The sequence below is a fragment of the Hemicordylus capensis genome, chromosome 14 (genome assembly GCF_027244095.1).
Source record: "Hemicordylus capensis ecotype Gifberg chromosome 14, rHemCap1.1.pri, whole genome shotgun sequence".
NCBI lineage: Eukaryota > Metazoa > Chordata > Lepidosauria > Squamata > Cordylidae > Hemicordylus > Hemicordylus capensis.
In genome coordinates, this window is record NC_069670.1 from 13,087,984 (window position 1) to 13,199,569 (window position 111,586).

A 111,586-nucleotide genomic window follows, 5' to 3' on the forward strand; every position below is an offset into this window, starting at 1 on the left:
CTAATGACGACAACAACGCTCGCCCACAGACAGCGGAGCCGCCGTAGCGTAAAGCACCAAGCCGAGCATGCGTAGACCGATTCTGGAGGAGCAAAGGGTAGAGCTAAGAAAACACTAGAGTGTCCGGTAATGCTGCCTCGAGAGTTTCAGGGTAGAAGTGAAACTGGCCCAGCTCAAAACAGGATGTTTCCGTTGATATGACAGGGCGGCAGCGTGCCCACCCACAAACAGCACATTCATCCACGCTACTTCAGGTTCTTGCTTTATGTCATTCTCTTGCCCTTTCTATCTTTACCAACGGAGGCCAGGCGAGCTGGCGCGCATGCTCAGAACGAGGCAGGAAGTGCGCCCGCGCAATCACACCCCGCGGGGAACATGCCCACAGAGCCCAGGTGCCGGCGCATGCGCAAAACTCTAGGCGCCAGGAGGAACGCGAGTCCAGATTCGGCCGCCATTTTGTGCCGGGGCTCCGATTCGCTTTGACGATGCCGGGAGGCTCGAGGCGGGGCCGGGTCCCTCTGGCGAGCCTCATTCGCTTCCTCCTCGCCCTGGTGCTTCTGGAAGGGCCGGCCAGCGGCTATAAACTGAACGTGCCGAAGGTGTTGCTGCCTTTCAGCCGGGAGAAGCGCGTCCCCTTCGTACTGGGCGCTGAGGGCGGTTGCTATGCTTGGTGAGAAGAGGGGGCGGGGCGAGGGGGCGGGGCCAGGGCGGAAACTGTGAATGGGGCGTGGGAGAGGGCCGCAGTGACGTCATGGGGCGTGGCCAAAAGTAGCGCTGTTTTGATTTGTGGGGACCAGAGTGTAGCAATTCATGCGGTTCTGCAGATCCCGTTCACAGTCTGGCCCTGCCAGAAATAATCCCCAGCCTATGATTCTGACGCCTGCCTCTCTCCAGCAGCTGCATGCACCTCTTCACACCACACACGAGTCATATGGAACTCACTGCCATGGGATGTGTGGTGACCGCCATTGTGACCGCACAGATAGCTTTAAAAGAGGATTAGGCAAGTTAGTGGTGGTGGTGGTGGAGAGCGGGGGGATCTCTCTCCTCTGCTAGTCATGGCCAGTGTTCCCTCTAATAGGGATTCCCAGATGGTGTTGACTACGCCCAGAATCCCCAAGCAAAGGCCGTTGCAGCTGGGGATGCTGGGAGTTGTAGTCAACACCATCTGCAACACTATTTAATAAAGTCTTTATTTCTCCTAGCCAGTCCTGTTTCTGTTCTAAATATGTTCCTTGTAAAGTGGATAGAGGGAAGCCCATTTATTGTCCCTCCATAGCACCCATCACTCATTCCAGTAATGTTGTCAAGCATCTCCAGTGTCTGGCTCCTAAATCTTTTGGCTGATTCCTAGATCCAAAGAAACGTCGTCACGGCCTCTGAATATCAGTGCTGGCGGGTGGGTGGGTGTCCTAACAGCAATGGGTTAGTACTGTCATGCCTTCCTTGTGGGCTTCCCAGCCGCCTCTGGCTGGCTGCTGTGCCAAACTCGGTGATGCCTGATGCCCCTTGGTCTGGCAGGATTCTTCTTATGGCCCCCGGTTGCACCAGCTCACAAATGGAGCAGTAGCTTCACTGTTTTCCTGTACAAAATAAAAGCTTCCTTTGGAGTCGGGTGGAAGCAGCAAGGAGGAGGAGAGAGAGAGAGAGAGCGTGAGCAGCATCCTGATTTCTGCTTTGTAGGCTCTCCACCCGCCATGATGCGATCACCATTGAACCCGTGTATGAGAATGGCACGGCTTGCTCCCGGAAAGCGTTGCTGACCACCTGCTCGACCCAGGCCACGAAGCTAGCCAGTGTGGTTATCGCCGAAGAGATAGGTAGACGCAGGAGGGGGTGGCCCAGGAGGTTTTGCTGCCAGAGGCAAGGACCATATGACGCCCCTCACCTGCAGGCAGGTGCTCAGCCTCCCCTGGCGATGCTGCCGAGGCAGCAGCCCATAAGCGTTCTCCAACTCTGTCACCAAGCCAGGCAGTGGCCATAGCTTAGTGGCAGAGCCCCTGCTTTGCTTGGAGAAGGCCCTGGGTTCAATCCCGGGCAGCATGTCCAGGGAGGCCTGGGAAGGACTCCTGCCTGGAACCCTGGACAACTGCTGCCCGTCAGTGTGCCGATGGTCTGACTCAGTAGGAGGCAGCTTCCTACATACCCAGTCCCATGCAGTGTTCCCTCGAACGGGGATTCCCAGATGTAGTTGACTACAACTCCCAGAATCCCTAGCTGCCATGGCTTTGGTGGGGGGGTCATGGGAGTTGTCGTCAACAGTATCTGGGAATCCCTGTGAGAGGGAACACTGCTCCTCTTACCTCGTTATGATCCGCATTCCCCACCCGACCCCACACCTGCGTTTGCTTTTTTAAAAGACATGCAGGAGATGTGATCGAGGATATAGCACAATATGTCGCTCGTGGGGCTGCCTTGGGCTTAATGGCTCACGATTTTTGCAAGCCTGGCGTTTAAACACCCGCCCGGAGGTCCCTTCAAGCCCACATCGCCTAGCCCGTGTTCCCTGTAAGAGGGCGTCCCAGAGGTTGTTGACTACAGCTCCCAGAATCCCCAGCTGCAGTGGGCTTTGACTGAGGGTGCTGGGAGTTGTAGTCAACCACATCTGGGATTTTCTGTGGGAGGGAGGGAGGGAACACTGCACCTAGCAGTCCAGCACTGTTAAACGGCTGCCCCTTTGAGCGTCCCATGATTGGCCCTTCGGAAAATGACGCGGGGCTAATTCAGGGCGTCGCAAGGAGGGTGAGCAACAGGCTGCTGTTCCTCCTTTTCAGTGACAGGCCACTTGCTGCGCTGCGACGTCATTGTGGATCTCATAGATCGTGTCGAAATCATCTCCCGGACTCGAGAGATCTACGTGGAGGACTCCCCGCTTGAGCTGACCGTGAGAGCTCTGGATGCTGAAGGTACCGTATATCTGGGACAGCCAGCCTGTGGGAGAAGCTTACAGGTCCAATCCTGCCCCGTCTTCTGCCTGTGTTTCCAGTCTTGTCCAGGGCCCAAATGGACAAGATTGGGTCACTCGGTGTTCCCCAAAGTGTTCAGCTCAGCTGATCATGACAAAATAGAAAGCAAAAGAAAGTACTTAGAAGCACCGCCGGGATAGCACAGTGTGTTAGAGTGCCTGGCTGCAAGTCTGGCAGGCAGAGGGGTTCAATCCCTGGGGTGTGTCGGTCCTAAAAAGGGCCAGCTGTCTATTGAAAGCTACAGGGGATCACTTCCCAGCCCCCTGTGCAGCTGTGGGCAAGTTGTGCGGAAAAGAGGGACCCCTGTGGTCGAGAAAGGGGGTCAGAGTGGAGGAGGAGAAGGGCGACGGGTTCCAAAGGCAGAGGCAGCATCTCCAGGTAGGGCTGGGGAGGACTCTTTCCTGAAGCCCCGCTGAGCCACTGCCAGTAAGAGTTGGCAATCCTGAGCTAGATAGATCAGTGTCCTGGCTCGGTAGAAGGCAGCTTCCTCCGTACTTTTTCACACACCACATCATTTATTTATTCCCTTCACTGCCCCCAAGCTGCATTTTTGGCTCCCAAGGGGGGATTATATAAATTCATCGTGGAGGAGAGGTCAGTCAGTGACTTGTATCCTTGAAGGCTAAGTAGAATCTCCAGGCACACATGCATTATATCTCAAAATACTTCCTGGAAGCATCTGGCTGGCTGTTGATGCAAAGGACCAATTCTCGGATAGTGTGTATCTTCTCTTCCCTGAACGTCTCAGATGTGGATCCTTCCACATCCTGTGTAGCAGGGGGTAGGCACCTGTGGCACTCGGGCTGTCGTTGAACTACGGCACCCATAATCCCCCGCCACAATACATTGTGCCTGGGGTTGATGGGACTGGTTGCCCTGCTCTCCATGATGCTTCTCCTCCTCCCCGCAAATACCCCTCAGGTTAGAATTCCTCCCTCTGGCATCGGAGAGGAGAGGCTCCGGATGAAGGAGTCTAGAGGCAGTGGTGGTGGTGCTTCCGCAGCGCTGCCGCCCAGCACAACGCGGCTGGGCTCAGCTTGTGCTCCTTCTGGCTCCTGTCTGCAGGGAACACATTCAGCAGCTTGGAAGGGATGGAGTTTGAGTGGAGCGTCGCCAAGGACGACGAGATGGAGAACTTGGAACTGTCCAGCAAAATTAGGTCAGACGGAAATCCCGACAGTGCAGCGTCCTGATATGGCAGCAGCCTGTACGGAGAGCTGGGTGTCGCCCCCTTGGACCGAAAGCTGACCTTGAGAGGTCTCGGCTCATCTTGCGCTGGCTTTGGCCACGATGAGCGGCCTTGGTCTCTGTCCTCTTTCCCCCGCCCGTAACGTGGGGATGGTGGTGATTTACCTCACAGGGTGATTGTGAGGTGAACGAAAGGTTGATTTAGACCGGAGATTGCCGCTCTTGTTTCTTGACCTCCCCATCCCTTATAATATCACCGCGTTTGAGTTCTGCTGCGGAACTGCCGCCGTTTCATGTTTCATCCACTAAAAAGCGCGGCGGTGAAATGATTCGCAGAGACGGGGCCTCTTTTCCTTCCTGTAAAAGCCAAAGTTTGGTCTCTTTAGGATTTTAAAATATTCTGAAGCAGAATATTCTCCACCAGACTACGTAGTTGGGATGGAAAGGGAGGAGAAGCAAGCCGACCGCATCCTGGTGTCGGGAATCAAAACAGGCGCCGCCGTCGTCAAAGTCCGAATACAGGAGCCTGTTTACAAGGTGGGTTCCCCTTGTGCCTTCAGGGGGGTACCAGCAACTGCACTGTGCAGAGTCAGGCCCGATGAGGGTGGAGACGGACCCTCGTCTTTTTCAGAGAGCCAAAAGCGGTACAGTGGTGGCATCCTTTCTTTGTTGTCTTCGGGCAAACGAATGTTTTAAACGTGACAGAAATCTGCTTGACTGAAGGCTGTGGTGCCTTCGCCTTTCGAGAGAGGCCATTGTCTGTCTCCGTCTTCACCTGTCTGACTGCGCCCCGCCCCAACAGAAGCGACCGTCGCTGAACCCGTGGCTGTGGACCTGTGGCATTGCTCAGGGCCAATCTCCACATGACCATAGAAATGCGTACATGTGGGGAATAGAGTGTGATGCGGTTTCTGTCGCGTGATGTGTGTGTGAGGCCCACAACATCCTAGAAACACCTGCCAGGGAGCTAGAATCCATTGTGGCTCCTCACACAGAGGATTCCCAAACTGTTGTAGTATCTGAAACAGAGAACCCGAAAGGCACTCCTCCTCCGTATGGTGAAATATACCAGTCATTGACAGCGTGCTGCCCTTGTCTGAATACCTGTTTGAAGCTTTTAACTTTCATCTGTCTTATAAGTTCTTTCCTTCTTCCCCGGCTTCTCTGCATCTACCATCCACCCCAGCCCCACATATCTGTCTTATCTCTCTGGTGTGTTTCTCTCCACTGTTTGCCCTGTTTGGTTCAGCAGAGTCTGTTTTTTCTAATTCGTCAGAAAGTCGCTGCCGCGCTGGTGCGCCTGTTGGTTCTGGAGAACATATTCTTGATTCCCTCCTATGACGTCTACCTGCTGGTTGGAGCCTACATTAAGTACAGAGTTGGCAAAATAATTCAGGGGAAGATCACAGGTACTTCCGTCAGCCCCGTCCTTGCTTTCCTGATGCCCTGGGCACCCCTTTCAAGTAGGGTTTAGTTGCTTGAGGCCTCCTAGAGATCCCCTTCCCCTCTTGTTGAAGGCGTTCCCTTCCCTCTTTTACTGCAGTTAAGAGCCAACAGGGTACAGAGCTACGTACATAAATAAGCCGTGGACTCCGTAAACACGATGTTTTATGCCTCCGAGTGCTCTTGTGGAGTCAGAAACATGAAGTGTCCATTTTAGAACTAAAACAAAGAAGGCTCCACTCAAAGGCCAGGGCTAAATCCAACCAGTGCTCCTACTGGCTCTCTTGGGGAGGCCTTCTAAAGCAGCCGTCCCTAGCCTTTTGGTCCCCTTTGCCCCTTGTGGCCGGGGATGATGGGAGTTGTAGTCAAACTTTAGAGAACCCAAGGCTGAGAAGCTCTGTGCTAGAGGACATGTAGCTCTGTGCTACATGGCTCATGTAGCCACTCTGGCCATGAAGAGTTCACTGAACGTTCTCCCACCCACCAATTCCCGCAGAGGTGGAGCTGCCTCTGGAGCATTACGAGCTGCAGCTGCAGACCGAAGCGAAAGCGGCTGGTGGGTCTGACCTCCTTCCCGTGGCCTGGCTGGATGTGAATACTGCCACGGTCACCGCCATGCAGCTGGGACAGGTGAACCTGGTCTTCGTCCATAAAAGTATCCTTTTGTGCTCGGGCCGGTCTGTGCCAGCCGTTTCCGTCCTCGTGGTGGCCTCTGAGCACTGGCATGTCTTGAGTCGCTTTCCAAGGGCCGAGACGCCTGAGTTATTCTGAGGATCCTGCCGCCAGCGCCCCTCTGTTCTCTAGCCCCAGTTCACAGTGAGGTGGAGTTCCTTAAGGAGGAAACCAGACACCCACATGCGAGGGTCGTCTGGACTTCCCAACTGCAGCATCTCTGTGGTAGAGGCGGGATTTTTAGGTAAGAAAATTTAGGTAAGAAAAAATGCTGTACACCGCCCCGAGCCTTTAGATGGGGCAGTCTATAAATGTAATAAATGAATAGAATAAATAAATAAGCCCCCCACCCCACACTCAACTCAACTGATTATGGGCATTGGTCTGTTTACTTCAGGGAAGTGAGTCTCCGTGGCTGTGTATATTTCTGACTCTTTCTGGCAAGTTACAGGTGGAGGGAGCCTCTGAAAACTTGGGAGGGGACGGGGACTAGGAGAGGTCCTACCTCGCTGGTGATTTTACAGACATCAGCTCTCCCCAGTTTAATCCCTGGCATTCCCAGGTAAAGCATCTTAGGTAGCTGGGGGCTGGGAGAATCGGAAGACCTGGAGAACTGCTGCCAGTCAGAGCAGACACTGCAGGGATAGACAGACAGTGGTCTGGCTCTGAATGGCAGCTTCAAAAAATGAGATCCTTTGTTGTTGTCGGAAGGCCACGTGGACAGTTATAAATAAACCAGTGGGATGCACCAAAGAACGTGTGCTCTGTGGCAGATGCTCACATACAAGCAAGTGCATTTGCGAACAGGTATGCTATGCACACATGCACCAGAATCAAGGTGGTCTTAAATGTATGAAATAGAAAACAGCCTTTTGCAACCTGAGATCGAACTGTCAGCCACCCTAGCTTGCACCCCAAATCCTGCCCCTGCGACAGGTGGCATCTTTCATGGCAGGATCAACTCTGGCTTTCGGTCAGTTTCCCTGAAACTCCGTGCTTCCTGGATTCCCCACCTGCCGACACCATGTTTGTACAATTGACTGCAGGTTTCACTGTCCAGCCGGGAGACAGGTGGATCCTAGAAGTGAAACGAGTGTATACCATTACAGTCGAAGTGTACGATAAATCGAGCACCAAGATCTACCCGTCTGATGTGAGTCGGTGTCAGTTGGGCTAGGGAGCGAGGAGGAAGCCAAGGAGCTTGCAAAGATCAGTGGGTCCAGCCTGCCCTTCCCTCTTGCCTGCGGGCTTCCCAGAGGCATCTGGTGGGCCACTGTGTGAAACTGGATGCTGGACTAGATGGGCCTTCTTGGGCCTGATCCAGCAGGGCTGTTCATATGTTCTTATGAGTTCAGTGGCATTTAGTCCCAGAGAATTGTATAAACCAGGAGTCTTCAGATGTGTTAAGACATTATTGGACTTCAAGCCCCATCACCCCCAGCCATAATGGCCTTCAGCCATTCTGGCTGGGGAGATTGGGGGGTTGCAGTCCTACAACTGGGGACCCAAGTTTGAAGATTCTGGGCATATAGGATTGCAGCCTTACAGGCTCTTATTTGGTGTAAATGCCAGGAACCTGGAGGACCTGAATACTAAGGAAACGTGTTTGAGGTCGGAGAGAGCCTTCACAGAAATACCAAAGGAATTTCACCCGGTCTGGGCTTACAGTTGTGTACAAAGGACAGGGTCTAAACACTGGTTGTGGGCACCTGAGGCTGTCATATTCATCTGTGTCCTCTGCGTCACACCTCTGACAAAAGTGTTTTGGGGATCCCCTGTAAAGATCTGTCTGTGTCGTCTCCCGCACGTCCCGCCCCCCAACTTTTGATTCTCAGAATCTCAGGATAACCTACCAGTTTCCCAAGAAATATTTTGAGGAGTTTACATCTTCAGGTAACGGTTCCTACCACATCGTCCAAGTTCTGGAAGACGGCGTCACTCTCATTCAAGCCATGCTGGTGTCTGTGCTTCTTCAGGTGAAAAAGGGAAAGGAAAGTCGGGGCGGTGGGAGGGGGGGAAGCCCTTCACGAAAGTGATTTTCCATGTTTGCCCTTCTGCAAAAAACCAAAAATGACAAGGCTCCAAAGTTAGACATATCAAACTGCTTTGTATTGGGATATCTCGCCCAGTATCGTCTAATTCAGGCCTCCCCAACTTTGGTCCTCCTCCAGCTCTTTTTGGACTACAACTCCCATAATCCCTAACCACATGGCCAATAGTCAGGGATGATGGGAGGGCAGAAGTTGGGCAGCCCAGTGGCAAGAAGTCCCCGGTAGGGGCGGTGCTCTTTCCTGTCATCTGTTACCAGATCCTTCTTACTGGAGCAGGGGTGTAGCTAGGGGAGATTTGTTTGCCCTTTCCCCTGGCAGCCCCTTGGGGATGATGAAGAAAATAGGGAGGGGTGGACCTGGGGCGGCCCTCAGGAGCTGGGGGCCCAGGTTGTTTGAACCCATCCGCTCACATATAGCTAAGCTATGCCCCTGTACTGGCATTGCTAGGATCTGAATGTAGCACCTTTTGTTATGCACAGCAATGTGCTCTATACAGCTTTGGTCTCGCTCCAGAGACATGTTTGGGGACCTAGGAATGTAAACTGATTTTCCAGTTTTGCAGGCTATGATGCTTCTTTCCTGTAATGCTTTTCTTGTGATGCTTCTTCCCTTCTTTCCTGCATTTCTTCGAGGCTGACCTCTGAAAATTCAGACCATTTCCCTCTCTTCCTCTCCTCCTCCAGAGTGGCACTGAAGATTTCTTAGTGGCCCCAATCAGCCACGAGCAAGAAGTGAAGATCTACCTTCCCATCAAGCTGACACCCGCCTTCTTGGCCTTCCCACACCATCCTCTGGATGCCTTGTATCAATATCGAGTTCAGGTGAAGTTGGCCAAGGCCTGACAGCCAGACAGCCAGCCAGCGCGGAAAAGGCCCTGCTGCCAGTAGACCACAATCTGATGATCTCCCCAAAAAGAAGGAGCTGGGAGCAGGGACTCCCTAACAGAGCCCAGGCGCTCATCGTCAGCTCTGTTTCCCAGTTTTGGAGTTCTGTTTTATGAATCACATGAGCGCAGGCTCGTGTGTTCACAAACGACTCCTGTTGTCTCTGACCCAGCTACACATACGCGCACAGTACAGACACACCAGCCCGTGCAGAATGTCTGATCCCATTTTGGATACCTTGGCTGCTCTTTGTGGATCATGCTCTCTCTTCTGGTCCTGCACCCCCCCCCCGCCTTTTCACAGGTCAAGGGAGGCAGCGGCAACTTCACGTGGACCTCGTCGAACCAGACCGTGGCCACCGTCACGGTGAAAGGCGTGGTGACAGCAGGGCTGGTGCAGGGGCAAAGTGCCGTGCAGGCCAAAGATGTGCAGAACCCCTTCCACTTTGGAGAAATCCAGGCAGGTCTCATGCGGAGCTGCCGGCATGGATTGTCGGAACTAGCCGGTGATTGATTTCGAAGACTGCAGGCTGCCACTGCCCGAGCCTTTGGTCTCCACTTCCCGGAAGAGATGAATCATCCTTCCTTGGTGCTGCTCTCTGACTCCTCGCTGTCCCCCTGCTGCGCACCCAGGTGTACGTGCTGAGGCTGTCCAAGATGGAGTTCCTGCCGTTCCACGCAGACCTTGAGATTGGGCAGACCCTGGAGGTCCCGCTCATGATGTATCACACCGAGAAGGAGAAGTTGGAGACCATCCCTTTCACAGACTGCTCCCTCCTGGCTCTGGATGTCAGCATGGATAAGCAAGGAGTGTTTGTCTTGGATGAAGAAGGTAAGAGAGGGGCTTTTTAAAAAAAAATCAACAAAATAAAACAAGATGATGCTTCTCACTCGGTCCCCAAATCCAAAGTATCAGTTAGATGCAACGGTTCCAAGTTCCCTCCCTGTCATCTCCTGGGCGCTTTCCAGATTAGCCACACAAAAGCAGCTAAATGCCAGCAAATCGCATTCAGAACGTGAAACCTGCAGCGGAAGCCGTCTCGCGGAAACTTAACAACCCAAAAAACAACACCACCTTATATACGACGTCCTAGCTCTGTATCGCAGCGAAACAAGGCACTGGCAATGTGAACGGCCCCCTGCTGTCAGCGTAGGGACTGCGGTGTCACAACTCAGCAAGTGTGGAAGCCCACTTCCGAGATCCGCCATGACCCCGTTGCAGGGTCTACTCTGGAAAGCGCCCTGGTTGGGCTGAGAGAGACTCCGGCCTATAACCTCGGAGAAGCTGCTGCCAGTCTGGGTAGACGGTACTGAGCTAGATGGACCAAGGGTCTGACTCGGTACCAGGCAGCCCCCGCTGTTCCTCGCCCTTCCCAGCGCTTTCCTCCTGGAGCTCTTAAGAGATGGCTCCATCTCTCTCCAGGGGTCCTCCCCATCATGGCTGAGTACTGGGCGCAAGGTCAGCACAGTGGGAAATGACTCACTCTGAAGGTGGGTTTTTGGGGGGGTCAGAGTGGCCAGTTGGCTAGCCCCCTCCCTTCATCCCTCTGTGCTGCTGAAGGAAGAGCAGAAACTATCCTCTTGTTTTCTAGGGAAGCAGAAAACCAGCCCCACCTTCTGTTCCCGCATTCACTTGGCAGCCAGGTCTCTGGGGCACACCTTGGTCACAGCCAGCGCCACCGTCTACGAGGAGTACTTTGAGACCAGCGCCACCTTTGCGGCTTACGAACCTCTCAAGGTGAGGTCCCCAGCGGTGCCGCCGCCAGTTCAGAAGTGCAGGCGCTCTTCCGGACAGCCCCCCTGACAGGGACACCCCCATGGCTGCGCACCCCGCCTAGATAGAGGCGATGATTTGGGGGAGGGTTGTCTTACGAGAATTCGAGGACATGCCGTGCTAGACCCACTGACCGGGAATGGGAAGCCAGCCCCGTTGAATTCATCCGAGAGGCCTAGGATTGCCCTGTAAGGACTGTAATTTCGGTGGGTCTACTCTCAACTTCCAGCTCAGCGAGTGGGAGATTCCGTGACTGATATTCTGTCTCCGTTATCGGGTTAAACAAATCACGGCCGTCGCTTTAGACACAAGAGCTCAAAAGCCGGGCAGTCCGAGCTCTGGAAGAGAAGGTCTCTGCTGAGACCCTGGAGCGGGGAAGGTCAGGGGGGTGGCCACCCAACCCGGTCCAGCAGCGCCACACGGCTGGTGAGGAGGCCCCAGATCTGCGGTTGTAGCGGCTCCCGACTCGGGTTTCCCTCCCGCTCTTCTGGATGCTTCGCCGGCTGGAGAAGCCACCGGGACTGGGGCGCCTTGAGCCGGCCTCTCTGCCGGCCGGTCCCAAACTCCAGCCCTTTGCCTCCCGGGACCAGGCGGTGAACCCCGTGGAGGTGGCTCTGGTGACCTGGCACTCTGCGAAGGAGATGGTGTTCGAGGGAGGCCCCGGCCCCTGGGTGCTGGAGCCCTCCCGCTTCTTCTTGGAGCTGCACATGGAGCACGAGGAGAGGGTGCGCGTGGCGGAGGCCCGGCGGCCAGCCACGCGGAAGCAGAACCAGTACATCTACCGGATCACGTGCCTGGAGCTGGGAGAGCAGGTAGGAGGGAGGGGTGCTGGGTGTGTGTGTGTGTGTGTGTGGCTTCCCAGAAGACGTTCTCACCCCGTCAAAATCCAGGCGATTGGCAAAGGATCTGCCGATCGAGCCACAGCCACCAGAGACGTTGAGTGGCAAAGAGCCTGCAGTCTTCCTAGTGCTGCCAGGTTGAGCATGTCGGCTGTAGTTCCGTGGCAGGGCCTTTGCTTGGCATGCCGAAAAGGCCCCAGGCTCAGTCCCAGGCAGGCAGCATCTCCAGGGAGGGCTGGGAGAAGCTCCTGCCAGAAACCCTGGAGAGCCGTTTCCAGCCAGCCAGCCTGGACCGTCCTGAGCTAGATGGGTCAGTAGTCTGACCCATTAGAAAGCAGCTCCGCTCCCCACCTTCGCCCGGCGCATCCAGAGCTCAGTTTCCAAAGGTCTTGCAGGAAGTCCTGAGTTCCATCCCTGGCAGCGTCTCCAGGCAGGGTGGGCCACAGACCCCGCCAGCCCTCCAGGATTGTTTTGAGGATGCTGCCAGAAAGCCCGGAGAGCCGCTGCCGGCTAGTGTCGGCAGCCCTGAGCTAGAGGGGCCAAGGGTCTGACTCAGTAGGAGGCCGCTTTGCATGTTCATCAGGGGCCTCAAGGAGAGGGTGGGCTAGTTTTTAGTGGCCTGGCTGGATATATTTCAAGCTCCTGGGTTCTTTCGGGGAGGAGGCCTGCCGGTGCTGAGTGGCGGAGCATCTGCTTGGCATGCAGAAGGCCCCAGGTTCAATCCCGGGCAGGGCTGGGAAAGACCCCTGAGCCGGAAACCTCGGAGAGCCGCTGCCAGTCAGTGCTGCCAGTGCTGAGCTTGCTGGCCCAAGGGTCTGACTCCGCAGAAGGCGGCCGCTTCCTCTGTCCCTAGCGAGGCGGAGGCTTCGCACCCAGAACGGCGGCGTTGATGCTTCTCACATGTGGCTGCCTTTGTCAGTCCTGCTGGGCCACTCCCCCCTCCCTCTGCTTGCTTCCCCCAGGTGTTCACCTTCCAGGTGGGCAATCAGCCAGGTGTGCTGAACCCCAGCCCTGCCGTGGAAATGGTGCAGGTGAGGTTCATCTGTGCCCATCCGGCCAGCATGGCAGTGACGCCTGTCTACAAGATGGCAGCCGGCACCCCGCCTTGCCTCCTGCCTCAGCACCACAAGCAGCTGGTAAGTGTTGCTCTCGGCGCTCTGGTCGTGCGGGAGAAAACAGGAAGTCCTGGCGCTTGAAGCACTCTGCCCGACCCCCTTTTATTAGTTCTGTATCTGCCCGAGACCCTGTTTTATGATCTGTCTGACACCTTATTTATTGTACTATATCTAGAATATGAGCTGTCAGAAATGGCAGGGCTGGAACTGAAAAAGCCTGCATTTTGAGGCTGGATTGATCAAAAGATGCTGTTTTAGTTTTCTGTCGTATGAATCTCCTTACTTGATTTGGTTTGTTAGGGTTTTATTTCTGGCTTGTGCTTTGGTTTTGCTCTTCTTGCATGTTTTAAGATGTTTTTGATAGCTTGGTTTTGTTGTTCTCACCTAGAAGTTAACGAAGAAGGGAAGGATATAATTTTTTAAAAATGATTACACAAAATTCCACAGGGTTCAGCTCAGTATGTTTCAGTGCGTGACAGCTATACAGGGGTCCATATTAATGCAGTGCTAGTTTTCTATTGGGATCATAGGAAGCTGCCTTATACTGAGTCAGACCCTTGGCCCATCTCGCTCAGTATTGTCTACCCAGACTGGCAGCAGCTTCTCCAAGGTTACAGGCAGGAGTCTCTCCCAGCCTTGTCTTGGAGATGCTGCCAGGGAGGGAACCGGGAACCTTTCTGCATGCAAGCAAGCAGATGCCCCTCAGGGGAATACTCTATCTGGCAGTGTTTGCACGTGTAGTCTCCCATTCCATTGCAAACCAGGGCAGACCCTGCTTAGCCAAGGGGACAAGTCATGCTGGCTGCCCTAAGACCCGCTCTCCCCGCTACACGTGGCTCTCGCTGCATGTGGCTAAAAGCACACCGCCGGGTGGGGGCCTTGTGGGGGCTGCTTCCAGGTTCCCGTCTCCAGCTTGCGGAACACCGTATTGGAGCTGGCCCTGTTCGACCAGCACCGGAGGAAGTTTGACAACTTCAGCTCCCTCGTCCTGGAATGGCGGTCGGTGAACGAGAGCCTTGCCCGCTTCACGCACCCCCGGTCGATGCAGATGGTGGCCAAGGATGACGGCACTGGACAGACCAGGCTGCACGGTACCGCTCGTCAGGACCCCCGGGAGGGGAAATTAGCGGAGTCAGCCAACTGAGTGGTTGGGGGCTCTCCAAGTGCTTCCGTGGCTGAGGTTAGGGGCTTCTCCTCTCTCCTCCAGACAGGCAGTCTCGACCACCTCTCAGCGGCTGGCGCGGGGAGCCTCCCACGAGCCCTGCCTGCTTTCTCGGCTTAACGGGGCACTTGGGAAGCTGCCTTCTCCCGAGTCGGGCCCTTGGTCCGTCTGGCCCAGGGCTGTCTGCCCTGACTGGCAGCGGCTCCTGCCAGGTTGCCGGCTCAGGAGTCTTTCCCAGCCCGACCGGGAGGTGCTGCCAGGGGCAGACTCACCTCCACCCAATAAGGGGAATACCTTGCGGTGCTCACAGATGGTCACCCATCCCAATGCAAAGCAGTGCATTCGCGCTCCCTGCTGCAAGACCAGCTCTTCTCCCCTGGTACCGTTGGGCGTTTCCTCCCCGCCAACTTGTGCCTCTTTCCCCCCTCCTTCCCCCCCCTCTCTCTCTCACCCCAATGCCGTCGTCGGCTGCTCTCAGGCCACCAGCTCCTCGAGGTGCACGAGATCAAGGGGTCCGTTTGGGTTACTGTCAGCTTTGTGAAGTATTCGGAGAGAGGCAGCCCAAAAGTGAGTGAGTGCCGGTGTGGTGGTGGGGTTCTCCTCGAAAGGGCCGGTTGGTCTCCCAGGCGGATGCCCACGCGGCCCTCTGGTGAGAGGCCAGCCTGGCCAGGCTATCTGAGCGGAGACGTCTCCCACTCTACACACACAGGGGAAAGGAGCAGTCAAGGGAGAGAGTTCCACCCGCTTTCCCTGCCGGTGGGAGCCCAAGGGGCAGGGGTCTTTCCGCAAAAGCACCCCGAAGCAGCCTCCCACTCTGTGTTTGTGTCCCCAGGAGGTCTCCAGCTCTCCTGCCTCCGCTGCCGTGGAGCTGCTGCTGGTGGAGGACGTGGTTGTGCTTCCAGACAACGTCACCATGTACAACCATCCCGACGTCAAGGTGAGGACAAGTCGCTAAGCAGCAGGATGAGGCCATCGCTCAGTGGCGAGCCCCCTGCCTTGCCTGCAGAGGCACCTCCAGGGAGGGCCAGGAAGGACTCCTGCCTGCAACCTGGGAGAGCCGCTGCCAGCCCGAGTAGAACTCGATGGGCCAAGGGTCTGACTCAGTAGGAGGCAGCTTCAAATATTTGGTTAGGTTTTTTTTACTGCGGGAAGAGGTGGCCGCTCAGTGATAGGACATCTGCTTTGCATGCAGGAGGTCACAGGTTCAATCCCTGGCAGCATCTCCAGGTACGGCTGGGAAAGGCTTCTTCCTGATCATGTGGGGAGCTGCTGCCAGTCAGTGTAGGCTAGGGCTGAACTACTTGGGCACTCCACCCGCTGTCGGACCCCCACCCGCTTCATCATCCCCTGCCACGGCGGTCAGGGATTGCAGGACTGGCAACCCAACATCTGCAGGAGGGCCCAAGTTGGCCATCCTTGGTGGAAACAAGACTGAGCTCGCCGGGCCAAGGATCTGACCTGGGGGAAGGCAGCTTCCTCTCTTCTTGTGGCACCCAAGCAGTGCTTGGTGGAAATATATTTTGATGGCCTGTGGCCTCTTTCGTTAGCAGCTCCCTGTCAAATCCAGATACACACAGAGGTGGTGGAGAGGCTGGTGCTTTATCAGTGCTTGATTCTACACGGTCTTGTCTTTGTCAGGGTCCTCCTGGAATCCACACATGAGGGAGTGCACATGTGTAGCCAGGATCTCAGGACACTCCCTGAGCTCTTTGCGATGCACCAATGGCAATGGCTTCAAACGCCCTTCTCAATTAAGCCCACCCTTCCTACCTGGAAATAACAAGCATGCAGCTGCATAAGCTCTTTGCTCCTCTGTGCTGTCAGCAAGTAATTTGAATTTAAAAAATTTACAAGTTTTAATTGTAAGTTGCCCAGAGACCCAGGTTTTGGGCGGAATAATAGGAATATGTTAAATAAACGGAACAAATACATAAGTAGACTTGGATAAACAAAACCCCGAGGTACAGCTTCACTTGGGCACCCACAAAGGACCCCAGGTAAGCCAGCGCTCGATGGCAACCCGGCCGGAGAAGGGAGCCGGACCGAGCTGGCTTTGAGATCCGACTTCTGCTGGTGCCTCTCTAGGAAGTGTTTGCGCTGGTGGAAGGCTCTGGCTACTTCCTGGTCAACAGCAGTGCCGCGGAGATGGTGAACATCACCTACGTGGAAGTGGAGAGCGTGGTCCAAGTGAGTGTGGCAGCACAGTCCCCTCTGCTCTCCGTTCTCCTGACCTCCATGGCTTGATAATCTGATGGCACAGATTCCCCTAGTTTACCCTACAAGCTGCTGCTGCTCCTCCCTCCGGCCTTCTCTGCAGGTCGTCCCTGTCCTTCCTGGCTCTTTGACCCTGGAGGTCTACGATCTGTGCCTGGCCTTCCTAGGCCCCTCGACAGCCTCCCTGCGCGTTTCTGACATGTACGAGTTGGAAGTGGAGCTCATTGACAAGGTGAGGCAGGCGAGAGATGGCGCTGTTTCAGGGAAGGGGAGGCCCTTGCCGTGTGGAATCATTAGGGGGTGGGAGAGGGTACCTACCTCTTTCCCTGCCTGCCAGATTTCCCCTGCAAATTGTCCCAAGGGCTTTTTAATTGATCCTCTTCCCCAACCAGACTCCAAAACCGGACTTAAGCCCAGCGGAGGGGGAGATGTCCTAGGGGGCTTTTGTGAGGGAGAATTGGTGAGTGTGGGAGGGGTTAAGCCCCCATCTTCTTACCTTTCTTCCCCCGAAGGAGCCCCCCCACACACACACATTTCCATAATCTCAGCAAACTCACATCTGAGAGTGCATGTCTTCCAAGGTCACACCTAGCCAGTCCCAGTGAAAAATCCACACAACTCTTTACTCATGTGTGGGCCAAGCAGATGTTGACTGAAGTGGGCCTCTCAGCAAAGCGAGTGAGTGGGACTCAGAAACCCCCAGTGAACAGTCACTTCTAGCAAGCCCCACACCACCTCCTCTCTCTTCTTCCCAAGATTGAGATTGGCAAATCCGTCCTGGTCTCAGTGCGAGTCCTGGGGCATAATCGGCACCCTTTCCGGAGTAAATACTTCACGTACATGCGGCTCCAACTGAAGGCAGCCTCCTCTATTGTGACACTCACGTAAGTTCTTCTGGCATCCTGCTGCAAGCCCTGATCTGTGCTTCCAGTTGCCTTAGGGCAGCGGGTGGCGGTTGTGTGTGCACTCGCTTCCATGGATTCTCACTCCAGATGATTGTGGAGCTGATCCGAGCCGAGCAGTTTTTTGCTGCTATCGCTGATCTTTTGTGGGCTCTGCCATTCATAGCTTTTGTATTTTTACGTCTAGGACAGGGGACATATAGGACATTCCAAGGGTAATGGAATCAGGCATGTTACCACTTTTCCAATGACTGCAACCACAAGCAAAATTTCAAGTTGATATTCTATACACTCACTGGCAAGAGAACATCTCCTACTATAAAACTATATATTTTTAAAAACCTGTAAATAGTATATAGATAGTGTCTGAAATGTGCAAAATGCAGTGGTAATGGCATCAGAAACAATATCCAAAAGTTCTGATTCCGTTACCGACACATTTTGCACATTTCAGGCGCTATCTGTGCTATTTAAGGGTTTTGTACACATATGGCTTTCTAGTAGGAGGTGTTCTCTTGCCAGTGGGGATATATAATATCAACTTGAAAATGTGCTCAGGGCTACAGTCATCGGAAAAAGTGGTAACTTGCCTGATTCCGTTACCCTTGGAATCGTCTGTTCAGAAATGTGAAAATGGGGTCCTTGGAGATTTGCTTGGGAATACATCTGGCCTTGTAGACGTTTGCTGCCCGGACTGGAAAATGAAATTGCTGTGAACTTGTCCTTGCAGACTAATGGAGGAAGTGGGCGAATACTCCGAAGTCCATGTGATGCGCGCCATGGCGGTGGGACAGACCACTCTGGTGGCCACAGCCTGGGACAAAACGGGGGTCAAATTTACTTCTGCACCTCGGAAGGTGGAGGTAAGAAATTGGAAGCCTTTGCCTTCGTAGCGAAGCATCCCACCCCCCACCCTCTGGGCTGAAGAAGACCAGTCATGTGAAAGGCTCCTTTGGCCTTTCTGCAAGTTTGGATGGGGACTGTGCTTACAAGGGTGTCGTCAGTCAGCGAAAAGGCAACTCAGCCTAGCAGCTTGCGCGGTGGCCCTGTTTGTGCTTAACAAAAAGGCAACTTTGATTCCCAAGTGCTGCAACTGTGTGTTCCCAGGTCTTCCCACCGTTCAAACTCATCCCAAAGAAAATGACTCTTATCCCACACAACATGATGCAGGTAAAGTCTGAGCACCGGGTTTCTCTTGCTCGCTCTCTCTCTCGTTATTTCCCCCCCACCCTTTCTTCTTCTTTTTGCTTTCCAATATGGAGTCAGTGCCAGGTGAGGGGGAATGTCCTCCCCCAGGCGGCAGAGAGAGAGAGCAAACCCTGCAGAGGAGGATCTCCAGTCGGGCTCTCGAACAGAAGCGAGGGGGCATTACGAATCTCGGGAGGCAGAGTGTCCCATAAGGAGGGGGCTGCCACAGAGAAGGCCCTCCCACGGGCCCGGGCTCCACACACCTCCCCTGGGCCTGGAACTCTGAGAAGGCCCACCTGAGACGACCTCCCGGGGCGGGTCAAAGTTGGATGGGAGAGGCGGTCCTGAAGGCACGCAGGCACCAAACCCTGGAGGGTTTTATAGGTGATCGCCAACACCTTGAGTTGGACCCGGCAGCGAATTGGCAGCCAGGGCCAGTTGGCTGGCATGAGTCTCTCCCTCGCCACTTCTTCTGTCACCAGCCCTGAGTAGTAGCAGTACAGATTCCCCAGATCAGGAAGCGCTGGAGACACCTTGGGAAAGGGCACACAGGTGCAAGCTGACCACCTGGAAAGGGACCTCTCTCTCGGCCCCACTTCCTGGTCGAAGTGGAAGGTGCGCAGGAGGGTCTGACGAACTGCTTTGCCTGCAGACGGTCCTGGGAAAGCCTCCTTAGAGTAGACCGTGCTGCGTGAGATGCACCCCTGGCCTGACTCGGGGTATAAGGCAGCCTCCGGTTTCTGTGTCTCGAGCTCATGGGCAGAAGGGATGTGTTTGGGTCCAGAGTGCTCCAGCCTTCGTTCTCTTTCTGAGAGCAACTTGTGTGTGTGTTTACATCCGACGGCAGGTGATGTCCGAAGGGGGCCCGCAGCCGCAGTCCCTCATTCACTTTTCCATCAGCAACCAGACTGTGGCCGTCGTCAACGGACTGGGGCAGATCACCGCCAAGGCCGTGGGCGTGGCTGTAATCCAGGGGACCATCCGGGCTGTCAACGAAGACACGGGGAAAGTCATGGTCTTCTCACAGGTCCTTCCTTGCTTCTTCTCATCGTTGAATGTTCAGTGGCTGCTTTGTAGTTTAAGTTCATAGCCCCTCCAGCGGCTTTATTTATTTTCTCCTATGTCCCCATGAGGACTAGCACCTTCTTTGGTCTGGATAGGGCACTGATTCTTGGTCATACTAGGCAGAGCCTGATGGAATCTTGGGGGAATGGAGTAGAACGTTGGGTACTCTTATGAGGGCTAATACTCGGATCTCCCCTCTCCCTCCAGAGCTGCTGTTAAAAGCAGAGACAGAATCTGAATCTGCCTTTCCTTCCTGAGGAGGCAGGTTCCCGAGGGCAGTGGTGGGGTGGGGCAGGTGGATCAGGACATTATTTAAATGCCCCCCTCCAGAATGCCACTTCCCCACCCTCAAAGCAGCCATTTGAACGGCTGATTGGTTTTTAAAAACAAAAATCATAATAATCCTGAAACATCAGAAGACATTGGGTTACAGATCTCCCAACAACATCTCATCTAGTTTGGCCCCAAGTCCTGTAATATGGCTTCTGCAACTCTGCTCCACTTGAAAGTGGAGAGTGACTAAGAATACAGATAGTTCCAAGCGGCCATCACCCACCTCACAGCACTGCTGTTCCTCACGACTTTGGCCTGGCATCCTTGCCGCCTCATCTTTTCCAGCAGGGATTTCCACCCTTGGGTCCCCAGGAGTTGTTGGACTACAACTCCCATCATCCCCAGCCACAGTGGCCAGGAACCCATGTTTTGGAACAGCCCCCCAGTGGCGTGCAGCGTGCACACTCACCTCTCCTGCAAGCAGCAGCTGTTGTTTCCGTGGCAAACCTCGGCCTTTTTCCCCTCAGGATCAAGTGGACCTGGAAGTTGTTCGGCTGAGAGCGATCCGGATTTATGCTCCTGCCACCAGGCTCATAACGGGCACTGAGGTTGGTCTGTTGCGTGGCCTCTCCCCAAAGCCCCCTTTCCAGGCCATGTTCTTCTTCTGGCCCCATCTCACCGGCCCCTGGGTACCAACGGACATGTCCTCTGTGAACGTGGGACTCAGGGACGGCCTAGACAGGGAGATGCTGGTGGGGCCGAGCGCCCTCCCCACCAAAGGAACCCGTGTTGTGGAGATCGTGCATGTCGCACTGAGGACCAGAAGCCAGGACACGATGCCATGCAAATCAAGGAAAGCCTCTCGTTGCAGATGCCAGTGTACGTGGTCGGGCTGACCAGCGCTCTCACTCCATTCTCCTTTGGGAACGCCAACCCGGGGCTGACGTTCCACTGGGCCATGAGCAAGCGGGACGTCCTGGACCTCCTCCCCAGGCACTCCGAGGTACGGCCCTGCCTGTCACCCCTGGAGAACTTGCATGCGCATTCACTGTCTGTGTTTCTTCCAAATGCTGGATGCAGCAAGAAGCTGCGGAGTTAAGAGTTCATGATGAACTATGAGAACTTTTCTGCCGTCTTTAAAGATCTGCTGTCACTCAGGAGGAGGGGCGGAGATGTTCTCTGTTGCTCCTGCGGGCAGGACTTGAACCTTTAGCTGGAAATGGCAAAGAAGCCGATTCCGACTTGACATCAGTTGGGAATTTCCTAACGGTGGAAGGTGGTGAAACAGTCCGCCCCCTGAAGCAGTGGGCTCTCTCCTTCACTTGAGGTTTTCAAGCAGAAGCTGGGAGGCCATCTATCACTACTACTACTACTACTACTACTATATACCTCTTGCCAGCAAAAGTCCCCAAAGCAGCTTACATGGAAAATAATAATATATAAAGGTGGTTCCCTGTCCCAAGATGGCTCACAGTCTTAAAGCATCATGGAATAGAGACCAGCAGCAGCCACTGGAGGGATGCTGTGCTGGGGATGGATAGGGCCAGTCGCTCCCCCCCTGCTAAATATAAAAGAATCACTGCGTTAAAAGCCGCCTCTTTGCTCAGGTAGCAGGGGGTTTGTCAGGGATGGTGTGTCGGGGCCGTGGCTGAAAACCTCCAAGGAAACTCCAGAATGTTAGGCTTCTTTGATCCTTTAGCCCTCAGCATCAGGCAGGTTTGGGAGTGACCTCTTTTTTTTTGCAGCAGAATGTGCCTGATGCCAGATGTTCTCACTGACTTCCTTGCTGTGCTAATGAGCCACCAGTGGCTGGCAGCTGGAAGTGTCCACGAAGGAGCAGGGGCTTAAGAGCCGTGGCCTTGCTGAAGATGAACAAGGCGGGGGGCAGTCTGCTGGGGGGCGCCCACTCTGCTTGCCCCAGCCTTCAGAGGGAGGAGAGGGAAGGGATCGCCCCCATGCACATCCCTCCCTTCTCTGCCAGGTTTCCCTGCAGCTTGCTCCGGAGAGCAACTTTGCTATGACCGTGCACACAAGGGCCGCCGGGAGGACGAGCATCCAAGTGAGCGTGAGGACTCTGGACCTGCGGGCCGGGCAGTTTGAAGGCAACCTCACCGAGCTCTCGGACGAAGTGCAGATCCTAGTAAGGTGCCCTCCAAGCTCCTTGCCCCCTTTCCCGTCATCTCTGTATCCCGCTCTTCCTCCCAAGGAGCTCAGGGCCTGCTCCGTGGGGTTCCTTCTAGGAACTTAGGAAGCGGCCTCCTACTGAGTCAGACCTTGGGACCATCTCGCTCAGTATTGCCTGCTCTCCAAGGTTCCAGGCAGGAGCCTCTCTCAGCCTTACCTGAAGATGCTGCTGCCAGGGACCTCCAGGCAGGGCGGTTTGATCTCCTTGATTGTGTCGCGAGAGAGGTTAGGGGAAGAGAACCCACCTTCGCTAAGTGGAGACTTGAACCCGGGGCCTTTGGGGCTCCTGTTCACTGCTTGAGGCACGCCCCTGTGGGAAGCAGAGTGGAGAGATGCCACAGAAAGGAGAGCGGCATACAAAACTGGGTGGGGGTGGGGTGGAGAGCCTGTTCCTGCTGCCCCGCTGCCCTCCGGCCTGGCTTGCACACTTCCCGGGAGCCTTCCCATCATTCTGTGCGAGACAGGATGCGGGGCTGGCCGCCGGGTCTTGGCCTGGTCCAGCACAGGCCGGGGGGGGGGGGGAGTCTTATAGGTCAGAAAAGCCGCTCGTGCCCAGATCGCCGTCCCCGCAGAACCGTGAGAGGGCCCAGAGCCCCACTGCCCTCCTCTGCACCTGCCGCCCTCTCCATTCCCGTCTCAGCGGAGGGGGCGCTGCCCGCCTGCCCTTCCCTCCGGCCGCAGGATCCTTGCTCTCTCCTTGCAGGTGTTTGACCGGCTGCAGCTCTTTCCTCCCCAGTGCCCTGCAGAGCAGATCCTGATGTCGATGAATTCCCAGCTGAAGCTGCGCACCAACAGGTATGCCAGGAGTAGGGACTGCAGAGGTGCCATGCCGTGGGGCACGTTGGGGGGGGGCGATGCAGCTCCTGCTCCCAGCCTGCCCACTCCTCTCTTGGCTGCCTGGGGGCTCCTTTGACCCTTGCCTGTGTGGGGCCATTTCCCCGGCCCTGATCCCAGGACTTGGCTGCTGCAGCTTGATGCCTCTTGGCCACCGGGCCAGCCTCCCTGACCCAAGCGGAGGAGCTTGAGCTCACTTCTCCTCCTCCTCCGTTCCTGACCCAGGGAAGGGGCCGCCGTGGTGACCTGTCAGCTCCTGCAGTGCTTCCCCAACTCCTCCGTCATCGAGGAGAGCAGGCAGGGCCTCCTCAAAGCCGGAGCCGTCACGGGCACCGCCGTGCTGGAGGTGACCTCCCTGGAGCAGTTCGGAATCAACCAGACGGTCATCACCGGAGTGCGGGTAAGTGGCAGGCCTCCTGGGGCTGGGCGTTCCTGATCACTGCGGCTTGGGCTGGAAGGAAGGCGGAAGGACGAGGGCAGGTGTGGGGAGCAACGGGCCGGAAAGGAAGGGAGAGTCAAGAGCAGTGTGTTCCTAGAGCTCATGGGCCGCAATTCCCATCCTCCCCAGCCAAAGGCCACTGCAACTGGGGATGAGGGGAGTTGTAGTCCACAACACTGGGGAGTTCCTTTTGTGCTGGTGGGGGGACATTGGTCCCTCTGCCTTGGGCAGGTTCCCGGGTGTTGCCTTCAAGCAGGGTTCTTCATCGTAAGGCCTGGGGGCCAATGGTAGCCCCCATCAGCCCTGAGTGCAGCTCCCTGGCTATGGTATTGGGCCCGCGTGAAGCTTCAGCCAAAGCCAAATCCTCTGCACAGTCCCCCGGCACCTGGCAGAGACGACTGTTCCCACCAAGCGGTGCTGTGCTGTGCCCAGTGTCGGGGTGGGGGTCTCCTTGAAAGGACAGGGAGCCCTCTTGAGCCCCTGTGCCATCTTGGAAGGCGTGCACGGCATGCTGGGAAATGTTGCTCTTCCCAGCGCATTCCTCCTAGAGCTCTGAAGGGGGGCTCTTCCGTCTCTCCCAAAGGGCCCTCCCGGCACTGAGGAAAGCCCAGCACTGCGCAGAGAGGTCAGCACGGCAGTGGGGAACGGTTCTCACCTTGACGGTGTTTGGCCGGAGTGGTCCCCACTGGAAACACAGGAGAGAGCGCTGCCTCCAAGCTGATGGTTGGCCTCAGCCCGCGTGCTGCAGGGCTTGGCCCTAACTAAGCAGGGGGCATTTTCTGTCCCCAGCAAATCCTGGCTGTGCACCCCTGACGAGAGCACCCGACATCCCACTGCTCCAAAGGGAATGGGAACGGCCTTCCTTCCTCCGGGCCGGCGTGCCTCCTTGCGTGCTCCTTCCCTTCCGTCCTTCCTTCCTTCCAGGTGGCTCCGGTCTCCTACCTGCGGCTGAGCAGTTCACCCAAGCTCTACGTGGCCAGCAGGACCCCCCTGCATGCGTTTCCCTTGGGCATGTCCCTCACCCTCACCGTCCAGTTCTACGACAGCACCGGGGAGAAATTCCACGCACAGAGCACCCAGCTTTACCTGGCTATGAACAGGTAGGGTCCCGGAAAGGCATGCTGGGAAGAAGGGCTAGAATTCAGGCCTGCTCACCTTGGGCACACCCCCCCCCCCCGCTGTTTTTGGACTCCAACTCCCATCATCCCCAGCCACAGTTGGCCTACAGCTTCTTGGGAGTTGTAGGCCAGCGTCTGCAGGAGGGCTGAAGTTGAGCGGCCCTGGGCTGGATGGGCTGGTTGCCCCACTGGGTACAAAGCAGCTTTCTATGTGCAGATGGTACCGTGCTTGCAGTTAGCGCTCAGTTGCTCCTTCCTTCCGTCAGAAGGAGCGATTAAACAGTTTATTGAAGTTTTTAAAATAGTTTTTTACAAGTATGTAAACAGAGAAAGAAAATATTAATACCGTATTTAGCCGAATCTAAGACAACTCTGAATTTAAGATGACCCCCTTAATAAGTAGAGGTTCAAGACCGGTTGTACCTGCATTTACTCAAAAGGAACAGAATTTTGGATTTAAGGTTATCTCTTGATTTCTAATATCAAAAAGCTTGGAAAAGTCCTAGTCTTGGATTCAGGTAAATACAATACATGAACAGTACAGCAAACTTTTCCTTTTGGCTGCGGAGTTGAAGCTTGTCAAATTAAAACAAAACAAAACAGTGACGGTGGGGGGAGAAGGGAAGGGTCGTAAGATCCGGGTCTTAATTTTTCTGTGGTGAATTAAGTACATCGCTCCAGAAGCCCTTTTGAGAGTTAGGAGGAGAGGGACAGGTGACGCCCCTGTTAACGTAGTGAGGGAAAGGGGAGCCGTATGTGAAGAGAGCGGTTTTCTTTGATGAAAGACCACCGCAGCCTCGTAGCCTGCGTCAATTTCTCCGCCATACCCTGGAGCAGCAGAGCCGTTCCATGCCGAATCGGCGAGATGGTCTCCAGCGTCGGGCTGTTTCCACGTGTGCCTCAAAGTGCCGTTAGGTTTGGGGGCTCCCCACCAGGCCGCTGGGAACCAGGAGCCCTGCCCCTCTTACCGCCAGCCCTCGGGGCCCCTCCTTTTGCCTGCAGGGACGACCTGCTGCTCATCCGGCCCAGCAGCCAGAACTGCACCTACGTGGCCCAGGCCGTGAACCGGGGCGTGACCCTGGTGGGCGTGTGGGACGAGAAGCACCCGGGCGTGGCGGATTACGTCCCTGTCCCGGTGGAGCACGCCATCCAGCCCAACCTCTCCGAGCCGCTTGCCACGGGAGACGTGCTGTGTCTCAGCACGCCCCTCGTCAACCAGGAAGGTCAGTGGGGCGCCGCCGTGGCCTCGGCTGGGGACGCGTCGGGGAGCCGGCCCTCCTCCCTGCAGGGCTGCCGTGACACGGGTGGCGATGAAAGGAACCGGAGCCGAGGCTGAGCAGGGGGAGGCGGGTCTGTCTCCAGAACCCAGGGGGCGTGCCCTTTGACCTGGAAGCGCTTCTGACCCCAGCTGCGTGGCGGTTATTCGCCTGGAGCAGTGTCCCCTGTAAGGCCTGCGCATGTGTGCGCGTGTTCACAAGTTTTATTGACGTCTGCTCAGTTGGTTGGAGATCCCGCTCGGGTTGAAGCGGGGAGGCCCCACTCTGAATGCACATGGTGCGCACACACACTGCCTTGATACTGCCGCCCAGAACAAAACTCATCCCGCACACAGATGAGAAGAATTAGGGGGACCACTGGCCTTGAGGTATACATGCAGAAAGATCAGAGACAGAGACACACACCTGGGACTCCTGGAATGGCCGAATTCCGGTGCTCGTGTTGACCGAAACCAGTGCGGCTCTTCTGCCTCATTGTGTTGCCTCCTCTGGACCCCAGACAAGAGGAGGGACAGAACTACATTGGGGAGGGGCTGCCACTGAGTGGTCGAGCCCTGCTTTTCATGCAGGAAGGTCCCAAGTGTCCTCCTTGTGGAGGCAGCGTGTCTGGGAAAGAAACACAGTCACCACCCGTTCAGAGCTGATAATATGGGTGAGGCCATAACTCAGTGGCCGAGCACTTCCTTTCCATGCCGAGGGTCCCCGGTTCAATCCCTGGCAGCATCTCCAGGCAGGGCTGGGAAGGAGCCCTCCTTGGAACCTTGGAGAGCTGCTAGCAGCCCGTGTAGGCAAGACTGAGCTAGATGGACCAAAGGTCTGACTCCAGCTGTGTTCCTCATCCTGGACTCCATGGCCTTACGGGCACCCTCGTGATGTTCATTTGCACATACGTGGTTTGGGAGAAGGGTCTGTAGCTGAGTGGCAAAGCACGTGTCTTATATATGCAGATGGCCCCAGCTCACACACTCAGCATTTCTGGTTTCTTGGGACCCGAGATCCCATTCCTTGATGTTCTTCCCGTTTCGAAGCTCTTTCGGGGACCTAGGGTGGGCCACCTTGGCCTTGACCCAAAATAACTCTCCTCCCTGCCCCCACTGTGTTCCCACCCCCTCCCCGCAGCAAGAGGCAGCTTTTCGGCTTTCCCATCCATGGGCGAAGGAAGGTGGGAACCGGGCCTTAAAGGCCTCACAGCTGCTCTTAAAGAACGGGGATGCATAATGGGGGCAGCCTCTGATTCGTCAGTGGCGGTTTTATGGCCGCCGTTTCTTGAGCACGGCGCAGCCCAACTGGGCCCAGGGACAAAAGAGTAACCCGGAGCGCATCTGCTGGAATGCCCAGCCTTCTCGGTCACCCATTAAAGCTACCCACAGCTGGGCCTTTCTCTCTGCCCAGTGACCCTCTAAATCGCCCCGTGTGAACGGAAGAGGGGGCCGATGGGACGTAAGAAGTATGTGCCCCATTCTTCTGCCTGTACACCAGGAGATTCCCGGCTCTGTCTAATGAAACGGAAAGAGCTACTCCTTGGTTTTTGGTCCTCCCACTTATTTCTGCAGCCAAGAGTCCTCCCTTGGCCCCGAGTAGTCCGTGGGCTGCTGCCGCCCCTGCCCCCGCACCCCCTTTTTGGCCGTTCTCGAGGGAGGGATGCTCAGAGTGATTCTTGGCAACATCCAGCCCCCGGAGGTGGGAAATAGGTGTGTTGCTCTTCCTGCTGTCTGTGTGCGTCTTGCTGCTTCTTTATTGCTACCCACAAACCATTCGGGTAAAATGTGGTTTTTTTGCACATGGCAGAGTTAGGGTAACAATAAGCAAATGGTTTTCCTCCCTCCTTGGAGTAATCTTGAGAGGACATTCCTGCCAGTTTTAATTTCCATTCCTCTGACATCAGTGAGATTTTCTCGTCGTTTTCGTGTTTTTAAAACACCCTTGCACATTGGACTTGGAGCCAATGGTCAGGACTCCACGAGAAGGGCTCTGCAAGCCAAAACTCTTGCAGTGCTGTTATCTCTTTCCCCATCTCTTGTGAGAAGTCACCCTGAGCAGCATCCATCGCCCCAAGGTGGTAGCTGGCGCTCGTGGACGATGCTGTGATGAACTCACATTTCCCAGTCATGGGTAGCCAGCCCAGAGTCGCCTCTTGGCCGAGGTGAAGAATGGCATACGGAGGGTCACCGAGTCAGATTATCCTGGTCTAAGGAGGAGAGCTGGTCTTATGGGCAGCAAGCATGAATTGTCCCCTTTGCTAAGCAGGACCTGCCCTGGTTTGCATTTGAATGGGAGACTCCATGTGTGAGCACTGCAAGAGCTGCCCCTTAGGGGATGGGTTCCCTCCTTGGCATCTCCAGATAGGGCTGAGAGAGACTCCTGCCTGCAGAATGGAGAAGCCGCTGCCAGTCTGGGTAGACAATGCTGAGCTAGACGGACCCATGGGGCTGACTTGGTAGAAGGTAGCTTCTTATGTTCCTAGCCTTGGAGTAGATAGAATTAAAAGCCCAAATTTGAAATCCGGCTTCCTGGGTCTCACGTGGCTTCTTGTGCTCGTGGAGTCCTCGAAGGCAACGGAAAGAGAACGAGTGCGGGAAAGCAGCTTCTTCTGTGGTTCTAGGGGAACCCGGGACATGGCAAATCTCACCCGGCGACATCCTCGAGATGGACACAGCAAGCGGAGCAGCCTTTGCAAAGAACGCCGGGAAAACCACCGTCTTCCACGATATCCCAGGGATAGTAAAAACCTACAGAGAGGTCAGTGTTGCTGGGCCAGGCGGCTGCGCCGTGCGGCCCACAAGAACTAGGCTGCAAGGGGCGACTCTCCCATGAGGCATGGTGAGACGGTCGCCCCAGGCAGCAGATTACTGGGGCATCTTTCTTTCTTTTTTCCAGCCCCTTCTTTAAAAAAAAAAAAAGGCAGAGGGGAGAGGCAGTTGTATGCACGGGGGCAGCCTTTGACCACCTGCCTTAGCCACCCAGACACCTTGAGCCTCCGCTGCGGGGGGCGGTGTGTGGAACCTTAGCTGGGGCTGATGGGAGTTGTAGTTGCCATGTTAGCTGGAGAAGGCGCTGCTGAGACCTTTCTGCCACCCCCTTGTTCTCTTTAGGTGGTTGTCAGCAGCTCCTCCAAGCTGAGCTTTCACCTTGGACCCCAAAGCTTCCTCACCAATGCTCCCAATTCCTCCGAGTTCCGGGTTTTCATTGCCACGAGCAGTACAGGAGCAACTCTCCGAGGTAGGGATAGGCGCAGGCGCGCGCACCCCCCCGTCTCCCCCGGCATTTTTTCCTGCTCTGAATTGGGCATGTGCTGGGAGAGGCCATTGGCCAGCTCACTGTCACTGAGTCAAGAGGCGACCACCCAGGGCAACCTCGGGTGGGCCAAGAAGAGGCCTAGCAACCCCAAGCCCAATGCTGGGATCTTCAGGCCAGACAAAAGGGAGGACTTCTTGACACGATGGGCAGTTAACTGGGGCACTCACTGCCACAAGAGATGCCGATAGCTGCCCTTTGGCCTAGATGGCTTTAAAAAGAGGTTAGGCAAATGTATAGATCGGTCAGTTGTCACGATGGCTGAATGGAACCTCTCTATGCAGAGGCACTATACCTCTGAACGGCAGTGCTTGGGGCAGCAGAGAAATAGTCGGGGAGGGTTGATGCCTTCCTCTCCTGCCTTCCTCTTTCTGGAAGCATCTAATGGGACTGTGGGAAGCAGGATGCTGGGCAAGAGGGGTTTTTGACTTGATCCAGCTGGCAGCGCTCCAGCCTCAGCATTCAAACAAGAAGAGGGCTTTTGCATGCCCAAGCTCTGCCTTTGAGAGAAGAGTGCATGGACAGTCCTGGGAACTATACACAGGGAATAAATCAACTCGGTTTGGACACTCCCAAGTCAAATTAATTCACACGATTTGCATCACTGAACTGATAAGGGGAGGAGAGCTGGTCTTGTGGCAACAAGCATGAATGCTCCCCTTTGCTGAGCAGGGCCCCCTTGGTTCTTATTTGGATGGGAGACTACGCGTGGGGACTGTAAGATATCCCTCTCAGGGAATGGGGCCATAGCTCTGTGGAAGAGTATCTCTCCGTTTTGCCTGCAGGGAGTCCCAGGTTGACTTCCTGGCAGCATCTCCAGGTTGGGCGGGGACAGACCCCCTGCCTGCAACCTTGGAGAAGCTGCTGCCAGTTAGAGTAGACAATACTGAGCTGGATGGAGCAGCGGTCCGACTCTGCATGCAGCAGCTTCCTGTGTTCTCTTCCCCCCCACCCTCACCTAGGCCCTTGCAGCCCTGTTCAGCTTCACACCATCACCAACCGGCTCTTCCCAGAATCTCAGCTCATCTGCCACGTGGAGTTCAGCGGCTCATTTCCAGACATCCCCGCGGCAAAAATATTTCACGTCCACTCCGGGTTCTCCACCGAGAAAGGTGGGCAGGACGGGCCCTTCCCCTCTCCTGGATTGCTGGCTGTAGGTTGCAAAAAGCGGCAAGGCCTGCTCCCCTTTCCTCTGGGTGTGCAGGTACGGGAAAGACAGATGCAGCTGACTGGCAGCATGCAGGCAGGTACATCCTCTGAGGGCAGCCCGGCCGGTGGAGCTAGAGGTTCCTGCCGCCAGGATGGCCTGTCCCGTGTTGCCGCTCACAGGCAGGCATCTGAAGCTGAAACGTCCCCAGGCCTGCCTCTCCCATCCCGGCTTCCTTTCTCTCCCGCCCAGGTCTCTACGCCTGCGTCGTCAGAGCCCAGGCCCAGTCCGAGGACGACCTGCGGGCCCTGAGCGCGGCCGAGGGGGCGGTGCACATGGCGGCCTCTCTCCTCAGCTCACCGGACCCGGGCGGGGCGCAGCGGGTCTCCATCCCCTTCTTGCCTGCCTTCTACATCAACCAGTCCGAAGTGGTGTTCAGCAGCACGCAACTGAGTCGGGAGATTGTGGTGCTGGGGGCAAGGAGGGTGACGGAAAAGATAGAGGTACGGTCAAGAGCTGCAGGGTGTGTGTGTTGGGGTGGGGTGGGGTGGGGTGCTTATAGAAATGGCATACACACACACACACACACACACACACACACAAGTGAAGGGGCCAGTCTCTTGTCACGTCTTGTCTTTAAACTAGAACTCCCATCATCCCTTGCCCCAATGGCTGATGGGAGATGTAGTTAAAAAAAACAAACACAAACCAGCTCCCCCAAGCCTGGAAGGGGCCTGCAGTCTAGAACTGGGGGGAGGGGGTCCCAGACCCTCAGCGGTACTCAAAAGGCTCCCGGAGGAGAGTAGCCGGAGCCCTCCTGCTCCCCCCCCCCTTGAGCCAGATGACTCTTAAGTAGTCATCTTCTTGAAATGGGAGCCGCTTCAAAAAGTTGGCTTCAACAGGAGTTCTCCCGCATAGCCGTCTGGATGGAAGTAGCGACCGGAGTAGCATTTAAGTCTTGGGAGTTTCAGTGGTGGCAGCAGGGAGGATGAGCAAAAAAAAAAAAAAAAAAAAGAGGGGTTGGGGAGCCCTCGACTACTAGCCCACTGAAGGAGATGGGCACACTCTGCCCTCGTTGCTCCACACTGACTGAGTGAGTGGCTTAGTGGGAGGATGAGGACGGGTGGATCGTGCCGAGAACCTGGCTCGGTTTTAAGGAGACCTGAAGGGCCCCCAGCCGGAGGGGAGGGAGGAGGCCCAAAGCGCCAGGACTCTTGGCGCAGCCGACACAACATGGCTCCCCTCTTTGGATGCAGCAGCCCTATTTGTTTTTCCTCTTCTTTGCCCAGGCCCAGCCCAGCGGCCCCCCAGCGGTCACCGTGAGCCAGCCCCTGCATCTGGCGGACATGCCCGGACATGCCGTCTTCTTCCTCCGCGTGGTCAACCTGACCTCTCTCCAGCAGAGGGCAGCACCGGCCTTCATCAACTTCTCCTGCAGCCTGACAGGCCAGAGGGTGGCCCTGGCCGTGAGGGCTTTGCCCGAGCCCGATGCCTTCGGTAAGCAGCAGAATTGCCCCCTGAGGAACAGCAGGCTTCAGCAGTGTCTGCAAATCCTGTTTGGGCCCCTTGACAAGGAAAGGCCAAGTCGGAAAAGTAGTGGATGGCTGTTCAGCAGAGGGCCTTAACTGATGCTTGTTACCTGCATGGCAGACCTGTCTCTCTCCCCACCCCCCTGCTTTCTGTGGGACGTCTAGGTCAGTGTGCAGAAACTGGCCCTGGGATCGTCAAGCAGTTTGTGGCCTCCTACCAGTTGGTTCTCTTCACCGTCTTTGCGGTCCTGGCAATCAGCATGGCCATTTTTCTCGGTAAGCAGAATGTGCAGGGGAGTGATAGAGGCAGGTAGGAGTGCTTTTCAGAAGGATCCCCAACAGTGAAGTGGGAAGCGGTTCATTCAAGCCCCTCTTCTACTCTCTGGCCTCGTTAAGCTAGCCCAGACCCCTTCACCTCCAACTTGTGGCTACTGGTCCTTATCGCCGAGAACTGCGCTCCAGATTTCTCAAGGTTTTTTGGGCACACAGAAGCACTTCATCTGGCACAGCAGGGTTGAAGCTAGAGCCATCCTTCAAGCCCACTCTATTTTTGCCCCAGTAAGCGGGTACCTTAGTTCTACAGCCACTCACGACAAGCTACAGGTCATTGGCTTCAGCTTTCCTGGAGCTGGGAAGCTGGTTAAGAGTGGGACTCACCTGGGTGCACTGGTTTCTCCTACAGTGTACAACACCTTGTTGACCAGAGCACAGGCAGTGCCAATCGTGTTTGTTCCGGCCTCTGCCGCACTGCAAACCGGTGAGTTGGAATTAGATTGTGGGGTTGGGGAGCAAAGTATGTGCCTGCCAAAATACTTCATTTGTTCTGTGTCTGGGGACTTCACCCATCTAGTTGTCAGGTTTGGCAGCCCTATTAGGAATGTGAGGTGCCACGCCATCTGCCACAGAAGGGTGATCAGTTTAAGGGGTGCCTCCGTTCCCCTTGTCCCAATCCTCCTTTCTTGAACGAGCCAGAACCCTTTAGAAGAAACAAGGGCAGGCCACAGCAACTTCCATGGCCTTGTCCTCATTTGCAGGGGCAGCCACGTTTCCAAATGACCCTTCTCCTTCCTCCCCTCCCTCAATCTCTAGAATATCCCTCGCTTCCATCGCGGCCTCAGGCCCAGCACCCCAGTGGAAGGAACAGACAGGCCTGGCTTTGGAGTGTCAGGAGATGACCACTCTTGGAGGAACTCTGTAGGGGACGATAAAGAGTAAACGAGAAACTCACAGCCAAGTGTCTTTTTTAAAATTCTGTTTCTGCTTCTGGAGGGAGCTTTGGATGCATTCCACAAACATGCTGCCTACTTCCAGTTGGCGATGGTATGGAAGGGTATGAGGAAATCCACCCCCAGTTTGCGGCTAGCTCTATTTTAGCCCTGTGGCTTAAGGCAGGCCCAGACCCCCTGCTCAGCTAGGGAGGATTCAACCTGCATTCACAAGCAACGCCCTGGTGCAACACAGAGGCAAGACAATGTGTATTATCCAAAATTTATTCAGTCAAATGGGTGAGGCTACAAGGACAGTGCAATCGCCCCCTTTTGCTCATCATATTCCATGTTCAGCAGCTGAAGCAGCCCTCAGGAGTCACACTGTTGCAGCTACAACTTCTTTTGTGCCAGACCTGGTTCTTGTGCAGCAGACCCCATCTATCCTCTTGAGCTCGTCAGCGACTTAGCCTGAGACTGTTCGTGTAGCCCCACCCATCCTGGACCACCACCTGCTTAATTTAGTGCTGCTTTCGCCTGAAGGAGCATCCTGGAAAGAGAAGAAGAAAAGGCCACCCTGTGAGCAAACACCAGGCCAGAGGGTCCTCGGCAGCCCCTCTTCACCCACCCCCGAAGGCCCCAGCTTCCTCCAGCATGCCACTTTCGTACAGTTCAAGTCTATTTTGCACAGAGCCACACGGGAGATCTGGCCAACCTAAAGCTAAGTTAGATGCAAGCAATGCCTGAAAACATACGCAGTCCATTTCAGGTTATGGGACCGTTCTGAAGCAATGCCATTAAGCACACCGATTGAGCGAAGCATCCGAGAAGAAGCAAGAGAGAACTGTAAAGAGAGAGCAGATCAGAAGCTCCCGGCTTACCTTCTGTTAACCTTGCCTTGCCCCCAGTGGGCTGGCACAGAACAGTTGAGCAGCCGACACACAAAACCACCGTCTGAGCATGGCTGAACACGGTGGTGATTTTGTAGCAACCTGGGAGGGAGGAGAGAAGGACACACACCAGTGGGGGCCAGTTCCATAGGATCACTTAAATAATTCCATACTAGCTGCCCAACTGGTAGATTTAGAACAAATCAGTGCTGCGGAAATAGGATAGCTCTAGAATTCAATTTGTTCAGAAAGCCATCTTAGAACTGCTTCCTCACCACCACCCTCAAGCCTTTTACTTCACACTTCAAATAAGTTGTGTGTGCCAAACATATTCAACTGTCAACAGAGTCTGCATTAGGGAAGCCACTCTGGGGGGACATGTCATCTCCCCCGTCTGAGGTAGGAGGCTGGTTTCTCTCTACAGACAGCCAAGCGTCTGCTCACGTGAGCCCTGCTCACTTTGCTTGATGAGAGCAGCCCCCTAGTTCAAAACCCAGAGAAGAAGCTCAGCAACAGGTTATTTTCCTGGTGCCCACAGAGCCCTGTGGTTGTCTTAATGCTGTATTTGTCCCCCCAAATACAGCATTAGTCTACAGAGACTAGCTCCTCCATCGGACGGTAAAGACTCCACACCCTAGGATGAAAACGGAAGCAGAGCACAAGGAAACAGACTGGCCACGAGGAGGTCCCTTATCTCACTCAAATAAAGAGCCTGTACTGCAGGCAGTGAAAGGAAAGGGCCTCCTCTTCCCTTGCCCCAAGCCCTGGACCAGCCTTGCCTCGGCACTTTCTCTTCCACGGCACCCCTGCCCCCCCCCTCCCTACCTGGACATTTCACATCCATGAAGTACGAGTTGGGACTCTGGACCAGGCGCTTCTTCTTATGCTTCCTCTTCTCCTCCTCGGGGGAAGGATGCAGGAGATCCTTTGCGAGCTGCAGGGAAGGTGCAAGAGCTACATCACACTGACTGCGCAACACACACACACAACCCCCTGGCAATCTTCAAAGAATTTCCAGCCGTTTGTGTCGTGCCCAGATAGGAAAGCGTGCACTTGCGTGTTGCCTGGACCCACCATGCCAGACAACAGTTGTGTCATTCCTCTTATTCTAGTTCCTCCTCCTCCCCCCAGAAGTAAACAAACATCCCCCCCCCACCCCATCTCTGTCCCTGCCTCCATCTCCCTCCCACCTCCAACTGCGGACTGCAAGGTCCTCAAGGCAGGAACTCTGCCTGCGCACTCTTGCAAAGGACCATGCAGAACAAGGCGCCACAGACACAGCAGCAGCAGCAGCACCCTCAAGAGACCCGGCCAGTCCACGCTCCCCACCACGAGCTCATCCAGCCACCTCCCCGCAAGCCCCTGGGCTAATGCCCCAGCCCCTCGCTCCGGAGCCACAAGGCCGATCTCCACCCCCCTCGGCCTTAATAACCCCGATCTTGGTTGCTGGGCCTGGGGGTGGGGCAGGGGGGAGAGCCCCACGGCCGCCGCCGCCGCTGCTTCCCTTCCCCTCCCTCCCTCCTTCCTCCCACCCCCAGGCCGCCATTTTGAGACTCCCGTCCGCGACCAGGAGACATGGGAGCAGGGAAGGGAAAGCGCAGCGGCCCCCCAGGGTGACGGTAGGGACCCCCCCCGGCGGGGCTGCGAGGCGGGGCCCGGGGCTGGCCGGCTGGCGGCCTCCCCGGGCGCCCAGGCGCGGCCCAGACTCACAGGCATGTTCGCGTGGAGGCAGCCGCGGCCGAAAAGGAGCCAGACCGGAAGGAGAGGGCACTATATCCGCTCCGGGGTTTCCCACACGGGCGGAAGCCAGCGAGTCGTAGGGGGCGGGCCCAAGGCCCTCGTGGGCGGGGCTCTGGAGCCGCCATCTTGGGAAGGTGGCCCCAAGGCGGGCGGGCGCCATGTCGGGAGGGTCGATGTTGCGGCGCGTTGTCGGCTGTCCTGCGGAGGAGGAGGAGGTGGTGCCATTTTGAGGGGAATGCTCCAAACAAGCAAACACAACACAACACACGCCTCTCTCTCTTTCCCCCTTGGCCCGTACGGGGTCACGCCTCCTGCTCGCTAACTCCTCCAGGCGAAAGGGAGGCCGCCCCTGGCAGGCCTCATCCTGGCTGGAACGTGGTGGTGACATCATGGCCTGACGTCATCCCGACAGGAGGAAGCGGAGGCAGCCCTTGGTACTGAAGCAAGTGATGTCATGGCACACTGGTGTGATGTCATGCAGAAAGGAGGAGGCACTTACTGAAGTGCGGTGATGTCATGGCACGCTGGGGGCACCACCAGTGCCTCACAAATGGCCGTGACACTTCACTCAAATTTTAAACACTTTCGTCTCAGGCCCTGCGCATGGCCCGGCCACTAACAGTGATCTGGTGGGTGGGGACTAGAGACAGGACCTTTTCGGTTGTGGCCCCTCAGCTTTGGAACGCCCTCTATAGAGCTTTGCCATGCTCCCTCCCTCAGTGTTTTCCAAAAACAACCACCAGAAACACATCTTTCTAAAGAGGCGTTTAATGCTCCATCTTTCGTTATATCTGGTAGGTTTTTACTGGTTATAATTCTCAATTTTTAGCTTTTAAAATAACTTTGAATTTGAAACTTAATTCTGATTGTGGTTTTCAGCCTGGACTTTTCAGTTGTTTTACTTGATTTGCTACATTTTATTAGTTTTATTTTGCATTGTATCTATTGTATTGTTGTGATCCGCCTCTAGCAGTATGGAGAGCCGGGGGATAAATATTTTAAATAAATAGCAACAAATTAAATAAAACACAGCCCTCCTCCTGGGAATTGTTGACTGTTTTGCAGATTGCAATCCCTGCAGATTAAAAAGGTGAGCTAACCTTCACTCTGCCCACAAGGCATCCTAAATGTCTGCACGTAAAGCGGAGAGTGGGCAGTTGTGGTTACTCCGTGGCCTCAGCTGCAGACAAGGCACTCTGCATATACTCAGAGGCAGCCTCTCCTCCACCCCGCGCTGCCGGGACTGAGTCCCAGGGATAGCCTTGGCTTCTACAGGCAAAAACTCTCCTTGCAAATGAATGCAGAGCTCCAGGATCTCTAGGTCCTCCTCCTAGGCCTGGCACAATCAAGTTCCTCCCAGAGAGCTGAGCTGGCCTGGAGCTCGGATGAAGCCCAGCTGGTTAACCCCTCCCTGCCCAGGAGGGACAGCTTTCCCTGTTGCCTTTCAGCGAAGAGGAATGGGGGAGTGGTCTGGGCTGGCTGGAAAGAAGGAAGAAGAGGAGGAAAAAAAGGCTGTTGGCTTGTGTGTGGGGTGGGGAGGAGCCGGCTGCTCCACCTCCCTCAACGTTTTCATTTCCCAGCTTCAGATTCTTTCTTTCTTTCTTTCTGGTTCCCCTCTTCCTCCCCTCCAGAGGAACATGGCCAAATCCTACGACCACCTTTTCAAACTGTTGCTCATCGGAGACAGCGGAGTAGGGAAGACGTGCTTGATCATCCGTTTTGCAGAGGACAACTTCAGTGGCACTTACATCAGCACCATTGGTGAGGAGAGGGAGCTGGAGTTGGGCATCTGTGGGGCACAGATTCCTAGGGGGTCTGGGAGGGGCTGCAGCCCCTGGGGTGCCATTGCCTTCTGAGCCTTCTGGTTCTTTCGACCTCTTTCCCTTGCCAAGCACAGTCCCAGAGCTGATGGTGATTTTGAGTGGACTTAAGCCAGAACAAGTGGCAAGCTCACACCTACTCAAATCTGCAGTACCCGTGGGATGTGCATTACTTGTGGGCAGTGAGGTGGGCATTCCGTGGGACATGAAAACAGATTCCAGGCAGCTTATTTCGTGGTGCCTGCATGCAAAGTGAAGTGAGGAATCGATTCCTTGCGAATGTACTTGTGAGTGTAGAAGCAGCAGTTTAGGAATTCTGCTGTATTTCTTTACAAAATCTATAACCCCACTCTTCCTTTAAGGGATATGAATCTATATCCCACTCTTTCTTCCTCGGGTGGTGTGCGTGGTTGTTCATCCTCACAACAACCCTGTGAGGTAGGTTAGGCAGAGAGAGAAGTGACTTGCCCAGAGTCATCCAGTGAGTTCCATGGCTGAACAAGGATTGGGACTCTCCCTGGTCCCAGTCCAACACTCGAACCATGACACTGCCAGGGTCAGAGGGCACAATCTTTGGTGCATAGCCACAAACAGCCTCAGTCTCTCTCTTCCCCTGTGCAGGAATCGATTTCAAAATCCGAACCGTGGAAATCGAAGGGAAGAGGATAAAACTGCAAGTGTGGTAAGTGTTTCAGTAAGGTGTGTCTCTGCTCCAGGGTGCTTACTGTCTGGGTTTTGACAGCAGCAGGGGAGCCAAGAGAGGGGAAGGAGGAGCACAGGCAAAAGGATATTTATGGTGGGCAAGAGGGCTGATCTTTGGATTTGGCAAATGATTCAGATGAATCCTAAACAAGAGAGTTTTGTCTCTGCCCCGAGGTGCTTACAATCAGTCAGCAGGGGAGGTGACAGGCAAAGCTCTCTGTGGGTGAGCAAGTACACGTAGTGGGAATTTATAAGTACTGGGGTAGCAGAATTAAAGAGTTGTGCATGATGTGAGAAGTTGAGGAGGTATGTTGGGAACTCTGTAAAAAGACCTTATTAGTTTAGAAGAAAGCTCGCTAAGCGAGTCGGATTTAGGAGTCAGATTTAGTAGGGGGCTTCTTCTTCTTCAGTCAAATAAAAGATATGGGGCGTGAGAAAATGGTCTTCGAGGGAAGAAGATGCCTGGTAGCGGTCCTCCTTTCACTCTGGACTGCTTTCTCTTGCAGGGACACGGCCGGCCAGGAACGCTTCAAGACCATCACCACGGCATATTACCGGGGCGCCATGGTACGGACTCTGCCTCCACTGCCAGGCCAGGAATATCTGTGGGTGTGTGGACAGGGCCGACAGGATAGGACTTTCCCAGTTGGGGGGCGTTGGTCAGAAGAGTACAAATGGAGAGATTCTGAAAAGAGGAACTCCGTTGAATAGATTTTTGCTATACTTGCTTGCTTTCCCTAGCTTATTATCTTTATGGAAGCCGGGGGAAAGGTGGGGCAGGGAAGTTTTGTGTGTGTGTGTGTGTGTGTGTTTGTTTGTTGGGGGGGTTGTTTTTTTAAAAGAAAGATTTGTTTCTTGCATCTTCAAAAAAAGCCCCAGAGTGGCTGGGGCTTTGTTCCACCCTCTGACACTTGAGAGCTATCCCCAGTCCCTCTCTGGCTTATCTGATTCCCTGAGTTGTCTCCACATAATGAGGACTAGAACTTTGGTTACCTCTCCTACTTTAAATCAAAGCAAAAATGGTAAGAACAGTAAGTTGGCGGAGCTGTGCGCTTTTCACAAAGTGACCAAAAGTGAATGCACAAAATGGCCTTGAATTTCTTATGAGCTTTTGAATCCCAAGATGGCCCTGTGCCAAGTGCCACTGAGCATGTGCAGAGAGCATAGCAAAGTTGGAGTGAACAAAAAGGGGAAGATGTGCCCCTGCCTGCACCCCTCCCCTTCTTCAGGGACGCATGAGGAGGGGTGCTCCACCCCACCCACCATTCAGTTGTAGCTACAACTCTGGATGTGCAGAATACACACTGTTCATTGCGAGGCGGGGAGTGGTTTGCTTTGAGAGCTGGGGTTTGTCATGGGGAGGGCACTCGGGGGGGGTCAGAACTGGGCAACTCCTCTCTGGCGAAGGGTGGGGAGGTGTGTGTGTGTGTGTTCTCTGAAAGAGAGCCACAGTATCAACACTTTGCGGTCCCTTCCCAGGGGATTATCCTGGTCTATGACATCACGGATGAGAAATCCTTCGAAAATATCCAGAATTGGATGAAGAGCATCAAAGAGGTGAGTCTGCCGGAGAGAAATGGAGGGGTGGGGAGGGGGCGGCGGCGTGGGATGGCTGGATGGATGAGAGAGACAGTGAGAGGGGGACGATCCGGGTTTCAAAGGGGGTCGCGTGTGTGGCAGGCTGGGACCATTCTGTCCCATCCCTGCTATGCTTGGATCGGTCCCTTTACCTGCCCATTCTGGAGTCAAAAGAGACTCTGCTTACAGTGAACAGGGGGGGAAGGTGGGCCAAGGGATGGTGCAGGAACAGGGCAGACGGCCCGGCACCCTCCTCATCTTCTGCAGGTGTAAAGCCACAGCCAGGGACTCTGGGGGGCTGCAATGGGGCAGCCTTGTGTACGCCCTAGACCGAAGCAGCTGGTGATAGCAGCCAGTCACTGGCTTTTCCTTGCTGCCTCTGCCTGCTTTCCACAGAACGCTTCAGCTGGCGTGGAGCGCCTCCTGCTGGGGAACAAGTGTGACATGGAGAGCAAACGCAAAGTGCCCCGGGACCGAGCCGAGAAGGTATGCGGGTCGGGGGTGGGTGGGCTCCAAACTCAGGCGACGGAAAATACGGGGGTCAGGGAAGTGCCTTGCAGGCTGGAGGGCTGGTGGGTGGGCGATGGATCTGGGGGTCGCCGGCCACGCAGTGACGGCAGCTCGGCAGAACCCACAGCAGGAAAAGCCTCGCGGGCTTCCTCTCGGAGGCAGGGGGCTTCCTGCTTCCCTCTCAAGTCTTTGTTCCAGCCTGCCGATCTGCGTCCTCGGCTCTGACGGAACCTCGGCACATGCCCGTGAGACCTCCACATATCCTTCCCGTTGATCCCTGCCGCGATTTCCTCCCTCTTCCTCTCCTCTCTCCCTTGTGCCTCTTTTTAGCTTGGGAGGCCCCTCAGGGCAGGGGCCTGTCGCCCGCCCCTCTCTCTGTCGATTCACAGGCTCGTTCACACGGTTGTGACTAGGGGGTTCGGGTCTGATTCGGTACCCGGCTTCGGGACCGGCATGTGCTCGCATTTCGTGATGGTCTGCGAGTGAAAGATGAGGTGGGAGGCGGGGAGCTTGACCAGCTGGGAAGGACGAGTGTGCCCCCACCCAGCTTCCGTCCCCAGCTTCGGAACCAGTTGGAGCGGGGGACGGGGACTGTCCTACCTAGCTGGGGTTTAGCAGACGAGCAAGCTTGTCTTGAACTCACAGATGATCAGAAAATGGGAGTATGTCCAGTTCCCAAAGTAAAGGTCAAGTTGTGCCGCCGAGTCGGTGTCGACTTGTGGCGGCCACAGAGCTGTGTGGTTGTCTTTGGTAGAATACAGGAGGGGGTTGACCATTGCCTCCTCCCACGCAGTCTGAGATGATGCCTTTCAGCATCTTCCTGTATCGCTGCTGCTGCCCGATAGAGGTGTTTCTCATAGTCTGGGAAACAGACCGTAGGCAAGTTCCTTCCCCGCTGCGCCCTTAGGTGGCTCGGGTTTCCAAAGTAGGATGATGATGACAATTGTGAGCTCACTAGATTATATACTACTAATAATGTGGCTTTAGGCCTCAGGAGTGTCTGGTTTGATTTCAGGGCGGAGTGGGAGACGCAGCGAGGGGCCTGTGGACTGAGGACAGAGCCAGGACAGAGCCTCTTGCTCTGTCTCCCGTTGGGAGATGCATCTTGCTTCTGCACCGGGCGGGCGGCGGGGTGGGGGCAGGAAAAGGCCGGGATAAGATGCAGGGTTCGGGTTCAGCTAAGAGATGGAAGGCCAGCTGGGTGACCTGCCTGCCTCCTTTCTTTCCCGACAGTTGTCCAAAGAGTACGGGATCCGGTTCTTCGAGACCAGTGCCAAGTCCAGTGTGAATGTGGCAGAGGTGAGGATTGGCTACGCTGTGGGGAGAGCCATCCCATCCCTGCAGGGCCGCAGCAACCCCTTGTGGTTGACAGGAAGCCTTGTGGGCTGAGGACACGGGTGCTCAGGACCATGCCTATGGCAGGATGTTTGGCTGGTGTCACGGGGCTCACATAGGCAGGGAAAGAAGGGAGCTGATGGAATGGATTCCTGCTGCTCGCTAGTATCTCTACCTTGTGTTACTTTTTAGGTTGTGAGTCCTTTGGGGACAGAGAACCATCTTTGTTTGTTATTCTACCTTAAAATACAAATTTTTAAAGCCCAATTATATGGTCCCTTCAGAGCCAGCATGGCATAGTGGTTAGAGTGTTGGACTGGGACCAGGAAGACCCGAGTTCAAATCTCCGCTCAGCCATGAAGCTCATTGGGAGACTCATATCTCTCAGCCTAACCTACCTCACAGGGTTTTTGTGAGGATAAACATAAGCATGTACACTGATCTGGGCTCTTTGGAGGAAGAGCAGGATAGAAATGAAAATAAACAAATAATTCTCCTGGCTCTCTTGCTTAGGCCTTCAGCACTCTGGCCCGGGACATCCTTCTGAAGTCAAGCAAGAAATCGGTGAGTGCTGGCTGTGTGATCAAGGGGAGAGGGAGTTACGGGACCCTCCGGTAGTTCTGAATAAGCGTAGGCAGGGATTATCTTCCCAAACCCCTGTGCGTTTGCAGTTGCTTATAGAGATCAGGGGCAGTCTAGGATAACTTGTTGTTTTTGGACTACAACTCTCATCATCCTATGTGGCAGGGGATGATGGGAGTTGTTGTCCAAATCCAACAAGTTACCCAGTATTGGCTGGGGGAGGGAGCCCCTCCAAGCATAATGAAGCCCTATTTCCACTCCCGGTCATCTTCAGTGTGGGTTCCCAGTCTCCATCCTCTCCAAGCCCGTTTTCCATTTATCTTTCTTTCTTTCCTTTCAGGCTGCAGTCAACAAGAGGCCAGTAGACCTGAAAGGATCACAGAAAAGTAGCAGTAGCAGCAAATGTTCCCTGGTGTAGCAGCTGGTCTGTGGAGAAGCTGCCCGTCACGACCCTGCCGAGCCAGGGCCCTGAGCACCCACGTGCCTCTCCTCCCCTCACTCCAGATGTCTTCACTTCCTTCCACAGAGCCTGCTGCAAGCCAGTCCGGGCTGGACCCCGGAGGGGGCTGGGATTTCCCCCTCTTCCCTCCTGCATTCCTTCAGCAGAGGCTGCCGGTGGAGTGAGGATCTCGTGAAAGGGAGTGGGGAGATCCGAGGAGGGATATGGGGGGCAGCTAGCTGGGGAGGCTCGGCCACCATGGAGCCAGAGTGTGCTGGGCCAGCCCTGAACCCCTGGAATTTGGGGGGAGCTCCGAGATGCCAACCTCCTGTTCCCTAAGCCAGCCAGTCACTGTCAATTGAGAGAATGTGTTCACACCACAACGTGACTCTGGGCTGGGTTACTCATAGGAAAGACTCTACCACACTCCCAGACCCCAGGGGGAAGGGGGTGACCTGCCTCCGCCCCTCCCGACAGGGGGTCTCTCCCCATTATGTTTGGGTGGGGTCCTCAAATGCATGCACAGAGTCAAACAGTAGAATTCCACGTTTCTGTCAGTTTCCTTTTTGTAAATCTTTGACAGTATTAAATATTTGCATTGACTTCTGGACTTTTCCCTGTGTTGAAAAAGCAGGTGGGGGGCAGAGGGAAGACCCCATCCTGTGGCAAACGAAGGTTTTGGATACTTTGTATGACCAAAGCTGGCCGGAATTGGCGGGTGAGGTGTATTCAGGGAAGGGACCTTATTTATGTCCATGTCGTTACTACATTATTATTTCTCCCCAAAAAGCACAGTTCACAGTGGGAAGCAATTTGCACTTTGTGTTTAAAGGTAATAGCTCATTTTAATTTTCATTTGTTTAGGCACAGTTGCTTCTCTTTACAAGCCATCTTATCTTATTCTGATTATTTTGCTCCATAGGCCAGAATGCTTCTCTTTTTAATGAAAAGGCACACTGCACATCTGGAAAGGCAAGGCATTTGGCTGGCAGGAAGTGCGTTTTTGTGAGGAGCTCTCTGCACACTCACAGGGGCGCACCAGGTCTTTAGGTCAGTTTATAGAAACAAAACACCTCATCCAGGACCTGCTTCTCTTTACAAAGGAAAGGCATCTTGTGCATGCCCAGAGGCAACTGGTCCATGTAGAGAGGAGACTAGAATTGAGCTTGGCATGTGATCAGACCTACTGTGGCCTTGAAAGTCAAGTGTGTCGTGTGAGCCCCACAGAGCCCCGTGGTTGTCTTTGGTAGAGTACAGGAGGGGTTGACCATTGCCTCCTCCCGCGCAGTATGAGATGTAGCCTTTCAGCCCCTTCCTATATTGCTGCTGCCTGATAGAGGTGTTTCCCATATTCCTTGAAACATAGTCTGGGAAACATACCAGCGGGGATTCGAACCAGCAACCATTTGTTAGTCGAGCATTTCCCTGCTGCACCACTTGAGGTGGCTACTGTGGCCTTGGTGAAAATAAAAAATAAATAAAAAGATCACAAGATGCTTCTGGTTGTTAGAGAAAGGCAAACTATTCAGTGCTCAAAGACAGGAAGTGAAGTGCGGGTTAGCATCGGGAAGGAGGGCACTTTGCACATGCTCAGCAGCACTCGGACCTAGGATGTTTTAAAAACACCCAGCTGTTTATGAGTGAAAGCTACTCTGAGCATGTGTAGAAGCACTTTTCGCCCAAGTCTGTGCCAAGTGATTTCTTCTATATAACAAGAGATGCCTTTGAAAAGGCAAAGCCCCTGACTAGGCAGGGCCTCCACTGGAGGGGTGGAGGAGATGCAAACACCGTAATAAAAGAATTGGACAGAAATGGCTCCTTGAGGGAGAGAGTTACAGCAACATCCCCGCCCCTACCCTCCATTTTGGATGAAGAAGTTTTCCCCCCCAAGGTGCCTGTGGGGCAATGTTCTGTTTAGACACTTCCCGGGAGAGACACAGACAAGACCAGCCACGTAAGCCAAGAAGAATGTTCGTTTGTTTACTCCTCCATGTTTATTTATGCAAATATATGCTGATACTAGCACGTCCATTGGCTCAGCGGCAAAGGGGAAAAAAACCTGCCTTCGTTGCTATGGCAACTCCGGCTAGGCCTCAACGACGGCGTTGGGCGGAAGTAGTCCAGGAAGGAAGGGGGAGGAGTCGGAGGTGCGCCATAGAGGCCTCACGCAAACACACGCATTAAGCCGGAACTTCCAAGGGGGGGAAGAAGGGGGTGGAGTCGAAATCCGCTGCTCTAGCCCCGGTCTCTCTATGCTATTATTTACTTTGGATTGAGAGACCGCTGTATTTCTCCGCCGGCGGGCCGTGGCGCGCGTGCGCAGTGCGCAAACGCTCCTCCCCCCCCCAGCATGCCCCTCTCCCGCCAACATGGCGGTGCCCTCCAGTGAGGCGGAAGTCGGCTTGAGGCAGTTTTCTCCTTAGCAACAACAACCATGGGGCCGAAATGGTTTCTGGCGGCGGCCACGACGACGGCGCTTCTGGGGCTGCTGCTGGGCCCACCCCCTGGGTAAGAGGTCGCTTGTGTGGGGGGAAGGATCTGTGGGGTGGTGAATGGGGACTTCAAGGTAGTCGGGGGGGTGTGTGTATCCTGAGGGGCCGTAGGGGGGTTGTTCTTATTACTGTGTTATCTACTGCTGACTTATCGATTCTGACTTATTTATCATTTGTTTATTACATTTATATACTGCTATCCAGACGGCTCTGGGCGGTGCGCAACAACAAGAATGAAACCCACACATCGGTCCTCTTAAGAACAATCATTAAAAAACAGCATAAAGCCATGAACAATTAAAACACTTTAAAACAGTTCAAAAACCTTGGAAGGCCAGGCCAAACAGATAGGTTTTAAGGGCCCTCCTGATGGCCTCGAAATATTAATCTAATGATGATAACCGTAACCTTAATCAAATAGAACCTGGTAGTGCTACCAGTTTCTCTTGATTGTTTTGACCACAGGAGACCAACATGGCTGCCCGACACAAAACATTTATTATTATTATTATTATTATTTTATTATTATATTTATATCCCGCTCTTCCTCCAAGGAGCCCAGAGCGGTGTACTACATACTTGAGTTTCTCCTCACAACAACCCTGTGAAGTAGGTTAGGCTGAGAGAGAAGGGACTGGCCCAGAGTCAACCAGCTAGTATCATGGCTGAATGGGGATTTGAACTCGGGTCTCCCCGGTACTAGTCCACCACTGACCACGCTGACTCCTGTCAAAATGCCTCTTGACTTTAGAGGGCACATGTGTAAATGGCACTTTATAGACACAAAGTAGCACACTGCTTCCTCTCCATCCTCTTGTGATAATTACTTACCATGAGAATTTAAGACTAGCTTTACTGAATCAGAGCAAAGGCCCATCAAGCCAAGCACATTATTCCCCATAGTGGTCAACTATGTGTCTTGGTTGATTTTAATCTCTTTCTGCTGTTTTTTCTGTCCCGTTTGCAGATTGGCTGAGGCAGCTTTGGAGGGTGGTGGAAAAAGTTCAGGTGAGCAGATCGTCCCTTTTTTCCCTTGGTGTGGTGCTCATTTTAGAATTTAGCTTCTAGAAGATGGGAGGAGAGCTGATCTCCTGGTAGCAAGTATGACTTGTCCTCTTAGCTAATCAGGGTCCCCCCTGGTTGCATCTGAATGGGAGACTTGATGTGTGAGCACTGTAAGATATTCCCCTCAGGGGATGGAGCTGCTCTGGGAAGAGCATCGAGGTTCCAAGTTCTCTCCCTGGCATCTCCAAGATAGGGCTGAGAGAGAAGCTGCTGCCAGTCTGTGTAGACAATACTGACCTAGATGGACCAATGGTCAGACTCAGTATATGGCAGCTTCCTATGTTCCTGTGACTGGGGGCCAGCAGTAGACGATTAAAACTCACAAAATGGTGCTTTAGAAGATCAGGGTGTTTATAGAGGACAGTCCTTGGGCCTTTACTTTAAGAACACAAGAAGATCCCAGCTGGATCAGGCCCAAGGCCTATTTAGTCCAGCAGCCTGTTTCACACAGTGACCCACCAGATGTCTCTGGGAAACGCACAGGCAAGAGGTGAGGGCATGCCCTCTCTCCTGCTGTTGCTCCACTGCAACTGGCATTCAGAGGCATCTTGCCTCTGAGGTTGGAGGTGGCCTATAGCCACCAGACTAGTAGCCATTGATAGACTTGTTCTCCATGAATTTATCTAAACCCTTCTTACAGCCATCCAGGCTGTTGGCTGTCACCACATCTTGTTGCATAGAATCCCATAGGTTAATTATGCTTTGTGTGGGAAAACTTCCTTTTGTGGGCCTTAAATTTCTCGGCATCCAGTTTCATGGGACGGCCACTTTGGGAACTCCCCTTGTGTGAAAATAGCTCGCTTGAAGCTCTTCAAATGATACTGATGGCTCCTTCCGTTTCCCCGCAGCGAGTTTGCCAGAGACCACGCCATGTGGGCAGACGGGGGACTTTGTGGTGATGCAGCAGTGTACCGCCTGCACCGTTTTCCAGGTGGTAAGTCGGCCTTTACCTTGACTGAGCTTGGTGGGAGGCTGGCCCCTCTCCCATGGCCAAGGTGAGTTCTTGACACAGATTTGTAAGTGCCTGGTGTGCTTGGGCTTGGCTGGCTTTTCATGGCCCAGGCAAGTGTGATTTTTAGGAATGGTCCACCCTCAATGGGGCCCACTCCCATCTCCTTGTTGCTGTGAAAGCCGGTGTTCTGGGCATGGCTCGAATGGAAGGAGGCGAGCTGGGAGCAGTGTCTCATATAGACACCACACACAGCCGCCTCCTGAGGGCAAGTGGAACATAGGGAGCTGCCATATACTGAGTCAGACCCTTGGTCTACCTAGTTCAGTATTGTCTTCACAGACTGGCAGCAGCTTCTCCAAGTCTGTAGGCAGGAATGTCTCTCAGCCCAATCTTGGAGATGCTGCCAGGGAGGGAACTTGGAACCTTCTGCTCTTCCCAGAGCGGCTCCTTCTCCTGAGGGGAATCTCTTACAGTGCTGCTTACACGTCTAGTCTCTCTTTCCTAGGCAACCAGGGCAGACCCTGCTTAGCTATGGGGACAAGTCATGCTTGCTACCACCAGGCCAGCTCTCCTCTCAAAGTGCACTTGTGGTGGAGATGAAACAGAATGGCCATCTACAGCAGAGGTTGATGGAGGGAAGCATGGCTTGAGCAGTAACTCAGTCAGAGGCCCAGGGGGCAGCCTCAGCTGTGGGCCGTGCTCTGGACTTGCGAGAACCTCTGATCTCTCTTCCATGGCACGCTGTTCTCTTGTGTGCAATTTGAGAATTGCTTATCTAGGTAGCATTTGAGTCCCCCCTGCCCGGCTACGTCTTAGGTTAGCCTTTAATGACCGTGAGCATGAATCTAAAGACAGTGGCTGTCACAGGTGGTCTAACCTCAGACAGGGAGGGGGAGGCTTAATAACCGTGTGCTCTTGCTTGCAGAAGACTGTGCGGGAATGCAGCAAGACGGGGTTCGTTGAGCAAATCAACTGCAGCGCTTCGGACAAGGGTGAATTCAGGAGGTGAGTGTGAGCACAGGCAATGACACAGCCAGTGGCCTTAGCGGGCCCCTGCCGCCTCAGGATCCTGTCTCGGATGCAGATGCTGTTTTGGCGCGGGGAGAGTTCAGGAGAGCGACTGTACTAAAATATGTCGGAGGGAAATCTCTGTCCATGCTTAACGGGCATACTGATGCACCAGAGGCCCACAGGTCTCCAGGCTAAAGAGCATCCTGACCCTGGGCAAACCCCTTCCCTGCTTTAAAGCTACAAGTTGTTGAAAACGTTATTCACATCCAAATATTGTTATGGGGGAAACACAATGTCGGGATAATCCTTAAAGATGAGGATCGTTAGAGCACAGGGGAATCAAAATAGATCTTCAGGACTGATGCATTGTGGGAATCATGCCCAGGTCCTTCGGGGCCTGGGGGAGCTGCCAGTCCTGAGGGGCACTCTGAGGTGAAGGAGGAATATGAAGAGGACTGGGCAATGAGAAATGTCACTCCAGGAAACGTTGCTTAGAGTCTCGCTGTCCAGGTTAGAGAAATCTGCCTCGGTTGAATCATTGAATCGTATGAGGTGTAATCGATAGTTTTATGAAATCTGCACACCTCTGAATGTGAGCAAAAGTAGTTGTTTCTAAAGAGAGAAGCATATTTTGTTGGATGAATCGCAGGCATCTCTGGAGGCAGGGTTGCTGAAGAGGCCTTTCTCTTTTCCTTCCTTTGCCGTCAGCAGTTATTAGAAGAGTGTATAGTGAAGAATAATACCAATTAATCAGAAGCCCCTTTTTAATTGACCAAAAGGCTTTTGAATCACTCGTCAGCTAAAGCCTGCGACCCTAATAATGTATTTTGGATTCTTAGAAAACATCCCTCAGGTATCTGTGTGATTAAAACGATATGTGACCCTGGCCACTTAGCATAACCTCATTTTCTTAGTTATTTCAGTATTGGGGGCACCATACTTTATTCCTCTGCCAATTTCCATCTTCCAAGGTATTGATCAGTCCTTTTTGGAACTCAGTTTTGTTGTTGAGTTTCTGGTGGTGGGCAGTTCCACAGGAGTAATATGAAGATACTTCCCTTCATGTGTGTGACTGCTGTGTCCTGGTGCCATGTGTACGGTGGGGTAGGCACAGACTTCTTGCTGTGGTTGGTGGTTGCACCCCACTATTTTTGGTGGTTGCACCTCCTTTATGGAATAGCCTCCCCAGTGAGGTTTGCCTGGCTTCAGCACTTTGTTCTTTTAGACGCCAGGTAACAACCTTCTTGTTCACTCAGGCTTAATTTGATTTTTGAAACTGACTTTAAAAAAAAGTGTTTACATTCTTTTATATTGTATTTTGTAATTTGTATTTGTTTGTTTTTTGGTGGTGTGTGTGTGTGTGATGTGTTTTTACTAGATGTTTTAATGCTGTGTTGTGAGCCGCCCAGAGAACAATTTGTTATGGGGTGGCCACCAAAATTCTATTATTTATTCATTCATTCATTCATTCATTCATTTGTGGTCCTGCTGCATGGCTTAGCAAGCTGCCTTCTCCTTGCAGTTTTGCTCTCTGCTTTCAATGTTGTGTAATAGTGTAACTAACGCATGAATCCCAGCTCTCGCTTTCATGCTCTGCCTCTGCTGATGAAAAGAGCTTGCTGTGGCCACATCGCCCCTCCTAACTGGGCCAAGAGGTGGCTTTTCAAAACGATGGCTGTCTTCGATTGAGCAGGAGGAAAGCAACTGCTGCTTCTCGGGCCAGCACTGCCTCCTTCCCAGGGGCTCCCTTTAGACTGTGGTCCCTTTGGGTCGGGGGGGAGGCATCTTCTCATCTCTCGGGCTCCAGAAACTCCTTGGGGAACTTCTTAGTCAAAAAGCCGCGTGGGCAGATTCTAATCCTAAGCAGTGGTCCCTCTAATATTTTTTCATCTCTGTGCGGAATGAGTTTTGTTCTGGGCGGCAGTATCAAGGCACTGTGTGTGCACCTGCATTCAGAGTGGGGCCTTCCTAAATCAACCTTAGCAGGATCTAAGATTAACTGAGCAGATATCGAAAAACTGGTGAGCGTGCACACGCCTTAGAGGGAACAGTGATCCTAAATAATACATTTGCTTTCCCCGCTCAGGCCAAGGTTGGCCTCGTTAAGCGGCCTCTGCTCACCGGGCCAGGAATGGGTCCCTTTTCAAAATGGCGGCCCTCTTGTTTTGAGAACAGGGGAGAGCGACCGTCCCTCTTCAGCCCAGCATGGCTTCCCTCCCAGTGGCTGTTACTGGGGTCTCCCTTAGGTTTCTTTTTAGATGGGGACCCTTCCAGGGCAGGGAGCCATCTTCAGGTCCTCTCTGGAAGTCAGCCTTCTGACTGGGCAATGGGGCACCTTCTGAAGGAGACTCTCTTGCAGTGGACCTCATAACAGCGAATCCCAGACGTTGTTGACTACAACTCCCAGCATCCACAGCTACTGTGACCTTTGGCTGAGGATGCTGAGAGCTGAAGTCCACAAGATCTGGGATTCCCTATTACACTAAGAAGTTTATTGTTATAACCACTGTTCATAACATAACGTAACGTTAGAGAAAAACATTAACGTTCCCTCTTATAGGGAACAGTGCTTGCTTGCATTTAGCAGTGGGGAAGCAACTACCCCTGTCCAACCCAGCACAGCATTTCCCCCCCCCCGCCCCCATTGCCTCTGGGCAGCTGTCTCCCTTGTGTCTTTTTAAATTTTTATTTTTTGGAAGATGTGAGCCTTTTGGGACAAGGAACCTTCCCCCCACTGCCCCATTTCTTCTGCTACATAAGCTGCTTTTGTGAACATATTGGAGCAGAATATGGTTTTTAATGCTGACGTGGTGCAGTCGAACTCTTAGCAGTCGGCCTTTGAGTCTGTGAGAAGGCTCTTGTGGAAACCGAGGGGCACCCCCTTGGAAGCGCCTGCCTGCTTCTCCTCGCGGGGTCCTGCTGCGGCTCCCCAGAAGATGACGCACTGCTCGCTTGTGCTGCCTCCCTCTCTCCTCCCGCCGCGGGCCGCTTGCATGCACCTTGCAGTGTCAGGATGTGCTGATCCCCTCTTCTCCTTGCAGCTGCCGCTCCATGATGAGGGAGGCGCGCATCTTTTGGAAGTTCCTGGGAGCCATGCTCGGCATGGCCGTGGCCTTTGCCCTGCTGGTCGTGTGTCGCCAGCGCATGCTTGACCGCAAGGCCCTGGAGAAAGTGCGCAAGCAAATAGAATCGATCTAGTGGGCCCCCCTCGTCTTCTGCTCCTCTCATCCTGGCGGCTGGAGGCGGAATACCGATCTTTTGTGGGACTGTGGAGAACAAGGGGGGCCTTGCCTTGGCGGGCAAGCTCTTCCCTCGGGCCACAAGGTTGTGCCGCTCCCGTGCAAACACCACAGGGACTCCCGTGCAAACACCCCTGGCCCTTGCGAGCGGTGGTCGTCCTGCCCTCCTCAGTCAAGCTGGGTGGCGCGACGTGGGACGGACTCCGTGCCCTCCCTGGACTCCGCACGAGGGTTGGAGGAAGCCCTCGCCCCTCTCTCGTCATTCAGCAACAGAACCCCACAGCCGAGCATCTTGAGACTGCGAGGAAATGGGCAAGTGGCAGGCAGTCTGACCCAGACGGGGCAACAGCTGGGCCTCTTCAGTTTTTTGGGTTTTTTGGGGTGGGGGAAAGCACGAAGCTGCCGAACTGCATGGCCACGAGTGGGTTGAGAGACAGCTCCTGCAGCTGAATTTTGTTTTTTACGCTCTCCTCTGTCGTCCATGTGTACAGAAGCTTAGGTTGATTAAAAACTGTCCCCACCGAGTGTGAAGAGGCTTTCTGAATGTGTGCCCCTCTGCGTCTTGGGTCCGGCAGCCCGGCACGGCTGCTGGAAATGGCCTGGAGACGAGCCAGGCCCAACCTGGTTCTGTTCACAGTGAGCAGAGTAAGGTGGGAATAGCTCCCGATCGGGCACCAGAGGCCTGCGCCTCCCTGGAGTCCCTCTGCCTTGGTTTGGCTGCGCTTCCGTGCCTGGTGGGGTGGGGGCCAGCTCCAGAGGGGGTGGGTTTGGGCGTTTACAGGGGGAGAGGGGGCAAGGCGGTTGAAGTGCCCCCTCGGCAACAGCAGCCCCACCCTCCTCGCTCTGCGTGGAGCCACACAGCGCGGGGGCTGGACAAAGCCCCTCGTCACTCATCGGCCGGCCGGTGGCTTCTCTAACGTTCTTGAAAGGAAAGGGGAGAGAGCGACCTCTCCCCCCCCCCAGCTCTGCGAAGGCGTGCATGGGGGGTCTCCGCTTCCTTTTCTGCTCACTCCACTGACTGGACAGCCTGGTGGCTGCAGCTGCGCGGTCAGTCTTGGCTCGCTAAGCCCCCCCCCCGGAGATGAGCGTGTCAGTGATGGACGGACTCATAGACCTGCAGCGCCATCTTGTGACGAGTCCGGCCCTTGGCCCACCTGGTGCCGTCTTGTCTGCACTGACTGGCAGCAGCTCGCCAGGGTTTCAGGCTCGGGGGTCTTGCCCAGCTCTCCGTGGGGATGCCAGGCTTGACCTTGGGACCTGGTGCCTCTGCCAGGAGATGCCCCTTCCAGTGCCGCCCTGCCTGTCGGACGTGAAGCAAGGAGGAGCATCTTTTCTGGGCAGCGTTTGTTTTTTCGACGTAAACCGCTTTGAGAACTTGGGTTGAAAAGCGGTATTTAAATATTGGTGGTGGTGGTGGTGGTGGTAGGTTAGGATCTGTTTGATTTAAGCTGACCTTTCCAGGCTCTGCCTGAAACCCCCATCCTGTAAGCCAGAGAAAGGCAAGCTCTGGGCGCTCCCTGGTGGTGAACATCAACCTCCATCCCCCCCAGCCCCAGGTTACCTGCCCCTGCTTCAACGAGGCACTCTCCCCTCTCTTCTGGCTGTGGCTTGGCATAGAAGCGAAAGAAATGCACTCTGCACGTGCTCAGAAGCTCTCTTTATTACTTTCTGTGTTCCAAGGTTGGGTTCCGGGGTGCCAGGGGGGCCCTGCCCCATTTCCCAAATAACCTCTCGCCTCCCCGGGCTGATGCGTCGCAGCAAAGCAGAAAGCAGGAGGGTGAAGACACCTTGCGGGGAGGGGATGGAGTCCGAGGAGCGTCCCGGGTGGGTGGGCACATCCTGCGGCCTCACAAGCACTTGAGGAGGAAGGTGTTGCAGGCAGATCCACGGGGGCAGTCGCAGAGCCTGCCGATCCGGGCCCCTTTCCTCACGGCACAGAAGTCGCCAAAGGAGCACTAGAGAGGGGCGAGAAGGTTAGGATGGACGGCCGTGAGTCACATGCCTTGAGGTGACTGCTGGACCACACACCTGAGCCTCTTCCAGTTCTGCACTCCAAATGCATTATAATTTAAGCATCACGTAATGGTTAGAGTGTTGGACTAAGTCCGGGAAGACCTGAGTTTGAATTCCCATTCATCCATGAAACTCACTGGGTGACTCTGGCCAGTCATATATCTCTCAGCCTCACCTACCTCACAGGGTTGTTTCCACCTTTGACACCGGGGTGCAGAGTTCCGGGGTCTACCTGAGCTAGGGGTTGAAGTTGGCTGAAGCTAGGACGGCCGGACCCAGTGTCCTGGCTTGCCAAATCCTGGCTTGAAAATGTAAAATTCTGTGCGTTGCTCGGTGCGCCAAATGGTTTGTATTCAACTCTAGTAATGAATAAATAATCATAACAAGGAACAGGTATACATATGAATAAACCCATGAATGTACTACAAATGAATATGTATAAGTCCAAATGAAAAATAGTGAATGCTCCAACGTTGATGAAAGTTCCAAATAAGTGACGAGACATTGATGTAATGATTGATGTCTGAGCATGCATGTGTAGTAATATTCATTACTAGAGTTGAATACTTGGGTATATGCACGTGCAGAATTATCTGTTAGACTATTGGCATTTCAATATAGTGCCTTTTGGGGACCCTTTTAGTTCAGAAGAAGGGGGCAGGGGGCAGCAGCGACCGTGGCAGAGGCCTAGAAAGTGCTGCAGGGTGTGGAGAACATCGCGGAGAGCTTTGCTCCACGCTATACTCCACGTTGGGGTCACTCGGTGAAGCTTACTGGCGGAGGTTCAGGAGGGGAGACCAAAGGAAGGACCAGCCGATGTACCCTTAATTGCTGGCCTTTGCTGCCATGAGAAGGGGTGAGGGCCACAAGCTGAGATGGCTCTGAAGGGGAATCAGACCAGTGTACAGAGGAAGGCGAGTCGGTCGACTGCTGTCGGACAAAAGAGCTACACGGAACTTCCGGGTTCAGGGGCAGTGTACCTGAATACTGGCGGTACATAGACAAACAACAAGGGAAGGCTATTGCTGGTGGGCTTCCCAGAGGCAGCTCCTGGACTGCTCTGAAAAGCAGGAAACGGGAGCGACGCCCATACCTTGGGAACTTGGTTGAATTTCTTCTCCCAAGTGGAGACCTTCTTATGCTGCAGCTTTTCCAGCACCTCCTGCAGTTCTTCTAGCTGGGGGAGAAGAAGAAGAGGACGTTTACACTGCCTGAAGGCGTGGAAGAAGCAGCCTCTGGCTTCCGCGCTGGTTGCCGCGCTAGTCCTGTGCACACAGATGAATCGGCCAAACGGGCGTCCTCTCCTCGTCCCAGTGTTAGGCTGAGAGGTGGGAGACTTGGTGGGGTTATGCCTAAGAGCTTCACGGCGGTTTGAACTCATGGCTGGGTTTTCACTGGCGGCAAGATCACAGCATGTTCTTTCTGTATCGCCCTCATCAACTGAGAAAGCTACCGCCCTGCCTCCGGTTCTAAACTCACGAAAGCTGCAGAAATACGTAGAACACTCAAGCTAGATGGACTGGAATGAATCTGGGGCAACTCCATGTGCCTGTAGGGAAGAGCTCTTGCTCAATGGTGGAGCCCTTGCTTGGTGTGCAGAAGAGCCCCTGGTCAAGAACAGAGGAAGCTGCCTTATACCGAGTCAGACCCTTGATCCATCGAGCTTAGTGTCCTCTACTCTGACTGGCAGTGGCTCTCCAAGGTTCCAGGCAGGAGTCTTTCCCAGCCCCACCTGGAGATACTGCCGTGGATGGAACCCGGGACCTTCCGCATGCAGGGTAGATGCTCAGCCAGTGAACTATGGCCCCATCCCGGTTCAGTCCTTGGCATCAGTTAAAATGATCCTGGGTGCCTGGACTGGGAGAGTTGCTGCCAGTCAGAGTTGACAGTATTGGACTAGACAGACCATAGGTCTGACTCGAGATAAGACAGCCTCTGACACAAGCGCACTCGCTCATGGGTCAGCTTGACCCTCGGCATACAGCAATGCGTAGCCGATCTCAGTGGCTGTGCATCACGTTGCATGCCAGTTTGGTTCAGCCGGCATCAGCCCCTTCCCTGTGTCCAAACTGGCGTTGCCAGCTGGGTTGCTTGGGGCTACTTCGGGCATCCTGGCTGCCCTTTCCTCCCTCCCTCCCAGACGAAGTGCCTTGCAGCCAGGGACTGAGGGAGACGTCCCGATGGGTCGGTCCTACTCACCAGTTCCTTTTCGTGTGCCTGGTACGAGTGCTTGAGCGGGAAGTCCGGAGGTTCCCGGGCAGCCACGCTGAACTCCCGGTGTGCTGCCAAAAGCAGGAAGAGGAGGACCGCAGAGCCCAAGAGGGACCGATCCATTGTGGACGCGAGCCGGAGGACGCAGCTCTCGGCTCGGGCTGAAGGGAAGCACGAGTGAGCTCACCCAGGAGCTGTCCTCGGTGCTGAAGCTCCGAACCCGCCCCTCTTCTGCCGCTTAGCACAAGCGAGTTATCCTGTCGGCGTCTCCCCCAGCCTGCACGAGCTTGGAGGGGGGAACTTTCCCAGAGAGGCCCCCTCGACTTGTGTCCCCGGGGCACGTGCTGCCGAAGGTGGGGGAGAGTGGAGCGAAAGCCTCCGAGAGCCGTCGGCAGCGCCCGGGGGGTGCTCTCCGAGGGGGCCGCCGCTCCGATATTTATGAGCGCCTTACTCCGCAATTGCAATTAGGCGAGAGATGAGAGGACTTAAATGGAACGGAGCGGCTCATCCGTCATCCTGGCCGGGCCCCAGCGCTGGCTGTGGGCAAAGCCCGCTGGAAATTACCTCACTCCCTGCCCAATAACTGTTGATTGTGCTCTGTCTGGCTGCACATCTGTCTAATGATCCCGCTCTCTGTGCGGTTATTATGAGAATTCATCATCCCGGTCGGACGTCTCCGTGTTGGAGAGCACTTCGCTGTCCTTGTTCGGCGGCTCCGTCTCGTTCTTACTTTTCTCTGGGCGCAGTCCCGGAGGGCCACAGCAAGCTCTCAGGGGGGCACCTTCCCTCTGGCTGGAGAGGCTAAAACACGGAGGCCTTGGAGAAGTTTAGGGGGAGGAGGACTCGAATTGGGGGGGGGGACAGAGCCAGAATCAGGAGTAGCGGGGAGAAAGTGGCTGGAAAGGAGGATTTCCTCCCCTAATAGCTATGGGCAACTCCTCATGATACCCTGTCTGGGAAATATTGGTTTAGATATGTGGCCTGTTGATCTTCTGCAGGTGTCCTGGGGAGGGCGTTGCTCATCTCTGTTTTTATCACTGTCCCTCTTGTGTGTGGCTGGTGTGCTTCATTAAAAATGCAAACGGAGCTGTCTGTCTGAGCCTCTGTCTAATAATCGACCATTTGTTCTGAGGATTAATGATCCCGACAGGACATTTTGCTGCTGGGAGGCATTCATTCATTCATTCAAAGTTTATTACGGTCTATGACCAGCACAACAAAGGGGGGGGGGAACAATACAATTAAAATATAAATAATTAAAACAACAACAAAAAACAAGTCAACAGTCTAACCCATCATTAGGAGGCATTTCACCATCCTTGCCTCGCCTGCCTGTCCTTCCTGCCCTCGTTCATCTGTCCTTCCGACTTCTGTCAGCTCTGGAATCTTTTTTCCTTTTTTTGCCTTCCTTCCAGAGATTTCTCCTTGCTTTTCACCACCTCACTTCCTGACCTATATCCCCTGCCCCCCTCTCCCGCCCCGCTTTTCCTGAGGCACACATCTGACATGTGGTAGGTTATGCAAGAGTTGGACAGACCATAATCTCCTCTTCTTGCTGGGGATTAGGATTAATGGTGTTTTGCTAGGAGCAGGGAACCCACAAAGAGCATAGGGTCGCCTGCTCTGTCGCTGGGCTGTGGCGGCTCGTTACAGCGCCCCCTGCTGTTTGGCATTGGTAGGAACTGGACAGAGGGCAGGTTGGTTGTCTTGGCCCAGCCTGGAAGGTCCCAGGTTGGTTTGGGGAAGATCCAGCTCTCGGAAACCCTGCGGAGCCATAGCTGGACCTTGTGACAATAATGGGCTGGGTGGACAGTAGAGATCAGCTTCCTCCGTTCGAACTGATTCTGTTGCTATGCATGAAGTTAGTCCAGGAAAGGACCACAGCTCAGCGGTCAAGCATCTTCTTTGCACGCAGAAGGTCCCAGGTTCAATCCCTGGCAGGGCTGGGAAGGACCCCTGAGCCCGAAACCTTGGAGATGCCGCTGTCGGTCAGAGCAGGCAGTACTGAGCTCCATGGCCCCGGGGCTTGACTCAGTGCGAGGCAGTTTCCTGTGTTGTTTACCAATTTCCCCCCCTTCTGCGCTCTTGTTTCTGCCTTCAGTTAACTCTGAATGAGTAGGGTTTTCCACTTGGGTAGCTCTCACCCCTCTCTCTGACTCCGAATAATAGGGCTGCCACAACGTCTGCTCTAGCTGGACCCCTGAGAGATTCACAGACACCCCGCAGGAGGGCATTCCGAAGATGGTAGGGGTTTTTTAGAATGTTTATGGGGTTTGATGCCACCACACTTGGCGATGGGCCTCTAGCAATCACTTTAAAAGGGGACTAGGCACCTCCAAGGAGGAAGAGAGGTCTATCGGTGGCTATGATAACTAAAAGGAGCCTGCATGTTCAGGGGCAGTCTACCTCTGAATGCCAGCTGCTGGGGATCAGCCATAAGGAAGCTGGGGATCAGCCACAGAGCTTCATTCTGTTCCAGAGCTTCATTTCCTGCTTTTGGGCTTCCTGGGAGTGTGTGTGTGTGGCCTCTGCGGGATCCTGGATTTGATGGAGTCCTGGTTGGATCCAGCTGGGCTCTTCTTAACGAAAGCTTTATTAACGCCGTCTTCTTAACTAGCTTTTCTAGACAAAAACTTGTGCGACTAATTGACGGACGGTTCTTTAATCTGAGGACAGGCCTCCTGAGAGCTGAGAGGAGGCAGAATAGCGATGCATGCATATGTATCGCTGGCCATTAATACGATTCGGGCAGTGGGGGGCAGTGGAGGCGGAGGCAGCTTGATCCATCCTTAAATGAGATCACCCGTCGCCCGCGCCCCGAGCTCGGACTCATTAAGCTGCTCTGACGATCGATGCTGGGCACTTGAGCCTGGATTGATTTCTTGCTGCATCTTGAAATCACGTCAAGCCCTTGGTAGCCGGAGCTAATGAAGACTGCCCCAGCCCTCGCCTGAGACGCGCCTGGTGGGAGCCGAGAGCCGTTCATCAACTCCTCCCATGTTAGCAACTTGTCCTCGTGTGTTAACAAGAATCTTTCCCAGCCAGACAAGTTTTCAAGATTTCATGGAGCAGCCAGAGGAAAAGAAAGCAGATGAGAGAAAAAGCAAGAAACTCACCCTGTCACCTTCCTGCTTATTCTTTTAAGTAAAATTTGACTGGAAGCAATTATTCAGATCTGATTGCAGACTCTCTCCTAATTTGATTTAAAATAAAGAAGCCACCGTAACTACTTCAGTGAGGGTGCCAACTGACCACAACCCAGCCCCAGACTGCTCCTGTGCCCTGGGTCTGCTCTTGTGCCTCTATCAGAGGCTTGGCTTTGCGGGAATCGCCAGGCGCAGCTTTTAACGGCATAGAAGGAAAACCAATCAGCCTGCTCAAGTCTGCAGCTCAAATGGCTAAGGGTGCAGCTGCAGGGGCTGCTTCAGAAGTTGGCACACTTTCTCCTTAGAACTTAATTGGAATTCTAGTGTGTGCCCTGAAGGGGGATAAAGACTGTCGTGTCCCCCACGCCCCCACCCCCTCCGCTTGGGGGACAAACTAGGCAAGAGGCTGTTGCTTTCATGTCCTGAGCTTCCGTTCTATCAACTGCTATTATCCCTGATGGCTAAGTAGATCCTCCAGGTTCAGCAGCAGTCTGCCTCTGCATACCAACTGCTGAGGACCAAATTACAGGGGGAGGTTGCTTTCTTTGTACCTTGCTTGTATGCTTCTCCGAAGCATAGGCTACTCTTACCGTAAGGAGTGCTTTGCTGGAAAAGACTAGGGACAGGCTCGCTAATGGCTGCACCGTGTCGGCCCTGCGGCTGTGGCTGGACTACAGCCCCCATCATCCCTGACTCTTGGCCACTGTGGCTGGGGATTATGGGAACTGTAGTCCAAGAAGCTGGAGGGCAGACGCTGTGCAGTCCTGCTTTAGATCACGAACCCTTTTGGGGCAGGGACCCGTGCTGTTTCTTCTGCTCTGTGAACCATTTGGAAAACTTGGTTTTGCTTGCCAAGCGGTCCATTATTGTTCAGGATATTTAATAACGGCCAGCAGGCAGCTGGTGGGCCACCAGAAACTGGCCAGGGCCGCGTGTGCCAATCGGGACTTGACCGTCTGTCCTCCCCATCTCCACACACTTGCCCGAGAAAGAAGTCACAGCGGGGTTGAATGAGGCAGGCCTTCCTTGAATGCTCTGCCCATGAGAACTGCGCCTTCATCACCGCGCGTGAGTGCCTTCAGCGATGTTCTCCGGGGGCGAACTTCATCTCTGATGCAGCCTCCCTCTCCCAGCATTCATTAATTCCCCCCCCCCGCGCGCCCCTCCCGCATTCTCCTCCCTGGCAATCAACATGGTTTATTTAAAAAGAAGCAAAGCCTTTCTCTCTCATTGCGTCACCTTCCCGTAAGCGAAATGAAGCACTCCAGATTAGATCCGGGGTGGGGAACCCAAACCGCAGCGATTCATCTGGACAGAGGCTTGGCGATGCCAAGAAATCATATCGGCCCCGGCCGTCTGCGGGGGGGGCTTTCCTTACCCACCGCCCTGAGTGGTTGCTTCCTGCCCAGTGCTTTTATCTAATGGTGTAAGGAGCAGAAATTTAATAGGTCAGGCCATCGCCACCCTTCCGTGCCAGAAAGGGAGGGTGCCCCTGTTGAATTTCTGCCTCTCATGCCTGTAAAGAGGCACACATTGCTTCATTCTGTTCCAGAGCACAGGGAAATCTGACGCCGCCGTGCCTCCCATCCCGTCTCCTGACTACCGTTCCTCCGCTGCTGCGTCTCCTGGCCCCCTCTAGCTCCCCAAGGGTTGACGACACCGAGGCTCTCTTCCCAGATCTGTGCTTGTTGCAGTGACTTGGGAGGCGGGATGCAGGCTTCAGCCGTGGTGGTTGTCCCACATGAAAAGGCTGCCCAGGGGCTGCTTCTCGCCTCCCTCGAAAAAAAGCAGGAGGTCTCCTTTCTTTGCTGCTGGGGGACGTCTCGCCGTCTGCATCAGCCTGGAGGAAAGCCAGGCGGCCTCGTCTGACAAGGAGGCCGTGGGCCCGAAGAGGAGAAGTGAAGCCAGGGCCCGGAGAGAATCCCAACAGGATTTGGTCCGTGGCTTCTCCCTGGCACAAACCGCCGGAGGCCAGTGTCCGGAGTCAGCATGATGGGACAGTGACTGAGCCCCACTGCTGATCCCGGAGACCACCTCTGTGCCTGTGGCAGTGGGGGGTGATTCTTGAGGCCCACCCGGGTAGGATGAGTCCCGCCCTCCCCGTGGCTGTCACATCTCGTCGGCGTGCATTTGCTTAGCCGGGTCTTTGTCCTGCGGGGGCCTCTTTGCCCTGTCCAGAAGCTCTTCCTTTGGTCCCGTCTGAGAGCTCCTGGGTGCTTCTGCAGCAGACGTGTTCCTTTTGCTGACGGCGGGGGGCTGTCCGTTGCTGGGATCCGGACCCTCCTCGGGCCCTTGCATCCGTGGAGCAGGCGCAGCTGGTGCGTCGGCACCAGGGGGTCCCTCTGGCTCAGAGAACCCTCTGTTGTCGTTCAGGATTGTTCGGGAGATCACTGCAGGAGGAGGAGGAGGAGGAGGAGAGAGAGTGTATTACTACAGGATGCCAACTGGGATGTGGTTTCGGCAGAATTACTTCCAGGACTGACAACTGTGGGGCTGGAATGGATCCATCCAGGACCAGCGACGCTGCAGGGTGGGGCCCTAGAGAGGGCAAGGAATCCTTGCAAAAAGCCCAGGACCTCAGCAGTTACCGCTTGACCTCAGAGTCCCCTGCTTTGCTCGCAGAAGGAAGGTCTCAGGTTCAGTCAAGAGATGGGGAAAGGAAGTCCACTCTCTTAATTCCAGGAAAGCTGCTGCCAGTCAGTGCAGGCAATGCCAAGTGAGGTGGAGCGAGGATTTGACTCACTACAAAGTGGCTTCATGGATTCAGCTTCAAACAGGCATAGCTCAGTGGGAGAGCCCCTGTTTTACACGCAGAAGGTCCCAGCTGCAACCCCTGGCACCTAGAGGTAGGGGAAGGCTCCTCTCTGAAATCCCGGTGGCATGCTGCCAGTCAGTATAGGCAGTAACTGAGCTCGCTGGACCGAGGGTCTGATGGGAAAGGCTAAACGGACCCATGGGCTGATCCAACAGGGGTGCTTTCTACATGCCCCTCTTCCAACAAGGTCACGCCAGTTTATATTGATTTGATTTGATTTATATCCGTTGGATCTAAAATTCCAAAGTTGCCTTCTGGTGAACTCCCAAGAAGGACTTAATGGTGATGGCTACAGTTTGTTCCCCGCATCTTACTGCTCAGGGGTGGGGTATAGCACCTCTGCACATGGAGTTTCCACGGGGCAGCCCCAACTGTTTTCCTTGGAGAACCTGCTCCCTCCCATGACCTCCCCTCTCCCCTACCCGTAGTTACCTCCAGAGGGCTTGTAGCCATCCTGGCTGACCTGGGTCCTTCCCAACAAGGCGCCACAATTGGGCAGGATGAGGAGTCCAAGGGAGAAGATGAGGATCTGGAGGTGGGAGGAAAGCAGGGCTGATGTCGCCAAGCTGGGGCTCCCCCCTGTCGCCTCCTGCGAGGCTACAGCCCTGATAGCACAACATCTCCACCCCTGTCCCCAAAAGGCGTGAACGTTTTGTGTCCACTGGCCACAAGCCCACAGTGGGCCCACCACCACCACAGCCTCCGCCCTCCTGCACGTACCACCAGGCAGGTGCTCGTCTGGGCAGCCTTGGTCGAGGTCTGTTTGATGAGCCCATGTAACCTCTGGAGCTGGCTGAGCAGGGACCTGGCGGGAGAAACCACGTCAGGGAATCTTCTTAAGACACCCCACGAGCAGGGAAGTCGTGGCACGAGGGAGCGGAGCCCTGGCCCGAATGTGAATGCAGACAGCCGAAAGCGTGGAGGACTCGTGAAACGGGAATGCCGTGTAAGCTCCTTGGGGCGGAGACTTGCCCCTCTGACCCTGTCAGTGGAGGAGTCTGCCTCCTGCTGGAATGGGCTCTTCTCCCTCACTGCAGGTTTTCAGACCGAGACTGGTCATCCGTCTGAGCAGGGATGCTGATGCTGATTCCTGCATTGAGCAGTGGGTTGAACTAGAGGGTAGTAGCATTTTTTTTTAAAGGGTCTAGTCCCTATTAAGTCATCCAGAGTCCATTTTAGGTGCTGGTAGTGGGAAGGCAGTTTACTGCGTAGTGAGCAATAGGGTGGGATTGGGGCATACCTGCTGTCCCTTCTGTCTCCACAATAAGGGCTAGCAACTTGCTCTTTCTAAACGAAGGCTGGCGATTCAGAGAGGGGGCCTGAATATTCCCCGAGAGATCCGGCTCGTTATCTCAGACCCGTTAATCCCCAGGGCAAATCTGTGACCCTGTGCTGTGTGAGCAGCTGAGTGGACCCTTCGGATGCAGAAGCAGACGACTGCCGCATGCTGACTGCTGGAGGACAGAGGGTGGGGAGGGGGCTTCTGCCTTCCTGCCCTCTGGAGAGCTTTCTAGTCAGCCACTGTGAGAAACGGGATGCTGGGCTCAACAAGCCTTGGTCTGACCCAGCAGGGCCCTTTTGACGTCCCAGCCCTGAATTCATGAAGTAATTCAATGGAACGCAGCCAGACTCAGGGGTTCTGCTGCTGCCAGCCGGTGACGGGAGAGGACTAGACTCACACATTGTGGTCCTCCAGTTCCTGAACTTTCTTCTGCAGCTCCTGGTTCTGGGCCGAGCACGCTGCCACCCTGCCGAGGAAAAGAGCCAAGCCGTCAGGAGTTCCTCCAACGGGCACCGTGACCGGGGAGGCGGAGGTCTCTACACTGACTGGCAGCAGCCGCTCTCCAGGGTTCTACAAAGGGCCTTTCTCAGCCCTACTTGGAGATGCTGCCGGGGATTGAATCCGAGACCTTGCGCCTGCAGAGCAGAGGCCCCCCCACAACCCCCGAGCCGCCCTTTCCCGCTCTCACCGGCTCTCCAGCCCGTCGATGTATTCCTTCTTCCGTCGCCGGCTGTCCTGGGCCGATTGCTTGTTGCGGATCTTCCTCCGCACTTTCTTTAGGATCCGCTCCTCTGCCTGCGGAACATGGGATGATGGGTCCCGTCTAGTCCAGCATCCTGTTTCTCACAGGGCGCACCTGGATGCCTCCAGGAAACCCCCAAAGGAGGCCAAGAAAGCAACAGCCTCCTCCCCCTATATCCCACCCCCGCAATTGACTAAGATCGAGGTAGACTGCATCTGGATGTGGAGGTTCCATTCAGCTGTGAGGGTTAGCAACTGCTGAGAGGCCTGCCTGCCTGCTGTAAATCTCTTTGGTCTTTTGAAATGAGGATCAAAAGAGCCCTGCCGGATCAGACACCGCCCCCGCCCCCCCGCTCTGCCCCAGGTTCGTCATCCGGTTTCCCCACCGGGGCCACACAGGGGCTTCTAGGAAGTGCACAGACAGGTTAGGAAGGCTGCAGTTGGAAACGGTGGGATTGGAAGAGAGCGCCTGCCCTCGTGGCCCACCATCCCTTCCACGGCTGCTCCTGAGGTTTGTAGGGAGCTGCCTCCTGCGTCAGACCCTCGGTCCGTCTAGCTCCGTCTTGTCTACACTGATTGGCAGCGGGTCCTCCAAGGTCCCAGGCAAGGGTCTCTCTCCCAGCCCTACCTGGAGATGCCGCCAAGGATTGAACCCGGCACCTTCTGCATGCAAAGCAGATGCTCGGCCTCTGAGCTGCAGCCCTTTTACTTGCCCAGTCTCTCCTTCCATACTCTCGGGTTCCCTACCAAGGCTCACTTCTCCACCCCCGGGCCCTCCCTTGCTCTGCCCTCTCCTCCCTTAGCCGCTCAGGACCCCCTCTTTCATTTGCACGGCCACCTACCTTAGTGAGGGGTAGGTTACAGCCCAGTGATACGCCCTCCTGACTCAGGAGCCGCTTCTCCTCGTCCGTCAAGAAGAGGCCCGGGAGGTGGAGTTGCTGGAATGGATCCTGTCCCGTACAGAGGCAGAGAGTCTTGACTTAAAGAACGGGAGGTGCCTCTACAGAGCGGCATCTGTGCCACCACCTTCCAAAGCTTGATTTCCCCAGAACTGGGGGAGCAGTTTCCTTTCCCACCGTTAGCCCGGACTTCCTTTGGTCCTGTGGGCTGCCCGTATAAGAGAACCTCTGAGCATGCACCGAGCGCCCTCTCCTCGCCACGGACTCACGGCAGCCAATCCCCACGTCCCACCCTTGAAACGAAGAATCGGCGACTCCAGCCTTAGCCTGAACTGAACCCGGAGGCTACCGGAGGGATGCCTGTCTATTGCACACTAGCACCAACTTGTGGCAAAGGAGGGGATCACAGGCAAACCAGCCCGACCAATAAGGAACACTCTTTAATGGTAATAGGCCACATCAGGTCAGGTGACAAGCCGTCCCCTCGAGAAGCTTGCTTCAATGGCTTGTTGCTCTGAGAGTGTTTCTATGTGAAATGAGAACTTCAGCTAGAATATGTCGTGCTAAACAGTGGAAGACCAAAGTCTCTTGCAGCTTGCATCTGCTGCTGAAGTGGAGTTGAAATATTAAAGTGCTTGAATGTCTAAATTGACTAATTATACAGGAATCAAATCGGCCATCATGGATTTCTTGTTTGCAGCACTGGGAATCATTTATCGACTGCTAGCAAAATAGGGCTTGTGATGGTATCCCTTCTGTTTAAATTGCTGTCAGTGAAAGTGAGGTTGCTTATGCAGAAAGAACATCTGCTTTTTTTCTTCATTTTTAAAACGTTGAGTAATTTTTAATATATACATATTATAGGAAACTCTGCCTTCTGACCTGGTGCAGTCTAGGGCCAGCCACCCAGGCGCTGGGGTTTTCAAGGACACCTCAGTCAGTTTCATGTTTAATTCTTCAATTAATTTTTACTTACCTGGTCTCTGGAAATCTCTGCCGTGCTGGGAGTGGCTGCATTTTCAAAAAGGCTGGGTGACACTTCGCCTACCATGCAGGCCTCCGGAAGCATCCCTGGGGGTGTCCAGGCCCCTGAGCAACCAAAACAGCATGGCACCAATCAGGAAGGGACAAAGATGAGGGATATTAGGTGTAAACCTCTGGATTCCTGCCCCGACATTATGGTAGGGCTCTTGCCTTCCCACTTATGGTCCTCTGCTGTGCAACTTAACCCACATTTTGAGAATTCATACAGAACCACGCATGGGCTCTCCATCTGATTTTCTTTCCTGGGGAGGAGGGTCAACAGCTGAGCTCTTGCAAAGCTTTTCTTCATTACCTTGCAGGGGAGCTGAGCTCTTGCAAGGGCAGAGGGCCAGATATGAGAGAGGTGCTCTGTTTTAGAGCAAAGTCCTCCGTATTATTAAAATCTGCTTTGCTACTTGGGAGAGAAGAAAAAGAAAGACGAGCAGACAGTGGATAAATATGAAAAGCAGGAAGGAGCTAAACCAGCCATGATAGCCTACAGCCTCCCAAGGATTTTGCCAGACTGCCCCCTGTCCCATTTACCTAGGGTGTTTGAGAAGATGTGACCGGCCGGGTCCTCTCTCTCTACCATTCCCCGGTCGCAGATGACTTCGTACACGGCAGTGGGGGGCAGGCCTGGGGTCGTGGGACCCTCGTTCTGCAGGGGGGTGTCCGCCCGGGGATCGTCGGAGATGCCGCTGTCGCTCTCTGGGGAAGCCGCAGGGCTCCTGGAAACATACACGTCGTTCGGATTGATGATCAGTTGCAAGAGGTCGTCGGTGTCGCTGTCGTTGAGTCCCTGCAGCAGAAGCGCAAACCGGTTGCCACTACTGGTTATGAGGGGCCGGGGGGTTTCCGGTTTCTCCGGGCCCCCCAGCTGGTGAGTCTCCAAGAGGGAGCCAGGCTGGAACCAGAATGTCTGAAGCCTGATCTTCCCCCGAGCTTGACAGCTGCCTGAAGGATCTCCGTTTGCAACTGCAGCTCAAAGATGTTTTGATTATTATTAATATCCCACTTGAAAACAAATGGTCTCAAGAGGTTTTGCAGAGAACGGGGGCTCCCAACGACATAGAAGTTGCAACTGCAGGAGATGGGGGCTGTAATTCAGCAACATCTGGAGTGCCACAGGTTGGGAACAGTGTCCGCTCCAACAGGGATTCCCAGATGTTGTGGACTGCAATCCCCAGAATCCCCAAGCAAAAGCTGTTGCAGCTGGGGATTCTGGGAGCTGTAGTCCACAACATCTGGGACTCTCTGTTCGAGGGGACACTGATTAGGAACCCCTGGCAGAAGAAAGAATAATAAATAGACGGATGTGTCTTAAAGTGGAGTCCCCCCCCCCGGGGGGGCCCCCAACTCACCTGCTCCCTGCTCGACGGCCAGGCCTCATAACCTTGCTCCGAAGTGCACCCGTAGGCATGATCTTGGAGTGGGGAGCTGAGCCGGGGGTCTGCTCCAGAGAAGGTGCCATGGGGGAAGAACTCCTCCGGCCGCTCGAAGAGAACGTCCAGGAAGCGAGCGCTGCTGGGCTCCATCACCTGCAAGGGGTCGGACGAGCACCAGACCAGCTCAAACCCACCCAACCCGCCTGGGTGATGGCCCCGTCGCTCTCTCTCAGCCGCACCGACCTCACAGGTTTGCAGTGAGCATAGATTGTGTGTGCAAGGCGAACTTGGGTGGGAGGGAGCATGCACTGCCCTGCATAGCAGATCTCTGGCCTCTAGCCTCTGAAAACTTGTACTGCCAGTTTGGTCTGAAGCCGCCACACAAGACTCTACACTGCACTACACTTGATCTTAGTCCAAAGGCCGAGAACTCTTTCTTGAACTTCCCAGTGGAATGTGGAGTTCCTGAATGGAGGGTCTTTTTACACACACACACACCCTACCCCCCTTACCTTTTATTTGCTTGCTTCAAAAGTGTGGGGAGGAGGGAGACAGGGTCCCTGTCACGGCATTGCCTGCAGCCTGCATCCAACCAGGAAGCCTTTTGCTTCCGTGCAGGATCTTGGCATCCTGGAACAGCCCTGCCAAGACCCACCCATGGGCCTTAAACCAATTAAAAGGGCCGAAGGGGGCCAGGTACACGCACACCTGTCCAGAAGGCGCACCATTGGAGAAGGAGAGCTCTGGCACCGTGGCGCACTTGTTTATCAGCGTGAGCCTCGGCATGCTTCCTTTCAATCCCCATTCAGTTCAGAAGGGCTTATTCCTGGGGAAATACACCCAAGTTCAGGTTGCAAGTATTTCCTCCCCCTACAAAGAATCTTAATTGTATGCATATTTGTATTTATTTAATGCACTCTTGTACTGCCTACAACCAGGCCTCAAGGTGGTTCACAATGATCAAAACACCTGTATACTTTAAAACGAACAGAAAAATTTAAAATTGAGCCATATTTATATCCTGCTTTTAAAAATTGTCCTCCCAAGAGATCTGGTTTTTTTTGCCTCTTTCTCACATCTGTATTTTATCACTGAATTCTTTTCATATAGTAGGGAGAGACATTTGTGTGTGTGTGTGTGTGGTGGGGAGTAGTTTATGGAAAGAGAGAAGCGGGAACATCTAAAGTAAGCAAACTAGTTAGGCACGTTTGATAAGAGACACGCAGGAGGTTAGTTCTTCTGGACCCTGCACCTTTGTGCTGGAAACAGCATTTCTGAACCGCAGGTGTGCAGTAGGTGATGGAGTTCATGCAGCAATGCAGAAAAGGCACTCTGCACATGCTCAGCTGTCTTCTCACTTCTTTACATTATTAAAAAAAACATGAGCCACTGACAAATACAGTAAGGAAAAAAAGGACAGCAAATATCTCAGATTTAGATTTTTAGAACCCTGAAAATAATGAGTTAGATCTTTTCAAGAGTCGTGAACGGGCTGGAAAATAGCCGCGGGTGTGGTTGGGCCACAATCGCAGGAGGATTCCACAGAGTGCTGGAATGAGAAGCGAGTTGGCCTGTCTCCTCCTCCCGGACATTTCCCCTTTAAACAACTCTGAGACGGGGCGGGGGTGGACGTTGCCCCTGTGAAGGTGGGGCCAGCTTGGTTTCTTCTCCCCCTACAGCGACGGGAAACTCCACGACTTTTGCTGTGTTCATTTGTCACAGCAGACTTCTTGGGGGGAAGTGGAGACGGGTGCGTGGGCGGGCCTTGTGCCAGCTGAATGGTTGACGGCAGGTCTCTTGTGGCAGGAACTTTCGTGGACTAGGCCCTTCTTGTTCCACCAACACCCCCGTTTATAAAGAACGAGAGAATAGGTCCCTGCCCCGAGGGGCTTAGCATCCAAGCATAGACCCAAGGGACAGAAAGACTGGGGTATGCAACTTCTATGAAGAAATAAAGGAAAGCCAAAGCCAGCCCGTGGTTTCACTTTTCTTTCTTTAGCACGGCCCTCGGTCCCTTGTGTCGATGGCTAGATTGTAAGCCCCTCGGAGCAGGGATGCAACTCGAGGGGCTGCGATTTCCTTACTGGGGAGTCAGGCCAATTGAATTCCACGGGAGTTATTTGCATGCAAACACACGGGATACGTGGCTTGTCCTGCCAATCAATAGCTCTAAAAGTCTAGCCACAACCTGGCTCTCTGGAGTAGGGGAATTGGGTGGCGGGGGCCCACTAGGAGCGTTTCTTCGTCCTCATTGGCTCAAGGCTGCCGCCAATCGGGACCTCCGCTCGTCCTCTTTCGGCTACAGGCCCCGATTGGCCGAAAGAGAGTCTTTACCTTTTCCTCCCTCGCGTCACCGCCCGCCTTCGAACGTTCAGACGCCGGCCGCGGTACTAGCACTCTCATTGGCCTGGCGAGAGTGTTTTTCCTCCGGCGTCCCGCCCTCTTGGAACGCTGAGACACCGAGCTTCCGTGCCGGTGTTCCTATTGGCCGGGCGGTAGCCTTTTCGCTTCCATCGTCCCGCCCTTTGGATCGTTCAGACGTCCACGGGTGGGGGTGCTTGTAGGAGACGGCGAAGTCAGTGCCCGCCGGAGGTAAGTCGTGTGGCCTGGAGGCGGGCCGAGGAGACTTGGTGGGTCGGGGTCTCGCCTGGCGCCGGTGGCCGAGCTGTTTTTGCGACGTGGCAGGGCTCTTGGGTGGGTCTCTGTTCCGCTGCCCTCCTTGTGGAGGTGGGGAAGGGCATGTCCCGTTTGGGTCGCCCTGTTCAAGCCAAGGAAGATGTCCACATAGTATTGGAAAAGGTTTAGAAGAGCGGTCGAAATCATCGGGGGTGGGGGGCAGAGGTGGCTTGTGAGGCAAACGCCCATGTTGGGTTTATTTAGGGGGAAGAGAGCGGAGGCAGAAGTGGAAAGAAAGAGAAGGGTTTTTCTTTTATTTCCCCCATAATCCTGGCATCTGGGATCTCCCAAAGAAATTTAAGTGGTGGTAGATTCAGGACAGACACAAGGAAGTACTTTTTCCATGCAGCACACATCTGGCATATGGAATTCACTGCCACAAGCTGTGTTCACGGGTGTTGGCTTGGGTGGCTTTAGGAGGGAATGAGACGAATTCAGAGAGTAGGGCTGGCAATGACTGTGGGCGATGATAGCTGAATAGGAACTCCAGGTTTATAGGCCTAAAAAGGAGGGCTGCTGGTGGTGTACAGTGGGTGACAGCTGTTGCCTTCATGTTCTGTCTGTGTACTTCATGGAGATACCTGGCTGGCCCCTCTCGGAAGCAGGATGCTGGGCCGAATGGAGCCCTGCTCTGATCCAGGAGGGTTCTTATTAGGTTAATGGCCATGATAGCTAAGAATTGAGCCCCCCATATGCAGTGGCGGTCTACCTCCAAATCCAGTCCCTGAGGTTCTATGCCACGGAGGCAGGCTACTTTCTTTACACCCAGTCTGAGGGCTTCCTGGAGAGATCTGGTTGATGGGATGCTGGGCTAGATGGACTCTTAGTTTTCATAGGCTCTTATGGGTGCTCTGTGTGTTTGTGGACAAGAAATCCCTCCTTAAATCGCTGTCCCTTTTAAAAATAGTCTGTGAGCCCTTTGGGAGCAGGGAACAATTTGTTCCTCATTTCACTGCCATATAAACTACTCTTTGTTGTTGTTGTTGTTGAAAAAGCAATTTATAAATATTCTAAATAATAAGGGAAACCCTGCATGCAGTCCTGTCTTGTACTCAGAAGTAAATCTCACTGTGCAAAATGGGACTTATTGCTAAGAGCGCAGAGGACAGCAGCCTGGAAACCAGACGGTGCCCCTCAGAAGGGTGGCAGCCCTCGTGAAAGGCGAAAGTTCTCGAAACCAAAGTTGTATGCGGGTTAAAAAAAGTTGTGTTTGTGCGTTGGAAGCCATGTGAGGGAATGCTTACTGAGCAGTCTCAGGCATGCGGCTCTGCGTTGGCTTAGGCGGCTGCTTCTACCTCGCAGGGTTGTTGTGAAGCTAAAATTCTGTGTGCCTCTCTTTGGCGGGGGAGGCAAGAGGAAGTAGCTCACTGCCCGTCTTGCAAGCTGTCAAAGTTTATTTTAAGACACTTCGGTTCTTTTAGGGGAAATTCCTCGCTGGGAAAAGACGCCTGTGTCTGCGTGATTTGGACTCGGTGTGGTTTCTGTACAGTGGGAGTGTGGAGTGAGCTCGTCTGGACTCCATAAGTGCCTTTATTACAAACTGACTTGGGCTGTCACTTGGCACAGGTGGGGAGGGCCTTCCGGCACAAGCCCACCCACCCAGGGTCAAGAGCGAAGGGTTTCAACCTTGCTGCGATGCTGAATGTGGAGCTTGACTTCCCCCAGGGGAGTGGAGGGCATCCTTCCATGAAACAGGAAACCGTAAAGTGGATGACGCCAGCGGCTGAGAACCGGGCTTCCTGCTCTCTCGGTATAGCCACACAGCCCTCCATCTGCAGGTGGCCGGGCCCTTGACTCGGTCTCTTGGTCACGCCCGAGAGTGACGGAATGCTGGCTGCTGCCCGACTCGGTGTAAACCCCGCAAGCGGTGAGCTGAAATTGCTCACGTGCTGAAGTGACGTAGGACTCAGTCTGGTCAGTGTTGCATGGGAGGCAGCCCAGAAGAAGCGGCCTTATACGGAGTCAGACCATCCGTCGGACTAGCTCAGGTTGGGCTTCCCTGACTGGCAGCAGCTCTCCGAGGTTTCACGCAGGGGTCTTTCCCAGCCTTACCCGGAGAGGAGCTGCCAGGGATTGAACCTGGGACCTTCTGCGTGCAACGCCGATGCTCTGAAAAGTGCATCCCCCAGACCTGCAGCGGAGTGCTCAGCCACCCCTTGCCAGATGGCACACAGAAGGCCCTGGATGCAATCTGTAGCATTTCCAGGTGCCACAGAGAGCTGTATGAAGCTGCCATCGGCTGAGTCAGACCCCTGCTCCATCTAGTTCAATGCTGTCAGCACTGATCGGCAGCCGCTGTCCAGGGTGTCGTACTCGGGGAATCTTTCCCAGCCCTTTCTGGGACCAGGACCTGGGACCTCCTGCGTGCAAAGCAGATGCTCTCCCGCTGAGCTGCGGCCCCATCCAGGCATATATAACCTCCATTTATGTGTCAACCCTATCGGGAGATGCTACTGGAGATTGAAACTGGGGCCTGTTTCATGCTGAGCAGATGCTCTGCCCCTGAGCTGAATGGCTCTTGTTGTGGCTGTGGTTTTTGTCTCTGCTTTCTGGCCTTGTGGAAGCAAGCATGACTTGCCCCCTTTTGTGAAGCAGGGTCTGCCCTGCATTGCATTTGAATGGGAGACGACACGTGTGGGCACTAGAAGATCTTCCCCTCAGGGATGGGGCCACTCTGGGAAGAGCAGAAGGCTCCAAGTGCCCTCCCTGGCAGCATCTCCAAGAAAGGCTGGGAGGAACTCCTGCCCGCAGCCTTGGAGAAGCCGCTGCCAGTCTGGGTAGACAATGCTGAGCTAGAGGGACCGAGGGCTGGACTCGGTAGAAGGCAGCTTCCTCTGTTCCTTCTTTCTTGACTGTTTGATTCTTTGTAAATGCCCTGGGAACGTGGGCCAAGTGGTGTCTCCCGAGGTCCTCAAGCAAACACAACGTCTTGGCAGCAATGCATAGCTGCCCCCCAAGTTCTTACCGCCCCAAGCCCTGCCCCTTCCTGGCCTTATGTTGGGCAGTGGTGTAGCAATACCATGAGCGCAGGTGGGCCAGAAATGCCGCCTTCTGGTTTTGAGACCAGGTCTCTGCCCCAAGGGACTTACAGTCCGGACATGGAGGGAGAGGGAAGTCAAGGGAAGGGCTTGCTTTTGTTTCAGCCAGCGACAGGGGATGAAGGCTTGTGGGGATCTTTGACAAGGTCAGTCTGCACCCACCCACCCCCAGAGATGGAAAAGAGGCGACCCCATTCCAAGGCCTTCAGCGCTCTTACGGTCCTGACCATCGGGCCTGCCGCGGCCGAACTTGCAACGGTGCTTTAACAGCTTTGGAAAGCTCTGAACATACAAAAACGACGGCAGCACCTTATCTGCGTTGTTGGAGGCATGGAGACGGACAGGGGCAGGCATGTCCTCCAAAGCGGACTCCCTGGAGAGAGAGGACAGCCACTTGGTCACGGTTACCCTGACCCTCACTCTTTCCCCCATGCAAAAGTGCCGGCAGTTTCACCCGAATCGTTTGGGCACGCGGATAAAGGAAGGCTGATAACCCACACAGCAAGCCGTTAGGGCAGCAATGCTGTCGCCTGTTTCCCACCTCTAGGTGAGTTGGCGTTGCCAGGAATCACGATGGGGATTTGTCCCCTGAGAGGGTCAAGGAAAGGCTGTGCCGTCAACTCCTGGCCGCCCACAGAGCCCTGTGGTTCTCTTTCATAGAATACAGGAGGGGTTGTCCATTGCCTCCTCCTGCTCAGTATGAGATGATGCCTTTCAGCACCTCCCTACATCGCTGCTGACCGAAATAGTACCGGGGGGATTTGAATCGGCCACCTTCTGCTTGTTAGTCAAGCATTTCCCCACTGCGCCACTTAAGGTGACCCCCCGAGAGAGCACTGGCAGCCCAAATGTGTGGGCCTGGCTCATGGACGAACTGTGAGAGGAGAGGTCCCTGCCCTGAGGGGCATACAGGGAGGCCGCCGTGGAAGGGGCGGAGAGAGCGGCATGGGTCCATTGAGGAAGGAGATGCCAACATTTTAGTCACACCTACTCGGGCGTCCTGTACGTTTCACTTCCCTTTCACAGCTCTTGTCTGCACCGGGGTTTTTTTTGGGCGGGGGAGCTGGTGACAAGCCAGAGGTTCTCTGCTTGCATCCCGGGGCGCCATCGAGAGAGGTCGGCTCAGCTGCTAAGCCTTGTTCTGAGCCGGGATCTCCCTGGCCCAGAGGGTCCACACGGCTGAACTGGGCACCCCTGCAAGCCTGGCCCGCTGGGTGCTTCCCTGGTTTGCCTCCAAGTCGCGGGCCGGCCCCTAGTTGGCGGAATACGGGCTTGCGGCCGGGTGCCCGCTTGAGCGGCTGCTGCTCTCCCCTTGGCTGGGAGGCAGGGCGGGTGGAGGGGGGCGGGCAGGGGAGGAGGGAGAGAGATTCCTGGAATCGGTCGGGCCAGTGACTCACTTGCTAGTAACAGAGGCCTGGAAGTTTCCAGGGTTTTCGGATCGGCAGTCTGCTCCCCCCCCCCCCCCCCAGTTTGGGCATTGGTGAAAAGCAGCTGGCGGCTGAGAAGGTTTTCTGCTCCTTTTTGTTGCTGTTTAAACGTGCCGGCGGGAGGGGGAGGGAGTGCGCCCTCCCTTTCCCGGGATCTCCTGTTTCCCTTTAGCGTTCCCCTCATCGGTGCTGTGGACTCTTAACGGGCAGCGGGTCTCCAGGGTCTTAGAGCGGCTTCCCAGCTCTGCTGCCGGAGGCCCTCTGGACGGGTGATGGTCACTGGCACCCGCCGTACATACCTTCTGCCAAAAAGACAAAAAACCCAGAAAGGCTTTTCCACAGACTTGCCACTGACCTTTGGAAGGCCTGTCTGGTGTCGTGGGACTGGGGAGATCTGGGTTTGGATTTCGGCAGGCCTAGAGTGTAAATGTCAGTATTTGGAGGGGGAAAGGACAGAAGGTGGGTGGCAAAGGCTCTGGGTGAGAAATACGCCAGCGAGGTGTTTTTATTGGGGTTGTGGGGGTGAGCGGGAACACAGCAACCAGAGGCCACCCCTCAAAAGGGATTGGCGGTAAATTCAGGACCGACAAAAGGAAGTACTGTTTTACACGGCACAGAATTAATCTGTGGAATTCTCTGCCACGGGATGTGGTGATGGCCACCAGCCTGGATGGCTTTAAAAGGGGGCTTGGATAAACTTGTGGAGGAAAGGTCTGTCCATGGCTGCTTGTCTTGATGGCTCTAGTTCCCTTGACCCCTTGGAAAGCCTTGGAAAGACCCCTTGGAAAGCCTTCTGCCAGTCAGGGCAGCCAGTACTGAGAGAGGTGGACCAAGGGTCTGACTCAGTAGAAGGGAGCTTCCTCCGTCCCAGCAAATGAGTGCAGGGAGGAGAACTATGTATGTGGCGAGGAGAGGAGAGGTGGTCTGGTGGGTGCAAGCCTGACTGGTCCCCTTAGCTAAGCAGGGTCTGCCCTGGTTTGCATTTGGATGGGAGATCACACGTGTGAGGACTGGAAGAGATACCCCTTAGGGCATGGGGCCGCTCTGAGAAGAGCCCCTGCCTGCTTGCATGCATGCAGAAGGGTCCAAGTCCCCTCCCTGGCAGCATCTCCAAGGTAGGGCCGAGAGAGACTCCAGCCTGCCACCTGGGAGAAGCCGCTGCCAGTCTGGGTAGACGATCCTGAGCTAGATGGACTTATGGGCTGACTCAGTATATGGCAGCTGCCTAGGTTCCTAACGCCTTGGTGGAAAGGTGGGAGATGGTTGAACCCGCTGACTCCCACGGCAACTAATCTCGGAAGGGCTGCTCTTCTGGCTTGTCCCTGGTGCGTCTCCGAAACGCTTCCCTGCAGGCCCCGGCCCATGAACGCCTGGTTCCTACTGATCACCGCCATGTTTGTTTCCCCGTCCAGGCTGAAGTCGCGCCGGCCCAGCCAGCCATGGCCTCGCAGCTGGATCAAGTGGCTGAGATGGAACACGTGGTGTGGAAGCCTTATGCCCCCCTGGCGGCCGTCGGCTCTCTCACGGGCCTGGAGGTGAAGCTGGGCTCCTTGGCGCTGCTGCTGGTGGTGACCCTCCTGTGCGGCTTCCTGCCCCTGTGGGTCTTCCGGCACCCAGGAGCTGTGACCGGCTCATCGGGTAAGTCCGGCTCAGGAGCTCCCTGTTGGGAATCCCCTCTTCACGCTGGCTGGCCGCGTCGGCGGCGTTCTCCTTGGTCAGGGGAGGCTTAGGTTGCCCTTCTAGCCGTACTTGGTTTTGCTTTTTCTGTAAATGTTTGACATCTTTTATATTGGGGTGTGTGTGTGTGTATGTATGTGCTGCAGGAGAGGAGAACTGGTCTTGTGGTCGCAAGCATGACTGGTCCCCATAGCTAAGCAGGGTCTGCCCTGGTTGCATCTGAATGGGAGACTTGATGTGTGAGCACTGCAAGAGATTCCCCTCAGGGGATGGAGCTGCCCTGGGAACAGCAGAAGAAGGTTCCAAGTTCCCTCCCTGGCAGCATCTCCAAGACAGGGCTGAGAAAGAGAGATTCCTACCTGCAGCCTTGGAGAAGCCGCTGCCAGTCTGTGAAGATGATACTGAGCTAGGTAGACCAATGGTCTGACTCAGTATATGGCAGCTTCCTGTGTTCCTATATACTTTCCCTGTCACATCAGAGCCGCTTCAGGAGGAGGATGCCGAAACATCTTGTCCGTTATATTTCAGTCATGTCCACCATCAACGTATACTATGCTTCTGGATTGGCGGCATTCTTCCAGGATCCAGATAATACTGGTATGGAGTCCTGCCCCAAACCCAGGTTTGTTGGCTCTGACTGGCAGCGGCTCTCCAAGGCTCCAGGCAGGAGTCCTTCCCCGCCCTACCTGGAGATGCTGCCAGGGGGGGAACCGGGGACCTTCTGTGTGCCAAGCACAGGCTCTGCCGCCACATCCTCATCCTGCTTCATCCCTCCAGCGATGGTTGCTGGTGTCTGCTTTGTGGTTCTTTTAGGATTTTGAGCCTTTTGGGGACAGGGGGCCATCTTATTTTATCACTTTTCTGTGTCAACCCCTTGGAGAACGTTTGCTGAAACGTGGTACATAAATACTTGTAGTAGGGAGGGGTGTGTATGAGAGAGCATGAATGAGAGAATGATCAATGAAAATTAAAGAAGTAACAGGTGTTCAGACAAGTGGTTCTTGGTTCCCAGAAGGATGCCGTTAAATGTAAACAAACAAACCATATTAAATACTACTGATTAAAATAACAGAAGTGTAGATCTACAAAGCAAAACATTTTGACTTTTGCCTTCCTTAGTTGCTTTCTCTTGGTATAAGTATAATAAATAAATTGTGCTGTCTTGAGAGTTTCTGCTCCTGGGTTGAAGGGAAGCTTATAAACAAAGAGCTGAAAGTGACTTAAAAAAATGGTGGCTGTATGTAGCCCCGAGAAAGGACAGTGCTAAGGCTGCTGGCTTGCATGTGGTTTCTGTATAGTTTCTGCAAGACCAGAAGAGTTTTGCTGGGTTGGACCGAAGGTCCGGTGCCCAGGTTCCTTCGGTAGATGCCCCCATGAAGCCAACACTTGGGGGATAAAGGCAATAGCCCTCCCCTGTTGGGGGTGTCCAACATCTGGGATTCAGAGGTAGACAGCCTTGGGACATGGAGGCTCCACTTAGCTACCCATCTTTCTCCTGCTCTGATCCTTCTCTGTCTCTCCTGGCAGCTGCCCCCAGAAAAACGTTGAGCCTGGTCAGCTGTTTCGCCGGCGGCGTCTTCCTGGCCACTTGTCTCCTGGACTTGATTCCCGACTACCTCTCCAGCATGAACGAGGCCCTCGAAGACTTGAAGGTCACGGTGAGTGGTCCGATCCGGATGCGGCCTTGTAGGGCGTTGGACGTTCTGCTCCATCCCTGGGCAGCATCCGGACGAAGCTAGTCACGACTCCTTCCCACTGAAATTAGGGGAACTCAAGTTAGTTGCAACTGACTTGTCTCGTTGCGCTCAGGAGTGCTTAGTCATGACTAGGTAGGACCGGATTCTGCCCTCCCTGAAAACAGAAGCGTAAATGCCTGAGAAGACGCCCAGGAGGAGGAGGAGGGAGTGGTGTCTCTCCCCCCCACCCCCCCGCCGGAGCAGTGGGTAGTCTGGCTCCAGTGTTCCATCAAACAGGGATTCCCAGACGTTGTGGACTACAACTCCCAGAATCCCCAGTTGCAGTGGCTTCTGCTTGGGGGTTATGGGAGTTGTAGTCCACAACATCTGTTTGAGGGAACACTGTCTGGCTCGCAAAGAAGATGTGTCAAGGCCTGCCGTTGCTTGTGTTGGCTGCAGGATGCAGCTGATTTAATTTCAGTGGCTCTTTGTTTTGCTACGTGTAATGCTTTTTTACAAATACAATTAGCAGATAGTGGGAACAAGGAAATGCTCAACAGTTCAGATGCGTTGGGGAGCTCCAAATCCCATTTCAAAATAAACTCGGTGGGCGGGAGAACCCATCATTTGCGCGCTTCTAAGTGTTTCTTTCCACGCTCTTCCGGTAGACGCTTAGTTAAAAGCCAACAGAAATGTGGTCCTAAATCTGAGTTGGAGCTGAAGAGCAGGGGGCGGTTGCTGGTGGTGGTCCACAAATTCTGGTGTGAAGACCATTGCCTCTCAGTCTGGAGCTTCTATGGGAGGAATTAATCCAGGCTGCCAAGTCCAGCTGTTCCGGGTGCAAAATTGGGCTGACTCGAGCGCCGAAAATCAGATTTTGTATTGTATTTTTGTCCACGGCAGGCACAATCCGGTCTGTCGCCTGGGCTGGCTGGTTGTGTTAGAGCACAATCCCGAACTGTTCAGTTTACAAGCAAACCAGGGAGGGCTCAGAATCCGCCCGGCGGCTACAGCAGCTGAGAGCAGCGGAGCTTAAACCCAGCAATGCAGATGCGAACGCCGGGAGCTGCCGCCTGCCGAGTCAGACCTTTGGCCCCTCTGGCTCAGTCTTGTCTGCACTGACGGGCAGCAGCGCTCCAGGTCTTTAGACGTGTGTCTTTCGGTGCCAGGACAATACTTGCGTTAAATTTGCTCAGACTTGGAAGTCTTCTGTCAGTTGCTTTCAAGGATTTCTTTATTGTGCGGCTGCACTTCGGTGTCTCTCGTAAGCTGCTTTCCTGCAGTGCTGCGGCCTGTTTTATTCCCTGTCTCTGATTTTTGGGTGGCACGGAGCCCTGAGAGGGCAGCCCATCTCTCTCTCTCTCTCTCTCTGTGTGTCTCTCATTTTGAAAGAATAATCTTGGTTCCTGATTTTATCTCCTCCTCTGGCAGCTCCACTTCCCCCTCCAGGAGTTCATCTTGGCCATGGGCTTCTTCCTGGTCCTCATCATGGAGCAGATTGTCTTGGCCTACAAGGACCCCTCGGCCTCCCTGGAAGAGACGCGCTCCCTCCTGGGCTCGGCGGCCCACGACTCGGCCACCATCCAGGGCCACAGCTGGCCCGACGGCCCGCCCCACCCCCGCCCTTGGAGCGGCTCGGCCCGAGAGCCGCCGCACATCCACGTGGACTTCAACTCCCACTCGGTCATCCGCTCCTTCGTGCTGCTGCTGGCCCTCTCCCTGCACTCGGTCTTCGAGGGGCTGGCCGTGGGGCTGCAGGAGGAGGGGGCCCAGGCGCTGGAGATCTGCCTGGCCCTGCTCATCCACAAGGGGGCCATTGCCTTCAGCCTGAGCCTCAAGCTCCTCCAGGGCCGGATGCGCTTGCGGGCGGTGGCGGCCTGCCTGCTCCTCTTCTCCGTCATGTCCCCGCTGGGCATCGGGCTGGGCGTGGCCCTGACGGAGTCCCCTGCCACTGTCCTCCACCGCCTCTCCCGCAGCGTGCTCGAAGGGCTGGCCACCGGCACCTTCGTCTACATCACCTTCTTGGAGATCCTGCCCCACGAGCTGAACTCCTCGGAGCAGCGCATCCTCAAAGTCATCGTCCTCCTGGCCGGATTCGCACTCGTGACCAGCATCCTCTTCATCAAGATCTGAGGGGCGGGCGGGGGTGTGAGTCGCCCCTCGGCCGTTTCCTCCGACGGGAGAGTCGTTTCACCAGCCTGGAGGACAGGTGGGGAGGGGAGGAAGGCGCTAAGGGCGTGAAGCTGAACCCCCAAACACAAAAGGGCTCATTTTTCTCTGTTGCGGGTTTGAGAACGTAAGGAAAAGCGCTGCTGAATCAGACAAAAGGTCGATCAGGTCCAGCATCCTGCTTCCCACTCTGGCCAATCGGATGCCTCTGGAAAGCCCACAAGAGGGCGTAAGATCAACAGCCCTTTCTGGCTCTTGCTTCTCCCAGCAAGTGGTATCCAGAGCTACAGTGCTTCTGAACATGGAGGTTCCATTCCTGTCTGTCATGACTATTATCCTTCAAAAGAAAAGCGGGGAGAAAGCCCTGCTGAATCGGACCAACGGTTGATCTACACTAGCATCCTATTTCCCACAGTGGCCGAGACAGATACTTCTAGAAAGCCCACACCTAGGTTGTCTTCTTCAGAGATTCCTTCTGCCACACAGATTTCTTTCTGGAGTTACCAGACTTGAACCCAGGGCCAAGACCCATACCTGCGTTCCTTAGAGCCTCCTTTGTGGAGATGATATCCCTTTCGCCCTCTGGAAATGGCTTTGCAAAACAGATGGCGTTTAGATCTGCGTTTCTACGGTGCCAGTGGTTCCGGCGTTCCAAACCTCTGGCGTGACCCCACGATCTCCGTTGTGCCTCTCCGCTCGGGTTTAAGACCTGGATGCACTACGCACTTCCTGGGGAGAATTTCCCAGCATGCAAGCACACCCTCTGTGTTCAAGGCACTTGGGCCAGAATATAAATTTGGGTTTGTAGAATGTTTGACTGCCCCCCCTGGCTGGGTTTGTGAACAGAAACCAGTTCTTGACAATGCGTGGCGTTTTGATTTTTTGCGAAACAGTTGTGTTTTGGGGAGGGGTGTGTGTGTATGTATATATATTTTGTCTTTTCAACTTGGTTTGCAGTGCCAAAATGCGGAACTCTTTCTCAGACCAGCTCCTTGTATGGCCAGCCTGCTTGCCTTAATAATGTCTTTGGTGCCTTGAATATCCCTGTTTGTATACAGGGCTCAGACCCACATTTTCTCAGTGTGCAGTTGATTGAAGAGACCCCGACATCTCTCAGTACCATGAATTTAGGACTCTTCCTCCTTGCCTAGCTCTCTCTGGGACAAAGCAATGCCTATATCTTGTTTGATAGCTCTACAGCTCTGTCTTGATGTGCCAAATCTTTTCTGTGAAGTTCAGAGGGAGCGTTCACACATGCTAAGCATCCAGCAGTGACTTGTGCCTCGGTGTGATACGGCTGCCACAGATCAAACGTGCATATTTGTTTACAAGACACCTGGTGATGTAGATACTGTACCTGTGTGTATTGGCGCGAACTCTGGGAGAAGGAGCCGAGAATCTGTCGCATGTTGGCTGACACAGAGAGAATCCTCTGGATGGTATCCTTTACTGAATTAACTTCCATTGGAGAAAGCACAGTCTGTATTCACTTTTTATAATATTTACGGTTAGGCACAACTTCCTGTCCAGCCAAATACAGGTAGAGATTGTTCTCAGCTGTGCGTGTTACAGACACAATTTCCCCCCACCCCGCCCCTTACGGAAACCTGATCAGTGTAGATGACAGTGCTCAACTATGGTTAAGATCTCAAACCATGGTTAGCACTAACCATGGTTCAGTCAACACATATGCAGTAAAGTTGCAGATGAGATTTTCATTGGACTAGCCCTGGGCTGCACAACATTGGCCTTCCAGCTGCTGTTGGACTGCAGCTCCCATCACCCCCAGCCACAGTGGCCAGTTTGCAGGGATGATGGGAGTTGTAGTCCAACATCTGCAGGAGGGCTAAAGTTGTGCAGCCCTGGCCTTACACCCAGGAGGCATGTTGCGGGAGTCATGTGTGAGGCTCCTTCCATTCAGGGAGGTTGGAGAGGCAGCACAACCATAGCTTGTTCATTCTCAGTGCAACACCTAACCATGGTTAATGCACTTAAACACAAAAGCATATGCCTCTGCCTTATTGCGAGTCACTCCCACTGGCCCATTTAGCTCAGTATTTTCTGCACTGACTGGTAGCAGGGCAGAACCTCTCCTGGGTTGTGGGTGAGGGCAGAGATTAAGCATGGGGCTTCCTGGGTGCAAGGCATGTTCTCTGCCCTGGATCTGTGTTGCTTAAACCATGGTTAGCACTAACCATGGATCTTAACCAGGTTAAGCCGATTGCAGCTGTGCCGCGAAATGATGGTTGAAGTTTCTGAGTTGATCCCGCCCCTGTGGGGCATGGATGGGGTTAAGTATTGCATTCATAGCACTTAGAACACTTAATGTTACAAGCGGTTGACCGAGACCCCTGTGGATTTTCCCTGGGTTTGGCATTAACTTCAGCACTGCTGATTTCACAGCACTACTTCAGGGCCCCAAGAGCTGGAGTTCTTGTCCCAGGAGCAATACGCCATTCAGTAAGCTGTTGTAAATGACTGATGGTTTTAAGCTACAACTCGCATCACCCTCTGCCATAACGGCCTGAGGCTGGGGATGATGGGAGTCGTAGTCCAAAAACAAGAAGTTACCCAAGACTGCAGGGGGAGAGAAAGAATGCACAAGAACAACTGCATGAAATGTCCTCAAGCGCAGCCGAATAGCAAGCCGTTCTTGGCTGTTTCATGCGAGGTTTGTTTTTTTAAAAAACCTCCTTCAGTTCTGTATCACTTCAGGCGGCTTTTTGTTCATGCAGACAGTTTCCTGTCTCTGCCTGGTGGCTGGGGCACGAGACGCCCACGCCCCCGAGTTGGTTTCCATGCGGCGATTGGCTGGAAAACCCTCTGCGATCTGGAGAGCTGAAAGGAAGGTTGCTCCTGCTTAGAACTTACATTAGCATATCACTTTGAATTTTTGCATAGAGCAGTGGTGGTTGGGGGTCTCTTCTCCCCCTCCCCACTCCCTGACTCTGACTTCTGGACGTTCTTTTCCTCGTGGGCTTGACGGTTGGACATTTGAGCATTGCAGAGAGTCGTGGAGGATGTTGCAAGTGTATACCATGTGCACTTAGAATGGGTTTTGTGGTTGGTGGGCTTTTTTTTGCAGGGGTAACTGAGGGCAACGGCCTTTGACAAAAGTCATTGGTCCTCTCCGTGAGGATCCTGTGATCCATTTCCAGGGAATCCCAGCGTTGCCCCAGAATAGAGTTCACAAAGCGCTGGTGTGTGCAGTGAGCAAGGTTGCTTTCCCACTTAGCTCACGGGAACACAGCAAAGTTGATAGCTCCTCCGCAGCTATTTTGCTTTTTGGAGTTCTTTGGGGTGCCATCTGTGGGGCTGCGATCCATGGGTTGGTGTGCTCTTGGCTGGGGGTGTTGGTTAATGCCCAGTGAAGGATCCAAGGGGTGAACAGCCTGTGGAATTTCCTTCGTGCGGAGAGAGGGGAAGAGTGTGGTTGGGAGGAATGAGTCCTGCGTTCCTTCCCTGCCAGATGAAAACAGTGGTGTGTCTTAACTGTGCCAAATTGCTAATGGGGAAGAGAATAGAACCAAATAAACAGCTTCTACTCCATGCTGTGTCTTGATGTGCGTTTTTCTCTCTCATGTGTCTTTTATCAAGAACCCAAACTGCATCCTTTAAATCAGATTAAGGGCTCTCTGGTCCAGCATCCCACCCTCGGATTATTTTGCTTAGTCAAAATGAAATTGACAGAATTGTTGTTTTACTTATGGTGAGAAAGTGAAGGGTCTCTAATGGGAATGGGGGAGTGAAATACTGTTTGGGGTTTTTGGGGTGTTTTTTTTGGAGGAAGGAGGAAACACATTTGCATCCCGCCTGCTGTGGCTGCAGCTAAAACCAGCTTAACCATTTATTTACTGTATTTCTATCCCACTTTTTCTCCAGGGAACCCAGATCAGTGGTATGTGGTTATGTTTCTCCTCACAACAACCTTGTGAGGTGGGTTAGGCTGAGAGAGAAGTGGCTGGCCCAGAGTCACCCAGTGAGCCTGATAGCTGAACGGAGGTCTGAACTTGGGTCGTCTTGGTCCAGATCCAACACTCTAATCACTGCACCACGCTGGCTCTCGCCATCAGCATTCGGAATACCGAGTGAGAATATCTGTGTGCCGTAGCTCAAAAAGACGGCTAATGGGCTATGTTCTGTAGAAGCAGCTGTCTGTATGTGGGGACAACTGTGAAATCTGGCATGGAGCTGGGCATCCTTGGGATCTTGGCCTCCACTTCTAAAACAAACCAAGTTTCTAGCCCTCAAGTTTTTGGAAATATGTTTCGGCCCCAGGTAGAGGGAAACAGCCTGACCTTGGGGCATGTATATTTTTGCTTGGCTTCTAACGTGGCAGCTTCTGCCTTGCTGGCATGCTCTGACTCCAAGGCAGATGTCACTCTTGTTCTTCCTGGCTTGCTGGTGCTTCTCCAGCGCCAGGCACATCTGCCTTAATCCCTTTCCTGTTTGCAATCACTCACTTTTCCAGCTTCCCTTGCACAAATCCCCCTGATTAATCCCCTTTAATGCCATTTACAAAACTTCGGCTTAAGCACGTTTCTTGGGCTTATTTTCTTTCCAAGTTCTGCCTGGGTGGTGCAGATGGTGGCTTTATGCCAGAGATGGTTGGCAGGAGACTGAGTTGGGTCCTGTTCTCTGCATCAGCACGGCATCTCCCCCACCCTATTTCCCCCTTCTTGTTTACAGAAAAACTGTACACCTCCTTCTCAAGGGTGATTGGTGCGTTCTCCACACCCTAGCCTCCAGCTGTTGTGGGGAAAGGAGGGCCAGATCACGGACGTGCAGAGAAATGCTACAGCCTTGGAGAGGTTTTGTTCAACTTTATTTTAAACGGAGCCCCTGGCTGGCACTTTGATGACAGTAGGGCATGTCCCCTGCTTCAGTCCTAGAAAGTCCCCGTGCAAGTCAGTCCTGTTGAATTCAGCATGCTTATTATTTCCAGATGAGTCATACTGTATTCAGTGGTACTTACTCTCAGGTAAGGGAAAGGCTGCACAACTTCGGCTGTCCAACAACTCCCACCACCTGGGCGGGCCAATAGTGGAAAATGACACCGGCCAATAGTGGAGGATGATGGGAATTGTAGTCCAACATCTGCAGGGATCAAAGTTGGCAAAGAAGACATGCAGACAGCCACGCATCTGTGGGCCCAGATAGGATGCGGTGTGCTGAATTTTTAAGGTAGGGAGGTGCTGCCTACTGCTTTAAACTGTGGCTGGAGAAAGACCAGGCCATTTACAGTCAGACCTGCAGTAAATTTGTGTACCTGTGGGTTAGTAAAATGGCATTAATCCAATCTTAGCTATCAAGTCCCGAGCATGGGTGGCCCTGGGTAGGTTTTCAACACCTCTCCTTCATGCTTTGTGCTGCAGTAGCATGCAAGTAGTGCATTTGAGCGGAAAGGGACTATGTACTGCTTTTCAGCCGAAAAGCGGAGAAAGCTTTGCAGTGTACTTGACAGAGCAAAGGGAATGCTATATATAGTCGGTGGTTCTAACATGATGTTGCGGGTACCAGAGGACGGCTACGAACAAAAAAGATTTTTAAAAACCCTTAAAAAGCATTTTTGAAAAACTCTGCCCATGCTCAAGGGCACGCTCATCTTTTATTTCCTTTGTTTAAAAGCACGTTGTGTTAGGAGAGAAGGTTACCTATTTTTTTTATTAATTGGTTTCCCAAATGTTGTAGTCCGCCGCCCCCAAAACCTCCGTCTCTGGGCGGTTCACCACCACCCAGAGGCCATGCTTCCTCTGATTGACGGCTCTGAGCCAGGGGAGGCTGCACAAGACGCCCCGGGCTGGGGGGGCTTTCAGGGGTCCCGCACCGCCCCCTCCCGCCTAGCTGCGCTCCCAAATAACAGCATGCGCCACTCTCTCAGCGGGGAAACTCCCTGTCCCGGCAGGGCAGGGCGGCGCGCAGTGCATGGTGGGAAAGGTAGTTTCCAGCCCCGCAGGCGAAAGCGGCGCCTGCCAGGCCGCGGGACTCCATCTCCCGCCGTCCCTCCGCCCACCCCTGCCTGCGCCGCGCCGTGCATGCCGGGAGGGGGAGTCTTTCCCTCGCCCTCCGGTCGCTCGGCGCCTACGTCAGCGAGGACGTAAACAAACTCGCTGTCCCGACATGCCCCGCGGCGGGCCTGGCTGGCGAAGCGGATAGGCGAAGGCCGCGGCCCGGCCGCTCCTCTCACAGGAGGAGGCGGAGGAGGACCAGCAAGATGGCGGCGCCTGGTTCGGGGGCCGCCGCTGCGGCGGGAGCCGGGCCGAGCTCCTCCTCCTCGGCGGCCGGGGGCGTCGCGGCCGCAGCCTCCAACCCGCGCAAGTTCAGCGAGAAGATCGCGCTGCAGAAGCAGCGGCAGGCGGAGGAGACGGCGGCCTTCGAGGAGGTGATGATGGAGTTGGGCACCACCCGGGTAAGGAAGGCGGAGGAGAGGCGGGAGGAGGAGAGCGGCGGCGTGCCCGGTCCCGGCGGGGTCTTGAGGTGTCTGGGGGGGCACTACTTCCGGTGGAGGGCATCTAGAGGGGGCCGCCACATCCGGGGGGGCGGGTGGGACGCAGCAGCCAATGGCAGGGCGGCTCGCGGGAGGGAGGGGCGGGGATTGGGTGGGCCTGATGACGTCTTGGGGGTGTTTGGCGGGGGCTCCCAGGAGGATTCTCCTGAGGGTGGTCTGGGGGGGGGGCGGCACCCTGGGGGTGGGTTGGGGGGCCAAGCCTGAAGGAGTTCTTGTGGGGTGCACATGGAGAGAGTGGGATTTTTTGGGGGGGAGGGGAAGGTGCTTTAGAGGAGGGTCCTCCTGAGGGGTGTTCAAGGGGCAGTCCTGGGAGAGGTTGAAGCTTGAAGGTGGATTTGGGGAGCGCACAAGGCGGGGGGGGGAGTGTGTGTTTTGGGGGTGTGTGTGTGTGAGGGTTGAGAGTTAATATTGTGTGCGCAGAGTCTGGGGTCCCGATGGGCAGAGTCCAGAGTGACTTTGAGCCTGAGGAAGTCATTGTGGGGGGGGGGGGAGTGTGGGGGGAGGAGGTCCTGAGGAGCTGACTGAAGCAGTTGGCGGGGTGGGTTAGGTGCTATAGAGGAGGGTCCTGAGGGGTATTCAGGGGGCAGCCCTGGGAGAAAGTGGTAGATATTTTTAAGGCTTAGGGGCGTGTGTGTGTTTGGAAGTGTGGTGGGAGAGTGCCTTGGAGGTTTGAAGTAATAAGTCCATGGTGGGGCAGGGGGAGCTTATTTGTGGGTAGGGTATCCCTAACGGATCAGGATCCTGGCAGCAGTTAGGAGAGACTTCTTCTGGGAGACAGCACAACTTGACTCTGGTGGTCAAGCAATGGGTCGTGCGCTGAGGAGTGGGGCCAGTGTGTGTGTGTGTGTGTGTGTGTGTGTGTGTGAAGGCAGTGGGGCCGAATGAGGTAATGGGGGTGTTGCCAAAGGGCGGGAGTGAGTCGGCGGAGGTCCCTAGGGCTGGGGTGCAGTGAGATCATCGGAGGGGCGCTGTTGATGGCGGGGCGGGGCGCTTGGAGACGGTTCGGGGGTGTGACATATATGGGGGGATGCTGCCTGCTAGATAGGAATGGATACTGTGTGTGTGTGGGGGGGTTTGTATCTAGGAGATGGTCTTTGGGGCTGTTAGGGGTAACACAAGATGGGGGGAGTCAAAGTTTCTGACAGCAGGGAGTTAGGAAACCATAGTTGTCAATAGTGTTCCCTCTGACAGGGATTCCCAGATGTTGTTGACTTCAATTCCCCTAATCCCCAGCCAAAGGCCCCTGCAGCTGGGGATGCTGGGAGTTGTAGTCAACAACATCTGGGAATCCCTGTCAGAGGGAACACTGCTTGTCAGTCTGGCCTAGGAGAGGATGGGAGGGAGGCCTAATGGGCGAGGCACTACTCAGGATTAGGGTTAAGGGTATATTGGCACAATTTCCAGGGCGGTGAGGAAGAGTCCTGTGTTAGGCGAACGGACCTCCTGGGCACAGGATCTAGGGTAGGGAGCCCATTGCTAGAGGAGGTGGGGTGAGGGCAAATGGCCTGGGAGAGAAGTCGGTGTGAAGTGTCCGGATCTTGTGAAGGGGGGGCAGATCACAGTGATCTCGGGAAGGGCTTGAGCTGGCGTCCGTGGTGTGTTGGGAGGAGGCTGCATGTGGGGGCAGTCAGTGGGGAGTGCACTGAACGGGCAGCGCCTACAGCACAGAAGTGAAGTATTGGACTTGTGGAGTTTTCTGCTTCTGCTGGGGAGCGCTGGCGGGGATCCGCCTTCGGAGGTGCCAGCCCTAGGCTCAGCGGGCCTCTTGGACGTGGGCCGGGTGGGTGCCGGCGTTGCTGAGTGCTCAAAGATGCATCGGCGAGGAGGAGCTGCTGGCGGCGAAGGGCTGAAGAGAAGCACACAGGAGAGGAAAGCAGCACACCCACAAATAGGAAGGAAGGAAAGAGGAATGGCTATTAAAGAGTAGGTCTCGATGCCTTTCGAGTAAAGACTCTCCTTCCAGAGAAGTGGTTTACAAAGCAGAATACTCAGCTTGTCAGCGCAGCTGCTCGAAACGCATCGCGGTCTACTCCTACGGATATTTATGTGCCGCTTTGCAACAAAAGTCCCCCGAGAATTAATTGAATTGAATTAGTAAGATGGCTCCCTGTCTCAAAGGGCTCACCATCTAAAAAGCAAGCAGGAAACACCCGCACCAGCCCCTGGAGGGATGTGGTGCTGGGGTTGGATAGGGCCAGTTGCTCTCCCCCTGCGAAACCCAGGAGAACCGCCACTTTCCAAAGGTGCCCCTTGGCTCAGTTAGCAGCGGGATAAACTCTTGAATAAACAGTGACTGCGCCGTCCCCGTTTCCTCCCTTCCGATTTGGAAAGATGAAGGGGCCAGATCCTCACCAGTGTGAGAGGACAAGCCACGGGCCTTGGCACCCCGATATTTTGGGCTGCTCCAAGAGATGTGTTGGCTGTTAACCGTGGCCTTCAGCCGTCCATGGCGGGCTGTGCTGTGGCCTGCTTCTCCTGCCCTGGTGTGTGACTTGGGTGCACATGCGCAAAGGGACTCTCTGGTCCCCAGGCCCGGACGGATGGTTGATCTGCTTGCCGGGGGTCTTGCCTGCTTCCCGCCGCGTCCTCTGCCCCTCCAAACGGTCCTCTTTCAGAGCTCTGAAATGCGACAGGCATCTGGAGATGGGGCGGCCTCGGAAATATTATTTCGGCATTTGGCACGAGAAGAAATGCCCTGGGGCCTTTTTCCTCTCCTGCCTTTCAATAATTCTCCTGCGTAGCTCGAGGCAAACCTCCAAGCGTAGCCTCCCTCCCCGTCCTGCGACCGTCTCTCGCTGCGCGGCGTATCTGGATGCCGATGGAGCCGTCTCCCGCGGGAAATCGGGGGGAAGTTGGTTCCCCCAGAGATGGGTTAAAATTAGACCAGGCCAAGGATGAGAATCTCTTTGGGCGGGGGCTGGCTTGCCGTGGAGGGAGGCAAGGGGGCGGGAGGGAGGGCGTCTTCCCGGGGGGCAGAGTCGGCGTGGCCTGAGGGGCTAGGCCCGGCTGAGGGGGGCAGGGGCAGGGGCAGGACCCGGGCCGTGTGTGGCCCACCCCTGCCCTCTGGGGCAGAAGCGACGGATTGGAGCCCGAGGCCGGAAGTGCTGCTCTCTTGACCAGCCGAGGGCAGGCGGCCAGCTTCTTGTATTTAGACCATCTCTGGCCAACCCCTAGCTTGTATCCTGCCTGCCAATTACAGGGGCCCATCTTACCCAGCCCTCCTCTTTTTTTCAGCCTGAAGCAGGACTCTAGAACCTGAAGCTGCCATAGACTGAGTCAGACCCTGGGTCCCTCTTGCTACGTATGGTCAACCCAGACTGGCAGCAGCGGCTTCTCCCAGGTTGCAGGCAGGAACCTCTCTTTCTCCGCCCGATCTTGGAGATGCTGCCAGGGAGGGGACTGGGAACCTAGATGCCCTTCCCAGAGCGGCCCCATCCCTTCAGGGGAATATCTCGCAGTGCGCGCACACGTCGTCTCCCATCCAAATGCAAACCAGGAAGGCCCTGCTTAGCAGAGGGGAGATTCCACCCAAGACCAGCTCTCGTCCCTGAGCTCACGGTCCGCGCCTTTGGGCAAAACGGTTTCTGGGCCAGGCCTTGGGAAGGTCTTGTTTTCTAGGGCTTTCATGTTGGAAAACCAGAATTGACAATATATATATACACTCTGCCCCACGTAGGCTGGCAGCTCAGACGAGGGTGCCCCTCTCCCAGGAGGGCCGCTGGTGGCCGCTGGAATGGTCAGATCCCGTTCTGCTCCTGACACCCTTTGGCGTGGTTCTTTTGGCCACGGTGAGGTCGCGATCATGATTTTGAGCAGAGCTGGAATCTTGCACTCTGGCCGGCCCTCCGGCTTCTCTGCCTTGTCCCCACGTTGCAGGGAATGCTGGGCTTTGGGGTTCGTGGCCGCCTCACCTTGGCGATCCCTCGGCGCCCGGCCTCTGTGAAAGGCCGTGGGGGGTCCCTGGTGTGCAGCAAGCTCCCGATTAACGTTCAGGGGTGGCCGGCCGGCCGGCCGACCAACTGGGCCACTCGCTCAGTGCCTGGAAGGGGCCTGGGTGTCGTCTTGAACCAGTCCTTCCTGAAAGGCTTGTGGCTTGTGAGATTCCCCAGGCAGATAAGCGAGGCGGAGATCAGCCCCCGGGACTCAAGAAGCCGCCTGGACTGGGGGATGTCGGAGGAAACTGGACGCAGGCCTCAGCTTTGCCTGCCCCAGATCCCCCGTTCAGAACCCTGCTGCCAGTTCCCATTTGTTCCTTCCCAATCACGGGGGGCGGGGGGGGGATAATGAATCTCCAACAACGTCTCCATAGTCACAGATGCCTCTGACAATCCGTGGGGCTCCCTCGGTTTCTGCCCCAAGCTGATAGAATTCATTACCATGAAGCTGCTGCCAGTGGAGTCAGACCCTTGGCCCGTCTAGCTCAGGATTGTCAACACTGCCTGGCAGCATCTCCCCAGGCTTTCGAGCAAGAGTCTTTCCTAGCCCTACCTGGAGATGCTGCCAGGGACTGAACCTTCTGCATGCCAAGCAGATGCTCTACCGTGGACTGACAGCCCCCTCCTCAGTCTCAAGAGCCTGGGCCCCATTTAGGTGGTCTCTTCAAGCCAGTGTTTTTCCAGCTGGCTTTTAACGTTAATGTACGATGCAGCTTAGCTCGGTTTGTATTAAGTGTCGTGCTGGTTAAGCTCATGATGATTTTGTTTTGTATCAAATGCATTAATCTATATATTTTTCGTGTGGTTTAGAAGGTTCTCCACTTGGAGAACTCACGTGAGTGGAAAAGCAGATTATCAGTCCTTGATCATAAACATGGGAAGGGGCTAACAGTGGCAGTTCTTCAAGCGTTCCAGGTGCAAACGCTTCGTTCATCTTGCTTGTGGGCCCCATGACACACACAACCCTGGAAACAGAAGCTCGCTCTGCCTTTCCCATGTGCTCTGAGGTGTAGTGTTCCTGAAAAGGGAGGCTCCATTTGGCTGTTGTGGCTAATAGGCCTCGACCAAGCTCTGTAATTTTGTCACAACTTCTGTCTATCTATCTATCTATCTATCTATCTATCTATCTATCTATCTACTCCTTGTGGCAATGGGTTCCACAGGCAAATGGCATTTTTGTCCCTGGGTGAGACTTGACCTACTCTTTCCCTTGTGGGAAAAGCAAAAAGGGTGATGTGTACTTCCTGGTCTGTTTACTCCCCGAACGTGAAATGCATGGTGCTTTGGGCTAAATTATGCAAATAGAGCATATTTGCATGGAATCCGTTGCTTTGCATATTTAATTCCATTTCTTCAGAATTCGGGACTGGCGGAACACAGGAGAGGAGAATGCCGGAGGCAGCTGCAGAGGTGGGGGTTAGATTGCCAGGATGTGATAAGGTGGGAGTGGAGGGAAGGCAAGAATCAGAGAGACGGCAGCCTTTCTGGGCCTTCAGTAGAGGGCAGCGTACGTAATCGGCCAGAAAGGCTGCCAGTCAGTGCAGACAATGCTGAGCTAGATGGACCAAGGGTCTGACTCAGTATATGGCAGCTTCTTGTGTTCCTGTTGTTAACTGTCTCTCGATACCAGTTGCAGGGGAGCAAGAGCAGGAGAGGGGGCATGCCCCTCTCACCTCTTGCCTGTGGACTCCCAGTGGCATCTGGTGGGCCACTGTGTGAAACAGGATGCTGGACTAGATGGGCTTCCTTGGGCCTGATCCAGCAGGGCTGTGCTTATGTTCTTTTGTTGTATTGATAGCAGGGGGCTGTGGCTAAGAGAGTTGCCAAAGGCCACCGAGTGGGTGGGTGGCAGAGGCGAGGTCAGACCCGGGGAAGCCCTTGTTTGTAGCTTGGCCTCTTCGCCCCTGTGCTATGCTGCGTGGGGCCAGCCAGATGGCAGGAGCTGTGGGTTGACCGGCTGGCCTTCTGCTCAGCGTGGGCAGAGGCGGCGTGCAAACAAGGCGGCGCGCAAACCCTTAGGGGATCGCGTTTGGGGCTGGGAAAGGGGGCAGGCCATTGCTGACCTGTGTCTTGCTTTCTCCCCCACTGCAGCTGCAGGCTCAGAAGCTACGCTTGGCACACAGCCGGGGCCCTTACTACAGCGGCTCCCTGCCCAACGTCAACCAGATCGGAAGCGGCGCCTCGGAGTTTCAGGTAACCGGCCCAGGATCCCTGCAACAGGTCTGGTTGCTCGCTGCCCCACCCCACCCCACCCCACCTTCTCCCCGGGGGCGGGGGGGCTGGGTTAACTTGCACGATGATAGAGCCTGGAAATTGGACAGGTGGGCTGCTTTTGGGGGTGTGTGTGTGTGTCTGTGTCTTTAGAGGATTCCTGTGCTTGGTAAGTTGTCGTTGTAACTTGCTGCTGTGCTCTGTATGTCTGGGGTCTGTTTGCTTTCCTCTGATCCACTTAGAGCAGGGGTAGGCAGCCCTGGCTGTCCAGCTGGGTGGGGCTGAACTACAATGCCCATCATCCCCAGCTGCACTGCCTTCCCCGGAGTTAGAGAGGGTTGCTGTGATGTTGGTCAGATCAGTGAAGTGAAGTGAATCGGTGAACTGGCTGATTTATTGGTAACTTTAGAAAACGATTTCTGGGGTGGTCCAAAAGATGGACCGTCCAGGGCGGCATAGCAGTAAAATCTCGCCCAGTCTACATGGAGTCAAAAGCAGCATAGCGGATCCCGAAGTTACAGATAAAATCAGCCCTGATGCGAGATCAAGTTCTTCCGAAATGTCTCAACTGAGCAGCGAAAGGCCCTCGGTGAGGAGCAGGCTGGATTGAATGGTTTTGTTACCATATTATTATTTGTTTGCTGCTGCCTGCTTTGAATTTTGACCTTAAATTGTGGCTTAGTGTGAACTGAGTTCACATTGAGTCAACATTGCTCAGTTCTTGTTTAGTGGCTTATTGTTCTGGTCAGTTATCCCTGTGTGTTTGTAATTCTTTGCTATTGTAAACTGCTTTGAGTACCCATGAAACAGACAAAGCAGCATACAAATTGGACTTGGCTTGAAATTGACAGCTGGGTGACAGGAGGAAACTGACAGGTGCCGCTTTCTCCCCCTCCCTGCTGGCTGAAGCTCATCCTGCAGAATTTCTGTCCAAGGATGCTGTGGTAGTTGTACAAGTCCTGGTGGGGCAAATGAGGAAAAACTGTACCCAAAGCAGATTCAGATTAAGTTTATGACCGTCAGAGACCAGAAAACAAGCAGAGACAAAAACAAGGGGGAAATGCAGAGTTACGGAAAAACCAAGAATAAACCAACGTTTATAGCTGACATCCCATCCCAATTTCCCAATATTACGGAAACACTAAATCAGTTCTTAGAGACCCACACTTCCCCAGGGAATCAAATTGCAGATTTAACCATCTGACTCCTAATGGAATAGGCCCTGGAGCAAAATTTTGCAACCTTAAGAATAATGTCGGTGTTGGAGTCTGACAGAAGAAGAAGAGAGGTATAAAATTCATCTATCCTGCCTGGAAAGCTCTTTAAAACTGGGGTTATAAAAAGAAAGCAAATGTCTCTCTAAAATTGGCAATATAATAGCAACTGGTCCACATTTTCAACCTCTCCCATCTGGCAGTGACAAATCTGACCAGCATAAGGAATTCGGAGGTCTCTCACCTCCAGGACAGCTGATGGCAGCACATTAAGCCTCGCTAAGGTGAAAGCTTTTTGGTACTCCGATGTTACAAGATTGTAATGGGATTTTGCTTGGGAGAAAGCTTGATTGAGGTTTCCAACCTCCGGCAGTGGGAGGCCAGGCGCCTGTCCCTTTGCAAATCCGTCTCCCAAATGCGTCGTTCAAGATCTTGTTTGCCTTAGAATAGCCCAGAGACGGGGCTGGTGGAGAGAGTCTGCCACTCTGGAGTTGATCCTCTAAAACTCTCATCCAGCCTGAATGGCAGCTGTGTCAGCCAGGGCTAAAGGGGCGAGTCCCATCGGGCCGCACGTTTGAGCCAGAAATTGACCTGATTTAACCAGGCTCGTCCCTCTGATGGAGAGTGACTGCAACTCCAAACGGAGAGAAGTCCTGGGGACCCAGCGTGATGCTCTGAAGAGAGCTTTCGGAAGCTTTGGCTGGATCGCCTTCCGGGGGTGACAATCCTTATAAACACAGGACTGTGATCCATACGACGGTTGAGCCACTACCTTACCCTGGGACACACTAACCACGGAAGGAGTAAATGACCCTCCATTTGGGGCATAGAATCTGAGGGTTGTGGCGACGCTTCTTGGGGCCGTCTCCGTGACCTGGGCAGTCTGGGCCCTCCTGGAGCCGGAGGCCTGGAAGATCACCCCCAGATATTTCTGCAGCCTAAGCCTGTTCTGTGTCATGGCTGTTGACCTGTCATCTGTGTTTAGCTAGGCTCTTAGTCAAGATCGTGACTCTTGTTTTAGAGTAAGCAGTGGTCAATTTGTCCTCTGAGCCATAGGGGGCAAAGGCCTGGGGAGTGCTCTTTTGGGCCCTGCTGCTGAAAAGGGAGAAAATAGCAGTATCGCCTGTGTATAATGGGGCGGGAATTGGCCGGTTTTCCAATCTTGGAGGGTGAAAGGAAGAGCCTGGACCAGTGAACTGATATATATATAATAATTAAACAGGAAGGGAGCCAATATGAAGAGCCCCCCCCCCCCGCCGTTTGCAGAGACTAAGCATGACAGATGGCCCTGTGGATTACAGAGTACCCTGAGATGGTGGTTTTCATGTAATCTGCGAATGAGTGCCAGTAACCGGCAGTCTATTGTGGAGGCTTCTCCCACTGTCTGTCCCTGGGTACGGAGTCAAATGTGGATTTGAGGTCGACAGATGCAGTATTTCAAGCTCCAGGGGGCTTAGAACTCCATTTCTCAGCCCAGTCCTGTGATATAAGGCATGGGTCTGTAGTGGACCGACCCACCCTGAGATCTGCCTGTTCATCGGACAAGATGTTCTCACGGTCCAGCCAGTCCCACAACATCCAGCCAAGGGGCCTGGCATAAATTGGCCGATAATTGGCAGGGTCTGATTTCATTCCCTTTTTCGAAACGGGGATAATCGTGGCGCGGCCCTGCTCTTTGGACGTCTCCATCCAATGTAGGTGAAAAGCAACCCTGCGGCCCACCATTCAGTGTTGCTGTTAATAAGTTCTTGGGGGGATACCGTCGGCTCCCGGAGCCTTTCCAGGTTTCATCTGGGCTGGCGGCTTTTAAAATTCTAACTGGGAGGGAGGTCTGATAAATGGGTCCGGGAGAGAGCCCTTAGTTGATTCTTCTGTATACAGTAATCGGAAATACGACTCCCAGGTGTCAGCAACAGTCTGGCCTCGCAGCATCCCACGGTGGTCCACCAAAGCATGGCCGAATTGTTGGATTTAGTGGCCTGGATTAATTAACTGGGACCATGTTTCCCTTGGGCCATCCCCCCCCCCGCCCGCCTTCAACAAAGCCTTGTATTGTCTTTTGTGAGAATATAATTCACGGGGAAATTTCTGACCACTTTGTGCTTTGTACCATTTGAACTGATCTGTAAGAGAAGTCTTCGCCTTAACGCAGGATTTCCATTTGTGCCTACGCGTGACAGATGTGGTTTTCTGGGGCGCAGCAAACAGAAGTGGGGGTGAAGAAGAGATTGGTGGACTAGATCAAATGTGAGAGTGAGAGGGTTTGTGTGTGTGTTTGGGGGCTGTCCCTTCTCCCCCCCCCCCCGCCATGGGGCCCTGTCCACTGGGCCACCCAGTGCTGGGGGCAGACGTTTCCCCCTCATCATGAGGCTGCTACCATCGACTTTCTCCCATTGGGATGAAGGGGTGCCATTGTGTGTGGGGGGGGAACCCCTCCCTCTGCCCCATTGCGTCACTGCCTCAGGCCATTCAGGACCGCACCTCCGCTGATCTGGGACCTGTCTTGGGATAGATTTCAAATTGCCTCGAGGGCCAAGCCTTGGGTGTTCTGCTGTATTTGCCTTTTTCCTCCAGCCCATCTCTGAAGCCCTCTTTTTGACGTTGCTTCCTTTCTCTCTCTCTCTCCCTCTCCAGGGCCCCCTCCACTCGCCTCTGGACTCGGCTCGTGGCACGCGGCACCATGGCTTGGTGGAACGGGTGCAGCGGGATCCCCGGCGCATGGTGTCCCCCCTCCGCCGCTACATGCGCCAGATATCCTTTGGCCCCACGGCGTCCGTCTACCCGCCCCCTCCTTCCCGGGTCCGTCCATGCTCCATCCTAGCCCACTATTTGGGGCTGCTGCGTTGTGGTGTCTGCAGCGGGCCGCCTCCTCCCCCCTTTCCCCTCCCCAGCTCTCAGACGGCGTCTTCCTTAACCCCCTCCTCACATGGACAGCTCCCCCTACAGCCCTGCGTACCTGTCTCCCCCCGCCGAGCCCAGCTGGAGGAGGTAAAGTCCCCGCTCTCGGGCGGCCGAGGGCCCAAGTGTGTGTTGGCTCCCCGACCCCGCGCCCTCTGCCCCTCCCTCCAAGCTCTGTTTAGATTCCAGCGTCCTCATCCGGCGTGGAGAGGAGCCCACAGTGCAGCCGAGATGGGTGGTCCCGCTCCCGGGTTAAGCTTGGCTACGCATTTCAGCGCCTGTTGGGGGGGCCCTTGGAGGCCGAGGTTAGGGTTGGGCTGTCTTCCGCGCAGAAGTCCCGTCTGAGCCTGGCCAGGGGCCCCGATTCAGCCTCCAGTGGGTGGCTGCCGAGAGTAGGCCTCAGGGAAACGCACCCTAGCCCACCCCTCTCCTGTGTCGCGTGATCCTTGATCCCAATTGGCCAGTCGCCTCGAAGGGAGAAACGGATCAAAAACTCCTTGAAGGGTGCCCCACTGTTTGCAAAAACCACAACCCAGCTGCACTAGGGGGGCTTTCTCATGAGGGCGGCGGGGGATGCCTTGTTCCTTGGCCCCGCCAGAAGGGGTTGCTCACACATGCACATGCATACCCCACATTTCAGGGGCCGGTGTGTGGTGCCCGCTTCCCCACAACTCGGCCTGGCTGGCCTTCTCTCCCCAGTGCAGTTTCCCCCTCACATCAGCCAGCCCCAGGGCTCAAGCCTGCCCCCCACCCCAGAGGACTTGGCAGCAGGAAGGGATGTGAGCGGGAGAGGGCACTCTGTGCACGGCCGGAAGCACTCTTTTCCCCTTGCCACTGGTGCTGGCCACTGCAGAATGACATGGTAGAGTTCTGAGTGGGAGCGCAGACTGAGCCATCTCAGGTTGCAGGAGGGGCAGAGACAACGTTTTCCCTGTGTATATTTTTTAAAAACGAGAAAACCATATCCTTGCAGGTGCAAAATTAGCGTATTGGGCGAGGGAGCCCTTCCCTCCTGTACTTGGCAGTGCTGGCTTTCTACTTCCGGAAATGGCACTGTTCCCCCCGCCCTCCCGCAGTTTGAAGTGGTACAGTCCGTTGCGCCACCCACACCCACCCCGTCTGACCGCCTCTTCCTGCAGCTTGCAGGGACCGGCCTTTGCCTAAGACAGGAAGAGACTTTCAGAATCCGTTTCCTCCCCTGTTTGGGTCCCGCTCTTGCAGCCCTGCTGGGTCTTGGCGAGGTCTTGTGAGAGCCGAACCCGGAGGCGGCTGCCTCGGCTTGCCCTCCTGGGGTGCCTCTTGGCGTGTGGGGCTGGGGAGCTCCCTCTTGGGGGAAGCAGGCGGCTGTGGGGTGGGTCCCCCTCTCTGTGGAGGAAGAGTTTGTGCCTCCTTCCGGACAGGGATCAGCACACCCACTCCAGTCTCTCCCAGTGGGAGATCCCGTTGACCTCACCATTGCATTTTGGGGGAGGGGGTGGGCTGTGATGTTGAGGGCCCCCCTCATCTTTTGGGCGCCCTCCGGGGCATCCTTGGCTTCTTTCCCTCTCCCCGGGGCATTCTGGGGTGGGCGAGCTGAATCCAGGAGTAGGCAGCCTGGGCTCTCCGGGTGGTGTTGGACTACATCTCCCATCATCCCCGGCCACCATGGGTTGCCTACTCCTGGGCTAGCATAACTGTGTGCAGGTGGTGGTGGTGGGAGTCTTTGTTTGGCGTCCACTCACGCTTTCCTTTCCTCGCTCTGCTGTTTCGAAACCTTCCCCCCACACACCTATGGTCCATCCCCGGTGGAGGGTCTGTGTTGTGCCCATTTCACCGCCCCCCACGCCCCTTCCGCTCACCCCCGAACAGCTTGACACTCTCTGATTGCCCCCTTCTGAAGCCCACGGCATCCCTGCGGAGCAATGAGAAGCTTCAGTGTCCACGCCACGGCTGGGGCTCTGCAGCTCGCAGGCTAGGAAAGAGTACCCGGGGGTGGGGGGTTGAAATGCAGTCCTGTCTCCCCCCCCCCCGCCCCGCCGCCATTTGTGCCAAGCAAAGAGAGACCTGTATAGATCACACACCCCAAGACCCCTGGTGGGTCCTTAATTGTGTGCCAGCCATCTGGGGCAGTCCTATTGGCCTCCCTCTCTAGGGTGGTGGTGAAGGTTTGTGGGGCTAACGTCGGTGGGGGTGGGAGGGGGGAGAGCTGTGCCAGCCCCCTGGTGCCTCTCTCTCCCCCCACCCCCCGCCATGGAGATCTGGCTTAGGTGCCCCCTCCGCTGCTGAGATCCCAGCAAGGGCTGCCCACACATTTCCAAGCCCCTCTGGAACCTTAAGGACTAGCAGCTTGATTTCTGAATTCAGGGCTTGGGGCCTGGAGAGCGGAGTCTCGCCGGAGAGGAGGGTCAGGCTGCAGATACAGCACGGGGACTACCCGGGGAGAAGCGCAGAGGGCATGAGTGGCTGCAGCCGCGGCGGACAGAGGTGTCTTCTTCCGCCTCCCCGGTTTCAGCCAGTTGGTTTGACTAGACAGCGGCCTCTAGGGGTCACAAGGAAGGGACGAGACTCCAGTGGGCAGAGTGGGGGCCTTGCTTCTCGTACGCTCCTGCAGAGGACTAGAAACTTGCCTTGACCAGAGAGGTCTCCCTTTTGCCTTCCGAGCCGCAGCTGTGCGTGCCTGTGCTCCCTGGCCCGGGCTTGGCGTTCCTAGAGGGGCCGGGCCACCTCCCTCCCTGCTTCCATCCCCGCCCGGCCGGCAGAGCTGAGCCCCAGACCCGATGGCCTCGGGCTCCCCACTGCCTCCTCGGCCCCCTTAACCCTGCTCCCCCCCAGCCCCCCTTTCCTCTCTCTTTCTCTCTCTCTCTCTGTGCTGTCAAGTGACTAATCCCCTCGTGGGGGTCTCCCCGCGCCCCCCCAAGTAACCCTGCTGTTTTTCATTGTAAAGGACCATGCCTTGGGGTAACTTTCCCACGGAGAAAAGGCACTTGTTTAGGCTGCCCGCGGCGCTCAACAGGTGAACCACTTTTTTTATAAATTCCATTGCAGAGACGCTCCTCCCTCCCTTTCCCCCCACCCCGTGGGCCCGTGGGCTGGGAGGGCAGCCGGGTCCTCCGCAGGTGGGGATGTGGACCGAAGGCGAGGGCAGAGAGCAGCCGGGGGGCCGCCTTGGCCTCCGAGGGGAGCGAGAGAGCCCCGCCTGGCCTGCAGAGGTCCTGGGTTCAATCCCTGGCCTCTCCAGGTCCGGGATCTCATGTAGCGGGGCCCGAAAAGGCCAGATGAGGGCTGCGTGGCTTTGGCGCTCCTGCGGAAAGTGGGCCACAGTCCCCATCACTGTTTGGCCGCTGTCGCTGGGAATGATGGGAGTTGTCGTCCAGAGACCACGGGATGCCTGGAGCTGGGCCGCCCGGGCGAGGTGGGGCCGGGAGCCCCCTGAAGGCCGCGCCGAGGCCCGGAGGCCCTGCTTTGCAGGCAGCAGGGCCCAGATGCCACCCCTGGCGTCTCCAGCCCGGTGGGCTCCAGGGACCCTGAGACCCTGGAGGGCCTGTGCCCGTCGGAGCAGACCGTCTAAGGCAAAGGGAGCCCGTAGCTCGACCCACTATAAGGCACCTTCCTGCCCTGTTTTGCCCCAAGGGGACCTGCCGACCCTTTGATCCTGCTTGTGTCGGAAGCTGCTTTATACCGAGTCAGACCCTGGGTCCGTCGAGCTCAGTATTGTCCGCACTGGCTGGCAGCCGCTCCCTCTCCAAGGTTCCTGGCAGGCGTCTTTCCCAGCCCCCCCGGAGATGTTGCCAGGGACGGAACCGGGGACCTTCTGCCTGCCAAGCAGGGTCTCGGCCACTGAGCAGAGGAGTTCCGCAGGGCCCCGGAGGGCCACCCTTTTCTCGGTCGTCGGCCACAACGCCTTACGCTTCTCCGGTGGGCTCTCTGTGGTTGGAGTCTGGCCACCCCGAGGGCTACGGACCTTGTGGACCGACCCCAGCCTGTCGGAAGAGCTCCGGCTGCACAGGTCTAGTTAGTCCCACCCCTGTCTCTTCAAAAGATACTCCCTTCGCGGGACAGGGGGGCTCCACAGCCTCCACCCCCCCCTTCCATCGTGGAGTTCACGCAGACCTATGACCCCGACACGGCCCTCCCCACCAGGGATTCCCAGATGTTGTGGACTACAACGTCCATCGTCCCCAGCTGCACCCCCTTTGGCTGGGGGATGCTGGGAGTTTGGGCCCACGACCCCTGGGAAACCCTGCTGCCGTCGCTCAGCAACTGGTGTCCCGAGGTATACTGTCTCTGGACCTGGAGGTTCCATTCAGCTAGCCTGGCGCACAGCCACCGCTGAGGAATGAACGGCCCGCTCCCTTCCGTCGAGACCCGGCGGCCGCCGCCGCCGCCACAGCCGTCTGGGTTTGTGCCAGACGGCGGCTCACGCGCCCCGTTGCTGGGTGCGTGTTGGGTACGGATCCGACCCAGCCCAACAAAAACGAAGCCTTCCATTCCGTCTCCCGGGCCCTGTTTTTCATTGCCGTGGTTGAAGCCGGCTGTCGGTCTCGGGGTGACTTGGGGAGCACAGGATCCCCCTTCCAGCCCTGCCCCGCCCCTGCCTGGACCCCCATTTTTGGTTTTGTTTTTTTGGCGTGAGAGTCCCTAGCTTGGACGAGCCTCCCTCTGCCACCGCCCTCCCCCCCCCCCCCGTGCTTGCTTGAATGGACAAGGGAAGGGACCCCGGCAGGCTGGCAGCAGACACGCAACCCTGCCGGCTGCCTGCGACAATGCTCCCGTTGTTGCTCCCTGGGGGACGCACGCGGGATCTGCCCCTGACGTCAGCCTCGCCTCCCTCCCTCCCACTCCAGCCCCTGTCCCCAAAGGCATCGCCAAAGCCCTGGGCGCTAGCCAAAGGGGACCCTGGCGGGGCAGCCAGAGCTTCCTGCCCACGCCCCGGCCGCCGGCAAACAGCCGCTCTCTTGTCTGTGCCGCTGGGGGCTTCGTTCATGGGCCGCGGCACTCGCCCACCCACCCGCCCCCTCTGCATTCTCCCTCTGCGCTGGGTGCTCGTCTGGGAGGGCGGAAGTCGAGATGGGGCAGTCTGGCCAGAGCACGTCCAGCTCCTCCTGCCACGTTGGACCCCTGCCCCCCGGCGCGCCCCCTTTCTGGGGTTTCTGTCTGGAGCCGGAGCAGCCAGGCAGGCAGGTCACAGGTGGGGCTTCAGGCCCCAGCCGGAAAGGGCGGACTGGGTCGCCAGGAGGAGGGCGTTCTGCGCTCGCTTGCGCAGAGTGGTGTCTGCTTGGTTCGCCAAAGTGCCGCCATGCTCAGAACCATCAAGGGGCGGTTAAAAAAAAAACAGGCACGGGATTAGCAGGCAGGATGGAAACGAACTCCCCCTCCCCTGGAACTGGGGCAGCCCCAAAATGTCCACGCCTCTGAGGGGCAAAAGTAGGGGACACAGTCCCAAGGTCCCCGGTGCATTCGGGTTGGCCACGGCTTCCTCTCGAGTAGTCCACGGGAAGTCGGGAGTTCTGTGAACAATGACTGAGAGAGATTTTCTGTTGCAGGGGGAGGATTCCCCAGGGTCCTCGGGGGAGTCCTGGCGGTTGAGTGTTCCTGGTCGAAGCCCGGCCGAGGCACTTGTGAAATCAGTGGGGATTATCCCCGAATAACAGCGTTAAGGTCTAATACACACCTAGGGGGCACCCCTTGTTTCTTTGGCGGGCTGTGCCTCTCCTCCCCTCGACTGAGCCTCAGTATGGCTGAGGACAGGCAAGGGAAGGGGGCCTTGCAGAGAAGGCGAAGAGTGCAAAAGCTGGGCCGATTCCGTCAGAGAGCAGCCGTGTGCAGTTTGTGCCTGAAGTTAGTGAGTCGGGGAGCAGGGATAGCCGCCCAGCTGTCAAGGGTCACCGGTGCGAATCGGGCATTCTTGTGTCATGGAGTTCCGCAGCCTTGTCTAGTTCAGTTTGTCTGGGCTTTGGGAATTCTAACGGAGGTAAATGAGTATCTGATTTCTTTTCTTGCCGCCAGAACAAATTCAGACTCTGCCCTACACACGAGCGTGATGAACCCCAACCCTCAGGACACATACCTGGGCCCGTCCCAGGGGGGCCCCCCTGCAAATCGCAAGAGCGGTGAGTGCGCCCTCCTGCCTGATCTCTGAGTCTCTGCCCCAGCAAGCTCTCTCTGCCCCACTCGCCTCCAAAGGGCCTGCAGAGTCCTTCCCTCTCCCCAGGGAGTCTGGGGGCTGTCACTCTTGGGAGGGTAGCAGGGCTGCTGGGGGTCTCCCAGAGAGAGTTCTCGGCCGCCTTACCAGACGGCAATTCCCCGGCTGCTTTGTGGGTGCAGGCGTGCTCGTGAAATGTGCGGAAGCCCAATGGGCATGTGGGGTGTGTGGCAGCGGGTGGGGAGAGAGGAGGGCCTGAGCTGGTTGCTGGGACTTTGTGGCCGAACGAAGCCAGGACGCCAAAGATCTTGGTGGATCCTGCAGAACCGGTGGAGCTCTCCATGTTAGAAGTGCTTTCTGCCTCCTTTTTCTGTCGCTCAAAGGAGCTTGGATGCCCCCTGACTGTATTGTGCATCTTTTTCCTCCCTCGCAGGTTACCTGGACGGTGACATTGACAGCAAAGGTAACTTTTCCCTCTTCGGCATTCCTTGGTGGTTTTGTTGTTTTACACTGATATCCTGCTCTTCCTCCATGGAACCCAGAGCAGTGTATATGCTCATGTTTATCCCCACAACAACCCTGTGAGGTAGGTTAGGCTGAGAGAGAAGGGACTAGCCCAGAGTCGCCCGGTGGGTTTCGTGGCTGAGTGTGGATTTGAACTTGGGTTGGGTGCCCTGAGTGGTATAGGGCAGCGTAGAGAGTGAGGCAGAGCTGTGAACTCAGAAGTTCCCAATTCAGACCTTGCCTCTGCCACAGACGGACAGAGTGGCCTTGGGTGGGGTTGCTAGTCTCCCTGCATGCTGCCTTGCCTGAGTGCAGCGGCCCAGGCATGGCACCGCGGCTACAGCCCCCATCCTGCTCTGCTCCTCTCTGTATCTCTGCTGTGTCTTGGGGCCGTGCCTGTTGGGAGGTGTGTAATTGGACGTGTGGCCCTCTTTATCTTCCCAGTGTTTCTTTTCCAAGTGCCTTCCATCGAAGAGAACCTCCTGGATGACGGCAAGCAGTTGCTGAAACCCTGGGACCCCAAAAAGGTGGGTCTAGCTGGGGCTGCCGAGAGGGCAGCAAGGCCACCCCAAGCCTGTATTCCCAGAGGCAGGGAGGTTGCTGTCCGGAAGGGAGATTTCCACTGGGAGGGCCTCGCGATGTTGCCGGTTCAGAAATGCACACCCCGGGGGCTCGTGATGCTTGCTTGAAATGCGGGGCGAGCATTACGGCCCCGTAGATGGATCCATCCCCTCCCTGGCCCTTCAAACCTCTGCCGGAGCTTGCGGGATTGTCCTGCAGTTCTCAGTTGCCGTTGAGTGTGGAGTCACTACCATCTTGGGAATGCAACGGCAGCCAAGCAGATCCCGGAAGTTTGAGGCAGTGATGGCAACTTCAGATGTCCCACTTGAATTGCCTGATTCCCCCCCACCCCAGATTAGCCCCGGGGAGGCCTGGGTTCCACGCTCCTCCCCAGGGACCCCCAGATTTCGGCTCCAAAATCTGTTGCTTGTCGTCACCACCAAGCCCCTCTCTTTTGTCCGGTCCTTTCCTGGCACCCAGGCAGAAGGCTTAGCGGGGACTGGAAGCGTCCCTTCTGTCTTTTGCACTGGGAGATGGAGGCAGGAGGAGAGGGTGGGGGTATTTATTTTAGGGTAACTTTGCCTCCTGCCTCCTCCTCTTCTTCCTCCTCAGCTCTCTTCGTCGTCCGCCCGTCCGAGGTCCTGTGAGGTACCTGGGATTCAGTAAGTGTTGGTGCTGAGAGAAACGTCCTCGGAAGGTCCTCTTCTCCCCGCCCCCACCGCCATTTATTTTTAATTTAATGTATATACCACCTGACTCCAGAGGCTCTAGGGGCTTATTTATATACTCTGCCAACGTTTAAGGCTTTTTCCCTCTTGTATTGAATTCGATTGCGTGATTATGTATATAGCTGGCTCTTTCCTTTTGTGGAGGGGTCTATTTGAAATAAAGAGTGGAGAGAAGTGTTGGTGCTAAGATGACCCCCCCACCCCATATGTGAACAAGACCTTGGCTTCCCACATCAACCACTGCAGAGCTAAAAAGCAGCCCCTTCCCCCCCGGTCTGGAGTGGTACGGCCCGCTCTTCCTCCCAGGAGCCGGCATATGTACATCCTCCCTGGACCTGGAGAGGCATTCTGCACCCGCTCCTGAGACACGCCGCCGTCTCTTCCTTCTAGCATCTTCCCGTCGCCAGACCAGCCGGCCCATCTGCCCCTGATCCCCTCCAACCTTAACACGGGGGGCTCCCTCCCCGACCTCACCAATCTGCACTTTCCGTCCCCGCTGCCTACGCCTCTGGACCCGGATGAGTCGGGATATCCCAGCTTGAGTGGCGGGAGCAGCACCGGCAACCTGGCCAACACCATGACGCACCTGGGCATCAGTGGCGGCATGGGCCTTGGCCCTGGCTACAACTCCCCAGGTGAGCCTTCGCCTGAGTCAGGTATTGGCTGGACCGTCCCCAGTACACCCGCGGGAGCCCTTGGGGGCCAGGGTGGGTGTGGCCAGTGGAGAGCAGGCTGACCCTTCTTCCAACCACCAGTAACTATCTTGGTTGGCTCTTCTGATACGGTGGGTGGCTTGTTGGGGATTGCTCGGTTGTCGCTGAGCATCATGGGAGGAAGTTGGGCTCTCCACTCCATGCCTCAGAGGGTCCATTCCAAGGGCTTGGCAACCGTCACAATGGGCAGTTCCAAGGGTAATGGAATTGGCCATGTTGCCACTGCTTCAATGATGGCAACCACAGGCACATGCTCTAATGGTTGCTATATATACCCACTGGGGAAAAAGCCCTTAAATATTATAGATAGGGTCCGAGATGTTCAGAACACATTGGTAACGGAATCAGAATGGGGGCGGTGGTGTGGTTTCTGATTCCGTTACCAACCTGTTTTGTACATTTTTCAGATATAGTATTTATATATATAATTCTAGATGCAATATACTATATTGTTTAAGGGTTTTGTAAAAATATGTCCTTATAATAGAAGACGTTCTCTTGCCACTGGGTATTCATAAGACCAACTTGGAAATGTGCTTCTGGCTATTGGCGTAGAAAAAGTGGTAATGTGCCTGATTCCGTTAACCTTGGAATTGCCTGGCGGACATCCTTAAAACACAGGGCTGCTTTTCAAGGAAGGGTTTGGAAGGGTTGCTTCCCTGGAGACTCAGGCACCCAAGAGACTTTCTCTGAGAGGAGTAGGTGGGGAGGATGCTTGCTGGGATGGAGAGGGGATGATGGGAGTTGTGGTCCAACCACAGCTGGAGAGCCTCCGGTTGCCCCCCCCCCCGGTTCAAAGCCCTCTGTTTCTGTATCATTGCCACCATGCTCTCCCCCTCGGGGGCTCTACCCCTGGCCTGGTGGCTTCCTGACTTTGGGCGGTGGTGCCCCCTCGCCCCCCTCTGGCTTCGTGGCACGCATTGAATCCTCGCCCGGTGCGGCCTCCCGAGCCAGACTGTAGGGACGAAGGGCCTCTCCTTGGCGGCGGGGTGGATGTTCCATGCCATCTTTCTGTTCCCGCCTCCATCTGCGTGCTGGCCGCCCCACTTTCGGCTGCACGGCCTCGGGCCAGAGGGCGCTCCATGTCTCCATGGGTGACTTGTGTGTGTCTCTTCTTTCTTTCTTCCTTCCTTCCTTTCTCATTCCGTTGTGGGGCGGGCGGGTATGTCTGGTTCTCATGGTTTTTCTTTTGTTCCCCACAGGCCTGTGTTCATCTATGCAGAGCTCCCTCAGTAACCCCTGCATCCAGTCCGCGCTTAGCAACCCCTCCCTGCAGGGCTCCCTCAGCAACCCCTCGCTGCGCTCCTCCCCCAGCAGCTCCTCCCTCCCCTCCTCCCTCAGCAGCTCCTCCCTCCCCTCCTCCCTCAGCAACCCCTCCCTCCCCACCTCCCTCAGCAGCCAATCGGTCCAGTCCGCCCCCGGCAACCCCCCTGGGGCCCTGCAGCAGTCCGGCTTCAGCAGCCCGGCCGCCGCCGCCTCCTCCTCCTCCGCTGCTCCCCCCTCGGCCCCCGCCGCCGCCTCCTACGCCCCCCTGAACGCCTCGCCCCGGCGCAGGGTCCCGCTCAGCCCTCTGACCCTCCCCATGGGCGGCGACTCCAGAAGGCAGCACCCCAAACAGTTTTCGCCAACTATGTCACCCACATTGTCCTCCATCACGCAGGTACGCATGGGGCCGGGGCGGGCGTGCTCTCCGGCGCCCCTCTCACTTGCTATTGGCCGCCGTTTTCTTTGTTTGTTTGCCTCTTCCGTTGTGTCGATTCCATCTCATCTTGGCTTCAGACAGAGGGGAAAGCGTCCCGCCCTCCACTTTTAGCAGTCGGAGGGGGTGGGGCGTCGTCCTGGGGTCTCCAAGGTCCCCTTTGCCCTTGAGACGGGGCTTCCCAACCGGTTCTTCTCCTCCAGATGTTGCTAAACTACAACTCCCAGCATCCCTGGCGAGGTGCTGACGGGGGTTGTAGTCCAGCTGCATCTGGAGGCCCATTGCTTGGGAATCCCTGCCAGGGCCCACTTCCTCTTCCAGGTCGTTGGGGATCTCCACAACCCCCCCCCCCAGTTCCCCTCAGTTCACTCCTGGATTTGGACCCCGCCCTCCAGTGGTCCCCACCAGCGTGCGGAATGAGTTTTGTTCTGGGCAGCAGTAGTATCAAGGCAGCGTGTGGCGTCCCTGCATTCAGAGTGGGGCCTTCCTGTTTCAACCTGAGCAGGATCTCAAATTAACTGAGCGGAAATTTAAAAAAAAAAAAAAAAGTGTGAGTGTGCACACATGTGCATGCCTTAGAATAGAGTTTCTCAACTCAGGCCTACATTTTGGACTACAGCTCCAACTACTATTTATCTTACTTATTTGTTATTTCTCGGTGTAAACTGCCCTGAGCCATTTTTGGAAGGGCGGTATAGAAATCGAATAAATAATACATAAAGAACAATAATCCCCAGCCACAGTGGCCAGTAGCCAGGGATTATGGGAGTTGTCGGCCAACATCTGCAGGAGGGCCGAACCTGAGCAGCCCTGCCTTGGAGGGAACGCAGCCGCACTCCCTCAATAGCCCCCAACGAATCCAGATCAGTCTTGAGCAGGCCTGCTCAACTCAGGCCCCCCAGATGGTTTTGGACTACAACTCCCTTAATCTCTAGCCGTAGTAGCCAATCGCCAGGGATTATGGGAGTTGTCGGCCAACATCTGCAGGAGGGCCGAAGTTGAGCAGGCCTGGTCTTGAGGGTGGGCAGACCTCGCCCTGGGCGCCTTCTCCCCGCTCGCGTCTGGACATCCTAGCGAGACCAGAGGGTAACCTTTTTCCTTCCGCTCATGTCCACTAGATGGGGCTATTGGACTCTCAGTGGCAGGAGTGGCTTCTCCCCGATCCCCTCCCTCCCCACACGCTGTCAAGTGGCAGTGTGGCTCCCTAACTGGTGTTCCCTGCATGCATTTCTCCCCGCAGGGGGTGCCGCTGGACACCAGCAAACTGCCAGCCGACCAGAGGCTGCCGCCGTATCCCTACAACCAGCCTGGCTTGCTGCTCCAGCAGAGCCAGAAGCCTCTCCACCAGCCTCAGGCGCCGGGAGGGGCGGCCCCACAGCAAGGGCGGCAGCCGGCCCCCCAGCAGCAGCAGCAGCAGCAGTTCCCATGCCCGTACTCGGCCTACTACCAGTCCAACTCGATACTGCAGCACCAGCTCGGGCAGCCGCTGGGTGACTTTGGCCTGGGCAGCGTAAGTATCGCGCTTGGTTAGGGCACTGCGGTCCGGATGTGGCTCTCCTAAACTCAGGCACGCTAGTTGGGGTGGGGGTAGATTAAGTTACTTCTTGGTTCATTAAATCATCTTTTACATTTGTGAACCGCCTAGAGCCATCTGGGTGAGGCGGTATAACAATCTAATTAATAATGAAAATTAAAATAGTATAAATGGTGTCAGAAATAGGCAAAATAAATGTGTAACGGAATCAGAAACTATGGCCCAGAATTCTGATTCCGTTACCGACAGATTGTTCTTGCACATTTCGGACACGGTCGTATTTAAGTGCGCTGTCAAAAGGTGGCCGAGATGCTCTCTTTGTAAAAAGAGGGCCTTATCATAGGGGATGCTCTCTTTGCCATGGGTATCTAGACCATCAGTTTGGAATTTTCCTTCTGGCTGCAGTCACTGAAGAAGCGGTAGCCGGCCTGATTCCGTTGCTTCCCGTGACGGTTGCCAAGCCTGCCCGCTCAGTCCAAAGCGTTCTTCTCTTGCAGTTCGATCAGTACGGCATGTCGGAGCACATGGCGGGAGGCTTTGGATTCAACAGCAACCCCTTCCCAGAAGACCTGGGTGCCTTAAACTACGCCCAGAGCGAGAACATGGGCCTGTCGGCGGGAGGGGGAGGCAGCAGCGCGCACGACCCGCACTTATTCAACCGCCAGAACCTGAACAACTGCAGCCGCCACAGTAACATCCCCAATATTATCCTCACAGGTGAGTGGGGGTGGCTTGTAGATTTGAGAGCGGGCTGGAGTGAGAGAGCCTAAATAGGGAAAGGCGTTCTGGCGGAAGGCAGCCCACCTGCGAAGCAGCCTTGTCAGCATATCGGAGCAGGAGGAGTCAAGAGTCAGAGCAGGAGGAGTCAAGAGTCAGAGCAGGAGGAGTCAAGAGTCAGATGATTAAATGTGAGGGCCCATTGAAACATGTAGCCCTGGTCAGCACCCCCTGTAGCCTCAAGTGGTACAGCCCCAGGAGAGGACTGTTCCAGGTGCTGGGTCTTTAAGTTTGTATCGGGGAACTGAGCTGCAGCATGAGGAGCACGCCCCTTCTCCTGCCGTTGCTCACCTGCAACTGGGCTTCAGAGGCAGATTATATGCTGGTGGCGTATAGCCATTGTGACTCGTAGCCATTGAGAGACTTGTCAATGCACTAATGACCGTTGCCTCATCTTGTGGCGGAGAGTTCCATCGGGTAACCTGCTGCGTTGAGAGGTCCTTCCCTTTCTGCAGCCTGAACTTCCTGCCAATCAATTGCATCAGCTGCCTTGTGGTTCTAGGGTTACAAACGTCTCATTCCACATTTATATGCCAGAGACTGACAAATCCCAGGTGCCGGGGAGCCATGGCACCTAGAAATTTTAGTCTAGGATACTCTCTCACTAGAAAGGGTGAAAACAATCTTTCTTCCAGGCAACCCTGTTTCTGTCCTATGTCAGAAAGGAGATCAAGGGAAGTCCCTTCTCCACCCGCTTCTCTAAGTCGGGTAACTTCCCCCAGTGTCTGTTGTCCGGCACCTAAATGCTGGGGCTGGTTCTTGGATCCAAAGCACATTGGTCAAGGCCTGGTCTGCATCATGGCCTCCTCTTTTTCTCTCCGCCCGCTGTCTCAGGGGACTCCCCGCCTGGGATCTCCCGAGAGATTGCCACAGTCTTGGCGGCCGTGCCCGGCTTTGAGGTGGACTCCTCCTCCCTGGGCTTGGACGAGGACCTGAAGATCGAGCCGCTGACCTTGGACGGACTCAATATGCTGACCGACCCCTACGCCCTGCTGACCGACCCGTCCGTCGAGGACTCCTTCCGCACCGACCGGCTCCAGTGAGGGGGGAGGAGCAGTGAGGAGGAGGCCGCCCGGCAAGGAAGGCGCCGGGGAGAAGCCGGGGCCAACTCCTGCCCCCTGAACTCGGGGGGCGCCGCGGTGCTGGGGCGCCCCCTCGGTCTTTGTACCCCCCGTCACTTGGGTTATCGGTGGCACTTGGCCTTCCAGGGCCCTCTGGGATTGGACTCGATGGAGAACCAGGCGGAGCTGACGGAGGGGGTGGGCCCTCGAACCCAGGGGCAGCGTGGGGGCTTCCAGGGCTGGGGGGCGGGGCGGGCGGGCGGGCGCAGACACAGTTAACAGCATCGTCGCAGGCAGCCAAGGCATTGTCGGAACTCGGGGCCCTCAAAGCGGGGAGGAGACAGGCAAATGGGGACGGCGCGACCCCTAAACCGAGGGAGGGCAGGGAGTGGATTGGGGGCCAGCATCTCGTCCCCCACCCCCACAACAGTCCTGGCCATCTCTTTGGCCGCCCCCCCCGTTTGTGTGTGTGCGTGCGTGCGTGCGTGCACGCCGACATCTGCACCCAGAGCTAGAGATGCTGCCCACAGAGCCCAGCGGTGGGGCGGAAGGGGAGGGAAGCACTCTCGTTGGCGGGGGTTGGTTGGGCTAATCCCGATTCTTTAAAAAGAGAAAATCCTGTACATAAGCCTTCCCTCGATCCTCGCTGCGCCCCACCCCACCTCCTTCAGCCACTGCGTCCCGAGGCGGGTTGTGCGGGGGGGGGGGGAGGCAGGAATGGGAGGTCTCTTGTAAAGCACTTGTAACTTTGCATTCTTCTGTGTTGTGAGGTCATGGTCCAGAGTCTTGTGTGCGAGTCGAGGCGGCGCGGGCCGCAGGGGGGGCCGCGGGCGCGGTACTGGCCTCGCTCTCTGTCCCCCCTCCCCCCCCGGCTATGGAGGAGACAAAAAAAAAAAAAAAACCCAGAGTGATTTTATTATTTTTTTTAAAATATATTATATGTTAATTATAATGTCAACTCTGCTCAGGTTTGTGTGATTCTGGGCCAGCGGGGCGGGTGGGATTCTGCCTGGAGGGCTTGGAACTGCCCCGCTGGATGGTGGGGCGGGGGGTGTAGCATCCAGTGCCCCATTGCATAGGGACCAGGGGGGTGCCTTTGGAAGCCCACAAAAGTGGGGCATGAAGACAGTAGATCTCCATGGCTGTGGGGGCTCCCGGGATCTGTTACAGAGAGGCAGAGTACCCCTGGACATGGAGGTTCCATTGAGCTATCATGTCCAGTCAGCATTGATAGCAGACGCCTTCGGGGTGCAGCTTGCTGGCGGGCCTCAAAGGACACACAGGCTGGAGCCCACGGTGCTGTCTGGGCCCAGGAGAACAGGCCAAGGAACCGAGGAAGCTGCCTTGTACTGAGTCAGACTCTTGGTCCGTCTCACTCAGTATTGTCTACACAGGCTGGCAGCGGCTTCTCCAAGGCTGCAGGCCGGAGTCTCAGCCTGATCTGGAGATACTGCCAGGGAGGGAACTCGGGACCACAGATGCTCTTCGCAGAGCAGCCCCATCCCCTGAGGGGAATATCTTAGACAGTGCTCCCATGTAGTCTCCCATTCAAATGCGAACCAGAGTGGACCCTGCTTAGCCAAGGGGAGAGTTCACGCTTCCTCCCACAAGACCAGCTCTCCTCCCATAGACTCAACACCCGATCACCTCCATAAGCTCATTTAAACTGGGAACACAGGAACCTGCTTTAAACTGAGTCCAGCCCTCAGTCCTTCTAACTCAGAGTTGTCTGCACAGACTGGCAGCGGCTCTCCAAGGTTTCAAGCAAGGGTCTTTCCCGGCCCTATGGCCCCATACCCAAAGGGTAGAGGTTTTGCTCTCCACCTG

General features: G+C 55.2%; 8 protein-coding genes across 14 annotated transcripts; 5 read left to right on the forward strand and 3 right to left on the reverse strand.

Annotated features, from left to right (window-relative positions):
- Positions 1-337: 337 nt before the first annotated feature.
- Positions 338-32,786, forward strand: NUP210L (nucleoporin 210 like). The gene is made up of 40 exons (XM_053277449.1): positions 338-670; positions 1,684-1,820; positions 2,775-2,906; positions 4,032-4,125; positions 4,541-4,691; positions 5,431-5,563; positions 6,094-6,252; positions 6,445-6,513; positions 7,316-7,422; positions 8,105-8,245; positions 9,004-9,141; positions 9,508-9,663; positions 9,837-10,035; positions 10,796-10,941; positions 11,568-11,789; positions 12,779-12,952; positions 13,830-14,022; positions 14,572-14,660; positions 14,926-15,030; positions 16,179-16,280; positions 16,411-16,539; positions 17,064-17,191; positions 17,940-18,072; positions 18,317-18,379; positions 19,245-19,424; positions 20,263-20,343; positions 20,607-20,738; positions 21,717-21,875; positions 22,623-22,714; positions 22,979-23,153; positions 24,117-24,292; positions 25,313-25,533; positions 28,190-28,326; positions 28,680-28,806; positions 29,844-29,993; positions 30,281-30,531; positions 31,318-31,525; positions 31,723-31,833; positions 32,240-32,314; positions 32,647-32,786. Exons 1-40 carry the CDS (start codon positions 486-488, stop codon positions 32,730-32,732), a joined length of 5,646 nt encoding a protein of 1,881 aa, XP_053133424.1. The 5' UTR covers positions 338-485; the 3' UTR covers positions 32,733-32,786.
- On the forward strand, positions 32,296-42,960 carry RAB13 (RAB13, member RAS oncogene family). Of its 4 annotated transcripts, none has more exons than XM_053277531.1 (9): positions 32,296-32,314; positions 37,024-37,153; positions 37,834-37,894; positions 38,421-38,481; positions 39,394-39,471; positions 39,889-39,978; positions 41,236-41,301; positions 41,851-41,901; positions 42,260-42,960. In XM_053277531.1, exons 2-9 carry the CDS (start codon positions 37,030-37,032, stop codon positions 42,335-42,337), a joined length of 609 nt encoding a protein of 202 aa, XP_053133506.1. In that variant the 5' UTR covers positions 32,296-32,314; positions 37,024-37,029; the 3' UTR covers positions 42,338-42,960. The 4 variants fall into 4 exon arrangements, with proteins under 4 accessions (XP_053133506.1, XP_053133505.1, XP_053133503.1 ...); XM_053277530.1 differs by lacking the exon at positions 32,296-32,314 and adding an exon at positions 35,582-36,186; XM_053277527.1 differs by lacking the exon at positions 32,296-32,314 and having other exon boundaries at positions 36,788-37,153.
- Positions 33,032-35,503, reverse strand: RPS27 (ribosomal protein S27). The gene is made up of 4 exons (XM_053277567.1): positions 35,363-35,503; positions 34,478-34,586; positions 33,644-33,754; positions 33,032-33,312 (listed from the first exon to the last, which is right to left on the reverse strand). The coding sequence occupies exons 1-4, from the start codon at positions 35,366-35,368 to the stop codon at positions 33,284-33,286; spliced, it is 255 nt and encodes an 84-aa protein (XP_053133542.1). The 5' UTR covers positions 35,369-35,503; the 3' UTR covers positions 33,032-33,283.
- A 1,547-nt stretch (positions 42,961-44,507) lies between the features above and the next one.
- JTB (jumping translocation breakpoint) lies at positions 44,508-51,642 on the forward strand. Of its 2 annotated transcripts, none has more exons than XM_053277563.1 (5): positions 44,508-44,866; positions 45,818-45,858; positions 46,764-46,849; positions 47,796-47,872; positions 50,920-51,642. In XM_053277563.1, the coding sequence occupies exons 1-5, from the start codon at positions 44,793-44,795 to the stop codon at positions 51,074-51,076; spliced, it is 435 nt and encodes a 144-aa protein (XP_053133538.1). In that variant the 5' UTR covers positions 44,508-44,792; the 3' UTR covers positions 51,077-51,642. The 2 variants fall into 2 exon arrangements, with proteins under 2 accessions (XP_053133538.1, XP_053133537.1); XM_053277562.1 differs by having other exon boundaries at positions 44,524-44,866; positions 47,793-47,872.
- A 1,117-nt stretch (positions 51,643-52,759) lies between these two features.
- Positions 52,760-55,994, reverse strand: LOC128337040 (cocaine- and amphetamine-regulated transcript protein-like). Its single transcript, XM_053277565.1, has 3 exons — positions 55,330-55,994; positions 54,224-54,307; positions 52,760-53,072 (listed from the first exon to the last, which is right to left on the reverse strand). The coding sequence occupies exons 1-3, from the start codon at positions 55,462-55,464 to the stop codon at positions 52,965-52,967; spliced, it is 327 nt and encodes a 108-aa protein (XP_053133540.1). The 5' UTR covers positions 55,465-55,994; the 3' UTR covers positions 52,760-52,964.
- A 4,602-nt stretch (positions 55,995-60,596) lies between these two features.
- On the reverse strand, positions 60,597-67,418 carry CREB3L4 (cAMP responsive element binding protein 3 like 4). Its single transcript, XM_053278066.1, has 10 exons — positions 67,341-67,418; positions 66,609-66,785; positions 65,791-66,046; positions 65,201-65,313; positions 64,164-64,275; positions 63,273-63,375; positions 62,982-63,050; positions 62,023-62,107; positions 61,735-61,831; positions 60,597-60,877 (listed from the first exon to the last, which is right to left on the reverse strand). The coding sequence occupies exons 1-10, from the start codon at positions 67,416-67,418 to the stop codon at positions 60,597-60,599; spliced, it is 1,371 nt and encodes a 456-aa protein (XP_053134041.1).
- Positions 67,419-68,982: 1,564 nt separating this feature from the next.
- On the forward strand, positions 68,983-82,844 carry SLC39A1 (solute carrier family 39 member 1). The gene is made up of 4 exons (XM_053277523.1): positions 68,983-69,224; positions 75,186-75,411; positions 76,978-77,108; positions 78,558-82,844. The coding sequence occupies exons 2-4, from the start codon at positions 75,213-75,215 to the stop codon at positions 79,257-79,259; spliced, it is 1,032 nt and encodes a 343-aa protein (XP_053133498.1). The 5' UTR covers positions 68,983-69,224; positions 75,186-75,212; the 3' UTR covers positions 79,260-82,844.
- Positions 82,845-85,389: 2,545 nt separating this feature from the next.
- On the forward strand, positions 85,390-110,717 carry CRTC2 (CREB regulated transcription coactivator 2). 3 transcript variants are annotated; one of them, XM_053277486.1, is made up of 14 exons: positions 85,390-85,704; positions 91,830-91,931; positions 95,798-95,914; positions 96,090-96,151; positions 98,985-99,053; positions 102,047-102,150; positions 102,616-102,645; positions 103,131-103,213; positions 103,860-103,909; positions 104,366-104,610; positions 105,891-106,348; positions 107,628-107,897; positions 108,419-108,638; positions 109,533-110,717. In XM_053277486.1, exons 1-14 carry the CDS (start codon positions 85,510-85,512, stop codon positions 109,739-109,741), a joined length of 2,214 nt encoding a protein of 737 aa, XP_053133461.1. In that variant the 5' UTR covers positions 85,390-85,509; the 3' UTR covers positions 109,742-110,717. The 3 variants fall into 3 exon arrangements, with proteins under 3 accessions (XP_053133461.1, XP_053133462.1, XP_053133463.1); XM_053277487.1 differs by lacking the exon at positions 85,390-85,704 and adding an exon at positions 86,321-87,583; XM_053277488.1 differs by lacking the exon at positions 85,390-85,704 and adding an exon at positions 91,083-91,148.
- The last annotated feature ends 869 nt before the right edge of the window (positions 110,718-111,586 follow it).

Bases quoted from the DNA above. Each gene is read 5' to 3' on its own strand.
- NUP210L (XM_053277449.1), top strand. From the start codon at position 486: ATGCCGGGAGGCTCGAGGCGGGGCCGGGTCCCTCTGGCGAGCCTCATT. The intron at 10,036-10,795 runs GTAAGAGAGGGG...CTTGTTTTCTAG, and splicing joins GTTTGTCTTGGATGAAGAAG to GGAAGCAGAAAACCAGCCCC. The intron at 25,534-28,189 runs GTCAGTGGGGCG...CTGTGGTTCTAG, and splicing joins GCCCCTCGTCAACCAGGAAG to GGGAACCCGGGACATGGCAA.
- RPS27 (XM_053277567.1), bottom strand. The intron at 33,755-34,477 runs GTAGGGAGGGGG...CCTCCCTCCCAG, and splicing joins CATGGATGTGAAATGTCCAG to GTTGCTACAAAATCACCACC. The intron at 33,313-33,643 runs GTAAGCCGGGAG...TTCTCTTTCCAG, and splicing joins CAAGGCAAGGTTAACAGAAG to GATGCTCCTTCAGGCGAAAG.
- RAB13 (XM_053277528.1), top strand. From the start codon at position 36,778: ATGAAGCCCAGCTGGTTAACCCCTCCCTGCCCAGGAGGGACAGCTTTC. The intron at 37,895-38,420 runs GTAAGTGTTTCA...TTTCTCTTGCAG, and splicing joins AGGATAAAACTGCAAGTGTG to GGACACGGCCGGCCAGGAAC. The intron at 39,979-41,850 runs GTATGCGGGTCG...TCTCTTGCTTAG, and splicing joins CCCGGGACCGAGCCGAGAAG to GCCTTCAGCACTCTGGCCCG.
- JTB (XM_053277562.1), top strand. From the start codon at position 44,793: ATGGGGCCGAAATGGTTTCTGGCGGCGGCCACGACGACGGCGCTTCTG. The intron at 46,850-47,792 runs GTAAGTCGGCCT...TCTTGCTTGCAG, and splicing joins CCTGCACCGTTTTCCAGGTG to AAGACTGTGCGGGAATGCAG. The intron at 47,873-50,919 runs GTGAGTGTGAGC...TTCTCCTTGCAG, and splicing joins GACAAGGGTGAATTCAGGAG to CTGCCGCTCCATGATGAGGG.
- LOC128337040 (XM_053277565.1), bottom strand. From the start codon at position 55,464: ATGGATCGGTCCCTCTTGGGCTCTGCGGTCCTCCTCTTCCTGCTTTTG. The intron at 54,308-55,329 runs GTGAGTAGGACC...CTTCTCCCCCAG, and splicing joins AGGCACACGAAAAGGAACTG to CTAGAAGAACTGCAGGAGGT. The intron at 53,073-54,223 runs GTATGGGCGTCG...GCCCCTCTCTAG, and splicing joins AATTCAACCAAGTTCCCAAG to TGCTCCTTTGGCGACTTCTG.
- CREB3L4 (XM_053278066.1), bottom strand. From the start codon at position 67,418: ATGCCGAGGCTCACGCTGATAAACAAGTGCGCCACGGTGCCAGAGCTC. The intron at 65,314-65,790 runs GTAAATGGGACA...TTGGTTGCTCAG, and splicing joins CATCTTCTCAAACACCCTAG to GGGCCTGGACACCCCCAGGG. The intron at 60,878-61,734 runs GTAACTACGGGT...CTCCTCCTGCAG, and splicing joins TGGCTACAAGCCCTCTGGAG to TGATCTCCCGAACAATCCTG.
- SLC39A1 (XM_053277523.1), top strand. From the start codon at position 75,213: ATGGCCTCGCAGCTGGATCAAGTGGCTGAGATGGAACACGTGGTGTGG. The intron at 75,412-76,977 runs GTAAGTCCGGCT...CTCTCCTGGCAG, and splicing joins AGCTGTGACCGGCTCATCGG to CTGCCCCCAGAAAAACGTTG. The intron at 77,109-78,557 runs GTGAGTGGTCCG...CTCCTCTGGCAG, and splicing joins TCGAAGACTTGAAGGTCACG to CTCCACTTCCCCCTCCAGGA.
- CRTC2 (XM_053277486.1), top strand. From the start codon at position 85,510: ATGGCGGCGCCTGGTTCGGGGGCCGCCGCTGCGGCGGGAGCCGGGCCG. The intron at 96,152-98,984 runs GTAAAGTCCCCG...TTCATTGTAAAG, and splicing joins GCCGAGCCCAGCTGGAGGAG to GACCATGCCTTGGGGTAACT. The intron at 108,639-109,532 runs GTGAGTGGGGGT...CCGCTGTCTCAG, and splicing joins CCCCAATATTATCCTCACAG to GGGACTCCCCGCCTGGGATC.